Below are 117,448 nucleotides of genomic sequence, written 5' to 3'. Positions count from 1 at the left end.
TATCTGCCAAGGACAGGCCTAACCAAATCACATGTGGAAAAGAAAAGCAGCAGATGTCAACTTCCTAGTGTCTGATACTGACCCAACCAGGAATCAAGTCAGGCTGGTTTTGTTCCCTGTTTCTGAAGCCAGCTGAATTCAGTTGTACCCCTAGCAATTACTAATGATTCAGCCACCCATGGAGTCCAGTTAGGGCTGAGTTATGCTCCACTAACCCATAGCAGACCAGCAACATTCTATCTTTGAGCTGCTTAAGAAACACACAAGGGATACCAGCCAGTGGTCCAAGAGCAGACCAGAATCCCCACGCATCTACACAGTAACAAGTCCCAGCAACTCCTGAAGATAGATGCGGCAAGGGTGATTTTACCATGGGGTTTGAGTCTGAGCCAAGAGAGTTATAAAGGGGTTCCTAACTCATTCTTTAAAAAAAAAAAAAAAAAAAGTCTTTCAAACAAAAAAACCCTGCAATTTTAATGAGAATTAAAGGAGGATGTAAATTAAAAGGCCTATTTGTCTGTACAGCAATGCAGATGCGCAGGCCCATCCTGGTAGAGGACCCAGATGCAGGGAGCAAATAATCGGGTTGTGTTGCTAAGAGTCACAGGAACTACTGCTAGTGATACTGGGCTTGCTGCAGGAGGACGTCACGCTGAGAAAGGGAGATGACTACGAGCAGAAAAAGTACTCTCACTGTTCCAGCTTCCAGCCCAATCCTAGCAGAATGAATGCATTTTAAAATCACTCCACATTCACATGTGCTGAGAAGGTTGTTAGTGGTCCCTCATCTGGGCAAAGCAGACCCAAGATGGTGCTGAGTGCAGGGTGCAGAGCATTCTTGTGCTCTCCTCTCACGGCTGGAACTACCTGGGCTTTGCACCCTGGTCCAGTGCTATGTATCAACCCCCTCAACATGCCTGTGGCTCTGACACGGGGGGATGAATTAACTTGCCTCTGTTCAAATATACAGACTTGGTGAGGCTGTCTTGTTAGTACTGATGCACAGGGACAGAAAAAGGCTGCAACTTTCAGTTGGGAGAATCCTATAAAAGCTGTGAGCAGCAATAATTTGCAGTATTGATCATAGGGAGGGAAAAAACATTCTCTTTCCTATTAGAGCCCCATAACAGAGAGGTGACATCTGTCCCAAGGCCTTTCCATGGAAAATGGTGGCTGCTGGCAATTAGTGAGGCTAGTCCAGAAGCAAGCCTCCTTCTGACATTGGTCACTGAAAACAGCTCACTATAAACGGGGTGTTTTGTGGCATTCAACTCTGTTGTGCTACAAATACAGAATGCAAAAAGACAATGAAAGTAGGAGTGCATAAATAGTTTTTTTCATGGGTGCCAAACAGGCTAAGGCTTTCATATAAAAATATTCCTCACTTTCCTTGTCCTGTTTAGGAAGCAGTCCAGTTGGCATACCACGAATAGGTCACACATAGGAAATGGCCTATTTTGACCAACTGGATTTGTAATTTTCCAAACTGGATTCTGTCCAGCACTTTTCTACACTAATGGAAATTTTCCTCCTCATCTGACCCCAGCCATCTGAACCAAGGACAGCTTCCCTCTCCTAAGAGGACAGAGGTTGGATTCCAGAAAAAAATCCTGGAGTCATGCCAAGAGCAGAGTAGCAAAGCTCCCTCCATCCATTCTCCATGTCACGCAGACTGTATTCCTAATGAAAAACTTCCCCCACTCACACCTGTGGGATGGAGTGGAGCAAAGCAGTTGATGAGGAATTGAGGCAGGCGCTCCTAAGATGGAGGGAGGCGGAGAGCAGGGCTGTGGAAAAGAATTTTCCATCTGACCTGCTACTTTCCATAGCTAATTTATACAATATTCACAAATCCTAATGGACTCTGAGTCATTTCTAGAAAAGTTGGACAGAAAGAGCCAAAGAGCAGCATGCGTTTCTCTCCTATAAAGACACTTTCAGTTTTGGAAGTCCAAATACTGAGGCACACACCAACGGTGGACAGCCCTGCAGGAGCTTCCTGAAACTATTTACAATTACAAGTGGATCACCAGCTTCAGAATTACACAGGGATCTTATTTGGGATAAAGTGTTAAAAAGTGAATGACAGGCTTTTTTTTTTTCCTGAAGTAGAAAGGGAGATAGGGCAAGAGAGAGAAGAGATGGAAGGAGGAGGGGGAGAGGCCAAAGGGTTGGCATTCCCTTCATCCAGCCGGGCCAGGAGTATGGGCCATTCTCAAAAAGCCACAGCTCTTTGGAGCCACTCGAGGGGTTCACAGTGGCTTCCTCCTGAGGCAGTGGCAGTGGGCCCACAGCAGCTACACTGGAACCACAGTGCACACGTGGGGATGTGGGCAGCCTCCTGGTTCACTCAGGGACTGTGTGGACTCAGGGCCCACCCCCTGCTGGGGCTCTGGACGGGCCTCACTGGTGCACAGGAGAGGGAAATGATGAGACGAAATGGCTTCTGACTAGGCCTTTCCAAGCGCATCTAATGTTTTCAGCTTAGATGATTTGATAGCAGGTGTTGTAATCCTGAGGGGGAAATAGGTGGCGAGGGACACTACTACTCAAAGCCAAGATGGCCTTATCAAAGGAATATAACATGAGCCTTGCGGGCACTGCCTCACCAACCACTGGTGGCTGGTTGTGCTGGTTTTACTTGGCTCAAGGGCTGCTGGGAGGGTTTGCTGCTACAAAGGCCTGCATGGCCTACATAGAAACCCATCCATCTGCAGGTGGGGGTGTGGCTTTAAAGACCTGCTCTTAGTTCCCTTCTTTACCCTCCTGCTTGACATGGAGGTGAGGCTCCAGGAGAGAGAGTGTAATGGAGTTAGTAAGAGACCCTCATGAAGTTTCTTGAGGCAAACCCGCAGGCTCATCCACTCCTCTTCTCTCGGCAGGGGGTAGCGTCAAAGTGCTTTGGTTGTCACAAGACCCAGACACCTAGGTTCCCAGCTTGGCTGGCCCAAGAGTTCTTCATGAGGCAAAAGAAGTGGCAGCTGGTGTCCTAGGTAGAGAGCAGCCAATACAGACACCACTTGTGTTCCTCCTGGCTCCACACAGACGTCATGTCCAGCAACAGTCTGATCCTTGCGGTAAGCTATACAATGTTCTCTGCCCCGGGAAGGGGCCCCTGAGGGGGTCCACGGTCCTGCTTACTGTGCAACTGGGCCAGCTGTAGAACTGGCATGTTGCACAGGGGACACACTTTACGAACCTCCAGCCACTTAATAAGGCACCTGCAGAAGGAGACACCACAGGGGGAAGACGTCAGTCCTATGCTCATGGCACAGCTGTTTTGCTGAACATATCTGTCACCCAGATAACGTCTGCTGTATGGTCCAAGGAGCTCCCCTCCTAGGTGGTGAACGGATGTCACCCCCTGGAGAGAGGGAAGAGACAGAAGGAGTGGGGAGAGGCCAAGGGGTCAGCAATCCCCTCCTCCTTCCAGAGCCTCCCATCTTCCACGTGTGAAGCCACAGATAGTATGTGATACCCTCAGTTGCCCATTACTTCTTACAAGGACAAAATACACTGAAGAGGGATGTGAGAAGCAGGAAAATAAATTTTTCTAACAGAAATACAAAACAAAAAATTTTAAGAGAAGGAGAAATATTAATATGTCTGCAGGAAGTGGGAGGAGAGGGCCCCACACTACCATTTATATCTAGACTTTATTTATTTTGATTTTAAATAACTATGGTTTTGATTTAAATAAGTTTTTAGGAGATGAGGCTCTCACTGGAAAGTTCCAGCTAAATAGCTGTTTATTGCCTGGGCTCCAAGTGAAGGCTCATTTTGGCTCTCTGCCCATAGTCCTGACGTGGTGGTCACGTTCCACCACTCTGCTGTCTCCTAATGTCATGCACACACACACACATCCCATCTGTAGGGTGCTGTCAGCTTTCTGCATTACAGACCAATCATAAGCCATCAAGCTTGTCTGGCACTGCCCTAAAACCCAAAAGAAGTTGGTCGATGTGCCTCAAACTCGGGTCCCATTAAATAATTCCATACCAATACTTACTTTCTGTGGAAGGCGTGCTTACATGGGCAAATCCCCAACTCATCTCGAGGCTTGAAGTCTTCTAGGCACACTGCACAGAGCTGAAAGACAAATGCACAAATGAAGCCAAGTGTCTGTTAAGTACCCTCCCAGGTACAAAGTAGAGTGCAGGCTCCTAAAGGCTCAACCATTTGAAGGGACTGAGACTCTTATCTTAAAAAAAAAAAAGAAAAGGAATGAATGAATGAATAAACGACTGAAAAGAAACAGGCCCAAATCGATGAGCGTCTCCTGCTCTTCCTGTCCCACATCTTCAAGGAGGTGGGCAGATGGGAGAAGACAAAGCAAGAGGCAGCTGCCTTTACTTCAGTGCATCAGAAGTGTGGGACTGAGGGAGGGTTACTCTCACATCTGCCAGCTTAGCCTGCTGTCCCTTTCCTGGTGTACCGAAGAGCTGAGGCTCCCTGGGTTCTCCACCTTGTCAGCAGCACAGCCTGGCTCCCAAGCACTCACTGAAAGGGACCGCTCAAGCCCTGGCAATCTTTTCTCCTGTTTTTATGTACTGCTTGCAGTAACATGCTATTTATAGTTCCTGGGGCCTCCCACTTTGGCACTGTCCTTCTGTCAGTGTCTCTGTCATATAAAAAGTTACTGAAGACTCAGTTAACTCATGAACATGTGCAGATGGGACCAGGACTGCTCTCAGCCAATGATTAGTCTCCATGGCTTGGAGAGAGGCCTTTGCCTTCGTACCCACGGGTTGGGTTCCAACACTGTTTCCTGGGCATTCATCAGGGCTCGTGGATACCATGCGTCACCACACTGACCCATTTTACAGACGAGGAAACAGAAGCTCAGGAAAATAATGTTGCTTGAGGCCATTTAGTTGGAGAGTGGCCAGGCCTGGCTGGGGACCCAGGTCTGTTGCACTGATGTGCTATTGTGCCATTTCTTTCTCCTGCCCAGTGGTTGAACTCCTTCCTCCCTACTTGCTTACCTGTCCATTCCCAAGGATCCTGGTTCAGGCCATCGCCACTTCTAGCCTGGACTGTTGATGGCTTTGCTGTCACTAGTTTCTTAACCTATAACACGTAACCCAGTCTTCTTAGGTTATGTAACATAATCTAGGCAGGACATGTGGCTCTTGGTGCCCAGTGAACAGTGCTATGTTGGTTTTTAAACATCCTTGCTGAGGTAGCTTTCAGGGCCTTGTGTGTATGACAGACAGGATCTTCACAGCAGGAGAATGGATAACTGTGCTCTGTTGGACTTAGCATCCCTACCAAGATGGCAGGGGAGCAGGGAGGAGAGCAAGACAGGTGGCTGGTCTTGGCTCAGACACACTAGCTGTGTGGCCTCTGCCCTCAGGATTCCTCACAGAGCTCTGTTCCTTCATCTGTACAATAAGGACATGACCTGCCCCACCCCACACAGGGCTGTCATCAGCTCAGCTTGGGGGGCAGGGTTAAGGACACAGTAAGGCAGTCTACCAATGCCAGCTGTTTTTATTGATGTCTACATTTTATAATGGAAGTACTGTTTTCAAGCCCATTTTTGTTTTCTGAAGGGAGGTTGAGAACAAGCTGTGGGTAAATGTAAGAATCCAGCAGTTTCAGCCTAGTGGTATCTTTTTGGGCCTCAGCTTCCCACCTGTAAAGAGGGAATGATGCTCCCATCTCCTAGACTGTGTGATTGGCCCTCTGGCCTTCAACAGCCAGTTTTCCTCTCAGCCCTGCCTTCCGAAACAGGGGCAGGACTGTCCTCTGGAGATTTAGCACTGATCCTATTGAAGCACAGGTTGGATGAGTTGCTTATTTTTATTCACTTATTTTTCCAGGATCCAAAATTAGATTAGTAGCCTTTCCAAACAGGAGTTTCTTTTTTTCTTTTTGAGATGGAGTCTTGCTCTGTCGCCAGGCTGGAGTGCAGTGGTGCGATCTTGGCTCACTGCAACCTCTGCCTCCTGGGTTCAAGTGAGTCTCCTGCCTCAGACTCCCGAATAGCTGGGACTACAGGCGCACGCCAACCATACCCAGCTAATTTTTTATATTTTTAGTAGAGATGGGGTTTCACCATGTTGGCCAGGATGGTCTCGATCTCTTGACCTTGTGATCCGCCTGCCTCAGCCTCCCAAAGTGTTGGGATTACAGGCGTGAGCCACTGCGCCCAGCCCCAAAATGGAGTTACTATTAATGGTATAATGTGCTATTATGTTCTGAATAAACAGATCCTAAAACTATAGCCACCTGAGAAAAAACAAGATAAACTCTGACACGTTAAATGCTAAAGGTGACCAAAGTCAATGGCAATCACAAAAAGAGAAAAGCCTCAGATGACTTCCTAGAAGCTCCCTAAGAGCCAAACTCATTTTACAACTTTCCTTTACAGATCCTATTTTGCAAATAAACTTCCGTTTCCAGTATTCAATGAGATTGTTTCTCCAGTGTGACTTCCCATCACCATTAAAAAACTGAGATACAATTAATCTACTATAATATTCACTCCTTTAAGTAATAGTACAATTCAGCAGTTTTTAGGTATATATTTGTGCAGCCATCTTTACAATCTAATTCCAGAACATTTGCATCAAATGCCACCCACCCGCCCCCCAAAAAAAGCCCATATTCATAGGCAGTCACTCCCCATTCTCCCCTTTCCCCAATCTCTGGCAACCAACCACTAATCTGCTTTCTTTATTGATGGATTTGTCTACTCTGGACATTTCATATAAATGGAACCATACAATATGTAATATTTCGTGTCTGGCTTCTTTCCCTTAGCATAATGTCTTCAAGGTTCATCTATATTGTCACATATATCAGTATTTCACTCATTTTCATGGCTGAATAATATTCCATTGTATGTATGTACCGCATTTTGTTTACCCATTTATCTACTGATGGCCACCTCGGTTATTTCTACCTTTTGACTACTGTGGACAATGCTGCTATAAACACTGGTGTACAAGTATCTGGTTGAGTCCTTGTTTACATTCTTTTGGGTAGGTATCAAGAAGTGGAATTGCTGGGTCATATGGTAACTCTATGTTTACCTTTTTGAGGAGCTACCAAACTGATTTCCAAAGCGGCTGCACCATTTTACATTCCTACCAGCAGTACGTATGGGTTGTAATTTCTTCATATCATCACCAATACTTATTCTTGTCTTTTTTACTATAGTTATCTTAATGGGTGTAAATGGGTCATTTCCTTAATGACTAATGATGCTGTGCTTATTGACCACCACATATCTTCTCTGGAGAAATGCCTATTAAGTCCTTTGTCAATTTATTAGTTGGTTTCTTTTTATTATTAAGTGGTAAGAGTTCTTTATATATTTTAGATTGAACTCCCTTATCAGATACCAACTAATTTTGACAAAGGTGCAAAAAGCATTTCAATAGCAGAAGGAAAGCCTTTTCAACAAATGATGTTAGAGCACTACACATTCATAGACACCAAAGACACACGCAACCTAAGCAGAAACACAACCTAAGCACAACCAAAGCACAACCTAAGCAAAGCAACCAAAGGAAAAAACGGATAAACTGGACTTGATCAAATTAAAAAACTTTTGTTCTACAAAAGACCCTGTTAGGATGAAAAGACTGGGAGAAAATATTTGCAGACCTTTTTATTTTGCAGGCTTATTACTGAGTTCTAAGAGTTCTTTATACATTTAAATACAAGACCCTTATCAGATATAAAACTTGTGAATACTTTGTCCCTGTGGGTTGCCTTCACTTTCAAGATAATGTCCTTTGAAGCACAAAAGTTTTTAATTTTTTTTTTGAGACAGTCTTGCTCTGTCACCAGGCTGGAGTGCACTGGTGCCATCATAGCTCACTGCAGCCTCAATCTCCTGATCTCAAGCAATCCTCCAGCTCCTCAAGCCTCAACCTCCCAAATAGGTGGGACTATAGGCACACAACACGACACCCAACTAATTTTTTTTTTTTTTTCGTAAGTAGAGACAAGGTCTCCTAGCTATGTTGCCCAGGCTGGTCTCAAACTCCTGAGCTCAAGCAATCTTCTCGTCTTGGCCTCCCAATGTGTTGGGATTACAGGAGTGAGCCTCCATGGCTGGCCTGATGAAGTTAAACTATTTTTTCTTAGCTTGCTTGTGCTTTAGATGTCATATCTAAGAATCCATTACCTAATCCACAGCTATGAAAATTTATACATCTATGTTTATTTCTCCTTTTTGTTTTTTTAGAGACAGAGTCTTGCTATGTTGCCCAGGCTGGTCTCAAATTCCTGGACTCAAGGGAGCTTCCCGCTCAGCTTCCTGAGGAGCTGGGATTACAGGCATGTGTCATGGCACTGGGCTCACCTATGTTTATGTCTGAGAGTTTTATAATATTAGCTGATACATTTAGGTCTTTGATTAACTTTTGAGTAATCTTTGTATATAGTATGAGGTAGATGTCTAAATTTATTCTTTTGCATGTAGATATCCAGTTGTCCCAGCACCACTGATTGAAAAGACTATTCTTTTCCCACTGAATTGTCTTGGCAACCTTGTTGAAAATCAACTGACCATAAATGTTTGAATTCATTTTTGGACTTGCAGTTCTATTCCACTGATCTATATAGCTATCAATATACCTGTGTCACATGTATTAAAAACTGTAGCTTTGTATAGTAAGTTTTGAAATTGGGAAGTGTGAGTTCTCTAACTCTGTTCTCTTTTTCAAGATTCTTTTGGCTATTCTGGATCCTTTACATTTCCATGGGAATTTTAGAATTCATCTGCTTGTCAATTTGTGCATAAAAAGGGCAGATGGGATTTTGAAAAAGATGATTTGGTAAATACTTTGGATACTACTGCCAAATTACCAATATTACATTTTCTAACCAATGAACATGGGATGTCATCCCAATTATTTAGGTTTTATTATCTTTTCAATGTTGTATAGTTTTCAGCATATAAATCTGGACTTTTGTTAAATTTATTCCTAGGTATCTTATTTTTGATGCTATTACAAACGAAAAAAAATTTTTTTTTTTGAGATGGAGTTTCACTTTTGTTGCCCACGCTGGAGTGCAATGGTGTGATCTCAGCTCACCGCAACCTCTGCCTTCTGGGTTCAAGTGATTCTCCTGCCTCAGCCTCCTGAGTAGCTGGGGTTACAGGCATGCACCACCACACCCAGCTAATTTTGTATTTTTAGTAGAGACGGGGTTTCTCCATGTTGGTCAAGCTGGTCTCGAACTCCTGACCTCAGGTGATCCACCCGCCTCGGCCTCCCAAAGTGCTGGGATTACAAGCATGAGCCACCGCGCCCGGCCACAAATGAAATTTTCTTAATTGCTAGTGTGTAGGTTTAACTAGTTTTTGTATATTGATCTTATATCTAGGAAACCTTATGAACTCATTATTAGCTCTCATTTTTTTTTTTTTTTTTTTGAGACAGAATCTCACTCAGTCACCCAGGCTGGAGTGCAATGGCATGATCTCTGTTCACTGCAACCGCTGCCTCCTGGGTTCAAGCGATTCTCCTGTCTCAGCCTCCTGAGTAGCTGGAATTACAGGCACCCACCATCGTGCCTGGCTAATTTTTGTATTTTAGTAGAGACAAGGTTTCACCATGTTGGTCAGGCTAGTCTTGAACTCTTGACCTCAGGTGATCTGCTCACCTCGGCCTCCCAAAGTGCTGGGATTACAGGCATGAGCCACCACACCCAGCCTAACTCTCAGTTTTTTTAAATTTAGTGTTCTATAATATTTATAAAAGTCATGTCATCTGCAAATAGACAATTTTACATCTTTCCCATCTGAATGCCCTTTATTATCTTTTCTTAATTGCCCTGGCTAGACCCTCGAGTAACAAGTTGATAAAATTGATAAGAGCAGGAGTCCTGTCTTCTTCCTTGTCTTAGAAGGAAAACTTTGTCTTCTACCATTAAGTATAATATTAGCTGTGGGCTTTTTACAGATGCCCTTTATCAGGCTGAGGAAGTTCCCTCTATTTTTAGGTTTATTGAATGCTTTTATCACAAAAGAAAGCTGGGTTTTGTCAAAAGCTTATACTGTATCTACTGAGGTGACCATGTCTTTTCTTCCCCCATTTATTCTATTAATAAGGTGTATTACATTGACTGATCTACTTATGTTGAACCCACCTTGCACTCCTGGGATAAGTTCCATTTGATTATGGTTTTTTACATATGTAAAAAAATCCATATGATTTTTTACATACTGTAGGATTTGCTTTGCTAGTATTCTGTCGAGGATTTTTACACTTATATTCATAAGAGATACTGGTTTGGCATTTTCTTTTTTTGTAATATCTTTGTCTGGGTTTGATATCAGGGTAATACCAACCTCTTAAAAATGAGTTGGGAAGTGTTGCCCAACACTCGTCTTTTTTTTTTTCTTTTTTTTGATATAGATCTCACTCTGTTGCCAAGGCTGGAGTACAGTGGTGCAATCATGGCTCACTGCAGCCACAACCTCCTTGGGCTCAGGTGATTCTCCCACTTCAGCCTCCTGAATAGCTGGGATGACAGGTGTGCACTGCCATGCCTGGTTAATCTTTGTATTTTTTGTAGAGATGGGGTTTCACCATGTTACCCAGGCTAGTCTTGAACTCCTGGGCTCAGGCAATCTGCCCACCTTTGGCCTCCCAAAGTGCTGGGAATATAGGTGTGAGCCACTGTGCCCAGCCTATCTTGTCATTTTTTTTTTTTAAGTCAAAGAATGAATCCTATGATAATGTCAGCCCTGTTGGAAGCTAGGCAAAGAACAGACATTTACTGATTGGTCAGTTTATAGATACTTGAGTTTGTCTGTTTTACATATTGAAAGTCAGAAAGGTCCCTTAATGGGATCTGCAGAAGGCAGAAGAAAGCTGGGTCAAGTCACTCAAAAGTAATTTTTTGCAACTTGGAGAACAGCAGAAGCTTCACATCTGTGGGGGCAGTAGAGGCATCATGATGTAATGGCTCCAGATGCAAACATTCTCTTTCTACACACAGAAGCTAGATGACTTGCCCATTCTATTCAACTTCCTTTTTTTTCTCTAACATTCTTTTTTTTTTTTGGAGACAGGTCTTGCTATGTTGCCAGGCTGGACTCCTGGGTGCAAGTGATCCTCCTGCTTCACCCTACTGAATAGCTAGGACTACAGGCACAAACCACTGTGCCTGGCTAGTCAACTTTCTTAAACCTCAATATATGCAAATGCAAAATAGGGAATAATACTTACCTTGTCTAAATTTGTCAAAGTGTTAGTTCCCTTGCTCCTAAGATAATTATATGAAGAAGCAGACATCCTGATAATTTTGTCACCTTGTGTACATGATTCCATGTATATCACACTATTATACCCATAAATAAAGCAAGTCCTAGGTAAAAATAACTTTATAGCATGTATGTTGGAAACAGGCACAATTTTCTAGTACTCACAGAGTGTATGATCTCTAAAATGCCCAAGTAGGAAGGATTTAATAACTTCCAAGTGGTTGACATAGTCTATGAATTTACCTCAGATACAGACTAAGGAGTGTAGAGTCATGTGAGACGAAGACAGTGTCACACAATGAAAATGATCTATAGCTCAGGTGATTCAGCCAAAATGGTTCTTTTCCTTTTTTCTTTCATTCATTCATTCATTCATTGAGACGGAGTCTCGCTCTGTCGCCAGGCTGGAGTGCAGTGGCGTGATCTTGGCTCACTGCAACCTTTGCCTCCCAGGTTCAAGCGATTCTCCTGCCTCAGCCTCCTGAGTAGCTGGGACTACAGTCACCCACCACCACGCCCAGCTAATTTTGTGTATTTTTAGTAGAGACGAGGTTTCCCCATGTTGGCCAGGATGGTCTCGATCTCTTGACCTCGTGATCCGCCTGCCTCAGCCTCCCAAAGTGCTGGGATTACAGGCATGAGCCACCACGCCCGGCCTTTTTTCAATCAATCAATCAATCTATCTATCTATCTATCTATCTATCTATCTATCTATCTATCTATCATCTATCTATCTATCTTAGAGACAGACTCTTATCTATCTATCTATCTGTCTGTCTATCTTACAGACAGGCTCTCACACTGTTGCCCAGGCTGGAGTGCAGTGGCATGATCATGGCTCACTGAAACCTCGACCTCCTGAGCTCAAGCGATCCTCCTGCCTCAGCCTCCTGAGTAGCTGGGACTACAGGCATGCACCACCACACTCGGCTAATTTTTAAAATTTTTTTATAGAGAAGAGGTCTCACTATGTTGCACAGTCTGGTCTTGAACTCCTGGACTCAAATGATCCTCCTGTCTGAGCCTCCTAAAGTGCTGGGATGACAACTGTGAGCCACTGCACACGTCCAGTTTTCTTTTCAGATAATCATTCTGTGATAGTGGTGGTGGGCATTCATTATTATACCTTTCCTTGAATACTTATAAGGATATCACATCATCTGCAAAGGCAGCAATTCTGGTTCAGAGGTGTCATTTAAGGCTGGAATCCTTGAGAGCTAGTATAGCAACTTAAAGAGGGTTTTGCCACTCAGGATAAATTTGGTTTTCTTGTTCCAAACCGAAGTACAGCAGGCAGCTTCTGTGGCCCTTCTGTGCTCATGGGCTTGCCCCATTACTGACTGTACTTGTCTCACTGACTAATGACTTTCTCTCCTGTGGGATCTGTGCTCCTGGAGGGAAGGGAGGGACTATACTCTGACCACTCAATCTTGAGGGTCCAGCACACTGTTGGCTCCCTATAAATGCTTTGGCTTTTTAAAAGATGTTTTAACAATTTGAATCTGTGACCAGCTTCAGCTGAACTCCAGATATTTGTATACTGATTCAAAAATAAATTTAGGAGTCAGGCATGGTGGTTCACACCTATAATCCCAGCACTTTGGAAGGCTGAGGTGGGCAGATCGCCTGAGGTCAGGAGTTCGAGACCAGCCTGGCCAACATGGTGAAACCCTGTCTCCACTAAAAATATAAAAAATGAGCCAAGCATGGTGATGTATGCCTGTAATCCCAGCTACTTGGGAGGCTGAGGCAGCAGAATCGATTCAACCCAGGAGGCAGAGGTTGCAGTGAGCTGAGATTGTGCCACTGCACTCCAGCCTGGGTGACAGAGTAAGACTCGTGTCTCAAAAAAATAAATAAATAAAAATAAAAATAAATAAATGTAGGAATGTGATTTATAAGGAGAGTGATCAATAATCTTAGAAAGACCAAGTGGAGTTGAATCTCCTCTATAAGAAAGGGACAAAGCAGAACTCACATAGCCAGAGCCACTTTCTCACTGCAGCAAAAGGAAAGGGATGAGCCTATGAGGAGGTGAGGAGAAAGAAGAACAAGGAAGCCACGTCCTTAATTCCACTCCACACAAGGGGCACTCCGATAGAGTTACCTTTGTGTAGTCTTTTTCTACAGAAAGCAGGGCAGAGCAGGGCCACAGGGTGTTGCCACACGAATCATCTCCAATAATGAGATGACACATATGTCAGAATTATACAGCAAAGGTCTTTTGTTTAAGGTCTTTATAACAATGCTCAAATGACCAATCATGAATGCTCTTGAAATAAATGCTAAAACAGATATTATTAGCAAAGAAATAGAGGATGTAAGACAAAGTGAATGAAAATTTTATTTTATATACATTTTTGAGATAGAGTCTGGCTAGAGTGCAGTGGCACCATCTTGGCTCATTATACCCTCGACTTCCCAGGCTCAAACGATCCTGCCATCTCATGAGTAGCTGAGACTATAGGCGCACACCACCGCACCTGGCTAATTTTTGTATTTTTATGTTTTGCAGAGATGGGGTTTCGCCATGTTGCCCAGGCTGGTCTTGAACTCCTGGGCTCACGCGATCCTTCCACCTTGGTCTCCCAAAGTGTTAAGATTATAGCCGTGAGCCACCATGTGTGGCTGAATGAAAATTTTAGAACTAAAACAACAGAATAATCACAATAAAAAAACTTAATGGACGGGCTCAACAGCAGAATGGAGGGGACAGAGGAAAGAATCAGTGAACTAGAAGACAGAACACTGGAAATTACTCAGTCTGAACAACAGAGAAAAAATTACTGAAAAAAAAACTCTCAAGGACTTGTGGAACAACAACAAAGGATCTAACATTTGTGTCACTGGAGTTCCAGGAGAGAGAAAGAGTGAAATGCAGAAAAAACATTTATAGAAATAATGGCTAAAAACTTCCCATGCTTGGCAAAAAAACCTATATATTCATGAAGCTGAGGAAACTGCAAACAGGATAAATCCAAATAAATCCATGCCTAGACATATCATAAATTTCTGAAAACTAAAGAAAAAGAAAAAAATCTTAAAAGCAGCCAGAGAAAGTGATACATTACTGGTAAAGGATGAATGATTCAAGTGACCTGATTTCTCATCAGAATCACAGAGGGCCAGAAGGAAGAGGCATAAAAACTGTCAACCTGGAGTTCCATATACAAGAATATTCTTCAGGAATGAAGGTGAAATAAAAACATTCTCAGATGAAGGCAAACTAACAGAATTCATAGCCAGAAGACCTGCTTTAAGAAAATTACTAAAGGAAAGTTCATTATGAAGATAAAAGGGAAATGACATAAGAAGGAAACTTGGAACACTGGGAATGCATAGCAACAGAAATGGTAAAAATCTGGATTAATATAAGGCTGTTCCTCTGTTAAGGTTTTCTTATTTTTTCGAGATCAGGCCTCACTCTGTCATCTATGCTTGAGTGCAGTGGCGCAATCAAGGCTTGGCTCACTGTAGCCTCAACCTCCCAGGCTTGGGTGATCTTTCCACTTAAGGCTCCTGAGTAGCTGGGACTACAGGTACATGCTACCATGCCTAGCTAAGTTTTTGTATTTTTTGTAGAAATGGGGTTTTGCCATGTTGCCCAGGCTGGTCTCGATCTTCTGGACTCCAGACAGATGCCTGCCTTTTGAATTTTTAAAAACATGTCTGATGGGGAAAAGACATATAACGATGGGATTTTTCAATGTATGTAGACGTAATATGACAGATATTGCACAAAGAGGGGAAGGAAAAGGGATCCATATTGTGGCAAGGTCGCTACAATCCAACTAGAGTGTTAAAAAACTAATTCTAAATATTTATTTGGTAATCCCTAGAGCAACCACTAAAAAACTATACAAAGACATAAAGTAAAAATCACAATAGATAAATTAAAATGAAATACTAAAAAATGTTCTAATAACCCAAAAGAAGGCAAGAAAAGGAAAATAGAGAATGAAAAAGAGAGAGAAAAGCAGAAGACAAAAAAAAAATGGTAAACCTAATTCTAAATGTATCAGTAATTGCACTGAATGTAAATGATCTAAACATACCAATTAAAAGACATTGGCAGAGTGGATAAAGAAACATGACCCAACTATAAGAAAACTCACTTCAAATATAATTCAATGAGTAGATTGAAAATAAAAAGATGAGGCTGGGCATGGTGGCTCATGCCTGTAATCCCAGCACCTAAGAGGCCGAGCGGGGGCAGATCACCTGAGGTGAGGAGTTCAAGACCAGCCTGGCCAACATGGTGAAACTCCGTCTCTACTAAAAATACAAAAATTAGCTGGGCGTGGTGGTGGGCATTTGTAATCCCAGCTACTTGGGAGGCTGAGGCAGGAGAATTGCTTGAACCCAGGAGGCAGAGGTTGCAGTGAGCCAAGATTGTACCACTGCACTCCAGCCTGGGCAGCAGAGCTAGACTCCATCTCAAAAAAGAAAAAAAAAAAAAAAGAAAAGAAAAAGGTGGAAATACACATACCATGCAAACAATCAAAAGGAAGCTGGAATGGCTATATTAATATCAGAAAAATATTTCCTTTTTTTTTTTTTTTTTTTTTTTTTAGGTAGGGTCTTGCTCCGTCACCCAGGCTGGAGTACAGTGGCACAACCTTGGCTCACTGCAGCCTAAACCTCCTGGGCTCAAGCAATCCTCCCATCTCAGCCTCCCAAGTAGCTGGGACTATACATGTGCGCCACCAGGCCCAGTTAATTTTTTTTTTTTTTTGCAGAGATGAGGTCTCACTATGTTGCCCAGGCTGATCTTGGACTCCTGGGCTCAAGCAATCCTCCCACCTCAGCCTCCCAAAGAATTGAGATTACAAGTGTGAACCACCGTGTCCAGCCTGGACAAATATATATATTTTTTGAGACAGAGTCTCACTCTGTCACCCAGGCTGGAGTGCAGTGGCGTGATCTCGGCTCACTGCAAGCTCCACCTCCCAGGTTCATGCCATTCTCCTGCCTCAGCCTCCCGAGTAGCTGGGACTATAGGCACCCATCACCACGCCTGGCTAATTTTTTTGTATTTTTAGTAGAGATGGGGTTTCACCATGTTAGCCAGGATGGTCTCGATCTCTTGACCTTGTGATCCGCCTGCCTCGGCCTCCCAAAGTGCTGGGATTACAAGCATGAACCACTGTGCCTGGCCTGGACAAATATTTCAAAGCAAAGGAATTTACCTGGGATGAAGAGAGGTTTTTTTTTTTTTTTGAGACAGTGTTTCACTCTTGTTGCCCATGCTGGCGTGCAATGGCACGATCTCAGCTCACTGCAACCTCTGCCTCCAGGTTCAAGTGATTCTCCTACCTTAGCCTTCCGAGTAGCTGGGATTACAGGTGTCCGTCACCACGCCTGGCTCATTTTTGTATTTTTGGTGGAGATGGGGTTTCACCATGTTGGCCAGGCTGGTCTTGAACTCCTGACCACAGGTGATCCTCCTGCTTTGGCCTCCCAAAGTGCTGGGATTACAGGCGTGAGCCACCCTGCCCGGCGAGAGACCTTGACAAAAGGGTCAGTTCACCAAGAAGATATTCAATGTGTATACACCTAACAACAGAGCTTCAAATAAATAAATAAATAAATAAATAGACATAATGTATTCACAGGTCAGAAGACTCACCATGGTAAAGGTCAATTCTCTCCAAACACATTTATAGATTTAATGCAATATAAATCAAAATCCCAGCAGGATTTTTTTTTTTTTTTTGTAGATACAGATGAGCTGATGCTACAATTCACATGGAAGGGTAAAGGAACCAGACTAGCTAAAACAGTTTTGGAAAAGAATGAAGTTGGAAGAATCACACTACCTGATTTTAAGATTTACTATAAAGCTATTAATAATCAAGACAGTGTGGTACTGATGAAGAAACAGGCACACAAATCAAGAGAATATAATGGAGAATCCAGAAATACGGTCACAAAAAATAGGGCTATTTGATTTTTGAAAAAGGTGCAAAAGAATTTCAATGAAGAAAGCAACTCACCATAACCAAAGCTGGGGATACTATGGTGAAAAAAATCCAAGATTAGATACAAATGACCAGCGAAACAGGAATTGGTGGGTGTAGTTGGATACTAACTATGATACATACTGATGCAACACACAATGTATTTATTCGGGACAAAGTTTCTAAACTAATAGGTCACACCAATAAGGAAGACTTCTGTTCTGGATTAATCTGGTAAAAATTTAATCTTTTCATTTATGGTCACCAAAAAGACTCCAAATGGGAAACAGACCACCTTTTATTATTTCATGTTAATATTGGCCATGTGTCAAAATTAACTTCTAGGAAAAGTAAAAAATCAAACAGTGGCCAGGCGCCGTGGCTCACGCCTGTAATCCCAGCACTTTGGGAGGCCAAGGCGGGTGGATTACCTGAGGTCAGGAGTTCAAGACCAGCCTGGCCAACATGGTGAAACCCCGTCTCTACTAAAAATACAAAAATTAGCTGGGTGTGGTGGCGCATGCCTATAATCCCAGCTACTCTACAGGCTGAAGCAGGAGAATTGCTTGAGCCCAGGAGGCGGAGTTTGCAGTGAGCCGAGATTGCACCATTGCACTCCAGCCTGGACGACAGAGTAAGACCCCGTCTCAAAAAAAATAAATAAATAAAAATCAAACAGTAATTAATGCTTCAGTTTAATCCAAGGCTAGGTCTAAAATGCTATTAAACAGAAACATATCAATTCTTTGATGAAAAATATGCAGAAAGAGCAAAGGACCAATAGATGATTTCAAAATATTTAACAATAATATGATTATTTTTATTATTATTCAAATAACCTAACAAATTAACTTTCTTTGAAGAGACTGGCAATTTAGCTTCACCACAGCTAGGCTATATACGACACTGCTATTACAATGCACAGCTTTTCAAGTCCTTGCTTTAAACACCAATTAGAAAACCCAGAAAGGGAGAAGGAAAGGGTGATAAAAAAAAATTCTGAAAATTTGTAGTCAGAGGCAATACAAGAAATAGAATTAAAAAGAATTCTTACAGGCTATGTATCTTAATGTATACAGCAGGATATACACACCCAAGTTTGTACGTAAGTTACAAAGCACCTATGACCCAACCATGCAACCAAATAGCTAAACAATCCCAAGGATTCATATCGCTACCTATGTGTTCTTCCTCTATTCCGTATGTCTTACCTTCTTGAATCCCTAGCCCCATGAGATAATTGCTCTCTTTTTTGTACCATTGGTAAAAAAGAAATATTGGGAACATTTTCAATGGGGAAATTAGTACATACTCATCTTGAGTAGAAAAACTAACATATCTGTTTCCTATTCACACAGCATGGAAGCAAGCAGCATCCCTACTGCTATGAAATTTTATAATGGTGTCATCACTATTAAAAGTATGAGTTATATTACTCTTGTAAAGCCTTCACACAATTGATTTTTATGTGACCTCACCCTGAAATATTCTATTACCCCAATCAAAATAAGCCTTTTTTAACTACTGAAAATAAGTGTTTAAACATACCACAGCATACCACTGCTACTAGAAAATGGCTCAAGAAGATTTACTTATCATCAACTTACCTCATGTAAATTCAATTCTTTTACTTTCTCTTTTAATATAACCTGTAAGACAAAAAAGTATGTTCTTATGCCCATTTAAATCTGTAATTTTAAATATTTCTCATTATATGCTCAAATATTTTTCTTTTGTATATATGGCTCATTTCCCTCATATTCAATATTGAAGAGAATTTCTTTTACAGTTTGAGACAGATCATTTTAGCAACATTTTTTTAACTTAAGCAATGATGCAATATTCTCCTAAAAAAGGAATTTTGGCCAAGCATAGTGGCTCACACCTGTAATCCCAGCACTTTGGGATGCCAAGGTGGGTGGGTCGCCTGAGGTCAGGAGTTTGAGACCAGCCTGGTCAATATAGTGAAACCCTGTCTCTACTAAAAATACAAAAATTAGCTGGATGTGGTGGCGCCTGCCTATAATGATTCCAGCTACTCGGCAGGCTGAGGCAGGAGATTCGCTTGAACCCAGGAGGCAGAAGTTGCAGTGAGCCGAGATTGCGTCATTGCACTCCAGCCTGGGCAACAAGAGTGAAACTCTGTCTCAAAAAAAAAAAAAAAAAAAAAAGTCAGTCTTAATTTTGAAAGTTTGACTCCATGGTGACCAGACAGTAGTTAAAATGAATGCCAAGTGATAAGAGAAGTTTACTATTTAAGAAAAAACTCTGAGACTAAATATAGCTTATTAGAGTTATATTTCATCTTAAAGTGAAGAAAATAGGCAAGTAAAATTTGAGGGAAAATCTCTAAATTTTGGTGTCTTACATTCCTGAACTAAAAATGGATTTGAGGGTAAATCCTGTTTTCAGAAATCACACCAGAAGCTACTATAAGGCCTCATAGGGATATACTAAATTTCCTATCCAGTATATTTTAAAGATCAAATTTACTGTATGTCTTGTGACTTGTCTAGTTTTATCAGTCAATTTCACTTAAATGACTGCAAAGGCCAATTTTACTTTCTAGTTAGCCTACATACAAATATCTTGTAAGCTGTCAAGATTATAATAGGTGGCCAGGCACGGTAGCTCATGCCTGTAATCCCAGCACTTTGGGAGGCCGAGACGGGCGGATTGCTTGAGCCCAGGAGTTTAAGACCAGCCTAGGCAACATGGCAAAACCCTGTCTCTACAAAAAATACAAAAATTAGCCAGGTGTGGTGGTGCACGCCTGTAATCCCTGCTATTTGGGAGGCTCACCTGAGCCCAGGAGGCAGAGGTTGCAGTGAGCTGAGGTTGCACCACTGCACTCCAGCCTGCGTGACAGAAGTGAGACCCTGTCTCAAAACAAAACAAAACAGATTATGATAGGAGCCTGGGCAACATGGGGAGACCCCATCTCTACAAAAAGTACAAAAATTAGCCTGGGGGGGTGGTGTGCGCCTGTAGCCCCAGCTATGCGTGCCACCACACTCAGCTAAGGTGGGAGGATCACCTGAGCCCAGGGAGGTCAAGGCTGCAGTGAGCTGTGATCATGCCACTGCACTCCAGTCTGGGTGACAGAGACCCCGTCAAAAAAAAAAAAAAAGATTATGATAGGACTGAGACGAAAAGATTCATTCATTTAGAAAACTAAAATACTCAACTCTGATTTTGGATCCCACATGAGACCTATAAGAGTGTGGGGTTACCTAAGGACATCAGTATGTCCATCTAGGGAATGTGCTAGTGAGCTCAGATTTCAAAGATACATGGACGAAAGATGAATAGAAAGATAAGCAGTCCTGGCTGGGTGCAGTGGCTCACACCTGTAATCCTGGCACTTTGGGAGGCTGAGGCAGGCGGATCACGAGGTCAAGAGATCAAGACCATCCTGGCCTCATGGTGAAATCCTGTCTCTACTAAAAATACAAAAATTAGCTGGGCGTTGTGGCAGATGGCTGTTGTCCCAGCTACTTGGGAGGCTGAGGCAGGAGATCACTTGAACCTGGGAGGCGGAGGTTGCATTGAGCCGAGATCTTGCCACTGCACTCCAGCCTGGTGACAGAGTGAGACTCCGTCTCAAAAACAGACAAAAACAAGATATGCAGTTCTGAAGTGTAACAGTTCCATAACATCAGTGTCAGCAAGGTTAAAGACTCAAATAAGCTGAAGCTCCCCTGTACCCAAGAAGAAAGCTAAGGGTAACAAAAATTAAGAATTTCATGCTTAGAGCCAAAGGAAAATCTAGGCCCCCTGTTTGGTGTTAGCGGTAAAATATTAATGGAAGAAAAAAATAATTTTACTTGGCCTTCGAGAAAAGATAAGTGTATTAAAGACAAAATCAGTGAAGGACTAGGTATTAACAGCTATGATCCAAGTTTGCAGACTTCTAGTGGATAATATGAGCTAACATTTAAAGTACAAAAGGGAGTAGATGAGATCACTGTAACACAGCTGGTCGCTCACCTCCGAGGAACTGCTATGTCTTCTAATAAAGAAGGAAGGAAAAATTTCACTTAATGGTATCTCAGAACTCCATTAAGTTGACAGTAACTTTAAGAATTACAAGCTATAGCATTTCTCTTTAGCAAACTGTTGGCTCAAGTTTCCTGTTATATTATATCATCTGAACTTTCTACAGCTTCAAGTAATGCTTATAAAAGAAGAGAAGAGCCAGGCACACTGGCTCACGCCTCTAATCCCAGCACTTTGGGAGGCCGAGGCGGGCGGATCACCTGAGGTCCAGAGTTCGAGACCAGCCTGACCAACATGGAGAAACCCCGTCTCTACTAAAAATACAAAATTAGCCAGGCGTGGTGGCGCATGCCTGTAATCCCAGCTACTTGGGAGGCTGAGGCAGGAGAATAGCTTGAACCTGGAAGGCGGAGGTTGCTGTGAGCCGAGATCACGCCATTGCACTCCAGCCTGGGCAACAAGAGTGAAACTCCATCTCAAGAAAAAAAAAAAAAAAAAAAAAAAAAGAAGAGAATACTTAAGAAAATGAAGTTGATATATTATACTGCAAATTGGCAGTGAGATGCTAAAATGAACACAAGTAAATTCAGTCCCAGTTTAAAGTATGAGTGGAAATCAGAGTTCTCAGTTTTTTGGGGGAAAAAAAAAATCAAAGCCAATCTGAATTAAATTTCTCACCTGTTTGTAGGCATAAAATTCTTTGTGTGCTTGATGTCTTAGCCTAAAAGACAGAAATTAGTAATGCAATATTGAAATTTCCAACATAGTAACTTGAAGAAAAATAAAAAGTTGCTGATTTTGGTATTAATTTATATCATTTATAGCTCAAATGATATAAATTAGAATCTTTACCCTGATATACACCCAAATGACATATCTCTTAACATGTTATATGAAAGTGCCCAGGGAACCATGAAATGTTACCCAAACGTAAGATGACTCAATTCTTTTTATACTGTCTACTTATTTCAATAATATTTATATTTTTCTTAATTAGAAAAAATTTAAGTATAACATACATCCAATGAAGTATAAAAACCTTAAGTATACAGCTCAAAATCTTAAAAAATGTACATACCAGGATAACTATTGCTCATATCAAGATATAGTACATTTCCAGCACACCTGAGCCCTCTAAAATGACCCTTCCTAATCAATATCCATGCCCCAGAGGTAGCACTATCCTGATTTCTAACACTGTAGATTAATTATGCCTGTTTTTGAACTTCATGTAAATGGATCATTTGGTATATACTCTTTTGTGTTTGGTTTCTTTCAGTCTACAATGCCTTGTGAGATTCTTCCATATTGTTGTAGTAACTGTCTTTCTGACTGACATACAGTATTCCATTGTATGAATATAACACCATTTATTTATCCATTTTACAGCTGATGAATATTTAATTACTTCCTGTTTGAGGCTGTTATTAATAAAGCTGATACACAAATTCTACATGTCTTTTAGTGGACATATATACTCATTTCTGTTAAGTATATACCCGGGAGTAGAACTGCTGGTTCAAAGTACTCACACCCAGCCTGGGCACTGTGGCTCATGCCTGTAATCCTAGCACTTTGGGAGGCCAAGGCAGGCAGATGGCCTGAGGTCAAGAGTTTGAGACCAGCCTGGTCAACATGGAGAAACCCTGAATCTACTAAAAATACAAAAAATAGCCAGGCATGGTGGCACACGCCTGTAATCCCAGCTACCTGGGAGGCCGAGGCAGGAGAATCGCTTGAACCCAGGAGGCGGAGGTTGCAGTGAGCCGAGATCATGCCACTGCACTCTAGCCTGGGTGACATAGTGAGACTTTGTCTCGAAAAAAATCAAAGTACTCACCCCGGCCAGGCACAGTGGCTCATACCTGTAATCCCAGCACTTTGGGAGGCTGAGGAAGGAGGATCACTTGAGCCCAGGAGTTCGAGACCAGCCTGGGCAACACGGCGAAACCTCATCTGTACAAAAAATACAATTAGCTGGGCATGGTGGCATGTGGCCTGTGGTCCCAGCTACTCGGGAGGCTGAGGTGGGAGGACTGCTTGAGCCTGGGAGGTGAAGGCTGCAGTGAGCTGGGATTGTGCCACCGTACTCCAGCCTGGGTGACAGAGTGAGATCCTGTCACACACACACACACGCACACACACACACAAAGTACTCATAACAATTTTACTCCTATGGGTAGTTCATGAGAGTTCTAGGTGTTCACATCTTTGTAGGTTAAGTTTGAAAAATTTTTAAATTTAAATGAAGTCTAATTTATCAACTTTTCCCAATTAGGTTAGTTCTTTTTGTGTCCCATTAAAGAAATCTTTGCCTATCCCAAGACTATGAAGATATTCTCCTGAGTATGTTGTGAAAACAATTTGTTGTTTTATCTAACAAATGTAGGTCTGTGATCCATCTGAAATTGGTCTTTATGTATGCTGTGAGGTAGGGGTCCAGATGCTTTTTATCCTCATATAGACTTTCATTTGCCTCACCATCATTTATTGAAAAGATTCTCCCCTTTCCCCACTGCACTGCAGTGGCACATCTGTTGTAAATCAGGTGTATTGAATATGTCAGTCTATTTCTAGAGCTGCTATTATTCGCTCCATTGGTCTATTTGCCTATCCTTGTATAGTGACTGGGATGAATGTGTCCACCTCAGCTCCCAATTCATGTCAAACTGGAACCTCAGAATATAACCTTATTTGAAAATAGGGTCTTTTCAGATTATTAGTTAGTTAAGATGAGGTCATATGGATTAAGGTGAGCCCTAAATTCAATTTGACTGCTATCCTTATAAGAAGAGGAGAGGATATGCAGAGACAGATGGAAAAGAAGGCCATGTGAACACAGAGACAGAGACTGAAGTGAGGCAGCTACAAGCCAAGGAATGCCAAGGCTTTCTGGTACTCACTGGAAGCTAGGAAGAGGCAAGAAAGACTCTCTCCTAGAGCCTTCAGAGGAAGCATGGCTCTGCCAGCACTTTAAGTTTGAACTTTTCTAGCCTTCACAATTGTGAGAAATTACATTTCTCTTGTTTTAAGTTACCCAATTTGTGGCACTTTGTTACAGCAACACTAGGCAACCAATGTACCTTGTGTCAATATCATGCTATTTTAAAAACTTTTATTTTGAAATAATTTTAGACAGAAAAGTTGCAAAAAATAGAATTCACATATACCTTTCTACCATATTTATATATTCACATTTATATATTCACATTTATATAACCATAGTTGTATATACTATGTCCACATTTCATACAACCATAGTACAATTATCAAAACCATTAAATTAACATTGATATATTAGTATTGATATAACATTGATATATTATTAACTAAACTACAGACCTTATTTGAATTTTACCAGTTCTTTCTCTCATGTCCTTTTCCTGTTCTATGATCCAATCCAGGATCCCATCTTGCATCTAGTTATGTCCCTTAGCCACCTTTAATTTTTTGTTTGTTTGTTTTTTGGAGACCCAGTCTCGCTCTGTTGCCTAGGCTGGAGTGCAGTGGCACGATCTCGGCTCACTGCAAGCTCCGCCTCCTGGGTTCACACCATTCTCCTGCCTCAGCCTCCCGAATAGCTGGGACTACAGGCGCCCACCAACATGCCCGGCTAATTTTTTTTGTATTTTTAGTAGAGACGGGGTTTCACCGTGTTAACCAGGATGGTCTCAATCTCCTGACCTCGTGATCCGCCTGCCTCGGCCTCCCAAAGTGCTGGGATTACAGGTGTGAGCCACCGCGCCAGGCCAGCCACCTCTAATTTGTTGAGAGTTCCTTAGTCTTTCCTTGTCTTTCAAGATTTTGACATATTAAGTATGATCATTTTTTCTTGGTGGAATTTGAAGATTTCAATTTAAGATTGGTTAAGATAGTGTCCACTGGGTTTCTCCACTGTAATTTATCTTGAGGGAGACATGCTGAAATTATACATACACTCTATTTTTTTCTCAAGCTTTTGCCCACCGATTTTAGCATCCACCTTGCTTGCAATAATTACTGTAGTGTTTGCCTAACCTCTAATGGTGGTTTTGTAGTTCTCTAATTCCTTGCACATTTATTAACTGGAAATCTTCTATAAGGAAGAGATGTGCTTCCTCATTTATTTGTGCAATTATTTATTTCTATCAGTCTAGACTCATGGATATTGGTTTTAATCTATGGGAAGAGATGTGCTTCTTCATTTATTTGTGCAATTATTTATTTCTATCAGTCTAGACTCATGGATATTGGTTTTAATCTATGAGTTACAGTTCAATATGATCACTATTTTTTGTTGCTCAAATTGGCCTTGAGTCCTTCAGGCTGATTCTTGTGTTCTTTCAACAAGCCCCCATCCTTTCCCATGCATTTCCTTATTTACTGGCACCAAAAGATGTTTGTTTCAGGCTCATTTTATATGTTCTGTGTTCCAGCCCTGGGGTTAGCCACTTCTTCCAAGGAACCCTAATTCCTTTTATTGGAGAAAAGTATTTAGAACTTGAGATCTGGGTGCTTGGTGAACAGCACTTTCTCTTAATACTGTTGCTTTAAAACAGGTTTTGGGGTCTGGTAGCAAAAGTCCTCAAGTTTTATTCTTTTTAATGACTGGCTTGGTTATTCTTGGTTCTCTGCATTTCCATATAGATTTCAATTTCCACCAGAAAAAAAAAAAACCCTCTTGGGGTTTTGAGTAAGAATGTACAAAATTCACAGACCAACTGAGGAAGAACTGACATCTTTGCAAGACTGAGTGTCTAACCTATGAACATTATTTCTTTATTTACAGCTTTAATTTTTCTCTTACACATTTCTCCTAGACATTTGGTAATTTTTGATGCTACTGTAAATAGTGTTGAAAAAAATCTTTATTTTCTAATTATTTCTTGCTACCTACATGGAAAAAAGTAATTTTTGTATATTGATCCTGTATCTGGTAGCTTGCTAATTCTAAATAGTTTCACTGGAAAAACTTTTGGATTTTTTAATGTACACAATTATGTTGTCTGCATATAATCACAATTTAAACACTGCCTTTATAATCTTTATTTACTTCTTTTCTAAATACACTTTTCTTTTATTCTTTTTTCCCATTTTTTTTTTTTGCACTGACTAGCTAGGCCCTCCAGTATGATGCTAAATAAAATTGATAGTCAATGTCCCTATCAATACATCACTATTAAGTATGATGTTTTCTTTAGATATTTTTATAGACACTCTTTCAAATTTTAGAAAGTTCTCTTGTAGTACTAGTTTATTTTACAAAAAAATCATGAATAGGTATTAAATTTTATCAATGCTTTATGATATTATACTATTAATGTGCTATATTGTATTGATTGCTTTTCAAACGTTAAAATAACTCTCATTCTTGGAACAAACCTCATTTGGTTGTAATATTCTACCTTTTTTGTAGATCCCTGAATTTGATTTACAATATTTTGCTGATGAAAAAGATCGGTCTATAATTTCCTTTCTCATAATATCCTTGTCAGGCTTTGAAATCAAAATTATGCTGGCCTCATGAAATGAGCTGAGAAGTATTTGTTCCACTTTTATTCTCTGGAAGCGTCATATTGGAGTGGTATTTTTTTTCCTTAAATGTTTGGATGAGTTACTTGGCTTAAAATATCATTGTGGGAATATTTTAAAAATACATTCAATTTCTTTTCTTTTCTTTTTTTTTTTTTGAGATGGCGTCTCGCTCTGTCACCCAGCGTGGAGTGCAGTGTGCGATCTCGGCTCACTGCAAGCTCCGCCTCCTGGGTTCACGCCATTCTCCTGCCTCAGCCTCCCGAGTAGCTGGGACTACAGGCGCCCGCCACCACACCCGGCTAATTTTTTTTGTAGTTTTAGTAGAGACGAGGTTTCACCATATTAGCCAGGATGGTCTCCATCTCCTGACATCGTGATCCGCCTGCCTCAGCCCCGCAAAGTGCTGGGATTACAGCATGAGCCACCGTGCCTGGCCCAACTCCTGGGATTACAGCATGAGCCACGGTACCTGGCCCAAAACACATTCTCTCTTTTTTTTTTTTGAGACGGAGTCTCGCTCTGTCGCCCAGGCTGGAATGCAGTGGTGCAATCTCAGCTCACTGCCACCTCCGCCTCCCGGGTTCAAGCGAGTCCCCTGCCTCAGCCTCCCAAGTAGCTGGGATTACAGACACATGCATGCCACCATGCCCGGCTAATTTCTGTATTTTAGTAGAGATGGGGTTTCACCATGTTGGCCAAGATGGTCTCGATCTCCTGACCTCGTGATCTGTCTCTTTTTCTTATTAGATATATAATTATTCACATTTTCAATTTCTTGTAGCAGTTTTTTTTTTTTTTTTTGAGAGTCTCGCTCTGTCGCCCAGGCTGGAGTACAGTGGCACAATCTTGGCTCACTACAACCTCCACCTCCCGGGTTCAGGTGATTCTCTTGTTTCAGCCTCCTGAATAGCTGAGAATACAGGTGTGTGCCACCACGTCCAGCTAATTTTTATATTTTTAGTAGAGATGGGGTTTCCCCATGTTGGCCAGGCTGGTCTCGAACTCCTGACCTCAGGTGATCCCCTGCCTCTGACTCCCAAAGCGCTGGGATTACAGGAGTGAGCCACCATGCCCGGCCCCAGTTTTTTCTTTTTAAAAATTTTATTCTTTTATTTTTATTCACATTACAACTAACTGCCTTAAAGTATACAATTCAGTGGTACGTAGTGTACTCACAATGTTGTGCATCTATCAGCTATCTCTAGTTTCAAAACTTTTCATCGCTCCAACAAAACACCTGGTACCCCATTCAGTGATCACTCCCCATTACCACTTCTATCCCCTGAAACCTCTTATCTGCTTTTTGTCTCTATAGCTTTGCCTATTATGGATATATCATATAAAAGGAACAATACAATATATGGCCTTTTGTGTATGGCTTTTCACCTAGCATGTTTTTGAGGTTCATCCTGGTTGTAGTATGTATCAGTACTCCACTTCTTTTTATGGCTGAATAATATTCCATTGTATGTACATACAATTATCCATTCATCTGTTGATGGACATTTGGGTTGTTTATACCTTTTGGCTATTATGAAACATTTCTGTACACGTTTCTGTGTGGACATATATTTTCATTTGTCTTGGGTATATACCTAGGAATGAAAATCTGGGTCACATGGTTTAATATTTTGAAGAACTGGCCAGGTGTGGTGGCTCATGCCTGTAATCCCAGCACTTTGGGAGGCTGAGGCAGGTGGATCACGAGGTCAGGAGTTCCAGTCTGGCCAACATAGTGAAACTCCGTCTCTACTAAAAATACAAAAAATTAGCTGGGTGTCGTGGCAGGCGCCTGTAATCCCAACTACTTGGGAGGCTGAGGCAGGAGAATTGCGTGAATCCGGGAGGCAGAGGTTGCAGTGAGCCGAGATCGCGCCATTGCACTCTAGCCCGGGTGACAGTGCGAGACTCCGTCTCAAAAAAAAAAAAAAAGAATTTTTTTGAAGATCCACCAAACTCTTTTTCACAGCAGCTGCATCATTTTGTATTTCTACCAGCAATATATGCAAGTTCTTATTTCTCCACATACTCATTAACACTTGTTATTTTTCTCTTTTTGATTACAGCATCCTAGTAGGTGTGAAGTGGTATCTCATTGTGTTTTTAATTTGGAATTCCTTAATGACCAATAATGTCAAACAACTTTTCATGTGCTTGTTGGCCATTTGTGTATCTTCTTTGGAGAACTGTTTAAGTCTTTTGCCCATTTTTAAATTGGGTTGTCTTTTTGCTGTTAAATTTTAAGAGCTTTTAATATATTCTGGGTATTAAACCCTTATCAGATAGGACTTGTAAATATTTTTCTCCCATTCTGTGGGTTGCCTTATCACTTTCTTGATGTCCTTTGATGTACAAATGTTTCGCATGTTAATATCCAGCTTCCCAGTACCACTGGTTGAAGAAACAATTCTTTCCCCATTGAATGATCTTGGCACCCTTGTTTGCATATCAATTTGTCATAGATGTTTGGATTTATTTCTGGACTTTCAATTCTATTTTATTGGTTTATATGTCTATCTTTATACCAGTACCACAATTTTTTGATTACAGTAGCTTTCTGAAGTTTTGAAATCAGGAAGTGTGAGTCCTTCTATTTGTTTTTCTTTTTCAAAACTGCTTTGGCTATTTGGGGCCCCAGTTCCAAATGAATTTGAGGATTGCTTTTCCTATTTCTGTAAAAAAAGGCTATTGGAATTTTGATAGGGATTGCACTGAATCTGTAGATTGCCTTGGAGAATATTGACACTGTAACTATATAAAGACTACATAAATCCATGAACATGGGGTGCCTTTACATTTATTTAGGTCTTCTTTAATTTCTTTCAGCAATGTTTTGTAGTTTTCAGAGTATAAGTCTTTCACTTCACTTCCCTGGTTAACTTTATTCCTTAAAATTTTATTCTTTTGGATGCTATTGTAAATGGGATTGTTTCCTTTATTTCCTTTTCAGATTGTTCACTGTTGATGTACAGAAACACAACTGATTTTTGTGTGTTGATCTTGGACTCTGAAAGTTTGCTGAATTTATTAGTTCCAGTAGTTTTTTGTGTGTGTGTGTGGATCCTATGGGATTTTCTCTATATAGGATTATATCATCTGCAAATGGAGATAGTTACTTCTTTCTAGTTATGGTGCCTTCTACTTCTTTTTCTCGCCTAATTGTTCTGGCTAGAACTTCCAGTACAATGCTGAACGGTAGCGGTAAAGTGGGCATTCTTACTGTGTTCTGATCTTAGGGGAAAGCTTTCCATCTATTACCAGAAAGTACAATGTTAAGTTGTGTTTTTTTTTTTTTTTTTTTAATAAATGCCCTTTCTTGTGTCAGTTTTGATACACCTCTTTTTTTGTTAGGAAGCTATGTAATTCACCCAAAATTTCAAGTTTATTGCCATAAATGCATAATATTCTTTGTGACCTTTTAATGTTTATAGGATTTGTAATAATGTCCCTTTTTCATTAGTGATATTAGTAATTTATATTTTAGTAAATTATATTTTATAATTTATATTTTCTTTCCTCTTTTTCCTGATTAGTTTTTCTAGAGATTTATCAATTTTATTAATATTTCCAAAGAACCAGCTTTGGTCTGAATAATTTTTACCATTATACATTTATTTTCTATTTCATTGATATCGTGCTTAGCTTTTTTACTTTCTTCCTTTTACTTTTTCGTGGGTTTAACTGGCCTTTTAGCTCCATGAAAACGTAGCTCATTGGTTTTAGTCTTTCTTGTCTAATATATGAATTTAAAACTACAGCTTTCTCATAAGTTTATTAATTATGTAGTTCAAATAATCTATATCCTTATGGGGTTTTTGCTTGTTTTACATTTTATTTCTTTACGTGAAAAAATACCATTTTCACATAAAGAAAATATTTTCACGTAAAGAAATAAAATGGACCCGGCATGGTGGCTTATGCCTGTAATCCCAGAACTTTGGGAGGCTGAGGTGGGAGGATCACTCAAGCCCAGGAGTTTAAGACCAGGCTGAGGAACATAGTGGGACTCTGTCTCTACAAAAAATTGAAAAATTAGCTGGGCATCAGCTGGGCTCAGTGGCTTATGCTTGTAAACCCAGTACTTTGGGAGGCTGAGGCGGGTGGATCATTTGAGGTCAGGAGTTCCAGATCAGCCTGGCCAACATGGTGAAACTAAAAATCTCTACTAAAAATACAAAAATTAGCCAGGCATGGTGGTACACGCCTGTAATCCCAGCTACTCGGGAGGCTGAGGCAGGAGAATTGCTTGAACCCAGGAGGCGGAGGTTGCAGTGAGCTGAGATTGTGCCACTGTACTCCAGCCTGGGTGACAGAGCAAGACTCTGTCTCAAAAAAAGAAAAAGAAAAAATTAGCCAGGCATGATAGCGTGTGCCTAAGTCTCAGCTACTTGAGAGGCTGAGGTAGGATTGCTTGAGCCTGGGAGGTTGAGGCTGCAGTAAGCTATGATCATGCCATTGCTCTCCAGCCTGGGTGACAGGGTGAGACCCTGTCTCAAAAAATAAATAAATAAATAAATAATAAAAATAAAAAATAAATAAAATGAATTCCATTACAAGTCATTAAAATGAGGTTTTATTTGTTAATTCATTTTGCTTATTTGAATCTTTTAATTAGATCTGCATGTTTTCCCAAAGCTGAACTTGTTACTTCCAGCTACAGCATGGATCAATTTGTGCTCACCTTTTTCTTTCATCTGTGGCTCAAAATTCATCCCTTCTAGAAAGTTCTCCCTTAAGTTAACTTCATTCTATGAAGTTAATTTGATTCCTCCATTACTCTAACTCCCATTAATTATCTAATATTTTACATTGCACTATTTTATTTTGCACTGCTAAATAGATATCTAAAAAGTATTTAAGAAGGCATGATTAACAACGCTGAACAGTGCTAGAGAAATGATAAAACCGTGTAGCTTATGGCCACTGCAAATTTGTGGTCTCCAGTCTCAGCCTGATTCTCCACATTGCTCTCTAATCCTTCTATCTATTCATGCTCAGTATCCTAAGCTTTCATGCAGTGGGTTCTTTCAAACCCTTGCCACTCTCTTTTAAGTGTTACCCTATCACTTCCTCCCCTATAATTTTCAACTGTCAATTTTTTACTACACAAATAAAGGGGGCTGTGATGTATGCAAGATTTCTCACTCCCAGCTCCACATGGCTACGAGTGTTTTGTTTTCTACAGCTACCCTCATCTCTGTCTTAGGAAAAGGTGTTCTCCTGCTTAGGAATAATATTGCTATCTCTCTTATGTGTGTCTCTTTTCACCTCTATGATTTATTCTTTCTCATAAATCTTCCACAATTGGCTCATTCTCCTTACTATATGCATAAACATACCAAAATCTCTATCTTACAAAAAAACCCAGCACTAAAATACTTCCTTGATTCTACAGCAACTCCTTCTCCCCTCAACCTAATCTTTTCCAGCCAAGGTTCTTCAAAGACAGGGTTATATTCCTTGTATCCACTTTAACCTACTAGCCAGGTTTTACCCCATTATAGCCTCTACCATCCCTTACCCTATGCTACTGAAATTTTTCTACCAAAGATTAAGGATACAAACCTTATTGTCAAATGTAATGTGAACTTTTCAATTCTTATCCTGTGAGCAGCTGACATAATTGACTCAATCCATTGAAACACTACTTGTAGGGCATTTTTCTCACAATATTCTGTGCCCCTGTGTTTGTTTGTTTGTTTTGAGATGGAGTCTGCTCTGTTGCCCAGGCTGGAGTGCAGTGGCGCAATCTCAGCTCAATGCAACCTCCACCTTCTGGGTTCAAGCTATTCTCCTGTCTCAGCCTCCTGAGTAGCTGGGATTACAGGCATGTGCCACCACGCCTGGCTAATTTTTATATTTTTAAGAGAGATGGGGTTTCACCATGTTGGCCAGGCTGGTTTCAAACTCCTGACCTCAGGTGATCCACCCAGCTCGGTCTCCCAAAGTGCTGGGATTATAGGCGTAAGCCACCGTGCCCAGCCTCGATTTTCCTCTTATCTCCTGCTATCCCTTCTCAGTCTCTTTTAAGGGCTCCTCTTAAATATCAATGTTTCCTTAGGATTCTGCCCTGGGCCCATTTTATTTTACTATATACATTCTCTCTAGGCAACACTCCTGGCTTCAGCTTCTACCTATTAATTACATGACCTCCTATTTCCAGATCAGACTTCTCACAAGCTTTAGAGCTATACATCCAACTAAGTATTAAACACCTTGACAATTACACAGGAAACTCAGACCCCCATCTCTGAAATGGAATCTATCATCTTTTCACTTAAAATGTGCCTGTTCATTTTCTATCTCTCAGAAGGGATTGCTATCTACTCAGCTGCCTAAGCCAGAAGTCCAAGAAAGATTCTACACCCCTTCTGTCCTTAATGTCCAGTCATTAATTTCTGTTTATTTTCACCTCCCAAGTATTTCTTACAACCACAACATCTTTTCTAGATCTACTGTCATTATCTTGGTTCAAGAACTCATAATAACTGTAGCCCCAAAATTTCCCTGTATTCTTCAACATTTATTTTTGATTATTATTAAAACATAATACACAATAATTGTACTATTTATGGGGTACATGTAATATTTTGATACAAGCATACAATGTATAATGATCAAATCAGGGTAACTGGGGTATGCATCACCCCTCTATTTTTTGTTTTTAGTTTTATCCAAGTTACATATGTTGTCATATGTGGCTCTACAGGGTTAATAACAAAAAATCAGCAGTCCTCTGCCCTCTTCCCAAGAGATAACCCATTTTTTCCCCCTTTAGCTCACTATTTTGATCCTGACTTCCATGTTTCTAAATAACTTGCCTGTGTTGGTACTTCTTGATTTTTTAGTTTTAGGCATATCTAATGACTTCCTACTAGGGAACCGTTCATTCATTCACCCAACAAATACTTATCGAGTGCTTAATATCGAGTGCTTAATATTGTGCCAGGCATGATTCTGAGTGTTTGAGATATAACAAACAGAACAAATAACCATCAGGGAAAAAAAATGAACAAACATAAATTAGAATATTATATAATTCATTATAAAACAGGATCTTTCTTAGCAAGGTAAGATGCCCTTCTTTGTGCTCCAGTAGTGCCCTGTTCACAGCCCTATCATAGTCAGCACATTCTACACTACAATCCTGTGTAAGATTGTGGTTGGTAGTAACTGTCTTGTTTAGACCTAAGTTATATTCTTCCTATGGTTTTGATGAGTCCAGTGGTGGTGACTGGAGGGAGCTCTCTGGAGAACAGAAGAACCTCCTGGGAAGGTGCTGGAGAGTTTAGGTTATCATAAAAAATGAGCTAGGGTAATTCTGGAGGAGCTGACTCCACAGATCTCTAGATTAACTGCAAAGACTTGTTAAATCCCAATTTACCATTTGAAGTGTTAAAGGTAACAAATTAGGATCATCATAAAGGAAAGCTCCTTACCTCATGATTAAATTTTAAAAATTGGCCAGGCACGGTGGCTCATGCCTGTAATCCCAGCACTTTGGGAGGCTGAGGTGGGTGGATCACAAGGTCAAGAGATCTAGAACATCCTGGCCAACATGGTGAAACCCCATCACTACTAAAAATACAAAATTTAGCTGGGCATGGTGGCGTGCGCCTGTAGTCCCAGCTACTCGGGAGGCTGAGGCAAGAGAATGGCGTGAACCTGGGAGGCAGAGCTTGCAGTGAGCTGAGATTGCGCCACTGCACTCCAGCCTGGTGACAGAGCAAGACTCTATCTCAAAATAAAACAAAACAAAACAAAAAACAATCGTACCAATGACTAGTAAATGAAGTTTAGAAATGTTTGAACATTTCTGATTAAACATGATAATTCGATTTTAGTGTAACAGATCCTAATTTCTTTGCTTTGTTAGCTTATTTTTTAATTTTTTAATTTTTTTTTTTGAGACAGGGTAGAGTGTGGCGCGATCTTGGCTCAATGCAACCTCTGCCTCCAGGGTTCAAGCAATTCTCATGCCTCAGCCTCCCGATTAGCTGGAACTACAGGCGTGTGCCACCACACCCAACTAATTTTTGTATTTTTAGTAGAGATGGGGTTTCACTTGTTGGCCAGGCTGGTCTTGAACTCCTGACCTCAAGTGATCCGCCTGCCTTGGCCTCCCAAAGTGCTGAGATTACAGGTATCAGCCACTGCACCCGGCCTGTTAGGCTGATTATAAAAAAGGATAAGGCTGGGTGTGGTGGCTCATACCTATAATTTCAGCATTTTGGGAGGCAGAGATGGGAGGACTGCTTGAGCCCAAGAGTTCGAGACCAGTCTGGAAAACATAGTGAGACTTCGTCTCTACAAAAAGTACAAAAATTAGCTGGGTGTGGTGGTGAGTGTCTAGAGTCCCAGCTACTCAGGAGGCTGAGATGGGAGGATCACTTGTGCGAGGAGGTTGAGGCTTCAGTGAGCCTCATGTCACTACACTCCAGCCTGGGTGACAGAGTGAGACACTATCTTGAAAAAAAAAAAAGATACAAAAGGATAAAATTAAGTACATATCATTATTTTTTCATTATCACTTTACTTATTTGCTTGATTATTAAAAGGAACACAATGAGGTAAAAGGGTATTTCATAACTTACTTTTCAAAAAATTTACCCAGAATCACAAATTGGTACATTAGTGGGTTTTTGTTTGTTTAAAGTTAAAGGCTTACTTAATTCTTTGACATAGTAATGAAAACTATATTATGAGCTATATATTTTAGAATTAAATATTTTACATATGATAACCCTCCCTTAATAACATTTTCTTTTTTTTACATTTTGTTATATTTTTATATTTTTTGCCTCTTTAAAAAATAATTTGGTTTTGAATATTAAATTTACATATTTCTGAGTTAAATCGACATTCGCAGAGGAATTATCAAAAAAAACCAGTAAGTCTGAAAAAAAAACCATATTTTTATATTCTGAGGTCCTATATACGCTATGGCTAATTCTCTAATTTTAAAAAATGCTGAATATTTACATAATGTTTATCAAACTATTATTAATTTATATTTGAGTGCTTTATTATATTGGAATTGCAGTAATATTAACATTTGTATAAACACACAAAACCTTGTCTTTTCTTGCTAGAAAGAGATGTAAAAATCTGAACTAGTTGAACAGTCTTAAACTCATTGTCTAGCCGGATGTGGTGGCTCACCCCTGTAATCCCAGCACTTTGGGAGGTTGAGGCGGGTGGATTGCTTGAACTCAGGAGTTTGAGACCAGCCTGGGAAACATGGCAAAACCCCATTTCTACCAAAAATACAAAAAAAATTGGCCAGGTGTGGTGGCAGGCACATGTAGTCCCAGCTACTTGGGATGCTGAGGTGGGAGGATCACTTGAGCCTAGGAGGAAAGCTGTAGTGAGCAGAGACTGTGCCACTGCACTCCAACCCAGGTAACAGAGTGAGAACCCATCTCAAATAATAATAATAATAACAATAAAAAGCTCATTGTCCATTGGTAATAATAAATGTGTTTACGATGCAACAAAAAATGTAACACAAAAATATATTAAATGCTGCAGCAAGTATTTACATGTATGCACCTTTTTTTTTTTTTTCTTTCCACTAAGGAAGGTGTTTGTCTACAAATAGACAAACACAAATGCTTTGGTGTTTACAATTACAAACACCCCAAGTCTAGAACTTAAAAGTGGCAGTACTTTTTTTGGGACTTCTTCAGTTAAGTTACTTTACACAGTGCTAAACATTTTACTCTTAATTACATTTTTGGATGATATTTATATCCCATTGTCCTAGACCACTGTGATCAAACTATTTTTTTTTTCTTTTTTGAGACGGAGTTTTGTTCTTGTTGTCCAGGCTGGACTGCAATGGCACGATCTTGGCTCACTGCAATCTCTCCCTCCCGGGTTCAAGGGATTCTCCTGCCAAGTAGCTGGGATTACAGATGCCCACTACCACACCTTGCTAATTTTTGTATTTTTAGTAGAGACTGGGTTTCACCATGTTGGCCCGGCTGGTCTCGAACTCCCGACCTGAGGTAATCCGCCCACCTCAGCCTCACAGTGTTGGGATTTTGGACGTCAGCCACCGCACCTGGCTGATCTAATTATTTTAATAATAGTTTAATAGAAATGTTAGAAAAAGGAATTTCTGGAAATAAACAGGTTTTATAAAGGTTTTTTCTGTAGATTACAATTACATTTGTCTCAAGTATTTAATTAATTTGGAGGAAGAAATAAAAGTCATAAGCAGTCAACATATCTATGAGATATAAGGAGCATCCCCTACATTTCTTTATTATTTTATTTTTTGAGACGGAGTCTCGCTCTGTCGCCCAGGCTGGAGTGCAATAGCACGATCTTGGCTCACTGCAACCTCCACCTCCTGGGTTCCAGTGATTTTCCTGCTTCAGCCTCCCAGGTAGCTGGGATTACAGGCATGAGCCACCACGCCCAGCTAATTTTTGTATTTTTGGTAGAGATGGAGTTCCACCATGTTGGCCAGGCTGGTCGAGAACTCCCGACCTTAGGTGATCCACTCTCCTGGGCCTCCCAAAGTGCTGGGATTACAGGCATGAGCCACTGCGCCCAGTCTCCCCTACTTTTCTGATACCTAATGACCTTAGCCAACAAGGAAGCCACACATTCTTGAAAAGCAATTTTGAAATCTCTGTGAGAGTAGATTAAATCTTGGAGATAGACAATGACATATGTGTATCTGTTTACCAGGTAGAAGAGCAGAAAAATAAGTAAGGACAATTTTCTCCTACAGAGTAAAACACTTCATCAGTAGGTGAGATTGAAGATCATGTAAAGGTGTTTTACTGATTACTAATTCACAGATTAAAACGGTAAGTCATCTTAATTTTTTAAAAATTTGCCAATTATCATACTTCATTTTTTAAAAAATCTGAGGACAGAAACTTGATTATTGATTATTTAACATATTTTGAAGTAACATAGAATGAAAATTGGTTACCTAATCAAGTAGCAACAGAAGAGTAAACTAAGGATGAAGACAAATATAGCAGTACCAAAAACCACAATATATATGTTGAGAGGCAGATTCTGGAATCCAATATTAGGCATCCTGAAGTTGTAATGTGGGAAATCCGAGCTCATGGATGAACTGTGGGGGAAGAAAAGAATGGAAAAAAAATAGGTAAAGACTAAGAACCAAGACAGCATTATCATTGTGCACGTATAGAAGCACAATGACCTCATCTGAAACAAATATGGTAGACAAAGTGTTAATATTCTTGCCATTCATTCATTCATTCACCATGCCAAATGTTTACTGAGTGCTATGTACCTGGCACTATTTCAGAGACTGGAGATCCTATATAAAAAGCTTTGCAAGTTGCATTTATTCACTAAAAGGCATTTCACTGAAATAATGCCAGTAATTAATAAACATGAAAATGTTCAACCTCAGAGAAGTGCAAAAAGAAAAAAAATTTTAAGATTCTTCAAACTCTTTAGCCTTTAACCTAATAACTCAACCCTTGAAGTAACAATATTTATAAGGGTAAAATATTAGAAATAACTGAGATATCTCACAAGGAAACATGATTAATTATATAGTCATATATTATAGTATTAAACGGTCATGAAAACATTTTCAAGTAATTTGTTTTTCCTTTTGAGACAGGGTCTCACTCTGTCACCCCAGGCTGGAGTGCAATGGTGTGATCTCAGCTCTCTGCAGCCTTAATCTCCCGGGCTCAAGCGATTCTCCCACTTCAGCCTCCCAAATAGCTAGGACTACAGGTGCGTGCCACCACACCTAGCTAATTTTTAAAAATTTTTTTGTAGAGATAGGGTCTCAGCATGTTGCCCAGGCTGGTCTTGAACTCATGGGCTCAAGCAATCATCCCTACTTGGCCTCCCAAAGTGCTGGTATTATAGGCATGAGCCACCGTGCCCAGCCAATTTCTCCCCATTCTATAGACAAGGAAACTGAAGCTTAGATAGTTCTGGTCCCATGGCCATGACTGACCCAGTATGTACACAGCCAGAGCCTCTCCAACTCCAAACTCAGCAATCTCAGTCCATATGCTCCACTGCCTTGCTCATGTGTTACTTTTATAATCAGAAACAGTAAGTGTTGTTTAAACATTAAAAAAAAAGGACTATTTCTGTCAGTTTGTTTGAGAATACTTACTGATCACTACAGTTAAAATTCCACAGATAAAGGTTGCCTCTCCTTTAAGTGATAAGCTGTAGTTTGTCATTTTGATTCCTTACAAAATAAAAAGTTCCTGCCAGGCCTGCTTATTAAGACCAAAGACTGATAATGGAATGATAACTATGAATACTACAAATCCAAACCCAAACAAAACTCTACCAAGCAAAGAAAACTTCTACTTTTATTTATGCATGGTAAATTAAAAATGTGTTCACAGATTTTTAGTTTTCTTGTAGGTTCCCAGAAGAGTAATATTTATACTGTTGACACCACTGAGATGCTAACTGGCTGTATCTGAAACCTAAATCTTATTATTAGTTTCCAGTCTCTAGTAACATATATCAGGAAGTCAGTACCTGCAAAGAACAACTTCATCCCATGTAAATTCTTCTCTGACAGCTTCCAAACATAAATAATGGGTAATATTTAATTTTGAACCTTTGGCCATTTTCTGGGTTGGCTCAGTTAGAGCAAGTGCCTTTACTCAAATACATATTTAATTTCTTTTTTCCTACATTCAGATCTTCTTAGGAAGGGAAGGAAGGATGTAGTTAAGGAGTGCTTTACCAAATATACATAGCACATACGCTGTGGAGCTATTAGAAAATTACAGGGCACAAAACTTAGCTCTTAACTTTCATATTGCTGACAGGGCCTCACTTGATGATTCTTGTTATAGCCAAGATTTAGATGGCTGTCCTTTAATCCCTTAGAAATATCCCTCCTCAGACAAGACTGGCTTGGTAAGATATCTCTCACCTTAGAAAATAAGGGATTAGGCCAGGTGCAGTGGCTCACACCTGTATCCCAGCACTTTGGGAGGCTGAGGTGGGTGGATCACCTGAGGTTAGGAGTTCGAGACTAGCCTGGCCAATATGGTGAAAATGTGTCTCTACTAAAGATGCAAAAATTAACCGGGCTTGGTGGCACGCACTTGTAATCCCAGCTACTCAGGAGGCTAATGCAGGGGAATCGCTCAAACCAGGGAGGTGGTAGGTTGCAGTGAGCCAAGATTGCTCTACTGCACTCCACCCTGGGTGACAGAGCGAGATTCCATCTCAGAAAAAAAAAAAAAAAAAAAAAAAGAAAAGAAAAAGAAAAACAGGAAAAAAAAAGAAAGAAAATGAGAGAATAAACATCTGTACTGGGCAAGCTAAGAGAGAGGAAATAGGCAAGTGACAGAAAGTGGTATGGTAGAAAGATGGAGAGGTTTGCAGTCAGCAAAGCTGGATGCTTGCTCCCAGGATGTCACTAGCTAATTGTCAGAGCTTGGCCCATCTATACTTCAATTTTCTCATCTTTCAAATGGGATAATGACTGTCCTATCTATCAACTTTAAGGAATTCCTGAAAGGATAAAATGAGATAGCAGATAATGAAGTGTCTCTGGAGAGGATTCCACCAAACCAAGTGCCCCTTCCACAGGGAGCTCTTGTGCACACACTGACAGCTTTCTGTCAGGTGGCCTGCCAACCTGGCCTCCAGACGCAGGAACTAGAAACCATGTCTGGCCAAAGGCAGCCATTAATACAGGCTAGCTAGGAGTCAGGCCAGTGGTGTGGGAATGTTGCCCTGCAGGGTTCTCGAAATTGGTACAATTCTTGTAGCATTCTGAACAAAGACTCAGACACACACAGCAGTAGAGGTAGTAGCACTGTCATCAGAGGGAAGAGACATCTGCCTTAGTGCTGCTGGGGGCTGGATGTTGAGACTTTTGTGAGTCCTCACTACCTGGCAGGGCCTTTTAATAAATTCCAATTACCAGAGGGATCCAGGCTGGTAGAAGATATATTGATACAGAATATATTTTAGGAATTTTTCTCTCTTTGTTTTAGTAAATAAAATGGCTTACTACAATTGATATGTTGGCCCAACAATTTAAATAGATGGTAGATTATTCCAAGATGTAAATCCTGATCCAGTGTTACATTAGTTTTTACAAAATTTTCATCATAATGTATTTTCACCAGGAGTATTAATCTTTTAAAATAAATTGATAAAAGGCTACATATTCATCATCTTAGTAATATGCATTCTTTGCTACTGAAGTCTTACAAATATAAGTTATTTAGTAATTGCTCCTTGTGGGAGTGAAGAGGAGAAATAGAACATACAGTACACTGTTGTAGCTTACTTGGCATTTCCAACTCTATTCATGTGAAAACCTTTTTTTCCCCTTATGTAAATTCAGTTCTTGAAATCTCTAGCCTCAGCCTAAATTTCAAACCATGCAGTCAGTTTATTAAAATCAAACCAAAACAAAAAAAAAAGACAAGAAGATTTGAGTATTTTATCAGCAATCTTAGAACCAAGAAGTTCTAAGAGGGACAGATTACTTGAGATTTGGATGCCTACAGGACCTGAGTTTAACACAATACACCACAGCTAAATGGGGCTGCAGTAGCATTCCTCAAAGCATGCTTGGTAGCCACATTCTTCTTAGACCAGTTCCTGTTCCCTGGACAATACCATATCATCTTCCCAGGAGTCAGTATTCTAGTTTTGCTTCAAAAATGCTCAGAAGTGCCGGGTGCAGTGGCTCACACCTGTAATCCCAGCACTTTGGGAGGCTGAGGCGGGCAGATCACGAGGTCAGGAGGCAGATCACGAGGTCAGGAGATTGAGACCATCTTGGCCAATATGGTGAAACCCTGTCTCTATAAAAATACAAAAATTAGCTGAGCGTGGTGACGCATGCCTGTAATCCCAGCTACTCAGGAGGCTGAGGCAGGAGAATCCCTTGAACCATGGAGTCGGAAGTTGCAGTGAGCTGAGATCGCGCCACTGCACTCCAGCCTGGCAACAAAAAAAAAAAAAAAAAAGAAAGAAAGAATAAAAAATGTAACAGGTGGCTGGGTGCGGTGGCTCACGCCTGTAATCCCAGCACTTTGGGAGGCCCAGGCGGGCAGATCACGAGGTCAGGAGTTTGAGACCTGCCTGGCCAATGTGGTGAAACCCCGTCTCTACTAAAAATACAAAAATTAGCCGGGCCTGGTGGCGTGCGCCTGTAATCCCAGCTTCTCAGGAAGCTGAGGCAGATTAGCTTCAACCCGGGAGGCAGAGGTTGCAGTGAGCTGAGATCGCACCATTGCACTCCAGCCTGGGACAGAGCAAGACTCCATCTCAAAGAAAAAAAAATGCTCAGAAAGGGGCCGGGTACAGTGATACATGCCTGTAACCCCAGTACTTTGGGAGGCTGAGGTGGGAGGACTGCTCGAGGCCAGGGGTTTGAGACCAGCCTGGGAGACATAGGGAGACCCCCACCTGTACAAATAAAAATAAAAATTAAAAAATTAGTTGGGCATGGTGGCACGTGCTTGTAGTACTAGTTACTCTGGAGGCTAAGATGGGAGGATCACTTGAGCCCAGGAATTCAAGGTTACAGTGAGCTATGATATCACTGCTACGCTCCAGCCTGGGTGACAAAGCAAGACTATCTCTAAAAAAGAAAGCTTCTGACATATTAGAAGGAACTAACTTCTTCGTTCTTTATTGAGTATCTTTATGACCACATGAAATACCTTCCGCAAAATCTTTTTTTGAGTGGGTGGATGAGAGGAAAGATTAAAAATTTTAAAAACATGTCACTGATCAGCAGAAAGACCTAAGCTTTCTGATGAAATGGATACACTGGGTTCTAGAGAGAATTATTTTAAAAATAAGACCTATATTTAGACAGATCCTAGTATAATTTCTGAATTCTAGGATAGAAAAACTGTGACAAGTTTCCAAAAAAAAAAAAGTTGTTATAATGGAAAGCATACAGATTTGAGATTTATGTTAGGCCATGAGTATTAGAGTGGGCTTATGGAGTCAGAGAGCCAGGGGTTTAACCACGGATTTGTCAGTAATTTGGGGCTTGTTACTTATCTTTTCTATGTCTCAGTTTCCTTATCTGATAAGACAGAATAATACTAGTAACTATTTCATAAAGTTTTAAGGGAATTAAATGACTCAACACACGAAAAGCACTTAGAACAGTACCTGGGCACATACTGTGTACTTGAGAAACGTTAGTTTTCATTATTAACTAAAATGCAACAATAAAAGATAATGGAATCACTGTCTGTATCTCCATTAAAAGACAGTCAGGTAGACTTCTGACTCCAGAAAGATGGCATAGACATACATTTCCCTATTTATCCAGCTAAATATAACTAAAAACCATGGATATTAAGTTGGACAGAAGGTAGCACACTAACTAGGGACCTGGGGACCCAAGGAACCGCATGTTAACGAGTTCTCTGGGCTTTGTTTTTGTCTCCTATATCCCAGACTTAGAGCTGGCAAAGTTGGCAAACAAGAATGCCAACAGGTGAAAACAAACAAAAAAGCCCTAATGAACCTGTTCTCTCTAGCCAAAGGATCACAAAAGGAGTAGTCTAACAAGACTGAAAGCTTTTAAACAAGAATTGCCCTACTTCAGCTAAACAACCCAGAAAAAACTATGGCCACACCCCTATAGACATGCCAGCAAAGGCTGAAGGCAGAGCCTAGATTTTCACTCTTGCCAGGATATAACAAGATGCTCCCAGCCATCTTGCTGGGATAGTGTTAGAAAAGGCCAAGTAGGAAGCTGAAATCTGTTTTTTTTGTTTTTTTGTTTTTTTTTTTTTTTGAGATGGTGTCTCGCTCTGTCACCAGGCTGGAGTGCAGTGGTGTGATCTTGGCTCACTGCAACCTCTGCCTTCCGGGTTCAAGCGATTGTCCTGCCTCAGCCTCCCAAGTAGCTGGGACTACAGGCGCCCACCACCATGCCCAGCTGATTTTTGTATTTTTAGTAGAGACAGAGTTTCACCATGTTGGCCAGCTGGAATTTTTACGCAACATGGTGAAAATGAGGCTCCACCTCAGTGATATCAGTAGAGACTACATGTAGACCCTGACTTCTACCCCTATCCAGCAGTAACAAAGTGACTATACTCCTCCTCAATGGGGTGATGACAGAGGAGGATCTAGTGAAGAATCAGGATTTTACCACCACCAAGTGGCAACAAGCACTCCTACCTGTTCCAGCCAAAGAAGTATCAGTGAAAGCCTAGTTGAGAGCTGGAACTCCTATTCCTGCCCCATCCCCGCCCCCCATGTCAATAAAGGCTGAATAGGGAACCTGGACTTCTACCTCTACCTGGCATTAATGAAGCAGCATTACAACCCACCGTTTCACTGTCAGAGTGGTGTCAGAGGAAGCCAGTTAACACAGCGGGTTTAAATAAAATCCAGAGTCTCATAACATAATACACAAAATGTCCAGGCTTCAACTAAAAATTACTCATCATACCAAGACTAGGAAGATCACAAATCAAATAAGAAATGATAATTAACAGATGCTAATACCAATGACAAAAATGTTAAAATTATCTGACAAAGATTTTAAAGTAGCCATGATCAAATTGTTTAAGCAAGCATTTATGAACATGCTTGAAACAAGTGAAAACACTGAAACTCTCAGCAAAGAAACAGAAGATATAAAGCGGAACAAAATGGAAATTATAGAACTGAAAAACATAATAATCGAAATAAAAAAACTAAAACTAAGCGATGGGCTCAACAGCAGAATGGAGAAGAAAGGGGAAAGCATAAGTGAACTAGGGCCAGGCACGGTAACTCACGCCTGTAATCCCAGCACTTTGGGAGGCCAAGGTGGATGGATCACTTCAGGTCAGGAGTTCGAGACCAGCCTGGCAAACATGGTGAAACCCTGTCTCTACTAAAAATACAAAAATTATCCAGGCATGGTGGTGGGCACCTGTAATCCCAGCTACTCGGCAAGCTGAGGAATCTGTACACTTATGTACAGATTTAAGAAGCTGAACAAACTCCAAAGAGAATAAACCCAAAGAAATCTACAACAAGACACATCGTAGTCAAACTTCTGAAAACTAAAACAACAACAACGACAAAATCTTTTTTTTCTTTGCAGAGGTAATTGAGTTAAAACAACACTAAAAAATCTTGAAAGCAACTAAGGAGATACCATTGGGGGAAATAATATGAAAGACACACAGATTTCTCATCAGAAACAATAGAGGCCAAAAGGAAGGAACACATTTTTCAAGTGCTGAAAGAAAAGAGCCATCAACCCAAAATCCTACATCCAGCAAAAATATCCTTCAGGAATGAAACAGGAAATCAAGACAGCCTCACATGAAGGAAAACAAAGGGGATTTGTTGCTAGTAGACCTACTCTTGAAGAGTGACTAAAGGAAGCTGTCTTAACAGAAAGGAAATGGTAAGAAAAGGAACCTTGGAGCATCAAGAACGAAGAAACAACATGGTAAACAAATATAAGGGTAAATACAATAAACTTCCTTCTCTTGAGTTTTCTAAATTATATTCAATGGTTGAAGAAAAATTATAATTGTCCAACCTGGTTCTAAATGTATTCAGAGGAAATATTTAAGATGAGCATAATAAAAATAAGGGAGGATAAAGGGACATAAAAGGAGGTAACATTTCTAGTCTGAACTGGTAAAGTATACTAGTAGACTGCATATATAATACAATGCCTACAGCAATCAGTAACAAAACTATACAAAGACATACACTCAAAACACTACAAAAAATCAAAAAGGACTTCAAAAAATTACTCAGGTAACAGAAATAAAAAATAGTGAAAACAAATAGAAAACAAAGTTTAAAATGGCAAGCTTAAGTATAAATGATTTAAATATGCCAATTAAAACACAGAGACTGGCAGAATGAATTAAAAAACATCACCCAATAATATGCTGTCTACCTGAAACTCACTTTAAAAATAATGATACATGCATGTTGAAAAGGATGGAAAAAGATATGTAATGCAAGCACTAATCAAAAGAAAGTAGGAGTGGCTATATTAACATCAAAGCAGATTTCAGAGCAAATAAAATTACCAGAGAGAGAAAGAAACATTACGTAATGATAAAATGGTCAACCCACTAAAAATACATAGCAATCTTAAATGTGCACGCACAAAACAACGGAGCTGCAAAACGTGAAGGAAAAACTGACTGAACTGAAAGGAGATATAAACAAATCTATAATTATACTCAAATACTTCAAAACCTTCTTCCAACAACTGATGAAACAACTAGATAGAAAACCAGCAAGGATAAAGAAAAATTCAACAACACAATTAGACAACAGGATCTACTCAAAATATATAGAGCACTCTACCTAGCAACAGCAAAATATACATTCTTTTCAAATACCCATGGCACCTACACCAGGACAGACCACATCCCTGGTCATAAAACAAATCTCAAACAAACTTTCAAAAATTGAAGTCATATAGAGTGTGTTACTGGACATAGTTGAATCAAACTAGACATTTATAACAGAAAGGTAGCAAGAAAATATCCAAACACTTAGAAACTAATCAACACACTACTAAATAATCTATAAGTCAAAAAGAGGTCTTAAAAGAAATTTTTAAAAATACACTGAATTGACTGAAAATGAAAATACAGGCTAGGTGTGGTGGCTAACGCTTATAATCCCAGCACTGTGGGGGGCCGAGGCGGGCAGATCACCTGAGGTCAGGAGTTCAAGACCAGACTGGCCAACATGGTGAAACCCCATCTCTACTAAAAATACAAAAAAATTAGCCGGGCATGGTGGCACGCGCCTGTAGTCCCAGTTACTCAGGAGGCTAAGGCATGAGGATCGCTTGAACCCTGGCGGCGGAGACTGCAGTGAGCCGAGATCGCGCCACTGCACTCCAACCTGGGCGACAGAGTGAGACTCTGTCTCAGTTTAAAAAAAAAAGGGCCAGGCGGCGTGGCTAATGCCTGTAATCTCAGCACTTTGGGAGGCCGAGGTGGGTGGATCACCTGAGGTTAGGAGTTTGAGACCAGCCTAGCCAACATGGTAAAATCCCGTCTCTACTAAAAACACAAAAATTAGCTGGGTGTGGTGGCAGGTGCCTGTAATCCCAGCTACTCGGGAGGCTGAGGCAGAAGAATTGACCGAACCCAGGAGGTGGAGGTTGCAGTGAGCTGAGATTGTGCCACTGCACTCCAGCCTGGGTGACACATGTGAAACTCCATCTCAAAATAAAAAAAAAAGAAAATGAAAATACAACATATCAAAATTTGAGAGACATAGGTAAAGTAGTGCTGAGTGGGCAATTCATGGTACTAAATGCACACTTAAGAAAATAAAAAATCTCAAATCAATAATCTAAACTCCTACATCAAGAACCCAGAAAAAGGGCAAGTTAATCAGGAAAAAAAAAATTAAAGAACAGAAACCAATTAAATTGAGAATAGGAAAACAATAGAGAAAAATCAATGAAACAAAAAGCTGAGTCTTTTCTTTGAAATGATCAGTAACACTGATAAATCTCTAGGAAGAATGACAAAAAAGAGAAGACACAAATTACCTATATCAACAATTAAATAGGAGAGATCACTACAGACACTGCAGACATCAAAAGAGGGGTATACACACATATACAGACATAAATTTAGTAACATAAATAAAACAGACCAATTCCTCAAAAAATACAAACTACAAAAACTCACCCAATATAAAATAGATAATGTGAACAGTTTTATAACTATCAAAGAAACTGAATTAGTCATTTAAAAATTCACAAAAAAGAAAGCTCCAGGCCAAGAGGCTTTTACCAGAGAATTCTACCAAAAGTTTAAATAAGAATGAGCACAAATCCTTGACAATCTTTTTCAGAGAATGGGAGGGAACATTTCTCAAGGCATTTTTTGAAGCCAATGCGACCTTGATAGCAAAACCAGATAAAGACAGTGTCTGGCAAATACAGACAGAAAAATTCTTAACAAAATATTAGCAAGTAGAATTTGGCAATATGTAAATAGAATTTTACAACACCATGACCAAGTAAGGTTTATTCAAGAGATGCAGGGCTGGCTTAATATTAAAAAAAAAAAAATCAATGTTATCTACCCCTATTAAATGGCTAAAGAAGAAAAATCACATGATCATATTAACTGATTAAAAAAAAACACATTTCACAAACATCAGCACCCAGAAATTAAAAAAATCCCCGAAACAGAAATGGAAGAGAACTTCTTCAACATGTTAAAAAAGCATCTACAAAAAACAAACCGGCAAAACCAACCAAACAATAACAACAAAAACTGTACAGCTAATATTATTCTTAATTGTGAAAGACTGAATACTTACCCCCCTAAGACCGGGAACAAGGCAGGATATCTGCTCTCACCACTCTTATTCAACATAGTGCTGGAAGTTCTAGCCAGTGCAATAAGGTAGAAAAGGGAATAAAAGGCATACACATCAGAAAGGAAGAAATTAAACTGAGCCTATTTGCCAACATCAACATCTACAACAACAAAATCCCAAAGAATCTTCAAAAAAATTTCTAAAACTAATAAATGAGTTCAGCAAGGTTGCAGGATACCAGATACACATATAAAAATCAACTGTATTTTTATAAATTAGCAATGAACATATGAACACTGAAATTATAAATACAATGACATTTACAATTGTTCAAAAAAAGAAATACAAAGAATTAAATTTAATAAGACATTAGATATGTACAGGACTTATATGCTAAAAATGACAAAATGCTGATTAGAGGAATCAAGTAAGATCTAAATAAATGCAGAGACATACTGTGTTCATGGATTTGAAGACTCAGCATAGGAAAGATAGTCTCTCCAAATTGATATATAGGTTTAACATAATTCCTATAAAAATCCCAGCAAATTTTTTTTTGTAGATATAGACAAGTTTAACAAATGCAGACAGAAAGAAAGACAAGGAAATAAAACAGCTAAAGCAATTTTGAAAAAAAGAAGACTAAAGGGAGAGGAATCAGTCTATTCAATGTAAGGACTCATCATAGCCTAATCAAGACATTGATTGGTTTTAGCAAAAGGATAGACACATAAGTCAATGGAACAAAATGAAGAACCCAGAAATAGATCCACACAAATAAGCATAAATGATTTTTGAGAAATGTGCAATCCTTTCTCAATGGAGAGAGTATATGGTCTTTTCAACAATTAGTGCTGGAACAATGGGACATCCACAGGCAAAAAAATTGAATCGATCTTAACCTCACACACAAAAAAACAACTCAAAGTGGATCATGAACTTAAACTTAAAATGCAAAACAATGATACAGTTACAAAAAACCTAAGAGAAGATATTTGGGATCTAGGATTAGGCAAAAAGTTCCAGACTTGACACCAAAAGCAAGGAGTATAAAAGGAAAAATTGATACACTGGACTTCATTGAAATGAAATTTTTTTTTTGCCTTGAAAGACTCTGTCAAGAGGATGAAGAAAGAAACTAAAGACTAGGAAAAAAATATTTGCAAACCATACACCTGATAAAGGGCTAATATCTAAACACAAAACTCAATAGTAAAAAAACAACCAGTTATGGGTTGAATTGTGTTCTCAAAAAGATATGGTGAAGATATAACTCCCAGTACCTCTAAATGTGACTTTATTTGAAAATAGGTTTGTTGAAGATGTAATTAATTAAGATGTAATTAAGAAGTTAAAGTTATACTAGAGTAATCCAATATGACTGGTGTCTTTATAAGAAGAGGAAAAGAGATACAGAGAGAGAGATACAGGAGGAGAGAATGCTGAGTGATATAAGAAGCAGAGACTGAAGGATTGCTGGCTGTCATCAGAAGAGAGGCATGAACAAATCCTTTCTCAGAGCCCTCAGAAGGAACAACCTTGCTATTTTTTTTTTTTTTTTTTTTTTTTGCAAGTGATTCTCCTGCCTCAGCCTCCCTAGTAGCTGGGACTACAGGAGCGCACCACCATGCTCTGTTAATTTTTGCATTTTTAGTAGAGATGCGGTTTCACCATGTTGGTCAGGCTGGTCTTGAACTCCCGGACTCAAGTGATCTGCCCACCTTGGCTTCCCAAAGTGTTGGGATTACAGGTGTGAGCCACTGTGCCCGGCCACCAACATCTTGATTTCAGACTTCTAAACCCCAGAATTGTGAGACAATAGATTTTCTGTTGTTTTAAGCCACCCAGTTTATGGCACGTTGTTAAGGCAGCCCTAGGAAACAATTCAATTAGAAAATGGGCAAAAGAGACATTTCACCAAAGGGAATATACAGATGGTAAATAAGTACATAAACGTATGTTCAAAATCATTAGCTATTAGGGAAATAGAAATTAAAGCCACAATGAGAAATTACTAAATTATACCTATCAGAATTGCTAAAATAAAAAATTGTAACAACACCAAATGCTGGCAAGAATGCAGAGAAACTAGAGCACTTTATCTTGTTGGTGGGAATATAATATGGTGTAGCCACTCTGGAAAATAGTTTGTCAGTTTCTTGTAAAATTAAACATTCAACTGCCATACAACTCAGCAGCTGCACTCCTGGGCATTTATTCCAGGGAAATAAAAACCTATGTTCACATACAAACCTCAACACATGTTCATAGCAGCTTTATCTGTAATGGTCTAAAATTAGAAACAACCCAAATATCATTCAATGGGTGAATGATTAAACAAATTTGAGGTATGCACATCGTCAAATGCCACTCAGCAATAAAAAGAAACAAACTATTGATAGATGCAATAATCAGAGTCACTTTCCAGATTATTATGGTGAATGAAAAAAGCCAATCCCAGGTTACATACTGTATAAGTACACTTATCTTGATGTACTGTAAGAAATCCCTGATATGATGGAAACCTTCTGTATGTTGACTGTATCAAAATTAATATCCTGGTTATGATATTATACTATAGTTTTACAAGATGTTATCATTACAGGAAATTGTGAAAAGAGTACATAGGATCTTTCTGTACTGTTTATTACAGCTGCACGTGAGTCTACAATTAAGTCAAAATAAAAATTTTAATTAAAAAATATACAATGAAGCAACATCTATACAGGTCTGATGGAAAAGAACTGTGATATTAGAACTGTTTATTCAGCCAAACTATCTTTCATTTGTATAGAAAAAAAAGAAAGAAGGAAAAAGACGTTTTCAGACATTCAAGTACACTTCTTTCTCTCTATATAGGTATGTAATCATTCCACTAATTAAAATCCCCCATAGTAATCTAGATTAAGGCTTCAGATTATTTCAGCAAAGCATGGAAGATGGAACGGGGAGAAGAAAGTTAAGTTGTGCTAATAGTTTTATTTTGAAAAGCTATAACTACTTAATTTAAAAAGTTGTTACGGAAGTGTAAGTCTAAATACGTGTTTTAAAATGTAGGGAGCCACAAACAGTATGTGTAATTTTCATGACTAGCAGAGAGGAGAAAGCAGCAAAGAAACCTGGATAACTTCAGCAAAATATAGGGTAAAAAGGGGAAGAAGGGGAGTCATAAGAAAGCAAATTATAGAAATATAAAATAAAATGGTAGGAACAAAATGAAAAATCATGAGAAAAATAAATGGTTTAAATCCTATTTAAAAAGGCTCTAGGCCAGGTGTGGTGGCTCACGCCTGTAATCCCAGCACTTTGGGAGGCCGAGGCAGGCAGATCACGAGGTCAGGAGATCGAGACCATCCTGGCTAACACGGTGAAACCCCGTCTCTACTAAAAATACAAAAAATTAGCCGGATGTGGTGGCGGGCGCCTGTAGTCCCAGCCACTCGGGAGGCTGAGGCAGGAGAATGGCATGAACCCAGAGGCAGAGCTTGCAGCGAGCAGAGATTGCGCCACTGCACTCCAGCCTGGGCGACAGGGCGAGACTCCATCTCAAAAACAAAAAAAAAAACAAAAAAAAAAGGCCCTAGCTTCCATGATTTGGCACACACACAAAAAACCCCAGAAAGACTCTAGGATGAGGAGAAGCTGGTTAACGGGTACAAAAACACAGTTAGATACAAAGAATAAGTTCTAGTATTTTACAGTGCAATAGAGAAACTGTAGTTAATACTTTGTTGTATTCCAAACACTATGAAATGAAGAAAACTAATTTTTTTTTTTTTTTTGAGATGGAGTCTCACTCTCTCGCCCAGGCTAGAGTGCAGTGGCGCGATGTCAGCTCACCGCAGCCTGAGTAGAATTTTTGTATTTTTAGTAGAGACGGGGTTTCGCCCTGTTGGCCAGGCTGGTCTTGAAGTCCTGACCTTGTGATCCGCCCACCTTGGCCTCCCAAAGTGCTGGGATTACAGACATGAGCCACCACGCCCAGCCAAGAAAACTAAATTTTAAAAGTCAAAAAAAATTAATGTATATTTCAAAATAGCTAGAAGAGATGAATTTGCAATATTCCCAACACAGAGAAAAATATTTGAGCTGATATCTCAATTACCATGATTTAATCATTATACATCGTACACATACATCAAAGTATCGTGTGCGCCCTAAATATGTACAGCTATGCTTTAATCAAAAAAGACTCTAAAATTACATAAGAACAATATTCAGCTATATTATAAGAAAACACTTTAAATGATTCTAAGATATTTTTAAATGGGGGATGCAATAAGAAAATAAAAATATAGCAGGCAAATATTATAAGAAAGCAAGCAGGAGTGCTAATTATTTTTTAAAAAGTAGAAATAAAAGCAAAAAAGCTATATGAACAATGATGTTTTATAGTGATAGAAATATTAATCTCCAAATGAGATATAACAAAAAAGAGGATATAAACAATACCATGAACAAATAATATATATATTGGCTGGGTGCGGTGACTCACGCCTGTAATCCCAGCACTTTGGGAGGCCGAGGTGGGTGGATCACCTGAGGTCAGGAGTTCAAGACGAGCCTGGCCAACATGGTGAAACCCCATCTCTACTAAAAATACAAAAATTAGCTGGGTGTGGTGGTGGGTGCCTATAATCCCAGCTACTCAGGAGGCTGAGGCAGGAGAATCCCTTGAACCCGGGAAGCAGAGGTTGCAGTGAGCAGAGATTACGCCATTGCCCTCCAACCTAGGTGACAAGAGTGAAACTCCACCTCAAAAAAATAAATAAAATAAAATAAAATAAAATGACTTCTGTCTAGTAAGTAACTAAGACAAATCACAGACCATTTAGAAGTTAATCACATTGTGGGAAAAAAGTCTCATACTGAGAGAAAAATCCATAACCTTCAACGTGGGAAAAGTATTCTTACAGGCTACTGTGTAAGTGTATAAGTGTAACTGATTGTATTATCAATCTAAAAAAGAATAATGAAAATAAATGGACACAAGAACTCAATTCTGGAAAGCAGAAAAAGAACAGATCAAACAAAATAAGCCAGAAGAAGGAATTAATAAAGGTCAAACAAAAATGTATGATTTAAAACAAAACAATGAAAGGAATTGAAATCAACTAACCAAAACACTAAGAATGAGACAGATAAAAAAAATTCTTATGCAGAGATCTAAAAAATCCATGAGATAATTTGAGTATTAATTTTAAAATCTAGAATAGATTTTATAGGAATATAACCAAAACTGGCTCAAGAAGAAAACTTGAAAATATAGAAATGTCTTCACAAAAAAGGCTTCAGACCCCAATGGCAATGAAGGTAGAACTCGCTAAACTTGCATAGATAAGTAAGTAGTCTGCTATGTACAGTAGTCCCTGCTTATTGACAGTGGATATGTTCACAGATCCCCATTGGATGCCTGAAAACCTGGATAGTACCGAGTCCTATGTTTTTTTGAACTGATAACCAAGACCCTAATGGGCAGGTAGTGTACACAGCATGCAGACACTGGGCAGGGGATGATTCACGTCCTGGGTGAGATGCAGTGAGCACGACAGCTTGAGATTTCATTACACTACTCAGAATGGTGAACAATCTAAAACTTACAAATTGTTTTGGGAATTTTCCATTTAATATTTTCAGACTACAGTTGACCATGGGTAACTGAAACTGCAGAAAGCGAAACTGAAAATAAGGGGGAACTACTGTAAACTGATTCAGAGTATACAAAAAAATGATGGAAAGCATCCCAACTCATTTAAAGGTGTAAGCATAATCCTGAAACTAAAACCACAACTTTACAGCAGAGTTCATAAACTCAAGGCCTCTGGACTGAATCTACCCTGAACAAGTATTTTGTTTGGCCTATACAAAATTTTAAAGATTGAGATAATTTAGATTTGGGAGATTTAACATAAAATTAGCAATTTCCAGCTCTATACAGAAAAAGGTCAGATCTAATAACCCTGGGCTCCATTCTTGCATGGCAAAAACAGCCTGGAGCTGAGTGGCCTCTGCTCCCAGGCTGCCATGCTGTTGCACAATTTGTGTGTGTGCTGGGGGGGCAGGGGGGAGGGGGCGGCGCTGAATGCTTATGGGTTACAGTGTAAGTGTGCCTGGCCCTATGTCAACAGAATTGCCATTTGTCACCATTTCTACCACTCCTTATCACTTCCTAATTCTGGACCAAATGTAGGTTGCCACTTGTGCTTGGGCTGTTATTTTCCTCAATGTAAATATTTCTACCTCTATCAAAAAAAAAAAAAAAGAAAAGAAATTGATGGTTTCATGATTTTGCCTTCTACCAAGTGTATTTGGCTGATTCAATTTCCTGCCTGGCTTCTGTTGGCACTAAGTTTGTGCCCCTGCTTTACGATTTCTATCTTTGGTTTCCCCACATCAGATGACAGAAATACCCACTTATATTCTCTTTTATTTGCATAGTTTTATGCCTTAAATTTAAATGTTTAATCCATCTTGAGTTTATGGCATGGAAAAAAGACCTAAAATGGTTTTTCCAATTTAGTCAACTATTCCAACAGCATTTATAAAATTCTTTCTCCACTGTCTTAAAGTTCTACCTTTTTCGGAGTCACCTTTTTTTTTTTTTTTTGAGACAGAGTCTCGCTCCGTCTCCAGGCTGGAGTGCAGTGGCGCCATCTTGGCTGATTGCAACCTCCACCTCCCAGGTTCAATCGATTCTCCTGCCTCAGCCTCCCGAGTAGCCGGCACTATAGGCATGCACCACCATGCCCAGCTAATTTTTTTGTATTTTTACATACATACATTACATATGAATTAGCATACCACTAATTCATATATGCTAAGGCAATATTTTCATCACTACTCTTCCTCTTTAATATTTTCAAGGCTATTCTTACATAATCTTTTTTTCAGCTAAACAAGTCTTTAAAATATTCTATTGGGCCAGGCACACTAACTCACACCTGTAATCCCAGCACTTGGGGAGGCAGAGGTGGGCAGATCACTTGAGCTCAGGAGTTCAAGATCAGCCTGGACAACAGGTAAAACACCGTCTCTACGAAAAATATAAAAATTAGCTGGGTATGGCGGTGCATGCCTATGGTCCCAGCTACTTAGTAGGCTGAGGTGGGAGGATCACCTGAGCCCAGGAGCAGTGAGTGCTAATCGTACCACTGCACTCCAGCCTGGGCAACAGGGTGAGACCTCGTGTCTCTCTTTCTCTCTCTCTCTCTTTCTCACAATAAATAAATAAATAAATAAATGCTATTGTGAAGTTAATTGAAAGTACATTAAATTTATAGCTTATTTTGGGGAGAATGGGTCTTGCTATGGTTTGAATATCTGTCCCCTCCCAAACTCATCTTGAAACCTAATAACCATTTTAACAGTATTAAGAGGTAGAGGGCTAGGCGCAGTGGCTCATGTCTGTAATCCCAGCACTTTGGGAGGCCGAGGAGGGCAGATCATGAGGTCAGGAGTTCAAGAGCAGCCTGGCCAACATGGTGAAACCCCGTCTCTACTAAAGATACAAAAAATTAGCCGGGCGTGGTGGTGCGTGCCTGTAATCCCAGCTACTCGGGAGGTTGAGGCAGGACAATCGCCTGAACCCAGGAGGTAGAGGTTGCAGTGAGCCGAGATCGTGCCATTTTGCACTCCAGCCTAGGCAACAGGGTGAGACTCTGTCTCAAAAAAAAAAAAAAAAAAAAAAGAGGTGGGAGCCTGCTGCAGTGGCTCACACCTATAATCCCAGCACTTTGGGAGGCCAAGGCGGGAGGATCCCTTGAGCCCAAGAGTCCCTGACTAGCCTGGGCAACATAGGGAGACCCTGTCTCTGCAAAATTAAAAAAATCAGTAGCCAGGTGTGCGGCACATGCCTGTGGTCCCAGCTACTTGGGATGTTGAGGTGGAAGGACTGCTTAGGCCTGGGAGGTCAAGGCTGCATTGAGCTGTGATTGTGCCAATGTACTCCATCCAGCCTATGTGACAGAGTGAGACCCTGTCTCTACAAACAAAGTGAGACCTTTAATAGGTGATTAGGCTATGAGGGATCTATCTTCATGAATGGATTAATGCCATTACCAAGAAAGTGGGTTCCTTACAAAAGGAAGAGTTCGGACCCCTTTTGTGTTTGTTTCTCTCTGTCTTTCCCTTTCTCCCATCTTTGCCCTTCTGCAGTGTGATGCCTTCCACCATGTTATGATGCAGCAGGTACCTTGCCAGATGCCAGTAGCTTGATCTTGAACTTCTTGGCTTCTAGAACTGTGAGAAACAAATTCCTGTTCATTATAAATTTCTCAGTCTGTAGTATTCTATTATGGCAGCACAAATGGACTAAGGGAGGTCTTTACATCCAGGCACAAGGTATGTCTTTTCATTTATTCTAGTTTTATTTTACTACTTTCAGTAGATTTGTATAGCTTATTCATACAGGTTTTGGACTTTAGTTTATCCCTAGTTACCATATATGTATTTCTCTATACGTATTATAAATGGGGTCTTTTTTCCTTTATATTTTCTAAACTGGTTATTCCTAGCATTTAAAAAAGCTACTTCTTTGTGTATTTATTTTGCAGCCTAACCTAGAAAAAATTTTAGTGCAGGTGCAACTAACTGCCATATAAATAAATCTTAATAAAGCACCCACAGAATACCCAGCTTGGAGCAGTGAGCACTCCAAGAAAAACTAGCTGCAAAATATACACCAAGACAACTAAACATAGTGACTTTCTGTGTAATCTTTTTATTTATATACCACCTAAAATAATTATAAAAATACATATCAGCCAGGCGTCATGGCTCACACCTGTAATCCCAGCACTTTGGGAGGCCGAGGTGGGCAGATCACCTGAGGTCAGGTGTTTGAGACCAGCCTGGCCAACATGGTGAAACCCTGTCTCTATTAAAAATACAAAAATTAGCTGAGCATGGTGATGTGCACCTGTAGTCCCAACTACTTGGGAGGCTGAGGCAGAAGAATCGCTTGAACCCAGGAGGTGGAGGTTGCAGTGAGCCGAGATCGCGCCACTGCACTCCAGCCTGGGTGACAGAGTGAGACTTGGTCTCAAAAAAAAAAAAAACAAAAACAAAGGTGAAAAAGGCTGGACACAGTGGCTCATGCCAGTAATCCCAGTGCTTTGGGAGGCTAGGGTAGGAAGACAACTTGAGCCTGGGAGTTTGAAACCAGGCTGAGCAATATAGCAAGACCCACGCAAGGTGGGGTACACCTGTAGTCCTAGCTACTCAAGAGGCTGAGGTGGGAAGACTGCTTGAGCCCAGGAATTGGAGTCTGCAGTGAGTTATGACCAGATCATACCACTGCGCTCCAGTTTCGGCAACAGAGCTAGACCCTCTTAAAAAAAAAAAAAAAAGGAAAAGAAAACTTTTGCAAATTAGAAGTAATTCACTTCTTCATTGAGTATCTTTATGGCCTCTTGTGAGCTTTGGTTAGCAAGATTTTCCCAGGACCTAGTCATCCCTGGCAAGGCTGCATTTCTGGATATTTGAGGACCAGACACTGTAATGCAGCACCTCCGGTGGATATCCTGCACTGAGAGGTTTTGAACCTCAGCACCTAAGCTGGCCCTCCTGAATGATACCACTGCCTCACTTCCTTTAAGGTGCTCCAGTCTCTACAACTCATATTTCAAAGGTCTCCCTCTGTATTCCCAGTCTTTTATAATCTGTAAACTTAATTATTTGAAATAGACATCAGGGTTCCACCAGGGAAAAAGAGATCAGGGTTCAAAAATCTTTCATCTTCAAAAGGCAGACAGCTAGGCAAGAAATGGCTGGTGTTCCATAAATATTTTTCTAAGAGTATCTTCTCTCTACTGTTTGAGTTTAAAGTTTGAGGTTATACTTATTTTTTATTCTTCAGAGGATAACTCTTCTTTCTTTCAAGCTTTTTATTTTTTCTTTCAAATCTCAGTATACACCAGAAAACTTCTTTCTAGTTTTAAGAAACCGACAAGTAGGTATCTGGGTATTTTGTCTTTAAGTACCAAATCTGGAAATAAGTAACTCTGAAACCTCTCAGTCTGTAGGCAAAAGTCTATTTTTCTACAGTAACTTCTTTAATGTTTCCTTTTCTGAGGCTTCCTCCTATTTATACTCCTTCCCGTTATTTAAAGGACAGTTGGGGGAACAACAACAACAAACTAGGTTTATTGGAATTGCCATAATCAATTTGTCTATTCCATCTATGTTTTAATCGGGATCTTTCCATTTAGCCTTAATTTTACTGGCTACCTCATTATTTTGATTCCATTTTTTCATCAAAGGATGTTGTAATTTTAAAATATGTTTCATCGCAATGTTTTAGCTTTTTTTCATCTAATTCTAACCAGATGTATATATTTGTTTGAGAAAGGGTCTCACTATGTTGCCTTGGCTGGACTTGAACTCCTGAGCACCAGCAATCCTCCTGCTTCAGCCTCCGGAGTAGCTGGGCCTACAGATGTGTGGCACCATGCCTCACATTTAATTTACTTATTTTTTTTCCCTGATCAGTTCCTTTTAATAGCCTTTGTGTTTTTTATCCTTTCCAGCCCTGTTACTGACAATTCCAATTTCTTCACAGTTTGGATTTTTTCTGTTTCTTCTGCTACCATTGTTTTCTCTGGGTTTGTGCACAGCTTTTCTCTTTGCTGCTGTTCCACAGTTCTAAAATCCAGCCTGAGGTGCTATCTTTGTTTACCATAATTGAAGTCTGTCTACTTGAATATTTTTTAAAAATTCAGATGTCTGTTATTTTGTGAGTCTATTTTTACTCTGCCATATTCCTAGTAATTTTTTTTTTTTTGTGAGATGCAGTTTCGGTCTTGTTGCCCAGGCTGGAGTGCAATGGCACGATCTTGGCTCACCCCAACCTTAGCCTCCTGGGTTCAAGCGAATTCTCCTACCTCAGCCTCCTGAGTAGCTGAGATTATAGGCATGTGCCACCACGCCCGGCTAATTTTGTATTTTTAGTAGAGATGGGGTTTTTCCTAGTAGAGTTCTGGTTTCTCCTCGAAGACAGTTTGAGGCTGGTCTCGAACTCCCGACCTCAGGCCTTGGCCTCCCAAAGTGCTGGGATTACAAGAGTGAGCCACCATGCCCGGCCATTTTCTCCATTTTTATGTAATGATGAAATCTATTTTCAATGTAAATCATTCTATTAGATCTTTATGAGACTTCACTTTGAGGGCAAACAAGAATTTGATGTCTCACGTTCCCTTTTTTTTTTAACTGTTCTTTTCACAGGTATGGATTTAATTCTTTTCTTTCTTCCTTCCCTTTCCTCCTTCCTTCCTTTTCCTCCTTGCCTCCTTCCTCCCTTCCTCCCTCCCTCCTCACTCTGTCGCTTGGATTGGGTGCAGTAGTGCAATCATACCTCACTGCAGCCTCGACCTCCTGAGCTCAAGGGATCCTCCTGCCTTAGCTTCCCGAGTGGCTGGGACTACAGGCACATGTCACCATACTCAGCTATTTTTTGAATTTATTTTTTGTAGAGACGGGGTTTAACCATGTTGCCCAGGTTGGTCTTGAACTCCTGGCCTCAAGTGATCCTCCCTGCCTTGGCCTCCCAAAGTGTTGGGATCAGAGGCATGAGCCACCATGCCCAGCGCCTTTCTTCTTCTGTTTTTGTCCCTTAGATTCAGTAGAACTCAAATTCCCTCCTGACATCTGTATTCCAGGCATGAATGTGCATGCAGTGTAATTTTTTTTTTTTTGAGACAGAGTCTCACTCTGTCGCCCAGGCTAGAGTGCAGTGGCACAATCTTGGCTCACTGCAGCCTTGGCCTCTCGGGTTCAAGCAAATTTTCCTGCCTTAGCCTCCTGAGTAGCTGGGACTACAGGCGTGTGCCACCATGCCCAGCTAATTTTTTTGTATTTTTAGTAGAGATGGGGTTTCATGGTGTTAGCCAGGATGGTCTTGATCTCCTGATCTCGTGATCCACCCACCTTGGCCTTTTTTTCCTTTTTTTAAAAGAGGCAGAGTCTTGCTCCATCACCCAAGCTGGATTGCAGTAGCATGATCATAGCTCACTACAGCCTCAAACTCCTAGGGTCAAGGGATCCTCTTACCCTGGCTTCCTAAAGCATTGGGATTACAGGCGTAAGCCACAACTCCCAGCCCTATACTTTTACAAAGAATCTGCTAATCAACATTTAACTATTGACTTCTACATGATTCATTGTTTTTTGATTAACTGATGGCAGCACTCTTAGGAATATGGGTTAGGGGGAAACAACACAGAGTGATGCAGAGACAGAAGGAGAGTGAAATAGAAGACAAGTTATAAAAGAAGAAAATACTCTCAGGTTGAAATTTACATCGTAATTACACAAAGGTGTGTGAAAAGAAATACGAAGCAATGAGCGGTTCCCATCTCAACATGAAATAAACTCTAGGGGTAATACCATAACTACTTAATTTTAGAAAAAAGCTGATTTAGTTCCCAAGAAAACATGTTTTTTTCTGCTGTGAGAAAAATCAAAACGCAACAGGACAGCAATGCCTCATTTTGGCACTCAAAACTATCCTCTAATTATCTGCAGATGTTTAATTTTAAATCTCTCTCAAGTTTGATGAATGGGCCTGTGAGCCTCTTTACTCAGAGCCAATTTTTAGTCTACATTAAAGACTCATTAGCTCCTGGTTCTATTAGGGCAGCATAACAGATATCTGCAGAGCACAAAACAAATATGATTCTTAAAAATTTGGTGTTTCCATGAAAAGAATCCCATAATAGAGGATTTGATGAGCCACATGAACAGAGGTTCTGAGATTCTCATAATATTTAAAGAGCTCAGTCTCTTCTGTGATTGTACTGGACTCTTGGAAGGGGATGAGTGGGGACATAATTTAAAGAGTTTTCACTGCAGGCAGTAATTTACAGTAAACTAGAGAGTATTCACTCTTAAGAGGCTGGCTAGATATATGAGAAAAACACAAGCAAGCATAGGTAGAGATGATGTAAATTAGGGAAATTAAACAAAAATTTTCCAGATGTATAGGTAACTAATCACATATATAAGCATCTTCATCTTCAGCAGCAGCAGCAGCACCTTAAAATAAAAAAAAGATTTTTTTTGGTGTTTCAGGCTGGGTAGGCGTGGTCGCTCATGCCTATAATCCCAGCACTCTGAGAGGCCACGGTGAGAGGATAGCTTAGGCCCAGGAGTTCAAGACCAGACTGGACAACATGGCAAGACCCCGTCTCTACAAAAAAATTTAAAAATTAGCCAGGTGTGATGATATGCACCTGTGGTCCCAGATACTCAGGAGGCTGAGGTGAGAAGGTTGCTTGAGCCCAGGAGGTCAATGCTGCAGTGACCCGTGATCATGCCACTGCACTCCAGCCTGGGTGACAGAGAATGATCTTGTCTCAAAATAAAATAAAATAAAAAATAAAAAAAAATTGGTGTGTCCAGTAGCTGGAATAAACAGCACTTATCATTAATGTTAACCTACTTATTCACTGGAATTAATATAGAGATGGATCATGAAAAGAACTCTTTTTTTTTTTTTTTTTGAGACATGGTCTTGCTCTGTGGCCCAGGCTGGAATGCAGAGGTGCAATCACAGATCACTGCAGCCTCAACCTCCTGGGCTCAAGCAATCCTTCTGCCTTAGCCTCCCCAGGAGCTGCAACTATAGGCATGGACCATGAAGTCCAGCTAATTTTTTTATTTTTATAGAGATGGGGTCTTGCTATTTTGCCCAGGCTGGTCTGGAATTCCTGAGCTCAAGGGATTCTCCTGCCTTGACCTCAGAAAGTGCTGGGATTACAAGTGTGAGCCACAGCACCAGGCCCATATGAAATTTTTTGAAAAATATTTTGGATAATAATGTTATCTGAAAATGGCTGTATCTTTTCTAATCCTTCAAGAAAACCAACCTGATTGTAAAGAAGAAATTAAAATGATTATTTGCAGGTGATGGTAAAATAAAAAAGAATCTTATTAAAAGAACAAAAAGAATACTTACTAATAAATACATGCAATCTGTATTAAGAAAATATAAAAGACACAAAAGAAGATGTGAATAACTAAAATATCCTCTTCTTGGTTGTAAAGACTCTAAATATTATAAAGATTTCAATTTTCCTTAAATCTATCAATTTAATGCAGATACAATTCAAAAAAACTGACAGGGTTTGTCTTTTCTGAGACGACAAGAGTGGTAAAAAGGCTAATTCTAGTTTAAAAGTAAAAATGAAAATGAAAGCACAGCCAGAAATATTCTAAAAAAGAAAAACCTGGCCGGGCGCGGTGGCTCACGCCTGTAATCCCAGCACTTTAGGAGGCCGAGGCAGGTGGATCACGAGGTCAGGAGATCGAGACCATCCTGGCTAACACGGTAAAACCCCGTCTCTACTAAAAATACAAAAAATTAGCCTGGCGTGGTGGCGGGCGCCTGTAGTCCCCAGGTACTCTGGAGGCTGAGGCAGGAGAATGGCGTGAACCCTGGAGGCGGAGCTTGCAGTGAGCCGAGATCGCGCCACTGCACTCCAGCCTGGGCGACAGAGCGAGACTCCGTCTCAAAAAAAAAAAAAAATAAAGAAAAACCTGTGCTGCTGACACTTGAATTGACAGATGAACAGGACAGAATAGAGGTACGACAGTTGCTGTTTACCAAATATTTTCAGCTTTCCATCTTCCTTCTGCACACATGTATGACTGTATTTTCCTGCAGTTTTGTTGTGGGTAGGGTCATGTGACTAAAACTTGTTAGCAAGCTGTGAAGGGAACTGATGTATATCTCTTTCAGGCTGAACATTTTATTGATGGTGTGAGAGTCTCCAGGCCCCTCTTTCCCTTAGTCAGGAAAGCTGGTAATGTTCAAGATGGTGGCAACTCCATTAGTTTTTGAGTGAGAAGACATGGAGTAGAGCTCTCAGCTAACTCTTGATGAACATGTACCAAAAGGAAGGAAAATTCTTGTTATAAGCCATTAAGATTTTGAGGTTGTTTGTTACCACAACATAACCTAGCCTATGCCGGTGGATACAAGAAAGTTAAAGAATAGTCCAAATTAATATAGGAATCATAAAGCTGACATTTCCCATTAGAGAGAGAGAGAGAGATGGATTATTCACAAATGATATTGGGACAATTAGGTAGCCAGTTGAGAAAAAAAATTAAGATAGCCTTATTCTTTGTATTAAAATATATCTGAGCTGTACCTAAGGTTTAAATATAAAAAATGAAATTATGAAAATATTAAAAGATATCAAAGAATTTAAAAAATAATCTCAAAATGGGGAAGGCCTTTCTAAGCAAAACCCAGAAACATCCCACAAAAAAATCCACAGAAACTTTCTGCCTGGGGGAAAAAGTACTCTCACACATTATCAGTGGAATTATTGGCTTCCACAAGAGCAACTCGGCAAAATTATACATGCGCTTACCTATTGACCCAGCAATTCCACATTTAGGAATTTATCTTTCAGATGTACTTGCATGCATACTCAAAGACACATTTGTACCAGGCTCTTCACACAACCTTGTTTATAAAAGCAAAAGGTTGGAAGCAACCTAAATATGTAATTGGTTAAGTCATAGAATATCATCACAATCTAATGTTTTACAGTTGTTAAAGAATGATACCAGGTCAGTCATGGTGGCTCACACCTGTAATCTCAGCACTTTGGGAGGCCAAGGTGGGAGGACTGCTTGAGGCCAGGAGTTAGAGACCAGCCTGGGCCAACACAGTTAAAAAAATTATAGTATATATATATATATATATATATGTATTTTTATATATATGTATATATAAAAAAGTATATATATACATATATTTTTTTTAATTAGCTGGGCATGGTGGCACATGCTTGTAGTCCCAGCTACTCAGGAGGCTGAGGTTAGAGGATCATCTGTGACACAAGGTTCGAGACTACAGCAAGCTATGATCACATCACCGCATCCCAGCCAAGATGACAGAGCAAGATCCTGTCTCTAAAAATTAAAAAAAAAAATGTATATTTGGCACAGTTCCATGATAACATTGCTAAGTAAAAAACAAAACAAAACAAAAAAACAACATACAGGACAGTGCATGTGGCATATCACCTTTGATATAAAAAGAAAAGAGAAGCTAGCTTTGTATATGTCTAAAAAGGTCTCTAGAAAAATATATAAAAAACTGGTTATCAGTGATTGAGCCTCTGACAGGGCTGGAAGGAGAATGACTTCACTGAATAACTGTTTATAATATCTTTAGTATTTTGTTGCTAGTATAGGTTAATGTTACCTATTAAGGAGAATAAAAAATTTAATTGTAAATGGAATTGGAAGAAGCTATTTTTATTTTTATTTATTTTTTAAACAACTCTTTTTTTTTTTTTTTTGAGATGGAGTCTCGCTCTGTCGCCTAGGCTGGAATGCAGTGGTGCCATCTTGGCTTACTGCAACCTCCACCTACCTGGTTCAAGTGATTCTCCTGCCTCAGCCTCCCAAGTAGCTGGGACTACCGGCATGTGCCACCATGCCCAGCTAATTTTTTGTATTTTTAGTAGAGATGGGATTTCACCATGTTAGCCAGGATGGTCTCGATCTCCTGACCTCATGATCCGCTTGCCTAGGTTTCCCAAAGTAACTGGGATTACAGGCGTGAGCCACTGCTTCATGCCTTAAGAAGCTATTTTTAAAGAAAATTGTCCCAGTTGTTTGTAAAGATTCATAGAAATTTAAAAACCTTGATTCTTATTTAAAAGACTTAGTTGAAAATCCTGGCTTTTTCTGGATAAATGTAGTAAGGTAAAATTATCACAAGGATAATTAGATACTTCACAAATATCCTATAGCTATCTGTCTTAAATCAGCATTTGCTTAGATAAGGTAATCATTTAATGATCATTTTAATTATTCATTTATAATTATATATAAATTGTTTCTTCTCAGTTGTCTAATATCTCTAGAATGACAGTAAAATAACATGAATAATGCACATTATTGTCTTAATCTAATGAGATTGCTGTTTCATGAATAGAATATGTGTGGCTATATACACACACACGCACACACACACACACGGAATTTCCATCTATACTCGCTAATACACTACTTTTTACTGAGTTGGAAAATGTACTCCTTGAGTGCAGAATTACATTGATTGTAATCCTGTAATACTACATTGATTACATCCAGTGTAGCAATATAATACTCCTTGAGGATAACAGAGATCTTACTCATTACTTTACCCACTCAATAACAGTTAGCTTTTTAAAGTATTTCTCTTTATTCAAAGGTAAGCACTACTGATGAGCAGCTCTGACTTCACTAGGAAATCTTCCATGTCTTTGATCTCTTTTGGTTTTGGCTTTAGACTGACATTTTTGGAGAAAACTCTGATTGAGCTATGTGAGGCTGCTTTAGTAAAGCAGCTATATCAACATACAGGAAGAAGAATAATTACAATCTGGTTGAAACCACACTGCAGCACTTTACCAGGCAGAATCAGAGCATGAAGCCACATGAAATACGGACTTAGAATAAACTTTAGATGTAAGTTTGTAACATAGATTACAAACTCGGATGTAAAATAAGAAATATAAAATTTCATCACAGGTACCTGGTAGCACTTCAGTATTTTGTCTTTTGTTGTTGTTGTTGTTGTTGTTGTTCATTTGTACACTTCAGTATTTTGAATAAGCTCCTTGTTTTCAATTAGTTATAGAATAATTTACTTCTGCAAACAAACTACAAGGGTGTAAGTCTTGTACAATTGGTAGACTGGACATTGTATCTCTCTAGGGTCTCCCTTGAAAATAGCTCCATGGATTCCATTAATGACTTTGGCTTTAAATTTCATGGAAACTGACAGATTTGGGATTTTCATATTTGAAATTCTCTTCCTAGTGTCATAATTTCCAAAGCAAAAAGGCTACACATTGGCTTAAATAAGTCAAAATAATATGCAAGTAAATCTTTGTATTAAATAGACTACAGTGTTCAGCTTACTACTTTGTTTCTTTGTCACATTGGTTTAGGTTCAAATGGATTGTTAATAATAAAAATGTTATAAGCACAATTGTAAATATATCATCTATGGATTTTGATTACATCCAATGTAGCAATACAATTAATCTATGAAAAATTACCTAAAAAGAGCTAGCCTGATGTATAATCCCTGAAACTGGAGAAGCTTTTTTTTCCAAGTGATTAATTTGGATATTAATCAAAATGAACAATTTACATTGTGCTTTAGAGTTTGTGACTAGGATGTATATATATTATTTAATCCTTATAATCACTATGGGATAGATATTATGCTCCCCAGTATTCAGATGAAAAACTGAGACTCAGAAAAGTCAAGCTGGCTGCTCAAACTGAAACCACTAGTGAGTGGTAGAAGAAACTGAAACTCACATCTTTTTTTTTTTTTTTTTTTTTTTTTGAGGCAGAGTCTCACTCTACTACCCAGGCTGGAGTGCAGTGGCCCGATCTCGGCTCACTGCAACCTCCACCTCCCACATTCAAGTGATTTTCCTGCCTCAGCCTCCCGAGTAGCTGGATTACAGGAGCCCGTCACCACACCCAGCTAAGTTTTGTATTTTTAGTAGAGACGGGGTTTCACCATGTTGGCCAGGCTGGTCTCAAACTCCTGACCTCAAGTGATCCGCCTAACTCAGCCTCCCAAAGTGCTGGGATTACAGGCGTGAGCCACCACTCCTGGCCACATATCTGAATTCAAACCTCTTACTCTTCCCATGAGAACCTGCTGCCTTCCATGGACCTTGATAAGCCTGGACTGTACTGTAGGGTTAGAATGGATACACAAGTAAAAACAATTTCCGTCGTTGGTTCCTGTGGGCAGTTAGCAGGCTGATGCATCTTGGATCATCTTCATTGCCTTAGAGAGCCTCCAGAAAGGCCCACACCATAATTCCTAAATAACTGGCAACAAAGTATATAGTTTTAAACTTTTTATTTTGAAATAATTTTTGATTTATAGAAAAGTTGCAAGAGTTCCCAAATACCCTTCGCCTAGTTTCCCCAAATGTTAAAATCTTACATAAGGATAGTAGAAAGACAGGAAATCAACAGATATAATCCTATTAACTAAAATACAGACTTTATGCAATTTTCGCCAGCTTTCCCACTAATATTCTTTTTCTGTTCTAGGATCCCACATTGCATTTAGTTGTATCTCTTTAGTCTCCTCCAATCTGTGACAAAGAACTGTGTCTTTTAAATTAAAATTAATCAATGTTCATTTTATTCTGAAAATGTCATGGCACTTCTCAAAACAGCACTGAATATTAAAAACCTGCTTTGGGAATTGCTAGGTCTATGAGACAATCAAGAAAACATCCTGAAATAAAGAGCCAGAGTGGCCCTAAAGATAGAAAAAAGAAAGTCACTCTTTAAATAAAGGTAGGAATTGGCTGTGACAATCTGAATATATCAGTTGTATTTGTGACACCTGTCCATCAACAGTCAGTTATAACTCCCTGGAAAAGCACAGGGTTAAAACACCTACCTCTGGAGTATAACAGATAGAAATCAATACAACTCTGTTTAATGGAGCAGTCATTAAAGAGTTATTTAATTTGTTTTAAATTAAAGGAGTTGAGTTTGTTCATTCTACAGACAGGGTAAATTAATAACTAAATTCAAGTATACAAAGGTGATTAGAAGGCACTAAATTTTCTCTACATAGTGATCTCCTTTTCTAATTGGTAGCATAAAGTTGCTGAGCTGTCAGTGATCCTAATTCAAACCCAAACCCCTGGGAAAGGTGAAGAGTCTTTGGACCCTGTTGAAGCTACTCTGGGAAAAGTGTCAACAGGGTTCTCTATAAACCTGGACAGCTCACTTCTTATTCTTGAGGATTCTAGATTGAGCACATTAATTCCAGGACTTTAATGGTGAATTCTTAGTTACCCAAAAAGGTATCAGAATTCCTACAGGAGTTTAGAATCCCTGAAGACAAAAGACTAGAAGGCATAAACTGCACGTACTAAAAGTGAAATAAAGAAGTTTGGTAAACCACAAGCACTTCTAGAGTGGTAAAACAGCAACAAGCTAACAAATGAAAAATGGAAGATTCTTTCATTGTACAGCCTTAAAAGTGAGAGAAAACAATGTCACTGATAGTTTAGCAATTCATAGCCAGGAACTGAGAGCAAATTAGAGAAAGCTGCATGGCACTAAGTGGGTTCCATGAAAGATGGCATAGCAGAGGCATTAACCTTGCAGAGTTGAGTTTAGCCACGCCCCACCACTAAGACTTGTAGGCAAGTCTCAAAGCCCCATCTATAATATAGGGAGAGTTACCCACATCCACCTCTGGGGTGTGCCTGGCATATAGTGAGTGCTCATCATTCCCATCAAGTCTCTTTGTTCTCTGGTGTGAGGCTGGCATTGGGGTTAGGAATCATTTGGGCCTGAGCCACATCTCCCTGGGCCACTCTGGGTTAGATCTACATCTTTGAGCCTGAACCACAAGTGGAATCCTTTCTGAAGTGACAGGGGCAGGGTACAGAATACTGAGAAACAGACATTAGTTTAGCCACATTTCTTCAACAACAATTTCCAGATAGCCAACCTGTATAAATTACAAGCCTATCTGTTTTTAGATCTAAATTTTGTAGAAGGAAAATTCTGTAGCCACAAAACAGCATCTGAGATGTTCATGACTAATTCAGCATTCTTCAAATGGTTATGAATCAGCAAAGTGTGCAGGCTACCTGGTAGTTTGACACTGGTGATAATTACCTTGCATTTCTAGATATTACAGTCCTAAGCACTGCCTGAAAGTCTCCCCTTTGTCTACTAGGATCACCTCGTTCTTTTAAGAAAGATGTGTGAAGACTTCATCTTTAAAATGATTTTAGGCAGCCAATGGAACAACTGAGACGATGGGGCAGATCAAATGTTATTTCAATATTTGGGGGGTGAATTTGGTTCTGCTGATTTTTTTTTCCAAAAATGCTGAAAATCACAATCATTTCAGAACAGTGAATAATCCTCTAAATGAGTCTTAAAGAATCAAGACCTGCAATTTCATTAGCCCTGAAAGCTCTCTTTCCTTTATAAAAATGTTTTACAAGACTACTACTAATCTTCATCACACAAAGCGCTATTATTCTGGTTTTATAGATGGATATATTAAAGACTAAACACGTTTGTAATTTTTCTCTTCCTTCAAGATCAGGAATGAATGATGAGTGCCTCAGGTCATATGAAGCTGTACAAGATATATGCTCCCAGTAAGGTCACAGTATGTCAAGGGTTGGGTCTATTCTCTACTTCATCATTTTCCCCAGGGGCTCACAGACTCACTGGAAAAATTTACACTTAACCAAACTCACAAGAGGTTGGCTCATAAACCATAATATCAACTCCAAAATTCAAACTAGAAAATATATTTAGCAGGTTTCTTTTGGAAGATTCTCTGCACTGACACAATTACAGAAATGAGAATGACATATTCTTTTTAAAATATATATATTTTGTAGAGATCGGGTCTTGTATATTAGTATATTCTCCGAATGGACATTTCCATTTAGAGAATCAGTATCGGCTACGAGAAACAGAGGCCTCCTTCTCTAGAGGAAGCTAGAGAATGGTAGCTGCTCTTTGGTTTTCCCTTTGTTTATCATTAATGAGTTTGTATCAGAGACTGATGGTTTTCTGTCCTACCCCACCCTCAATATCTGTTCTCCCTTTCTTCCACTTAATTAGAATTTTTGGCTGGGCATGTGACTACACTTCCTAGCCTTCCTTGCAGCTGTGCATGGCCATATGTCTCAGTTCTGGCCAATGTAACTGATGCACATGAAGTTGTCTGGGAATCATGCTTAACAGAATACTGACAGGTGCCTTCTATCTTCTGCTTCATCCCTTTCTCCATCCTGTACCTGCAATGGGTGCTACCATTTTCCTCAATAAAAATGAGGTTTACACCCAAGAGGAGGGCAGAGTGGTAAGAGAGAACTAGGAGTAAGTGGTAAAATGTCCCTGATGCCATGAAGCTCCATTCCAGATCTGTACCAACTTTTACATGAATAAGAAATACAGTTTAGGCTGGGCGCGGTGGCTCACATCTGTAATCCCAGCACTTTGAGAGGCCGAGGCAGGCGGATCATGAGGTCAGGGGATCGAGACCATCCTGGCTAACACGGTGAAACCCCGTTCTCTACTAAAAAAAAAAATACAAAAATTAGCCAGGCGTGGTGGCGGGTGCCTGTAGTCCCAGCTACTTGGGAAACTGAGGCAGGAGAATCGCTTGAACCCAGGAGGCAGAGGTTGCAATGAGCCCAGATCACGCCACTGCACTCCAGCCTGGGCAACTGACAGAGCGAGACTCTGTCTCAAAAAAAAAAAAAAAGAAATACATTTTAATCTTATTTTAAGCCACTTGTTTCAGGTTTTCTGTCACTCACAGCTGAACCGTTCCAATATACTGATGTTCTAGGTAGGTCAGTACTATTTTAAATTATTTTGTATTCACAGACCATTTAGAATAACAGATCGTGGATTCTAATTCTAGTTCAGAAAAATACAGGATTTTTTTTTTTTTTTTTTTTGAGGCAGGGTCTTGTTCTGTTGCCCAGGTTGGAGTGCAATGGTGTGATCATGGCTCACTGTAGCCTCAAACTCCCATGCCCAGACAATCCTCCCTCTTCAGCCTCCAGAGCAGCTCGAACCACAGACATGTGCCACCACGCCCAGCTAATTATTTTTTTTCCCCACAGATGGGGTCTCCCTATGTTTCCCAGGCTGCTTTCAAACCCCTGGGCTCAAGTGATCTTCCTGCTTTGGCATCCCAAAGTGTTGGGGTTACAGATGTAAGCCACCGCACCTGGACAGAAAAATATGGCTTTTGCTAAGACTTATAGATACTTAGGACACTACATTAGGCAACTAATTAGAATATAGGAAATCTAACATTACAATGTAATCTTTTTGATATGATGTAAGAAATAATGGGGACCATTGGCAATACATTTGCCAATTATCTTCACAGAACTATATTCAGCACTAATTAAGTATCGCAGTCCAAATGCTCCACTTTTCAGAGGAAGAGATTGAGGCACACAGACGCTGGGTTTTCAAAGTTAAAAGGCTGGCTTTTATTTTTTAAACTACATCCAAAAATTTGAGGGGGAATATGCTCTAAGGGTTGCACTTCTAAGTATCCTGTCCCCAACAGCTCATTTATACTAATATGCAATAATTGGTTATCCTGAAATAAAATACTTAGCATTCAGCCCATCAAGCTCATATAAGAATAAAAAATGTGGCCAGGCGTGGTGGCTCAGGCTTGTAATCCCAGCCCTTTGGGAGGCCAAGGCGGGCGGATCACAAGGTCAGGAGTTCGAGAGCAACCTGACCAACAAGGTGAAACCCCATCTCTACTAAAAATACAAAAATTAGGCTGGGCGTTGTGGCTCACGCCTGTAATCCCAGCACTTTGGGAGGTCGAGGTGGGTGGATCACCTGAGGTCAGGAGTTCGAGACCAGCCTGACTAGTATGGTGAAACCCCGTCTCTACTAAAAATACAAAAATTAGCCAGGCATGGTGGGACATGCCTGTAGACCCAGCTACTCGGGAGGCTGAGGCTGGAGAATCACTTGAATCCGAGAGGTGGAGGTTGCAGTGAGCCAAGATCACACCACTGCACTCCAGCCTGGGCAACAGAGTGAGATTCTATTTCAAAAAAAAAAAAAAATTTAGCCAGGCATGGTGGCGTGTGCCTGTAATCCCAGCTACTCAGGAGGCTAAGGCAGGAGAATTGCCTGAACCCAGGAGGCGGTGGTTGCAGTGAGCCGAGATCACGCCATTGTACTCTAGCCTGGGCGACAGAGCGAGACTCCGTCTTAAAAAATAAAATAAAATTAAAAAAAATAAATAATGTAACACGTGGCTGGGTGTGGTGGCTCACACCTGTAATCCCAGGACTTTGGGGGTCAAAGCAGGTGGATCATCTGAGGTCAGGAGGTCGAGACCAGCATGGTCATCATGGCGAACCCCCATCTCTACTAAAAATACAAAAATTAGCCGGGCGTGGTGGTGTGCACCTGTAACCCCAGCTACTCAGGAGGCTGAGGCAGAAGAACTGTTTGAACCCGCAAGGTGGGGGGTTGCAGTGAGCCAAGATCAGGCCACTGCACTCAGGCCTGGGTGACAAAGCAAGACTCTGTCTCAAAAAACAAAACAAAACAAAAAACAAAAATGTAGCATGTAACCACAGATATTATATAAGAATGTCTGAGTTATGCAGGATAGTCAGCTGGAAAATTAGTTACAAGAGAACAGCAAATAAAAGTGACAGTGTTCCAACAGTTTTAGTTACAACAGTCCTATAGAGTTGCACATTATTATCCTTTGTACTGAAAGATTCACTAACAACCACGACATTATTCATGTATACAAATGCATCTAAAAGGAATGATGGGACATGAATCTTTTCCACATTCTACACTAGAACACCATTCTTAGGTCTATAGCTACAGTAACTGTTTATAGGGCTTTTCTCGTCATTTGTGACTGAAGACTCATGAAACACAGTCAATTTTCTTTGTTTAAAAAAAGTCACGGCCGGGTGCAGTGGCTGGGTGCAGTGGCTCACGCCTGTAATTCCAGCACGTTGGGAGGCCAAGGCGGGCGGATCAGCTGAGGTCAGGAGTTTGAGACCAGTATGGCCAACATGGAGAAACCCCATCTCTACCAAAAATACAAAATTAGCTGGGCGTGGTGGCGCATGCCTGTAATCCCAGCTACTCAGGAGGCTGAGGCAGGAGAATCACTTGAACCCAGGAGGCGGAGGTTGCAGTGAGCCGAGATCATGCCATTGTACTCCAGCATGGGCAACAAGAGGCAAAACTCTGTCTCAAAAAAAAAAAACAAAACAAACAAACAAACAAAAAAAGTCACTTCATCTCTTCTTCCTTCAGGATAAGTCAGTATATCTCTAAGAGCCTTAAGATAAAAAAGAACATAGATGAACCTTGAAAACCTCATATTAAGTGAAAAAAGCCAGTCATACAGGATACATTTTAAAAATTCCATTTATATAAGAGGCCCAGAATAGGCAAATCTGTAGAAATAGAAAGTAGATTGGTAGTTGCTTAGAGCAAGGGAAGGGGGAGGAGCGGGGGGAAGGGGGAGGAGCGGGGAGAATGAGGGGACTGAGGAGTGAAGGCCATTCTTCTTGGAATAATGATAACTAAAATGTTCTAAAATTGATTGTGGTGATAGACAACTCTAATATTCTAAAAGCCACTGAATTGTACACTTTGAGCGAACTATATGGGATATAAATTATGTCTCAATAAAGCTGTTAAAAAAAGGCAAAAGAGAATTGCCTAAGACAATCATCAAAAATGGTATTTTAATGGCCAGGCGCGGTGGCTCAAGCCTGTAATCGCAGCACTTTGGGAGGCCGAGGTGGGTGGATCACCTGAGGTCAGGAGTTCGAAACCAGCCTGGCCAACATGGTGAAACCCTGTCTCCACTAAAGATACAAAAAATTAGCCGGGTGTGGTGGCACATGCCTGTAATCCCAGCTACTTGGGAGGCTGAGGCAGGAGAATTGCTTGAACCTGGGAGGTGGAGGCTGCAGTGAGCTGAGATGAAGCCATTGCACTCCAGCCTGGGCAATAAGAGTGAAACTCTGTCTCAAAAAAAAAAAATTATATTAATGCATATACAATCTCCTTAAAAGTTAAGAAGTATGTAGTACAGTTAGGCAGTTACAATTTTTACATCATCTGACATCCACTGAAATGGAACTTCTGATCAGCCACAGTTCAGCAGCCAGGCTAAGCTGGCTGCATAACTGAACTTATATTTATAAAAAGAGGAGAACTGAGATGTAGCAAAAATTGTTTGTTGTTATTCCTTGCTTAATAACAATCATCATTAGGAGAGCATTTAATTAAAGGAGATAAACTACTCTCACAATAACTGGAATATTCAATGATAATTATCCCCATTTGAGGCTAAATAGTGATTCACCAAGGCCAAATAGGTAACAAATAATAGGGTCAAAACTTACTTGAATCCCACATGCTTTTCTGTATATCACCCTGCTTCTTTTTTACCTTTATGGAAATTTACTTGGAACTTACTATGCAAAAATATATGTGGCCAGGCGCAGTGGCTCATGCCTGTAATCCTAGCACTTTGGGAGGCCAAGGCAGGCAGGTTACCTGAGCTCAGAAGTTCGAGACCAGCCTGGGCAACACAGTGAAACCCTGTCTCTACTAAAATACAAAAAATTAGCCAGGCGTGGTGGCGTGCACCTGTAGTCCCAGCTACTTGGGAGTCTGAGGCAGGATAATTGCTTGAACCCGGGAGGCAGAGGTTGCAGCGATCTGAGATCATGCCACTGCACTCCAGCCCAGGTGACAGAGTGAGACTCCATCTTAAAAAAAAACAAAAAAACAAAACAAAACAAAACAAAAACCTCATGAAGAGCCAGTTTTTTTCAAATTACAGGAAATTTTAAGTCAGATCATATGTAAAATGTCTGAAAAAATATTAAAATGATATCAGATCTAATAAACTCAGAAGTGAACTAAAATAATAAAATGTAGTGGGGTTATTCATCAAGTGCTTCTTACCACAAATGTAGCTTTCTGTAAATTCAGGCTGAATACGAGGCACATAAAATAGTTATTGACATGAATAAAGGTAAGATTGTAAATCCAAAATGCATATTGGATGAAATAATTGAAATCTTACTTAAAAGACAAAAATCACCCTTATTTCTGGTAGAGGAAAGAAAGCAGAATGTGTAAGATTTGTGGTCACCAAAGAACAAAGTTTCAGGCCAGCATGGTGAATCACGCCTGTAGCCCAGCACTTTGGCAGGCCAAGGTGGGAGGATCACTTGAACCTAGGAGTTCAAGACCAGCCTAGGCAAGAGAGTAAGACCTCATCTCTATAAAAATTAAAAAAAAAATTAATAAACAGCTGGGCATGGTGACATGTGCCTGTAGTCCCAGATACTCAGAAGGCTGAGGTGGAGAGATTGCTTGAGCCTGGAAGTTGAGGCTGTGGTAAGCTAAGATTGCACCACTGCACTCTAGCCTGGGCGACAGTGAGACCCTGTCTCTTAAAAAAACAAAAAAAAACAGGGCCGGGCGCAGTGGCTCACGCCCATAATCCCACCACTTTGGGAGGCTGAGGTGGGCGGATCACGAGGTCAGGAGATCGAGACCATCCTGGCTAACACGGTGAAACTCTGTCTCTACTAAAAATACAAAAAATTAGCCAGGCGTGGTGGCGGGCGCCTGTAGTCCCAGCTACTAGGGAAGCTGAGGCAAGAGAATGGCGTGAACCTGGGAGGCGGAGCTTGCAGTGAGCCGAGATCGTGCCACTGCATTCCAGCCTAGGTGACTGAGCAAGACTCCGTCTCAAAAAAAAAAAAAAAAAAAAAAAAAGAACAGGGCTTCAAATGGCTGTGCTCTACCACTACCACTTTCTAGTCCCCATATCTCCACATACTTAACAAACAAGGAAACAGGACAAAGGCTGATCGTGGGGCCCAAGTGCAGTGAGGTTCTGGTTGTATTAAATGAGGGCCAGGAGGCAACAGAGTTGAAACAAAATTTCCTAGAAGAGATCTTTGAAGAGAGGAAGTTTGTCTTTTTCATCAGAATGGTGAAATCTACCCTACTGCTCAGCACCTAGCGCAAAGACTTGCACATAGTAGGTGTTCTACAAGCATCTGTTTAATTCAACAGGTAGGAAAATGTAATCTTCAGCACTAAAACAATTTTAGAGCCTTGAAGAATAATCAACATTCGTGCTTAGCTCAACTGATTAAAAATTATACTGGTATTGTCTATGGTCTTTTTAGGCATCCCTTTATAATGGTGTTCTTTTTTTTTTTTTTTTTTTTTTTTTTTAGTTTTGTTCTTGTTGCCCAGGCTGGAGTGCAATGGCGTGATCTCGGCTCACTGCAACCTCTGCCTCCTGGGTTCAAGCAATTCTCTTGCCTCAGCCTCCCAAGTAGCTGGGATTACAGGCACCCACCAACACGCCCGGCTAATTTTCTGTATTTTTAGTACAGACAGAGTTTCATCCTGTTGGCCAGGCTGGTCTTGAACTATTGACCTCAGGTGATCTACCCATCTCAGCCTCCCAAAGTTCAGGGATTACAGGTGTGAGCCACTGTGCCCGGCCTATAATGGCATTCTTTACCTTTCAGAGAAGACTCACAGTGATATCATTTTTAAGTAAACAACATAATCAGTAAACATAGCAAGGGTTCCCTTATAGAGAAATCACAGTAGCACATACTTTTTTTTTTTTTTGAGACACAGTTTTGCTCTTGTCGCCCAGCTGGACCGCAATGGTACGATCTCGGCTCATCACAACCTCCATGTCCCGGGTTCAAGCTATTCTCCTGTCTCAGCCCCCTGAGTAGCCGGGATTACAGGCATGTGCCACCAAGCCGGGCTAATTTTGTATTTTTAGTAGAGATGGGGTTTCTCCATGTTGGTCAGGCTGGTCTTGAACTCTTGATCTCAGGTGATCTGCCAGTCTCAGCCTCTCAAAGTGCTGGGATTACAGGCGTAAGCCACCACGCCCAGCTGGTAGCACATACTTTTAATGGCCTTCTCAAATAATATGATTAGAGGTTGTCTAGAGATGGTTACTAGGCCAAGAACACCAACTTGTTTACTTTTCATCTGATACTAAGGTAACTTTCCCCAGGATATATGAGTTCAGGAGATGAATAAAAACAAACTGACTTAAGGTAAAATGCAGCAGGACAAATAAGTAAGGCTTTACTGAGTATTACATACTCAGTAATTTAACTGCATAGGAATGTGAAGACATGAAGTTAAACAAAAGTTATTATCAGAAATGGTGATCAAGGGACAATCCCCCATAAAGTACAACTGAAATAAAAAGACTGATATTCAATGAAGAATTCTCTCTGCCTTTAAAAATATTTAGGCATTAATTCTACAATATACAACTTTCATTTCTTTAGTCTATATGCAATTTCACAGTAACGTTGAAAATATTTTAGGGACACACACACGTGAAAAACCCAGTAATTGCTGGAGAGAAATAATTATATTAGAAAACATAAACAAGGCAAAGCATGTCCTGTGGTTTTCATTTCTGCCTGTTCAGATGATATGTGCCCCACAGATCTGACTGGTCAAGATCCTTCTGCTCGAAAGATTTAAAACCAAATTAAAATGGGTGAAAGAAACAAAGAGAAACTAAAAGATCTGATTGTATTCAAACTAGCTGGCCTCAACAGTATAAGTCCTAGGGTAATTAAGAATTTGGAATCACTAAGTGATATTTCTGACAAATTATAAAACGTGGGCAAATAAGGTTCTTGACTATTATAAAAAAAACAAATTCTCCTTATTTCAGTCAAGCGGAGGGGAGTTAGCAGAGACAGGATAAGGAGGGGAACAGTATTCTTTGTAAGCTAACCAGCTCTAGATCAAAGGTTTAGCTCTCTAAAAATATTATTTTAAGCAAACAAGTCTGGAAAAGATCATCACTATTTTCCTTTGCATCTCATTAAGGAAATAAACTTAATAATAATGTATGTTTGCAGTGTTTCTTTATCATTTGTCTTTGATTCCAGATGCAAGACCTATCTCTAGGAACTCAGTGGCATTTATCCTGCCAGAGACACTAGTTTATGAAGAATTAATGGATTAAACATTCAGTTGCATTTATGGAATGGGGGGTAGTAGGCCAAGGCAACCCTGGTAATCCCCCGACTTTTTATGCTAATCTAGTACTCTTTCCTCTCCGCTGCTTGATTCTAGTCTATAAAAGCCTTCCATATATCCCGACTGTTAAAACAAAATATAAGTCCTCAATTCAATTAACTCAATTTTTTTTACTCTGATTAAAACACATTATCTTTTATGAAGGATACAATAGTATAAAATTACTCATCAGTCTCTCATACAAACTGCATTTCAGAGTAATCCCAAATAGCCCTACTTGATAAAGGAAAGGTCTTCTTTACGGAATTCCTGTGAGTAAATGTGGAAGAGATAACAGAATAAGAAAATTAACATTTTGCCACCACAGAAGAAATAACTTACATTGAATGACCATCAGTGGAGTCTTTTAGCAACAATAGAAGTGGAGTAGCCAGACGCTATGGGCCGTTGAATGTGATGCAATATTACACACCTAGTAACTATTCTTGCCAAAAACACTTAAATTTGATTTTAATCAAGTCTCTAGAACTAATTTCCATTTGTAGGAAACACAGAACAGAGCAACAAACTGACACCATGATGAAGCAAGCAGACAAATCCCAAATATGAGAAATTCCACAGAATAACTGACCCAGTTCCTACAATGAGTCCATTACACAAAACAAAACAAAATGGGGAGGAGGAATTGCCCTAGACGTTAAGAGACAAAATGACCAAATGTGATCTGTGGACTCTGAATCCCAGGGTGAACAAACCGTCTCTACAAAAGATATTCCTGAGACAATCTGGCAAGCTGAACAAAGTCTAGCTATTAGATGAAACCAAGAAGTAACTTGATTTTACTAGGTGTGAGAATGGCATTCTGGTTCTCTAAGACAATGTCCTTATTTTTTAGAGGTCCATATAGAAGTACGCCAGGGTGGCCGGGCGCAGTGGCTCACGCCTGTAATCCCAGCACTTTGGGAGGCCGAGGTGGGCAGATTCCTTGAGGTCAGGAGCTTGAGACCAGCCTGGGCCACATCGTGAAACCCCATCTCTACCAAAAATACAAAAATTAGCCGGGCATGGTGGCTCATGCCTGTAATCCCAGCACTTTGGGAGGCTGAGGCGGGTGGATCACGAGGTCAGGAGATCGAGACCATCTTGGCTAACACAGTGAAACCCCGTCTCTACTAAAAATATAAAAAAATTAGCCCGGCGTGGTGGCGGGTGCCTGTAGTCCCAGCTACTCTGGAGGCTGAGGCAGGAGAATGGCGTGAACTCAGGAGGCGGAGCTTGCAGTGAGCCAAGATGGTGCCACTGCACTCCAGCCTGGGCAACAGAGCGAGACTCCATCTCAAAAACAAACAAAAAACAAAAAACAAAACAAAACAAAACCTCAGCAAAGAAAGGTAAAAGATAAAAAGATAAATGAAACAAATGTGGCAAAATCTTGTTAATTGTTGAATCCCACTGACAGGCACAGGGCCATAATAAAAAAATTTAAAAGAAGAACCTCACTAGCAGAAAAGTCTGAAAAAATAGTATAGGTAAGTCTACTAAGTAATATTAATCTCAGGTAGAAAACAAAAGAATCGATGAAAAAAAGTCATGGCAGTTGATTATTTAGAAACAGAATAAGTTATATGGAAAATATCATTTTTTCCTCAGATATGACCAGACAGCTATATAATATAGTTTCCTGAAGTAGGTTATTTCACTGGAAATCAACAGTAGATAAAATACAGTTTTTATATAATACATTTAAAAAAAAAACTTTAGGAATGCAGTTGTCGATTTACTCCCCTTAGAACTGTGTCATGCTTTTATATAATTCTGGAGTTCTAAATGGATGGTGGTAGTGAACTGAAATAGAGAAAATGAAGACACAGAAAACAGAAGTCACAGCTGCATTCTGAAATGAATGCTGTGAATTTTTCGTTTTCTTTTCTTTTTTTTTTTTTTGAGACAGTCTCACTCTGTCACCCAAGCTGGGGTGCAGTGGCACGATCTCAGCACACTGCAATCTCTGCCGCCCAGGTTCAAGTGATTCTCTTGCCTCAGCCTCCTGAGTAGCTGGGATTACAGGTGCCTGCCATGGCGCCTGGCTAATTTTTTTGTATTTTTGTAGAGACAGGGCTTCACCATCTGGGACAGGCTGGTCTTGAACTCCTGATCTCGTGATCTACCCACCTCGGCCTCCCAAAGTGCTGGGATTACAGGCGTGAGCCACCACGCCCAGCCCAGAATTTTTCTTTTTGTGTAATCATTTTCTAAGAATCCAGGGCCTCCTTCACATCCCTTCTGAAATAGTATTTTAACTTTTAATATGCAACATTTACAATATATTCCACACACAGCGCTGACTAAGTTTCTTTGGAGGTCAATTTTCAAATTATCTTCCAAGCAATTCGAAGTAAACAGAACAGAAAATCAATAGTTTTCCAGAAACATCTTCAAAGCATAAAACATTTCATTTCTAATAGAGCAGTAGTTCTTAACCTTTTCTTAGCATTATGGAACCTTCTGAAAATCTATTTTGAAAGAAAATCTACATATTTCTTTCAAAGGGTTTTATCATTGTTTTGAAGGCCCATGTTAGAAACTCCTTTTTTTTTTTTTTTTTGAGACAGAGCCTCACTCTATCGCCCAGGATGGAGTGCAATGGCGCGATCTCAGCTCACTGCAACCTCTGCCTCCTGGGTTCAAGAGATTCTCCTGACTCAGCCTCCCAAGTAGCTGGGATTACAGGCATGTGCCACCACACCTGGCTAATTTTTGTAATTTTTAGTAGAGTCAGGGTTTCGCCATGTTGGACAGGCTGGTCTTGAACTCCTGACCTCAAGTGATCTGCCCTACCTTGGCCTTCCAAAGTGTTGGGATTACAGGCGTGACCCACCACGCCTGGCCAGAAACTCTTATAATATAGCATTCTTATGGATAAGCAACTCTAAACCAAGTACAAATTCATCAGCTCAACACTAAAGGCCTCCCATGAATTGGCCCGGACTTTTCATCCTCATTCCCCACTATTTCTCTAAATACCAGACTTTAGTCAAATGCATTAGTTATGGTTCCCTGAAGATTACTCCCTATCTTTTTTCTTGATACTTCCACTATCTGCACATCCCAGGCTATCCGCAACTATCTCATAAAATTCTGTCCATCCTTCATAATGTACCTCAAGCAATACAACCTCCATGAAACCTGCCTTGACCCCATAAACCTTCCCCTGAACTTCAATCTTCTGTCTTTCTCTACTTTCAATATTTTTCCACACTTTGTATCACAGTCTCCTGAATACTTGTCTAATCTCGGATTCTGTGTGAGACAGTAGTCAAAGTAAAAATTATTACCAAGGAAAAATCTTACTCTCTTGAGTGGATTGAATGGTGGCCCTCAAAAAGATATGTCCATTTCTTAACACAAGGAGTCGGTGAATGTGACTTTATTTGAACCGACTTTATTTAAGAAAAAAAAAAGAGGTCTTTGCAGATATAATTTAAGGATCTGGAGACAACAGCATTTTGGATTATTTGAATGGATTCTAGATCCAATGGCAAGTGTCTTTATAAGAGAGAAAGAGAAGACCATATGAAGACAGAAGCAGAGACTGGAATGTGTGGAATCACCAAAACCTGGAGGAGGCAAGGAAGGATTCCCCTCTAGAGTCTTTGGAGGGAGCACAGCAACCCTGCTGACACCTTGATTTTGGACTTCTACCTCCAGAACTGTGAAAGAACAACTTTCTGTTGTTTTAAGCCACTAGGTTTATAGTAATTGTGTTACAGGAATGTTAGGAAACTAATAAACCCCCTTTGCTCCATCTGATTCTGACAAGTCATTTTTATTTACTGCAGTAGTTCTGCAGGAGCATCAGAAGAGATTTAAAAAATATAGATTCTGCCGCCCCCCCACCCCCCAAATCACTTCTTATTCTCCAGCTATTCTCTGCAAAGATCTCTGCACTTCCATTATCAATAGCCCTCCAGAGGTGCCAGTACAGGATAACATCTGAATAGTAAAGAGACTGTATTCTTGTGAAAAGTTGATAACATCCACTGTGACAGGTGGTGGGCTCTAGAGGATCAAGGCCTAGGTTCAAAACTGGACCCTGAACTTGTAAATCTGAACAGGTTACTTCTTTGACCTTTAGTTTGTCATCCATAAACAACTCTTTGAGGATTGCTGTAAGCAGTAAATAGGCAATATATTTAAAGCTACTGGCATAAAAGCTTTTTAGTATAGGTTAACCAATATGAAAGATTATTTTCTGAGTATAATATTGCCCCTGGCTATTGATATACTGTTCTGTGATTCAAGAAAAAAAAAAAAATCTTACTACCCCGAAAATTCCATCTGCCTTGTTTACAGAGATAATCGACAAGTTTGAGTAAAAGCCTTTATTTAATTATAGCCATGCATGAGATTTCCAACACATTTCTGAAGAAGTTTTGCAACTTGATTCATGCTGAAGAAAATGAATGAAAGCCTACACCTTTGATTTCCCTTCCCACCCATTTCCCACAAACTACATTAACTCATAATTTGACGTTTCATTATCTGTTAACTTTTTTCATTCAGTCCAAGATAGAGACTATTTAGATATAATATCTAGGTTCTATTTCAAATTTATATCACTAAGCATAATTTCACATGCTCAGATTTCGAAAGGAACAATAAAGAGATACAGGTAGCTATAATTTTTTTTTTTGGTTTGCCGAGATGAACTTAATAAACTTAACAGATACTGCAGCACCATTCAATCTCCAAATTTGAAAAAAAAATTAAGGCAACATAAAGCATACTGATAGACAGCAGTGAAGCTATTAATTTTGAGAATTCAATAAACACTGTCATCAAATGAACTGAATGCTCATTATTCTTACAGTATGATATTTGCACTTGTTTTGCTGTCAATTAAACAATTATGATATTAAATTTGCTAAAGGAAGTGAAGAACTGTATCTGATACAAGCACCTGTCTAATCGGGAAAATGTAAGTACCATCAAAATGAGAGACAAGCTAAGACTACATACATAATCAACTTTCTATAGAATCTATGGTTTATGGCTAGGCGTGGTGGCTCATGTTTGTAATCCCTGCACTCTAGGAGGCTGAGGCGGGTAGATCACTTGAGGTCAAGACCAGCCTGGCCAACATGGTGAAACCCTGTCTCTACTAAAAATACAAAAATTAGCTGAGTGTGGTGGCGCATGCCTGTATTCGTAGCTACTTGGGAGGCTGAGGCAGAAGAATCGCTTGAACCCAGGAGGCAGAGGTTGCGGTCAGCAGAAAGACCACCACTGCACTCCAGCCTGGGTGACAGAGCAAGACTCCGTCTCAAAAAAAAAAAGTCTATGGTTTACACAGGAGCAAGCTTTACAACAAGATGGAAAAATTTTCCTAATTCAAATGATCAAAACTTTAGAAGATGACAACAAAAGGAACAGGCAAACCTCACTTTAAGAAAAGTCAACAAATAAAAACAGGAACTTTGAAAGCAGGTAACCTGGAAGTTACTTACAATATAAAAACATTCACTACAGTTCATTGCAACTTTAATACACCTAACAGTAGTGAATCCATAAAAATTCAAATTACATTAAATTTCCAGAGCAAATTTGTAACATGAGGTTCACTTGTAACATTTTCTAAAAAGCAGTTTCCTTTCCCTTGCCACTGCAGGCTTCCTCCAACTCCCTGGGGTACTATGGAGGGCTAGTGCAACTCTCTGGTATCAGACTATCCTTACAGCACATGGAGGGCCCAGGCCAGCTTTCCCAAGAGTGGCCAGCCAAAAGCAAGGCCACTGGCCAGCTACTCCTGGGCCAGCTGGCATGGAACAGTGTCTGGTTCCTACCTCCAAAGCACAGGAGGCTCTGCCAGCTGGCTTTCAAAGGACTGCACTAGTTGGAATGCTCACAGTTCCTTTCAAACCATCTGGCATTCTTTTAGAACCCTCAATTTACCCAACACTACATTCTGAGATGTGAATTGCTCAGATAATTGAAGGAGTCCCCACTACCTACCTAGATAAGAAAAGAAAGAGGCAGAGCAAATGCTAAGTCAATTACTTCAAGAAACAGTTTCTACAACTAAAAATTGCTCTCAATTTTAGCTTGTAAATTTTGTATTTTAAAATCTAAAATATTCCCATGATTATTAAGCAAACTTTCAAAATAAAAACCAAGACAAGTAATAAGAGAATAAGCTAAAACAGACTATTTAACATGCAGAAAAGCTGTAGGAATCCCTTAGGGTTAGAAATACCTGACTCTCCCTAGTCTGAACTTCTACAGAGCCTGTCTGTATTTTTTATGTGGTCCTCAGAATACACTTTGTACTGCTACATATATTTACCCTCCCAGCTAGCTAGTAGGTGAAAAGAACATTGTCTTATAGCACCTTCAAAAAAAAAAAAAAAAATCTGTTGATGATATATCGCGTGTTTTTAAAACTCCATTTCCAGAAATAAGAAAACTTAATGTGGAATAACATGAAGAAAGAACCTCACCTCTGAGAAAACCAAATAAACAAAGAACAGGACTTGGCTTGAAATAAAAATATTTTATCAAGTGATCAAAATGATTTATTGGCTGGGCATGGTGGCTCCTGCCTGTAATCCTAGCACTTTGGGAGGCGCTGGTAGGGTCACTTGAGCCCAGGAGTTTGAGACCAGCCTGGGCAACATAGTGAGACCCTGTTTCTAGAAAAAAAAAAAAAAATTAGTCTGGCATGCTGGTGTGTGCCTGTGGTCACAGCTACTTGGGAGGTTGAGGTGGGAGGATTGCTTGAGCCCTGGAGGTTAAGGCTGCAGTGAGTTGGAGATCACACCACTGCACTCCAGCCTGGGCGACAGAATGAGACTCTCTCTCTTAAAAACAAACACCCCCCCCGCCCACAAAACCAAGAACAGCTGAATCATCATACTGATAGCCCATATACCCTAGGAGATATAGTATTTTGAACAAAAATATTACAGAGACCAACCCAGAGTCAAATATTATAAACTGGAGGAGGCTATAATAATTACTATTATTTTTCATTGAGTTTACTCCCAAGACAAGTACTGAGTTCAGCATTTTACATATTATCTCATTTGGAACACAAAACAAACACATGAGGTAGGAACTATTATTAACCACATTACAAATGAAGAAAGAGAGAGGTTAGGAAACCTGCTGGAGGTCACATAGCAAAAAGTGAAAGAGCTGGAATTCAACTCCAAGCAGTCTGATGCCAGAGTCCAGGTGCAAGACTGTATATATATATATATATATATATATATATATATATATATATATTTTTTTTTTGAGACAGAGTCTCGCTCTGTCACCCAGGCTGGAGTGCAATGGCACGATCTTGGCTCACTGCAACCTCCACCTCCTAGGTTCAAGCAATTCTGTGTCTCAGCCTCCCGAGTAACTGGGATTACAGGCATCCGCCACCACACCCGGCTAATTTTTTGTATTTTTAGTAAGATGGGGTTTCACCATCTTGGCCAGGCTGGTCTTGAACTCCTGACCTCATGATCCACCTGCCTCGGCCTCCCAAAGTGCTGGGATTATAGGCATGAGCCACCACGCCCGGCCCAAGACTGCCAATATTAAGTCATACTTATGAAAGAATGAAATGTAACATAGGGCAAAATTTGATCATTAATATACTCTTTATAATTGTTTCAACTCTTAAGTGCAGCAAAAAATGGTGAGTAATTAAAAAACATGGATTCTCTTGTTAGAAATTTTTAAAAATCAAAAGCTATTTTACCAGGTCAGTTGTGCCTCTTTTGCCCATGTATTGAGTAGATACTTGTGCCACCTGCTGTCCTAGGGGACAGAGTGGTAAACAGGACAGATGAGGTCCTTGCCTTCCTGGAGCTGACCTTCTATTAGGGGTAAGTCACACAAAAATTATTAAACAACAGAATTTCAGAGGGTGGTACGTACTATAGAGGAGGTAGGGAAGGCACGTACACTTCTCTTTTGAGAGACTTAACCATGTAAGTAAATAGAAAGGGATAGAGCAGGGTCAGGGAAAAGTTGTTTGCTGAAGCTTATTCTGATTTTAAAGATGGGCAACATCACGGCATATGTGTATGCTGACATGGATAGCCCCCTGGAGAGTTGCTGATGATGCAAGAGAGAGGGCAAAAATGCAAAAGCTGTGAGATATGAGGGGGCACGAGGTATAGAAGATGTGAGGAGGAACACAGTAGAGAGGGGAGCTTGCCTCCAATAGGAGACAGAAAACATGGGTCTAAGGAAGGCAGATTTCTAGATTTGGTTGGGGGGAAGATGAGTAGTTTCTGTCTGATATCTCCTAAACCCAATGAATTATGAGGTCAGCTTATCTGAGTAGGAGGGGTGGGTTGCTGATGAGTTTAAGGAGTGGAGAGAAGTTATGAAATACTGATAGGCAAAAAGATCTTATTAAGAATCAGTGGTAGCTTTGCCAGGCAGTGCTGAGTGTCTACTTCAGATTTTTGGTCTGAAGTTCTCTTGTAATATCCAGCCACTTGGGTGGTGTCATGGAAAAGCCAAATGAATGATAAAGCAGCTATAAATAGAAAAAAAAGGATTTTTAATTTTAAAAATTTTAAAGAGTAAACAAAGGATGTTTTAAAAATATGTATCCAAATTAGTCAGGCATGGTGGCAGGCACCTGTAATCCCAGCAACTGGGGAGGCTGAGGCAGGAGAATCGCTTGAACCTGGGAGGCAGAGGTGGGAGTAAGCCGAGATCACGCCACTGCACTCCAGCCTGGGTGAAAGAGTGAGACCCTGTCTCAAACAAACAAACAAACAAAAAAGACCAGACGCGGTGGCTCACGCCTGTAATCCCAGCACTTTGGGAGGCTGAGGTAGGCAGATCACGAGGTCAGGATTTCGAGACCAGCCTGACCAACATAGTGAAACCCCATCTCTACCAGAAATACAAAAATTAGCTGGACATGGTGGCACACGCCTGTAGTCCCAGCTACTCGGGAGGCTGAGGCAGGAGAATTGCTTGAACCCGGGAGGCAGAGGTTGTGGTGAGCCGAGATTGCGCCACTGTACTCCAGCCTAGGTGACAGAGTGAGACTCTGTCTCAAAATAATGATAATAATAATAATAATAATAATAATAAGTATCCATGAGATAAACACAAAAATACTGACAATGTTCTGTGAAGCTGTGATTTATGCAGCTCCTTTTGCTTCCATCTTCTCATCACAGAAATTCTTGTAAACAATGTATTTGCCACATTTAATAATGACATATTTAATCATGAAGCTCAAGATAGTTTCTTTTTGGTCATTTCTTTTTTTGTCATTTCTTAAGGTGGATTTTTTAAAAATGCATCTGATAGCCGTCATGTTGGTTCATTTCACTGCTTAAAAGAAACTCTCTCTGATGTCAATTGATATTTTCATTGATGATTTCATTTAAAAGTAAAAAACTTAATCCCCTCTCTCAATGAACACATACACATCTACAGTGCTTAATCTCAATGCCTGAACAGTGGTCACAAGGAAAATGGGAAGGGAGATGCTGGCCTGATGGCGCTGGGCACCTAGCAGTGCCAGGTGCATGCTCTTGATCTTGCAGCTGTGCTCTTAAAACACAACGCTCAAGATCCAAAATGTTCAGGGGAGAATTCCTGTCTGCACAGGTTCAAGAGGAGGAAACAAAGACCCCACTGCTTGATGGAGGCACAAAGAACAACACAAAGAATAGCATATTGGGTGAGATGGGGGGAGTATGCACACACATATATGTACAGCCATTTTTGGAAAATACAACCTACCCCACAAGCAAAAGTAAAGGAAAATATCTATTCCAAGGTACATCATGAAATGTCAGGAACACCAGGGATAAACTGAAGATCCTAAAATCTTCCAGAGTGGGAAGAAAAGGGGAATGAGGATTAAAATGACATTGGACTTCTCAATAGTGACACTGGAAGCTAATGGAACAATGTCTTCAAAACAGTGACATTAATTTTCAATCCAGATTTTAACACCAAGCTAAACTACCATTCAAGAGTGAAGGTAAAATGAAGGCATTTCCAGACATGTAACTTCTGAATTCAGGAAGGAATTTCAGATTTTGTATGTACTCTTTCTCAGGAAGCTACTCAAGAATAAGGAAGACACAGGGTCCAGGAAATAGAAGACCTAACACAGGAGGAAGGCAAAGGGAATTCCCAAGATGATGACAAAGGGAAGTCCCAGGATGATGGCTATGCAGTAGTCCAGGGAGCAAACAATTCCAGACTGGAGTAGGAGAGAGGGGGCTCCAGCAGGACCATCTCCTGGGGAAAAGATATGAAAGTGAGTGGTTACCTGAGAATATTCAAAGATAATCAGTTTTGTCATAGAGTTTGAATGAATTAGTGACTGATACAAAGAAAACTCAGCAAATGAAAACCAAACAAACAAAAGAGGCAATTATTTAATTCAGGAGCAACAAAAGTTGTTCAAGAAGAAAACACAGTAATAGTACCCTATGTGGCTCATCTGTGAATAATAGGTACACTGTCAGTCACATAAATACTGAATACCGACCTAACTGTCAAGTATGAGTGGGAAATGGAAGGATAGTTATGTGAGACAGTTAAGTCTTCAACTTCCAAAATAGAAGTCCACAGATAATATCCAAAAGTGAAGAGCTAAGAAATAGCAGTATAAACATTAAAAACGAAATAAGTATAAAGGTAAATACCAAAAGAAACCGGTAAGAGTCGAGAGTGGTTGAACTATATAATATATAAGACTGCTGATTTTGATTTTTTCTCAGTCTAAACATGGCAATTTCATATGATTCAAGCTAACACATTGTAATAACATTATTACTGATCTTAGAATAAACTCCCATTTAAAACAATAAACAATTATTGGCTGGGCGCAGTGGCTCACACCTATAATCACAGCACTTTGGGAGGCTAAGGCAGGCAGATGGCTTGAGGCCAGGAGCTCAAGACCAGTCTGGGCAACATGGCAAAACTCCGTCTCTACTAAAAATACAAAAAAAAATTAGCCAGAAGTGGTGGCCAGTGCCTGTATTCCCAGCTACTCGGGAAGCTGAGGCACGAGAATCACTTGAACCTGGGAGACAGAGGCTGCAGTCAGCCGAGATCACGCCACTGCACTCCAGCCTGGGGGACAGGGTGAGACTCCATCTCAAAAAAAAAAAACAAAAAAACACCCAAAAAACAAAAAAGCAATTATTGACAGAGAATGCTCAATGGAAAAATAAATTACTTTTTATTATGAGACATTATTGGGAGGATAATAGATCCTAGTTAACAAAGTGTTACCATATATGCTCTTACCATCACTAACATAGTATTACTATTCTAATGAATAAATATTTACTATTAAAACAGCACTTAACATTATTTTATCTATTTTAATGATCTAAAAGTTAGTTTAGAATTTTTCTTCAATCATCATACTACAGAATGCTAAACTATGGGTTGGCAAATACTTTGATTAACAGAATGCTGAATAACAAGGCCAGGCTGTGTTTAGGTTCCTTTGTTGATATTAAAAATAGCTAAGTCACTCTTGCAAAATTAAACTTCCATGAAATTGCGATACTGTGCAAGCCTATTTCAGTGATAATTCCGGTTATGCTACTCTGTTTATCTAAGACTTCCCCTTATGGTTTGTTTTAAGGAGACTCCTAAAAAATGTCTTATGCAGTCAAGACAGGCAGTTTATAAATGGATTGGGTTACTTCAACATTAGTGACTTTAGTTAGTAAAGCTCTTGTTTTTTTTTCTGCTTCAGTTTTCCTTCATAAAAGCTCTTGTTTTAAATTAACTTATCTGAATTAAATTAATTGATATTAAGATTTTATTTAAATCATGCATTAAAACCAAAACGTCCCCAATTGAAAAATCAACTTTCATTAATTTTTTTTTTACTCTTACAAAAAAGAATTTGAACGTGGTAAGAATTTTACTAAGAATAATGTATCCTGAACTGACCATGGAAAATTTCCCCTTCAAATTAAAAGCAAATGTTTTAAACAGAGGGAATATACGTAAACAGATGCTGTGGAAGACTGCTTAGTTTACATTTCATTTTCCACTGAAAACTACTAGGAATTAAAATACATGTGATTTTTAAAAATACTAAAGAGAATCTTAAAGAAAACAGAACTCATACAATTATTCATATCATCCAATATAAGCGCCTCTTAATTTTTTAAAACCGCTATTTTGAATCTAAAGATCATAATAAAAATATCTTTTTTTTTCTTTTTTTTCAGACAGAGTTTCGCTCTCGTTGCCCAGGCTGGAATGCAATGGCGCGATCTAGGCTCACTGCAACCTCCGCCTCCGGGGGTTCAAGCGATTCTCCTGCCTCAGCCTCCCGAGTAGCTGGAATTACAGGCACTCGCCACCATGCCCGGCTAATTTTTTGTATTTTTTTAGTAGAGACAGGGTTTCACCATGTTGGCCAGGCTGGTCTCAAACTTCTGACCTCTGGTGATCCACCCACCTCGGCCCCCCAAAGTGCTGGGATTACAGGTGTGAGCCACCGCACCCAGCCCATAATAAAAATATTTTGGAGGTGTGTTTCTTGTAAATGAGCGGCTAATTTCCCAACACCCTGTAAAAGCATATGGGTAAAAAAGAAACTGAAAATCATCATGCAACCAGAGTTAACAACTATCTTGCAAAATTCATATAATTTGTTTTACAACCAAAATAGCAAGGAAGAGCTGGTGCTATCCCAATAGCCTCTTTTTAATTGGTCTACAACAACTGCAACTCTTCATAACTTTACCAACACAACAAAGTCAGGCAGGCAGTCTGACAGAGTCAACGTTTGCGGGAACCTACAGCGCTTCCTTCTCTCTCTGGGGATGAGGACAATGAAAAAAGGTGTTCTGTTTTCCAGTAGTCCTGTAAGAGGAGCCATTGAGCTGGGCTGTACAACCAGACAACAGAACACAGGAAAATTCACATCAAAGCAAGGGCGCATGCCAGGGTAATATGCAATAAAACCCTCTGCCAAAGCATTAAGGGGAAAAAAAAGCAAGGAGGTAGAGAGAACCTGCTGGACCACCTTCTTATTAACACAGGGAGGCAGAAAGAAACAAAATCTGCCTGTATTCAGGAGCGGAGAAAACTGTCCTAGGATATATTGGAGTATTCCTATAGACATATTTATGAACATTCGGAAAAATTATCAATGAACTAAACCCAGAAAGCAGTGTCCTATACGTTGGAGTATTCCTATGTAGACAGACATGAGAATCTTACCATTAACTAAGCCCAAAAAGGCAAAGTATTCTAGAAACACAGATATATGAGAATTTAGATGCACATTTCCAATGAATAAAACCCCCTGGTTTTACAGTGAGAAAAAACTGTTTGAAATAACATCAGGTAAAGAATTGGGTAAAGGTGTGATGAAGTTACATCCCCTCCCCTTTTCCTCATACCCTTTTTGACAATCTCTGATTCTCTCATTTCATAGATGTCCCTTTCACTTGAACGCACACACACACACATCATTAGGTCTCCAGAAACAAAGGAGGGTCCTTAATTCTCCGGCCTGTGGAACCACACACGCCCCCTGCCCACAGATGGTGACTTTCATTAATGAGTAAGCCAAGGGAAGAGGTCTCCACCCCGACCACTGCCATGCACACTGTGACAACGGGGCACGAGACAAGCGCCACAAAGAAAGGGGAGGAGTGGACGGGGACCAGGAAAACACTGCCACGCCGCACCCCCCAAGGCGCGCGCCCACCGCCAACGCGGGGGCAGCGTCCTCGCCATCCTCCTCCTAGCCTCCCAGCTCATCCCAGCCGCCTCCCACGCCCGGGGACCCGATGCCAGAGCTTGGGCGAGCAGGACGTGCGGGGGCCCGCGCACCTCCCTCCGTGACCTCCAGGTGACAGCCCCGCTCCGCCCTTTGTGCGGGACTCACCCTCCAGTCCCGGGGCCGCGCCGGACCCTCCTCCGTGTCCCTCCTCAGCCTGGAGACACCGCCTCACCCCTGCACACCGCGCCCGGCCCGCCGAGGCGCCCGGAGAGTGTGTGTGTGTGGGAGGCCGGCGCGGGCCCGCGGTCTCCTCAGCATCCCGAACCCGGAGCGGCTCGGTCCCCCAAACCCCAGCCCGGGGGCGGCGGCCGCGGCGCCCCCGCCCTCGCTCGCTCACTTACTCGGGCGCGCCGGCGGCAGCGGCAGACGTGCGGGACCGTCAGCGCCCTGCGGCGGGCGGCGGGCTGCGGGCGGCGAGCGTCTGTCCGGACAGAGCGCGGCGGAGGTGGCGGCGGCTGACTGCGCGCGGCCGCCCCTCGCGAGGGGCGGGCCCGCCGGGGGAGGGGCGGGCGCCGCGCCTCTCATTCATGCAGCGGGGGCGGGGTGAGGGACCCGGATGCCCGGGCAGCCGCCCCGCCCCGCCCCGCCCCCCCTGCCCCCCGCGGAGGGCTCGGCAGCTTCAGAGTCTGCAGTGCGCAGGCGCGGCGCTCCGTGGCCAGGCCTGGTGCCGCCTTGGCCGCTGGCTCTGTTCCCGGTTAGAACTATGCCGGACAGGCTGGGGAGGTGGCTCACGCCTGTAATCCCAGCACTTTGGGAGGCTGAGGCGGGCAGATCACGAGGTCAGGAGATCGAGACCATCCTGGCTAACACGATGAAACCGCGTCTGTACTAAAAATTCAAAAAATTAAATTAGCCAGGCGTGGTGGTGGGCACCTGTAGTCCCAGCTACTTGGGAGGCTGAGGCAGGAGAATGGCGTGAACCCGGGAGGTGGAGCTTGCAGTAAGCCGAGATCGTGCCACTGCACTCCAGCCTGGGCGACAGAGCGAGACTCTGTCTCAAAAAAGAAAAGAACTACTCCAGACAGACCTTCTCCATCGACCGTTTAGTATTTTTGCGTGCCCTACAAGCATTTTTAAAAGTGAAAGCATGGGGCCGGGCGCAGTGGCTCATGCCTGTAATCCCAACACTTTGGGAGGCCAAGGCGGGTGGATCACCTGAGGTCAGGAGTTCCAGACCAGCCTGACCAACATAGAGAAACTCCGTCTCTACTAAAAATACAAAATTAGCTGGGTGTGGTGGCGCATACCTGTAATCCCAGCTACTCAGGAGGCTGAGGCAGGAAAATCACTTGAACCCGGGGAGCGGAGGTTGCAGTGAGCCAAGATAGCACCATTGCACTCCAGCCTGGGCGACAGAGCAAGACTCCGTCTCACACACAAAAAAGTGAAAGATTGGAATGCCACCCCTTTCCTAGCATGCAGATTGACAGTCCCCGGAGACACAAGAATGGTTACAGTGGTGCCCATTGGTTTGATGGGGAGATGGTATGCACCGCACCCTCCTCCATCTGCCCCTCCTGCTGCAGCCTCTCAGCTGAGTGCTAGAAACTTGGTGATGGATGAGACCTAGACTCTGCCCAGATAGTGGAGAGACGTGTGTGCAAGAAACAGTGCATTCCTTTATTTACATCCACTCCTCAACCTCCGGCTCCCATTCTGCAGGGCAGGCAATAAATTGACCTCCTATTTTGGGAGGCTCAGCTCTTCCTGCAATACCAAGGCAAGGATCTGGGGAGTCCTCTCTTGTCTTTAGCAGGCAGTGTATTCTGCAGATACTCTCTTGTTCCCATCGCCTTGTCTCTGCCACTCCTGGGGCACGGAAGTTTCTGGAGAGGCTGGGAGACTGCAGAGGGAATGACTGTGAAGCTCCACAGCTGAGAGTGTGTGTGTGCGTTGCAGCTCAGAGCTTGCAGAAATGATTGCCCCTTCTTCCTCAGTCTCCATGTGTCCCCCAGAAGTTCTCCTTCCTTCTCCTAATCTCTCAGGCCCCATCATATAAACCATAAACAGCTCAGTAGCTTAACTTTGGGAAGCAAAAGTCATCGTGGCAAGCGCCTAGAGGCATGTTCCTTCTGCTTTGGCAAACCATTAACCACCAAGGCAGGGAGGAAGTAAAGAGGGAAACATTAGTGAATTTCTCAAGAAGTCACCTGCCACCCAATGGTCACAGTCCCCTGTGGGCGGCAAGCCACCCAGGCGCCGAGGTAAGAGACCGAGGACACAAGCTGTTCCAGTATAATAAAATATAAAACAAGAATAGTTATACCAGATATAGATCTTAGATATGATTATATATGAATATCAATAATCATTAGTTGGTAGCAATTACTCTTTATTCCAATATTATAATAATCCTCGCTCTATAATCATGGCCTAGGAAAAACCAGGCCATACAGAGATAGGAACTGAGGGGACATAGTGAGGAGTAACCAGAAGATAAGAGTGCAAGCCTTCTGTTATGCCTAGGCAGGGCCACCGGAAGGGCTCCTTGGTCTAGCGGTGACGCCAGCGTCTGGGAAGACGCCCGTTGCCAGGCGGACCGTGGTCTAGTGGTAGCGAAAAGTGTAAGTAACAACACCCGCTACTTAGCAGACCGGGAAAGGGAGGCTCCCTTTCCCCGGGGGAGTTTAAAGAAGACTCTGCTCCTCCACCTCTTGTGGAGGGCCTGACATCAGTCAGGCTTGCCCGCAGTTATCCGGAGGCCTGTCTCCCTGTGATGCTGTGCTTCAGTGGTCACGCTCCTAGTCCGCCTTCATGTTCCATCCTGTACACCTGGCTCTGCCTTCTAGATAGCAGTAGTCAATTAGTGAAAGTACTAAAAGTCTCTGATACGCAGAAATAATGGCATAAGCTGTCTTTCTCTCTGTCTCCTCTCCCTCTCCGCCTCGGCTGCCAGGCAGGGAAGGGCCCCCTGTCCAGTGGACACGTGACCCACGTGACCTTACCTATCATTGGAGGTGACTCACATTCTTTACCCTGCCCCTTTTGCTTTGTATCCAATAAATAACAGCGCAGCCAGACATTCGGGGCCACTACCAGTCTCCGCGCATTGGTGGTAGTGGTCCCCCGGGGCCCAGCTGCCTTTTCTTTTATCTCTTTGTCTTGTGTCTTTATTTCTACACTCTCTCGTCGCTGCACACAGGGAGAGACCCACCGACCCTGTGGGGCTGGTCCCTACAGTCCCCCAAAGTGAGAGAAGGGTGGAGGCATGTGCTAGGGAGACTGTGGCAAAAGGAAGGGAGTGGGAGACCCAGGCTTCCTCTGGAGCTGCCTGTGCCAGGGCTGTGCTGGAGGAACCCTGCCCTCGTTGCTGTCAATCATAGCAGTTACCTGGAGGGTCTTTTCAACTTTGCTTTGCTCAAACCTCTCACTGTGTCTAAATCAGCCCCCTCATTTCTCCCCTGGGCTGTTGCAGATGTCTCAATCCATTCTCATGCAAATCGATTCTCACGGTATTCAAATCTGCCTGTGTTTCTGTCTTTTTCTTTTTCCCTGCCCCATCTGGCTCCTTGAGCCTTATTTTCCAGCCATTTACAGAACAGCACCATGGTGTTTCACCTCGGTAGTCACCAAGGTGACTCCTGTTTCCTGCTGTTCCCCTACTAGGAAAGCAACAATTACCTAGCATGCAAAAGTCTCTCTTTTCTCTGAAAATCCACAGGTGCTTTTTAGGGCAGTGAAAATACTCTGTATGATGCCATAACGGTGAATACATGTCATGACACGTTTGTCTAAATCCATAGAATGTATAATACCAGCAGCAAACTCTAATGTAAATATGGATTTTGGGTGACAATGATGTGCCAATGTAAGCACAACAATGGTAATAAATGCTCCCGTGGGAGAATGTTTATAATGGGGGAGGCTATGTGTGTGTAGGGGGAAGGGCTAGATGGGAACTCTGCACATTCCTCTCACTTTTGTGGCAAACTTAAAACTGCTCTAAAAAAAGTAAAGTATTTACAAAGTCATTTTTTAATAAAGTATTTTTTTTCTGCCCCCCACTTATTGACAGACTTTCCTTGAGAATCCCCACCTGTGCCCTGTACCCACTTCCCTCTCAGCACTAGGCACCCTCCAAGGTCCCTGCTCATTTGCATATTTTCTTACCACACCGGCATGTGAGTCCTTCATCAGCAGGATCAGTATCTCCCAGGACCAAATATGTGACTGGCACATAGTGGGTCTGCTGTGGCAATTGGTGGAGGTGATGTTCCCTGGTGGGCTGGGGAGGCTCCACAGGAGAAGGAAGGGCTGAGCTCCTTTTCTTTCTTCTTCCTTATTTTGGCTTCCTTCCTCTGCCCTGTGTTTGGAAACCTGTTTTGTTTGTTTGTTTAGAAAGCTTGGCTAGTAATTCACTAGTCCAATCAGGCTGTAGGGTAGAGGATGGAGTGGCTCATTTCATGTCTTTTGTTCTTGAAAAAATTAGGGGCGAGAGGGAAAGAGAATGCGAGCATGAACGGAAGGAGGAGGGGCCGTGTCCAGTTGCTGTTTTCAGGGAGACTCATCTTATTAAAATTTTGCTGTGTCATCAACTGGCCCAACTGGTTTTTAGGGTCAAGGAGAAAGTTTTCCTTTGGGACTGGACAGGTGGAATCTGGCCTCACAGTTTCTACAACATGTGGCAGGATCCTGCTCTTCTGTCCCCTGTAGTGGGTTGTCCCGTGTTCCCCTTAAGGAAGAAATTACAGTTTTTGTCCTCCTGGTGCTTCCGGCTGGAGGTTCACCTGCTAGTCCCTGATCCTCTTTGCTTAGTGATGCACATGAGTCTACTCATCCCCCCACCACTCCCAGCCCCCACTGGTCTAGGCAAAATGCAAGTGATGGGAGAGTGTGGGTGGGCAATTCTTTCTCTGGAGGGTTTAGGTGGGTACCTCAAAACAGCAGGCAGCTAGGACTTGAAGTGGTGGCTTCACAGCTAACATTTTCCTTGTTCCACATGATGGGTAGGGGTAGGGTAGGGAAGACTTCACTGTTTGGAGTTTCAGAGGATGCCCCTCTTTCTCTTTATCCTTCCTCCCCACAGTCCCCTCCTATCTCCTCCCTTATACCCCCCCCTTTTTTTTTTTTTAGATGGAGTTTCGCTCTTGTTGCCTGGGCTGGAGTACAGTGGCGCCATCTCGGCTCACTGCAACCTCCACCTCCCAGGTTCAAGCGATTCTCCTGCCTCAGCCTCCTGAGTAGCTGGGATTACAGGCATGCGCCACCACGCCCAGCTAATTTTGTATTTTTAGTAGAGACGGGGTTTCTCCATGTTGGTCAGGCTTGTCTCAAACTCCTGACCTGAGGTGATCCACCCACCTTGGCCTCCGAAAGTGCTGGGATTACAGGCATAAGCCACCGCGCCCAGCCCTTATACCTCCTTTTAAGCAATGTCCTCACCCCAAATCCACCTCAGAAAACTGTCCCTACCCATATGGTCAGAAGTCCTTCAAGACTCCTGGAAAAGAAATCACATCTACTTTTAAATCAAATGTCTGACTAATTTTGGAACAGTGAAAGCAGGGGCTGGTTTTAGTCATCTTTGGATTAGGTGCCCAATACAAGTTTGTTGAATGAATGCCTGACTGGTCAAGACAAATCAGTCTTTCAAACAGAAGCTAGAAATCAAAGGTTGCCTATATAACCCCATTCCTCTGTCCATCCTCCCCATCTGTTGAGATGGCACGATTTCAGAAAAACATCCCTCCCACTGGTCAATCCTTTGAAAGCTTAATTATTCAGAATTCTAAATGACCCCTTTAAGGGTTGATCATATAATGCTTTGACCCGTTGGACTGTGCCAGTAGAGGAGGAGATGTTCTGTGTTCCCCGAGCCTCTTCATCCAAGAATTCCAAAGTGACTCCTCCTGCCTAGATCCCTCCCAATGGCCCTCTCCTCCTCATAGCCCATGGGGACCTCTTGCTGGGGTGTGACCCTGCCCACAGAGGGGTGGAATTACTTCTTTTTTTTTTTAGATGAAGTATCTCTGTCACCCAGGCTAGAGTGCAGTGGTGCAATCTTGGCTCACTGTAACCTTTGCCTCCTGGATTCAAGTGATTCTCCTGCCTCAGCCTCCCAAGTAGCTGGGATTACAGGCACCTGCCACTGCGCCTGGCTAATTTTTGTATTTTTAGAAGAGACGGGGTTTCACCATCTTGGCCAGGCTGGTCTCGAACTTCTGACCTCAAGATCCACCCGCCTCGGCCTCCCAAAGAGCTGGGATTACAGGCATGAGCCACCGGAATTGCTTCTTAATGCAGAATGTGCGTGCACGACATTCAGAGTGGGGGAGTGCACAACAGCAAGAGTGGGGGAGAAAGCGTAGGTTTCTGTGTGCATGGTACCTTTAGGCCTGGCTGTGTGTCCACCCACAAGCCAGCGAAGGAGGTGGGAACCTGGGATTCTGTTTACCCAGCCACCAACAAGCCACGTTGCCTTTCTGGCACACACAAGCCCAATCACCCAGAACTCCTGAAAATATAAATGTTCTCAAGATCTCATGTGGGAGCTTTTTAGCTGAGACCAGCCACATGTGCAGGAGACTGGAAGCACGATTTCCCAGGGGTAGAACACCTGCTCAGGGGTGGAACAACCTGCTCAGACTCACTTTTAGATTGGAGGATACCCATCTCAGTGTGGATTCTCCCAAGAACAGATCTTAAGACAAGGGCTTGGATGTAGGTAATTTACTTGGGAGATGATTCCAGGAGATAAGAGTGAAGAAATGGAGAAAGCAAGCTGTGAAAGGGAGAGAAGCCAACAGTAAGGTATGTTGATGGGCCAGTTACTGCTATGGGCAACTGAGGCTCAGTCTGGCTTGGCGTCCACTGAGAAACCTTGTAGAACAGCCCTCAGTGTTGTCCACCTGGATGACCAGGAGGCCAGAGTATTTCTCCACTGACTTCAGTGTCTTGGTTGCTTTTCTTTTCTTTTTTTGAGACAGAGTTTCACTCTTGTTGCCCAGGCTGGAGTGCAGTGGCATGATCTCAGCTCACTGCAACCTCCGCCTCCCGGGTTCAAGTGATTCTCCTGCCTCGGCCTCCCAGGTAGCTGGGATTACAGGCATGCGCCACCATGCCTGGCTAATTTTGTATTTTTTTAGTAGAGATGGGGTTTCTCCATGTTGGTCAGGCTGCTCTCGAACTCCCGACCTCACGTGATCCACCTGCCTCGGCCTCCCAGAGTGCTGGGATTACAGGTGTGAGCCACCGCGCCTGGCCCTCTTTTCTTTTTTTTTGAGACAGATTCTCACTCTTGTCGCCCAGGCTGGAGTGCAGTGGCGCGATCTAGACTCATTGCAACCTCTGCCTCCTGGTTGTTCAAGTGATTCTTGTGCCTCAGCCTCCTGAGTAGTTGGGATTACAGGCGTGTGCCACCATACCCAGCTAAATTTTATATTCTTAGTAGAATGTTGTCCAGGCTGGTCTCAAAATCCTGGCCTCGAGTGATCTGCCCAGCTCAGCCTCCCAGAGGGTACTTTCAAGTTATATCTATGGAACAAAGCAAGCTGTTCTGCTAAGCTCCTGCAGTTATTGATTACACAACCCCCACAGCTGTGACCACCATTTGGCTACCACCATCATCACAGCTTCTGCCCCTCCAATTTCCCCCAGCCAATTATATCACTGGCTTTTGTCTCTGCTGGGTTCTGTTAGGCCTGAGCTTTAAAGAGAAAGGAATAAAGTGGAATGATATATCTTTGCCCATAACTCATTCTAGGAAAAAGGAACTATGCTGGTTTTCTTTTTCCTCCATTTCAACCTATCCAATCTACCCAAATAGTTCTCAATCATATCACCTCATCCCAAAGCAATGGACAGGAAAGAGGAACAGGGCAAGAAAGCAGACAGGCTTTCTGGAGTGACTTTTGTCGCCACAGAGTCATAGATGCAGAGTTGGAAGAGATGAATTCTCTCATTTGGGAGATAAGGACACCATGCAGATAAAGAGACTCCATATCTTCTGCTTTTCCTGCTGCTGCAGTGCTTCCTCCAGGCAGCCTTCCTTGGTTTTTCTTGGCTTCCTACCCTTCCAACCTACACCATCATAATCTGGACTCCAGCCCTTTATTCCCTCAAAGGCTGACTCAGGCCATGACTGAGGGAAGAAGCTTGGACTCTGTAGTGGAACAGCATTGTCCATGGGGAGACACGGCTTCCATCCCAGGCCTTTGGTTCCATTGCTTAGAGTTTCTCACTTGCCTGTCTGTCATCCAAAGGGGCTCACAAGGAGGGGAATGCAGGGAGGAGACAGCTCCCTAATACCATTGGAGTTTTTTTCCAGGTTAAGATGGTGCATTGAATCCACCCATCTACTTTTGCTCCTCCCAAAACTCACTAAAACTATTATAAAGGGATTTTTTTTTAAAGACACAAACTCATGAGGACACAGAGAACAAAACAGACAATAATGGGGGAAAAAATAAGTTGGAAGATAGAAAACAGATGGGTGAGTGGTAATCGACTCAGCAGCCCCAAGAAAGCAGAAACCCAGGGAAAGTTAAGAGTAGCCCTATTTTCATGGCAAAATCCAAGGGGGGAAAAAAAAGAAAGAAAAAGAAAAAAAATGGGAATTGGCAGTCCTAGATATCTCTGGTACTGAGCAAGCCAAAGAATCAGGATAACTGGGTGAAAGGTAATTGGGAAGCAGTTAAAATCTTAGTTCCCCTCTTCCACTCTCCAAGCAGCAGGTTTCTCTCTCTCATCAGGCGGAGGGCTGGATATTTCATCTCCGGAGAGAGTAAAAAGGAGGGTCTCTGGGCTGGGGCACCAGGCATGGCTGAGGACAAATGTGGCATGTAGAGAACAGGGGCGTTAAGTGACTGTTTCCTCACTGCATGCTGAGAACCTCAGCTTTCTTCTCTGCTCACTTCCCAAATCACTGGCAGCTACTCTCCACCTCTCTTCTCTGAGAACTCTGACCAGCCAAAAGGGAAAGAATGAAGGATACTGGCATTCAGATTTCCAGTAAATGACCACCCATGTCTCCCTACAGTGAATAACAGTTGACAAGCCCAGTTCCTGCACTCAGGGTTTTTCATAGTCCTTTACTCTTAATCAAGCGCAGAGAGCTAAAGATTATGTCTTAGGTTCCCTAGAAACAGAAGCTGTGATGCAGATTCAGATGCATGCAATTTATTGCGGGCAGGCTCTCAGAAGAAGCTCCTTTTTCCACCTCCAGAAAGAGCATGGAAAGGAACTGAGCAAGGATGTGGTCTTGGCTGGAGTCTAGCCTCAGTCTGACCCACAGGGAGCCCTGGAGCATGAATTGCACCACAGGGTTGATCTCACCTTGAAGCAAGAGGGCCAGCTTTTGTATCCATATCCTGATCAATCACTGGCTGTGGGCTGCCAGGGAGGAAGCCATGAATTCTCAGGCAAGGTAGTTCCTGGTTGAGGACAATTCTTTAGAGAAAGTGGCAGCTCTGGTCTATTTATGACTGAGATTTATAGCAGCTGAAGGTATGGGCAGAACACCAATAAAATCTACTGTAGATTACCAGATTACCAAATATCTGAGGAAAGCTGCTAACATGGAAGACAGAAAATAAATAACAATAAAAACAAGTCAAAACAAGCAAGCAAACTAATAATTAAAATAAAGAGAAAAAGGCAAGTTGGAGGAAACCAAGACTTATTTTTAAGAATAAGAGGTGATAGGCAGTTCCGCGGTCCCGCGGGTCTGTCTCTTGCTTCAACAGTGTTTGGACGGAACAGATCCGGGGACTGTCTTCCAGCCTCCGACCGCCCTCCGATTTCCTCTCCACTTGCAACCTCCGGGACCATCTTCTCGGCCATCTCCTGCTTCTGGGACCTGCCAGCACCGTTTTTGTCGTTAGCTCCTTCTTGCCGACCAACCATGAGCTCCCAGATTCGTCAGAATTATTCCACCGACGTGGAGGCAGCCGTCAACAGCCTGGGCAATTTGTACCTCCAGGCCTCCTACACCTACCTCTCTCTGGGCTTCTATTTCGACCGCAATGATGTGGCTCTGGAAGGCGTGAGCCACTTCTTCTGCGAATTGACCGAGGAGAAGCGCGAGGGCTACAAGCGTCTCCTGAAGATGCAAAACCAGCGTGGCGGCCGCGCTCTCTTCCAGGACATCAAGAAGCCAGCTGAAGATGAGTGGGGTAAAACCCCAGATGCCATGAAAGCCCCCGTGGCCCTGGAGAAAAAGCTGAACCAGGCCCTTTTGGATCTTCATGCCCTGGGTTCTGCCCGCACGGACCCCCATCTCTGTGACTTCCTGGAGACTCACTTCCTAGATGAGGAAGTGAAGCTCATCAAGAAGATGGGTGACCACCTGACGAACCTCCGCAGGCTGGGCGGCCCAGAGGCTGGGCTGGGCAAGTATCTCTTCGAAAGGCTCACTCTCAAGCACGACTAAGAGCCTTCTGAGCCCAGCGACTTCTGAAGGACCCCTTGCAAAGTAATAGGGCTTCTGCCTAAGCCTCTCTCTCCAGCCAATAGGCAGCTTTCTTAACTACCCTAACAAGCCTTGGACCAAATGGAAATAAAGCTTTTTGATGCAAAAAAAAAAAAAAAAAAAGAATAAGAGGTGATATTATACCCGTGAAACAAGAATAAGATGCTATTTTGAGACAAGAAACAAAAAATAAGCTTTAAAATAAACACACACACACACATACAGACACACACGTGATAGCAGAAATGATAAATTCAATAGATGGTTTGAGAAAAATGTCTAGAATATCTCACAGAAAATAGATCTGAAAGACAAAACACTGAAAAACAGGAAAGAAAAGATGAGGAGAGTAGGGGGAATAGTCCAAAAGGTTTAACATCTGAATAACAAGCATTTCAGAAACAGAGGGAAGGAAATCATCAATGTGATAATTCAAGAAAAATTTCCCAAATTGAAAAACATAAATTGCCAGGTCAAAAGGGCTCACTGTTTGCCTAGTTCAACCAAGGCACATAATTGTGAAATTTCACAGCCCTAAGGATAAAGAGATGATTCCGCAAGCTTGAACAAATAAAAGAATAAGTCATATACTAAGTCTTAAGAATCAGAATGGATCCAGACTTCTCTTCACTGGAATTGTTCCAGCAACACTGGAAGGTAGAATACTAGAGTAATATCTTCAAAATTCTGAAGAAAAATTGTTTCCAATCTAGAATTCTATATAAAGTGAAACAATCAAGAAATGAGTGGAATGAAGACAATTTCAGATATGCACATCCCATGTTTCCTTTTCTGGGAAGTAATTTAAGGATGTGCTCCACCAAACCAAGGGAGTAACCCAAAGAAAAAGACACAACATGTGGGAAATGGGGGATCCAACACAGGGGAGAGGGATGAGGAATCCCTATGAGGCTGAGATGAAGAAACTTGGAGGATTGGAGCAGAGAGACTCAAGAGATAGATATGTTAAAGACTGTCATCACCAAAGTGACTACTGTCATATTGCCATCTTTATAGCCACTTTTTGTTAGAAGCACAGACTTGAGGTAAATTAGATAAAAGACAGAGATCCCACATACTGTTGGAAAGAGGACTGGCCTAATACTGTCGAGGCTTGGGTTCTAGTCCTGGCTTACTCTTGAAGTAGGTATAAGATCTGGGTATGTCATTTTTCCTCCCTGGATCTCAGGATTATCCTCTCTACCTGTCAAGGATAGGCTAAGTGAATTACATGTATTTTTAAGGCTATTGTGCCTTAGTGACATGTATTCTTCATGGTACTGTATACGGTTATATAGCTTTTGAAAATGCAGAGTCATGTAACTACCTCCACAGTCATGCTACAGAACAGTTGCATCACCTCCCAAAAATCTCTCATGCTCCCCTTTGCAGTCAGCCTCTTGCCTCTCCCTTAACCCTGTCAACCACTGACATTTTCTCCCTCCCTATAGTCTTACCTTTTCTAGAATGTTAGATAAATGCAGTCATACAGTACGAAGCCTTTCAGATCTGGTTTCTTTCATTTAACACAGTGCATTTAGTTTTATGCACTAACCAGCAATTACCACTGATCTTGTTTTCAGTTCTCCCCCAAAGCAGATGCTAAGACAAGAATTCAAGTGCAAGTAGTTTATGTGGGAGGTGATCTCAGGAAGCACCAGTTAGTGGAGTGAGACAGGGAAGGGAAAGAAGCCAATACAGGATATGTCAGCAAGCGAGCTACCACTGTGGGAAACAAGCTCACCCCCCGGAGACTCTGGGATCCAGTGCAGAGCACACATCTCAGCTCTATCCAGCACAAGGAGTGAAAAAGCTGGGATTTTTGTCTACCAACTCCCTGTCCATCAGTGGTTGAGTGCTACTTCTTAGGGTCTTCACTCTCCAGCACTTCTGGCTTGCCCTGTACATGGACCAAGCATGTTCCTCTGGCTGGAAATAAAAGCCCCCAGGCAGAAAGCAACAGATGTTCACATTAAGCAACTTTCCATGTGCAGGGGCGAATGCCAAGGGTGATGTGTAAGACACTGGCAGCGTCAGCTGCTTCCAACCCAACCCAAATATTTTTATTGCTGTATGTTAAGGGAAACAAATATATACTATAAATTCTTAAATTCATTCTGCTGGATAAAGAGAGAAAAGTCTTGGATTTCTTCTCAACAGGCCAATTTTAAAGGCTGCTTTTCATGTATAGGATGGGCAAAGCACTTTTAAAAACATTTATCTTAGATTTTCACTGTATTTATGGTTTACAAGGGTGCTTTGCATGTAAAACTTAATGTTTAAATAGCACAAGCTCATACAGTCCATATTCAATCCCTTGATTATTAATACAAAACTCAATTTAAGCTAAATCCAACTTGTGAATAATGAGAATAATTGATTTGTTTAGGTTCTATTATTCAAAACGTTATGTCTTTCATTTTTTTTTTTTTTTTCAGGCAGGGTCTTGCCCTGTAGCCCAAGTTGGAGAGCAGTGGCACAATTATGGCTCACTGCAGCCTTGACCTCCAGGGCTCAAGAGATCCCCGTGTAGCTGGGACCAGAGGCACACGCCACCATGCCTGGCTAATTTTGGTATTATTTTTTGTAGAGATGGGGTTTTGCCATGTTGCCCAGGCTGGTCTCAAACTCCTGGGCTCATGCAATCCACCTGCCTTGGCCTCTCAAAGTGCTGGGATTAGATGCGTGAGCCACTGCGCCCAGCCAGAATGTTATGTTTTAAATTTATCTGTGTTATCAGTTGGGTCTCTTTGCTTCTTTAAAGAAAATTTAATATTTAAACTACCTTTTTTTTTTTTTTGAGATGGAGTCTTGCTCTGTTGCCCAGGCTGTAGCGCAGTGGCGCGATCTTGGCTCTCAGCAACCTTCGCCTCCTGAGTTCAAGCAATTCTCCCGCCTCAGCCTCCCAAGTAGCTGGGATTACAGGCATATGCCACCATGCCTGGCTAATTTTTGTATTTTCAGTAGAGACAAGGTTTCGCCATGTTGGCCAGGCTAGTCTCGAACTCCTGATCTCGGGTGATCCGCCCACCTCGGCTTCCCAAAGTGTTGGGATTATAGGCTTGAGCCATTGTGCCCTGCAATTAACTTATTTTTTATACATTTAAAATGTACAAGTGCATTTTTGTTACATGGATATATTGCATAGTGGTAAAGCTTTTAGTTTACCACTGAGATGTATTCTTTGTATCTTGTCTTTGGCAGTCAGCTCACACAAATCCTCGCTGGCTCCACCCACATCCAGGATTGTGTGATTCCTTGGGGGCTGGCTGCCACTCCTGTGTACCTCTTGATGCCCAGGGTATTCTAAGGTCCTGTGCTGGGCCAAGGGAACTTAGTAGATTATCTAAGGCATTTCTTTATTTTTGGGTTATTCTCAGGTGTGCACAACTCATTCTTTTACTTCCACACTTTGCTGGCTCTTGGCAGCCCTGGCAAGGCTGTCTCAACCTGCCTCATGTGCACACAGCTGTCTCTATCTGGGAGTCTAACTGCCACCCTAAGCTGTATCCAGGATTCTCACTGTACTTACATCCCCCAAACCTGAATGGGTTTCTTCCTTCCTTCCTTCCTTCCTTCCTCTTTCTCTCTCTCCTTCCTTCTCCCTCTCTCTTTCTCTCATCTCTCTCTTTCTCTCTTTCCTCTCACTCTCTTCCTTCCTTCCTTCTCCCTCTTTCTCTCTCATCTCTCTCTCTCTTTCTCTTTTTCTTTCTCTCTCTTTCCCCCTCCCTCCCTCCCTCCTTCCCTTCCTTCCTTCTCCCTCTCTCTCTCATCTCTCTCTTTGCCTTTCTCTCTTCTTCTCTCTTTCACTTCCTCCATCCCCTCCCCTCCCCTCCCTCCCTCCCTCCTTCCTTCCTTCCTTCCTTCCTTCCTTCCTTCCTTCCTTCCTCCCTCCCTCCCTCCCTCCCTCCCTGCCTCCCTCCCTTCCTTCTTTTCAAGACGGAGTTGCCCAGGATAGAGCGCAGTAGCACAATCTTGACTGACTGCAACCTCTGCCTCCCAGGTCCAGGTTCAAGCAATTCTCCTGCCTCAGCCTCCTGAGTAGCTGGGATTACAGGTGTCTACTACCACGCCTGGCTACTTTTTGTATTTTTTCGTAGAGATGGGGATTTCACCATGTTAGTCAGGCTGGTCTCAAACCCCTGACCTCAAGTGATCTGCCCACCTCAGCCTCCCAAAGTGCTGCTGGGATTACAGGCATGAGCCACCACACCCGGCCCAAGCTCTTTTTCTTAGACATCCACCATCATGTGACTCTCCTTACTACTGAGTTTGGGGATTTATTCTGTATATGTGGGTGAATGCTTGCTCTCAAATGCATTCTCTCAAATCTGTTATATTGTCTACACCTGTATTCCTCTAGGTTTCTTTCTAATGAACTTTTTTTAAAATTTGCTTTTAATTTTGAGACAATGGTAGATTCACTTGAAATTATAAGAAATAATACAGAACAATTCTGTATACCCTTCACCCAGTTTCCCCCAATGGTAACATCTTGCATAACTATACCATAGTATCATAGCCAGGAGATTGACATTGATACATCAATCTTATTCCATTTTCCCTAGTTTTATAGGACTTGTGTATATGCATGTATTTAATTCTATGCAATTATCATATGTGTAGATTCGTGTAATCACCACCATAGTTGAGATAAAAAATAGTTCAATCACCACAAGGATCTTTTGTGATGTCCTTTAATTTATTTTTATTTATTTATTTATTATTTATTTATTTATTTATTTTTCTGAGACGGAGTCTCACTCTGTCACCCAGGCTGGGGTGCAGTGGCATGGTCTTGGCTCACTGCAACCTCTGCCTCCCAGGTTCAAGCGATTCTCCTGCCTTGGCTCCCCAAGTAGCCGGGACTACGGGCACGTGCCACCACACCCCACTAATTTTTTGTATTTTTAGTAGAGACGGGGTTTCGCCATGTTGGCCAGGCTGGTCTCAAACTCCTGACCTAGTGATCCGCCCTCCTCGGCCTTCCAAAGTGCTGGGATTACAGGCGTGAGCCACCGTGCCTGGCCCCTTCCCACACTCTTACATAGCCTCAGCCAATGACTGGGGGGAGTAAGTGCATAACAGCCCAGTTCCCTTTCCTCTCTGGTGGGGTAATGCTGAGGCATGTTTCACACTGGCTCTCAGAGTTCCTCTGTGGGACTGAGCTCTAGTTGCCCACAGTGGTGACTTGTTAATAACACATCCTTTATTGGCTGACTTCTCTTCCCTTCTCTGTCTCACTTCTCCACTTTCCTACCAGTGTTTCCTGGTGTTACCTCTCAATTAAACTACTTGTATCCAATTCCTTGTATCAAAGTCTGTTTCTTGGGGAGTCTAAACCAAGACAACCGCTGAAGGGAATCATAGACAAATTGAAACCAGCAAAGGCATCTAGGCATCTATGCATGGGTGTCTGGGGGAAGGAGGTGTAGGAAGTGAGATGATGGTGACAGCATTAAACAGGGCTGCCACGAACAGCTGCCCAAGCTGTGCACTGTGCAACTACTAGGGTTGTACCAATTGGTGCCTGTTGGAGTTTCCTATTGCTGCTGTAACAAATTAGCTTTAAGCAATATAAATCTGTTATCTTATACCCCTGGAGCTCAGAAATCCAAAATGAATTTCACTGAGCTAAACTCAAGGAGTTGTCAGGTCTGTGTTCCTTCTGGAGGCTCTAGGAGGCGAACTCTTTCCTTGCCTTTTCCAGCTTCTTAATTCTTACATTCTTTAGCTTGTGGCCTCTTCCACCATCTTCAAAGCCAACAGTGTAACACCTACAACTCCCCCTACACCCACATACACACAAATCTGTCATCACATCTTCTCTGACTCTCTTGTCCCCCTCTTTCCTTTATAAGGACCCTTGTGATTAAATTGAACCAACTTGGGGAATTCAGGATAATCTCTCCTTCTCAAGATTCTCTCTCTCTTTTTTTCTTTTTGAGATGGAGTCTCGCTCTGTTGCCCAGGCTGGAGTGCAGTGGCATGATCTCAGTTCACTACAACCTCCACCTCCTGGGTTCAAGTGATTCTCCTGCCTCAGCCTCTGGAGTAGCTGGGACTACAGGCGTGTGCCACCACACCTGGCTAATTTTTGTATTTTTAGTAGAGACAGGGTTTCACTATGTTGGCCAGGCTGGTCTCAAACTCCTGAACTCGTGATCTGCCCGCCTCAGCCTCCCAAAGTGCTGGGATCACAGGCGTGAGCCACCGTGCCCGGACTTTTTTTTTTTTTTTTTTGTTGAGACAGAGTCTTGCTCTGTCGCCCAGGCTGGAGTGCAGTGGCATGATCTCGGCTCACTGCAACCTCCGCCTCCCGGGTTCAAGTGATTCTCCTGCCTCAGCCTCCCAAGTAGCTGGGGACTATAGGCATGTGCCACAATGCCGAACTAATTTTTGCATTTTTTGGTGGAGACTGGGTTTCACCATGTTGCCCAGGTTGATCTTGAATTGACCTCAAGTGATCCGCCCGCCTTGGCTGGTATTACAGGCTCTCGAGATTCTTAAACACATGACATCATAAAGTCCCTTGTGCCATGTAAGGTAATATACTCACAGGTTCTGGAGATTAGGATGTGGGCATCTTGAAGGGCATCATTATTCTGTCCACCACATGCCCATGGTCCAGGGTTCAGAATAAAAGGGGCTCTGAGTTGGCAAAATCTGCCCAGAGGAAGCCAGTGCTGTGAGAAGGGGAAGGTGGTATAAGGGGCTATAAACTAAAATGCAGAAATACAGAGGAAGACATATTTCAGTGGTTACATAGCATGCGGTGTGTGTATGCGTGAGTGTGTGTGTTTGTGTGCATGTGCGTGTGTGTCTGGGGGAAGGAGGTGGAGGAAGTGAGATGATGGTGACAGTGACAGCAGCTTGGAGAAGACAGGGGGGTGGGTCTACTTCTGAGGAAGTCCTTGGCTGAGGTGGGGTAGCAGAGAGGCAGGGTGAGGGTGGAACCTGTGGTTTCAGAGAGGAGTTTTAATGGCTGCCAAGAATGTGCACGTGAAGCCGAAAGGGAGTGCGGCCTGGAGCTGCAGTCAGCCCAGAGGGCAGGTGGAGCCTGTCCCAAGGCACTAAGATCGCAGAGAACCACAGGAGGGAGCAGGGCTCTGTGAGCAGGGAGAGGAAAAAGAAAGAGAAACTAGGTTTGTGATGGGAAATGGGCTGTGGTTTCAAAATTGGAAGTGCCTGTGGGCAATGAGTATAAATGGAGGGTTTGGTAACACTTGGGGAAAAATTATTAATTTGGAACTTCTATAAAGCCTTTTGTCTCCTATTAAAAATCCTGTGTGTACCAAGTGAATTTCATCATTTAATTCACTCAATAAACAATGAACTGCTACTTTGCATGGGACAACATTCTCTGGAGATGCATACAGTGAACAAACAAGGTGAATGAATGGACTCAGGGAATTAGGTGTCACAGGCATAGAAAGGCAAGGAGATGAAGGAGTAAGTCAGCAAGAGGATGATGGAGGCAGAATCAGCTTTCCCCGGCAGGGGATGACATGGGGTTTTCGATATCACCTGCCCGGGGAGGCTTGCCTATTTCCACTCTCCAGCCCACCTGCCCAGGGGAATGGCTTTGAAACGTATATTCCCTACTCTCCGCCTCCTTGGAGCCATTCCTTCATTTCTTCCTTCCTCCTCTTCCTCTCCCCTTGTCTTCCTTTGCCTTGGAGCTTGGGAGGCTCCAGGCAAGAAGAGGGGGACTGCGGCTTCTTTCTCTTGCTTCCCTCTTTGCTTTCTACCCTTTGGATCCAATTCAAAACAGATAAATAGAGGTCCACTGTGGGCCTGGAATCATGCAGGGGTTACAAGACGGGGGACTCCCATGACCAAGGATGATTCTTCAGCAAGGGGATTTCTGGGAGCCCTTAGCAGCTGACACATGCAGCAGCTGGGCCAGGGGTGGACCAGCCTGTTAAGGGGATCTGTGTGGGGCACCAGTATCCTCCACTATAGCAAGGATGTGGAGTAGCAGATAATCTCACACCCTGCTGTAGATTGGAATAAAACTTTAGAAAGCAATTTGCTAATATTGTATAGAGAGGAAGACACACATGGCCTGTGACCCAGCAATTCCACTTCCAGCCACATACCCTAGAGAAACTTTGCATGTGCATGAGGAGACAAGGAATGTTCATTGCAGCATAATTTGAAAAAACAAAAGCTGGAAATAAATGAAATGTGCATCTTATAGGAAGTTGGATCTATTCACATAATGGAATACAGCAGGTAAAATAAACAAGAGTTATGGGTATCATCAGAGATAACTCTAAAAGCATGATGTTGAGTGAAAAAAGCATGCTACGAAATGATATATATAATGTTGCCATTTATTTATGTATTATTTATTTATTTGTTTTTGAGACGGAGTCTTGCTCTGTCGCCCACGCTGGAGTGCAGTGGCATGATCTCGGCTCACTGCAACCTCTGCCTCCCAGGTTCAAGTGATTCTTCTGCCTCAGCCTCCTAAGTAGCTGGGACTACAGGTGTGCACCACCATGCCCGGCTAATTTTTGTATTTTTAGTAGAGACAGGGTTTCACCATGTTGGCCAGGCTGGTCTTAAACTCCCGACCTCAAGTGTTCAGCCCACCTCGGCCCCCTAAGGTGATGGATTACAAGCGTGAGCCACCATGCCAGGCCTAATGTTGCCATTTATATAAAGTTTAAAGACATGCAAAACAATATGTTTACATATATATGTGTATATATGTATATATGCATTTATATATATATCTGTGTATATATAGTAAACATATATAGTAAACATATATGTATGTAACATAGTAAACATATATACACACATACACAAACACACACATATATAGTAAAAGCATAAGAGCATGCTTGGGAATGCTAATACTCAATATAGAGTAGTGGGACTTGCAGCCAGATTGCTTGGATTTGCATCCTAGTTCCTTCTCTTACTAGCTGTGTAATCTTGGAGAAGTTATTTAACCTCTGCAGGCCTCAGCTTGCTTATGTGTTAAATGGGAAATGCCAATTGCATCAGCCAGCAATTGCTGCTCTAATGCTGTGTAACAAACAACCCCTAAGCTCAGTGGCTTTCAATCACAAGCAGTTATTTTCCATCCACAAGCCTGTGAGTTGGCTGTGGCTCTGCTGGACTGGGCTCCAGGAAGTGGCTTAGGTTCATGTCTGCTCCACGTGTCTCCACAAGCAACTATCCAGGGCTTGTTCTTTTCAGGGCAGAGGTCACATGCATGAGTGGCTGCTGAAAGCACATGATGCCTTCTTGAATCTTTGGCCCAGAACTGGCATATTGCTTCCACCCACATTCCAGTGGGGTAGGGAAAGTATACACCACCCACAGTGATCCAGAACAAGGGCAGCAGGAGAAGGAGGTACTGGGAGCAAATAATGGTGCAATAGTGTCTACCTGCTTTGTTTGAAGCATTAAATGAGTTAATGTGTGTCAGGTGCCTGGCACATAGTAGGTGCTATATTCTTACTAATCAGGAGAATGATGAACTCTGGGAGAAAGAGGAAATTTAACTTATCTATTAAATTTCTTTTTTAAAAACAAAGATCATAAAAAGAAAAAGAGGGAAAATATTTGTTTTCAGAAGAGAAAGCGAGAGAGAGAGAGAGAGGACAGGAATGCTGCGGACTGAACCACAGGGAGCAATGGAATTCAGGAAAAAGAGGAAAATGGAAGACTTAATTGTAGACTCCAGGAGGCAGGGACTGTGTGTGGCCTCACTCATTTCTGTGTCCCCAGCACCATGTCTGACACATGGTAAATGCTCCTAAGGAGCACAGGGAAAGAAGAAACAATGATAGAGGCAGAGGTTGGAGAGAATCTGAGAAAAATGAGAAGCTCTCACCCTAAAAGCAGAGGAGATCGTTAAAAGGGGCTGGACAGCTGCCTCATGGACTGGTCAGCAGTGGCCATCATCCCACTCTGGACCCAGCCTCACTGTTGGGTCTGGTGTTCCAGGACACAGGGGACAGACTTGCTATTTCATTTGGTGAGTTTTGTCTCAGGCCAAGCTTCTGAGTAGTAGGAGGTGAAAGGCCCAGTCCCCTCCTGTTGATCTCTTAATTTCAGTATCCTCTTCTCTCCCTTTTCCCTTTGGCTGTCCCTGATTCTCCCTTTCAAGTCTCCTTCCAGCCTCCCCCTCCTCGGGTCCCCACTGCATGGAGGAATATGCAGAGGCCAAGACAGGAAGGAGGCTGGGCACGGAGGCTCACACCTGTAATCCCAGCACTTTGGGAGGCCAAGGCAGGCAGATCACTTGAGCCCAGGAGTTCAAGACCAGCCTTAGCAACATGGCAAAACCCTGTCTCTACTAAAAATATAGAAACTAACCGGTGTGATGGCACGCACCTGTACCTGGGAGGCTGGCTTGAGCCCTGGAGGAGAGGCTGCAGTAAGCTGTGATCGCACCACTGCACTCCAGTCTGGGAGGTGGACCGACGAGTGTTGGGGTCTCTCAGAGACCAGGAAGGGGGTCAGGATAGAGCCCTTCTTCTTTGCTTTCCTACTTTGGCCTGAAACGCTCCACTGAGCCTTAGTGAAGGGCAGGCAGCCAAAGGCTGGGGAGAAGGTGGACTCATTTCCTTGTAAATTACGTGGTTATGAGGGCGGGAGTTTCACATGTGGCTTTTTGCATAATCAGGTTATCAGGTAGTTGGCCCATTCCTGGGCTCATAAAGTCTCTGGTTGCTCTGACTCATAGCATGGAGTGGGAGTCGAGCCAGCAGGGATGGGGCTGGGAGGAGGTGCCCGCCAGCTGCCTGCTTGGGTGGTGTCAGGTGGGGATCGTTTTCAGAGCCCATGTTTCATAAACATCTGGGCTTGAGAATCAGTCTACTTGAGTTCAAGTCTTGGCCTCACTGCTTGCCAGCTGTGTGACCTTGGGCAAGTTCCTAACCCTCCCTAATCCTTTATTTCTGCATTAGGGCAACGGTGGTGGTTTAGAGAAGGATTTGCCTGGGAAAGAGAAGGTGGCTGCTTAAGCAGATCCCCAGGAGGGCAGCATGTGGGTGTGGCCACCAACCTCCTGAATCCAATCCACAGATTTCCCTCAAAAAATGTAGTGGTTGGCACTCTGGCAAACCGTTGGGCAATATCTAATAAACTCACTGCATTAATTTTCTAGGGCTGCCACGACAAAGTACCATACACTGGGTGGACAGAAACAACAGATATTTATCCTCCCTCAGTTCTGGAAGCTAGAAGTCTGAGATCAAGGTGTTGGCAGAACCAGGCTCTAAGAGAAAATCTATTCCATGCTCTTTTTTTTTTTTTTTTTTTCCTGAGACAGAGTCTTGCTCTGTTGCCCAGGTTGGAGTGCAATGGCACAATCTCGGCTCACTGCAACCTCCACCTCCTGGGTTCAAGCGATTCTCTTGCTTCATGCTCCCAAGTAGCTGGGATTACAGGCACCTGTCACCACACCCAGCTAATTTTTTTTGTATTTTTAGTAGAGATGGGGTTTCATCGTGTTGGCCAGGCTGGTCTCAAACTCCTGAACTCAGGTGATCTGTCTGCCTCAGCCTCCCAAAGTGCTGGGATTACAGGCGTGAGCCACTGCACCTGGCCTATTCTGTGCTTTTCTCTGAGTTTCTGGAGTGTCGTTCCTTGGCTTGCGGCAGCATCACTCCAAGCTCTGCCTTTGTTGTCACGTGGCATGCTCCTTGCGTGTCTCTGTCTCACATGGCTCTCTCCTCTGTGTGCATCTGGGTCCAATTTCCTTCTTATAAGGACCCCAATCATATTGGATTACAGCCCACCCTAATGACCTTCTCTTCATTTGATTATATCTGTGAAGACCCTGTTTCCAAGGAAAGTCGTGTTTGTAGGTATCAGGGATTAAATCTTCAATATATCTTTTTGGGGGACATGATTCAACCCATATCACCCACTTTACCTATGAACAGTAGGACTGAAAGGCCCAGTCCCCTCCTGTCCATCTCACAATTCCATCAACTCCTCTCCTAGGAATATAACTTAAAGAAATTAATGGTTAGTCCACTGAAAGCTGAAACGCATGTACTAGAATGTTTCTAGCAACTTTATTTTTAATAGTCCCAAACTGGACACAACTCTAAGGTCCATCCACAGGAGAATTGACAAACAGATTAGAGTACATTCACACAATGGAATACTACTTGGCAATAGAAAGGACAAATTACTGATATAAGCAATAATATGAATGAAAGACTACCTTTGTTTGGCCCTGGCTATTTGTAGTCCTACTGTGTGACTCTATTTCATGAAATTCAAGAAGAGACAAAACTAGTCTGATAGATGTCAGACATAAATAAAAATTTATTGAGCTATACACTTAAGCTGTGTAAATTATATTTCAATTTAAGAAGTTTAAAAAATTAAAAAAATTTAGTCCTTGGCATGCCCAGAAGTCAATGACTTACTTCCAGGGCTTGATTCCCATTTGCCAAAGTTCTAGGAGTTTGATGTATAAACTGGAAAGTTAACAAGATAAGTCCTAATGAGAACTCTAATGAGCCAGGGGCCCAGTGCCTGTGTCACCTGGATAGTGGCAGAGACAAACTGTCCAGTGAGATACTCAGGACGCCCTCTTCTGAGGTGCTGCTGGTTGATTATGCCCCTTCCTTGGACTGGATGCCACATAATGAGCTGGGTTCTGACTTCACCAGTGAATTGTCCTGTGTCCTTGTGGAAATGACTCAGCCCCCTTCCTCATCTCTAAAATGCGTATACCTACCCTCCCTCCCAGGGTGGTTGTGAGAAGCATTTGACAAAACACTGTATTTAAAGTCCCATTCATAGGAGGTAGGTACTCAGCTAATGTGGTTTCCTCTTCCTTTCACAGAGCTGGGATGCAGCTACTGGCTCAGACATTTTTCTTTTGATCCTTTTGGGTGCAGAGCCTTTTGCTAGTAGCCAAAAGAGGTGACGAGACACTCCTGAGAACTTCCTTGTTTCTCAGGTCACATAGATAATAGATAATAACTTATATCTGCAAAGCTATTTAAAAAACACTAGGAAGCTCACAGCCTAAGAATATGTCCTCCACCAGCCAAGTACCTGGAGTCCCCTCTAAGTGTGTCTTCCTGTGGGGTCACTATTGCCCCCTGTCTAATGTGCTGACTTTGTGAGTGCCAGGGTGGGGCATAATGGTGCATTTGTTAGTCCTGGTGGTGGAAGGAAGGGTTGGGAGCCCTCATTGCAGGAAGAAAGGACAGAATATTATGGAGCTGAGCTCATTGAGGGGGAGATATTTGAGGGTCCTCACATCCCCCCTGTTCCCCTGAGATGGCCCTGAGACCTCAGCACCCTGGTGAGATTACCAGGAGTAGGTAGGAGTGGTGAGCTCTGGCAACTGCTGCCCTTTTGGGTCTTCCCTCCATCCCCGGGACCCACCCTTCTGTGTCCCTACCACCTTAGGCTAGGACAGGAAGGCTGCAGAGAGGTAGGGCTGGTGGGGGCTGGTGGGGACTGGTGGGCAGTGCCTGGGTACAAGGTACGTTCCTGAAGGGGCTACTTGGACAGCAGACTCCCCAGGTGGATGCCAGGCTACAATGAGAGAGTGGGGATCTATTTTGATTCCCAAGAATTCAGCTTTAGAACAAGTAGCGAATGAGGGGATTACGAATGAACTTCCTATAAGCATAGTTGGGTGGTGCATAGGAACATGCCCTTGGGCCAATGTCATGCGCCCTGGGCTACCCACCTCTCAGTGTTCTTTCCCTCTGTATTAGATTTCCTCAGAGAAGCAGAACCAGTAGAATAAATACATAATGAGAGAGAGAGATTAATTTTAAGGAATTGCTTCATGCAACTATGGAGGCCAGCAAGTCCAAAATCTGCAGAGTAGGCTGGCAAGCTGGAGACCGAGGGAAGAGCAGATGTTGCAGAACAAGTCTGAAAAACCCTCTGCAGGTAGAACTCTCTCTTGCTCAGGGTGGGGATGGGGATAGGTCAGCCTTGCTCTATTCAGGCCTTCAGCTGATTGGATGAGGCCCACCCACATTACGGAGGGCAATCTGCCTTACTCAGATTCTACTGATTTAAATGTTAATCTCATCAAAACAGCCTCAGAGAAAAATCCAGAATAATGTTTGATCAAATATCTGGGCTCTGTGGCCCAGCCAAGTTGATACATAAAACTAACCTCCTTATTAAAACGACTTCGCCAAGCAATACGAACGGTAGCTCCCAGTTCCTGAGGCCCTGCCTTGTGTTGGGGGCCTTGTGCTTTGCGCTGCAATGGCCTGATTCAGGTGGACCTGCCCAACACACCTGTATGGTAAGTGTCATGCTTGTTTCACAGACGAGTTAACTGAATCTTACGCGATGTGACAGGTGATGTTGGTGCCCTATCTGGATCCCTTTTCCCAGCTAGTGTCCCACTCCCCAGCAGGTGACAGTGCAGTGGCTAACAACTTACATCTGAGACCTTTCATGGAGGATTCCGCTGGCAATGGGATTGTCCTTGTCCAGGACCTAGTGACTCATGTTCCCTTCTCCCATCCTCCAGGGGTGGACAATGACTGACTGACACAAGGGTACAAAAGCCTGTCCTGCTTATCTCAGGGGGCAATTCTGTGGACAGCTTACACCCCAGAGCTCCCTGTGGATCAGGCTGCGGCCAGGCTGGACTAAGGCCACGCCCTTGCTGAACATCTTCCTCTGCCACATCCTGCTTCCCTCCATCCCTTTCTCCTGGGATCATTTCCTCCATAAATCATAGGGATTCCACAGATCCTCATCCCAGGCTCTGAGTCTAAAGAATAGGACCTAAGACACCTGTGAGTGAGGAATGTAAACCCAGGTCTAGCTGCCTTCAAAGGTGGCCCACAGGATCTTCGCATTGTCCGTAGCTGACAGGGGTGAGGACCTCCCTGGGGAGGGGTTCCTGGTTGCAGAGAGGGAAGACTCCTCGCCTTTTGGAAGGTCTCTTGGGTTTGTCCCCTTCCTCCCTTGCTTGCCCACTTCTTTCTTGCCTTATTCCACAGAACAGCACCAGCCACAAGCTAGGAGCCTCTACCCAGGGAGGGCAAGGGGAGGTTGAGGGCTACACCTGTGGCTGGGAACGGCTGAATCTATGAGTCCCATCCCCAAGGATTCTCAGAGCATGGAGTAGCTGCTTTCTGGGGCAGGGGTGCAGATTCGCAGCAATGGGAATGTGCTCGAAGGCCTGAGCTGCTGCTTGGGAGAGAGCATGTGCCAAATCCTGGTGGGCAGGCTGCCTGGTCAGTGGGCTCCAGGCCTAGGCTGCGCTCTGAGGCCTCCATTTGCAGCCTCTGCCTGTGCGAGTGCTGCGTCACCACCCTGGGAAGGCCTCTGTTGGGTTTTTCCAGAACTTGGAGGTTTAGAAGTGCCTCAGTCATGGCTGTTCTAGTTAGAATTTCGCTTCCAGCTTTCCCAGGGGACCTCCAGCCCTCTCTGAGACACAGCTGCTCAGGGACAGTGAATGAATGAGAGCAAGGGGCCCCCTGTAGGGACGAGAGAGTTTGCAGCAGAGATGGTGGCGCCCAGGCCTGGCAGAGAAACTGCTGGGGGGCAGCTGCGTGATGGGGCAAGGCTCCTCATTGGCCCCCAAAGAGCCTTCCATCCCACCT

General features: G+C 41.9%; 2 protein-coding genes and 1 long non-coding RNA gene across 5 annotated transcripts; 1 reads left to right on the top strand and 2 right to left on the bottom strand.

Moving 5' to 3' along the window:
• Window positions 1-448: 448 nt before the first annotated feature.
• On the bottom strand, window positions 449-91,982 carry RNF24 (ring finger protein 24). 3 transcript variants are annotated; one of them, XM_054467923.2, is made up of 7 exons: window positions 91,798-91,982; window positions 48,013-48,081; window positions 37,658-37,807; window positions 21,871-21,913; window positions 18,801-18,842; window positions 4,010-4,089; window positions 449-3,221 (listed from the first exon to the last, which is right to left on the bottom strand). In XM_054467923.2, exons 2-7 carry the CDS (start codon window positions 48,066-48,068, stop codon window positions 3,083-3,085), a joined length of 510 nt encoding a protein of 169 aa, XP_054323898.1. In that variant the 5' UTR covers window positions 48,069-48,081; window positions 91,798-91,982; the 3' UTR covers window positions 449-3,082. The 3 variants fall into 3 exon arrangements, with proteins under 3 accessions (XP_054323898.1, XP_054323899.1, XP_054323901.1); XM_054467924.2 differs by having other exon boundaries at window positions 91,562-91,959; XM_054467926.2 differs by lacking the exons at window positions 48,013-48,081; window positions 91,798-91,982 and adding an exon at window positions 91,562-91,772.
• A 3,632-nt stretch (window positions 91,983-95,614) lies between these two features.
• LOC134738924 (uncharacterized) lies at window positions 95,615-112,329 on the bottom strand. The gene is made up of 3 exons (XR_010125209.1): window positions 112,224-112,329; window positions 108,424-108,550; window positions 95,615-95,759 (listed from the first exon to the last, which is right to left on the bottom strand). It is a non-coding gene; the product is annotated as an uncharacterized LOC134738924 (long non-coding RNA).
• On the top strand, window positions 99,930-101,984 carry LOC129021567 (ferritin light chain-like). The gene has a single exon (XM_063659026.1). It carries the CDS (start codon window positions 101,298-101,300, stop codon window positions 101,823-101,825), a length of 528 nt encoding a protein of 175 aa, XP_063515096.1. The 5' UTR covers window positions 99,930-101,297; the 3' UTR covers window positions 101,826-101,984.
• Window positions 112,330-117,448: the final 5,119 nt, after the last annotated feature.

This window comes from Pongo pygmaeus, chromosome 21, assembly GCF_028885625.2.
Source record: "Pongo pygmaeus isolate AG05252 chromosome 21, NHGRI_mPonPyg2-v2.0_pri, whole genome shotgun sequence".
Classification (NCBI taxonomy): Eukaryota; Metazoa; Chordata; class Mammalia; order Primates; family Hominidae; genus Pongo; species Pongo pygmaeus.
The sequence above is the reverse complement of the archived record's forward strand: the minus strand, read 5'-3'. Positions and strand labels throughout refer to the sequence as shown.

Excerpts from the sequence above, each read along its gene's own strand:
- RNF24 (XM_054467923.2), bottom strand. The coding sequence starts at position 48,068 with ATGTTGAATAAGAGTGGTGAGAGCAGATATCCTGCCTTGTTCCCGGTC. Across the intron at positions 4,090-18,800 it reads AAGAATTGAATTTACATGAG|CTCTGTGCAGTGTGCCTAGA; the intron begins GTAAGTTGATGA and ends TTTGTCTTTCAG. Across the intron at positions 3,222-4,009 it reads AAGCACGCCTTCCACAGAAA|GTGCCTTATTAAGTGGCTGG; the intron begins GTAAGTATTGGT and ends CTCCTTCTGCAG.
- LOC129021567 (XM_063659026.1), top strand. The coding sequence starts at position 101,298 with ATGAGCTCCCAGATTCGTCAGAATTATTCCACCGACGTGGAGGCAGCC.